Raw genomic sequence first — 138007 nt, 5'->3', positions numbered from 1 at the left:
TTGATCCAGGCTGATGATGATGATGATGATGATGATGATGATGATGATGATGATGTCACTCTTGCCTTATTAAAACACTGGTGTTTCCTGTCACCAGACTGCGAACCAGCAACCCCTGGATCTGTTAACTCAACAAGGGAACCACTACTCAGTCCGAATAAACTACTCACAGCTCACAGTGGCAGAATGTAACCGGTATCTGAACGATTCACGAGTCTGCAGACGCCGATGTTTGTCCTTTTTATTCTGCAAAAAACTCCTGAAATGAAGAAGTGAGCTTGATCGTAGTCTGAGCTGAGAGGAGGGTCTGGTCCTCGTTCAGCAGCAGACGTCCTGTAATCTGTGCACGAGGACGTGGACACCAATGATGAAGAGGAGGACACGAATGATGAAGTATTGCTGTCGTTAGTAGCGTCTGGTTTCAGGGAGTCTGTCGAGTCAGAGATAGATAGATAGCGTCCTATCTGTTCCACTTTGTTTCTGCCAAACGAATAAAGAGAAGGGAGAAAAAACACGGCTTCGGTTTTTATTCAGTGGAGGAGGTGGAGGAGGAGGAGGAGGACGAAGAGGAGGGAAGAGATGCAGCAAGTGGAGCAGCCAGCGTGGTGCTGAGACCTGGGTTTGGCCCTCGAGGTGGGGGGGTGGGGACGTTTTCCAGCCAGCGGGTGATCAGTTTTTCCACCGATGCAGAACTCAACTCTGCATGTGTGTCTCTGAGTCTGTGCTTCATATCCAGATAATGTACTCAAGTACTGTACTGAAGTACAATTTTGAGATACTTGTACTTTACTGTAGTATTTCCATTTCATGCTACGTCTTCTCCGACACATTTCAGAGCGAAATATTGTACTTTTTAACTCCACTACATTTATTTGACAGCTATAGTTACTGGTTTTCACAGTGTGGTATTAGCACTTTTAAGCAACCCTCACACTCTTAATGTCTTAAAACATACCAAAAAAGATGTATAAAGTCTCTGTTCCTGTTCCTGTTTACAAATATTCTATTTTTTCCTCATAATACACATTAAGGCTGCAGTTTATGATTATTTTTTGTTACAGATTAATCTCATTCAGTCTATAAAAGATGAGAAAACTGTGGGAAAAATTACACCTGTCACATTATATTAGAGCCCATCATCAAATGTCTTTGTTTTATCCAAACAACAATCTAAAACCCAATAATATTCAGTTTACTATAATGTCATACAGTTAAATGTTATATACAGTGATCATCAGAGACTGAGACACATTATATGCTGCTGTTGAGCTCCATCTGGTGGACAGTTGTTGATACAGGCAGACAGATGCTTCACTCTGTTATCACTTTGATAAGAATTAACTCTGAGAAACTATGGACATTTTTTCTAGTATTATTTTATAATAATAATATTATGTTAAGATATTTTATAAATCGATCAATTAATCAGGAAAATAGTCGGCGGATTAATTGATAATGAAAACAATCTCTACTAAGTCTGGGTCACAAACATTTTGAGAATTAAATCCTCTCAGAGTTCCGAACTGAGTCTGAACATTTATAGCAGGGACATGTTGCTTTAGGAGAGATTTAGGAAACTTCTCAGAGCGACTTTAAGGGACAGAAACTGGTTGGTTGATCCAAAAAAAATAAAAATAAAAATGCACTCTTAGGGATAATGTGCATAGAATGGACAGTGAGACTGATAGGACAAATAATAATAATAATAATAATAATAATAATAAATATTAGTTATATAGCATATATCAAAAACAAGTTTACAAAGTGCTTCACAGACATAAAAAACTGAATGTACACAGTACAATTACAAATTAAGAAGTTCAACACAGCCAAGAAATAGAAACAGATAAAAGATTAAAAAAATCTTTAGAATAAATCAATGTATCAAAGCATAAAATAAAAATAAAAACTCTAATTAAAATCCATTTTATAAAGAAAAAAGAGGACACTTAGGTACTAGAAATGTATACATAGAATTGAGTCTCTATTAAGACATGGTGTAATTATGAATATTATTTTATTTTATGTTGAATAAATTGCAAGTGATACTTTAAAAGTAGTCTACAAAATATTTAAAAACACAGGCCGACTTGTGCAGCAGCTTGTTCGCATACTGATAGTTGTTAGATTTATTTATTTAACATGCTGGTAATTTTAGTATTTAATTTATTTTAATTTATTTATTTAAAATTAATTTTATTTCATTAACTCACTGTTCAGTGTTTGGAGAATATTTCTCCTCCTCTTTGTCTTTCCAACATTTTCTCCTCTGCTTAAGAAACTCGTCTGTACTCCGAACAGTTTTTCACCTGAGCAGCTCTCTTAAGGGCTGAGCTGCTTTGTGAATAACTTGTATCTTCACCAGGATCTAGTCTGAACTGTAACTGTTACTCTTTTACTCTTTTTATACGAGGAAGCGTCATGAATACGACTCCTGGTGACTGAATCCTTCACACAGGAACTCACTTTAGTGTTTAACTCTAATGTAAATGAAAGATTGTTTACTGTTCACTAAATGTGATTTGTAGTAAATGAGCTAAAAACACTGGTAGAATAAAGTGCATGTTTAATATCAGAACATTTGTAGCCTACATTAGTCACATCTAGTGGGCAGGTTTATGATTTACAGAAGGTGTTCCAGACATGAGGACGACTCTTACCCAGAAACAAACCCTCCCCAACTCCTCCAGTCTGTTATGTAGTTTCTCCGTCACGCTGTCAGACGGACACAAACAGGTGCACGGCTGACATTTACAGAGAAGTGCAGCAAGAAAAGCAGATTTTAAAATACAAAATGCTGATTTTTTGAAGATAAGATATGTGTTATTAGTGGGAAAAGGGGTGCTATTTATCCATTTTGTTTTCCTCTCTAGTTCAAAGTCAAATCTTAATATGACATCTGTGTGACTCATGACATCAGATATCAGCAAAACATATTTAGACCTGGCAGGAGAAATAAAGCAGAAACATTTCTCACAGTTCAAATTCATCACCGGCTGCAACTAATCAACCCAGATTAACCTTTTTATTGTTTATGCCAAATGTTAGAGTTCATCCAGTGTGAACAGATGACACATTAAACCTGCTGCATGTTGTAAATGCTTCAGATGAAACTCTGGAGGAGCAGCTTTCTATTTCCAGATTACGCTGAGCGTGAAGAGACTCAGATGGAGGTCGCTCTGCTCAGATTGGGATCAACAGAGCAGCACTGAGGAGTCGTGTTGAGAGAGACCAGAAGCAGATTCATTCATCAGGATATTTACAACAATGGATGCTCTGACAGAGGAGGCAGGACGGGCGGATGTGGACGCGGAGATGACGGCGTTGACCCCTGAAGACGTTACAGGACAAAACCTGGAGGCCAGTGATGAAGTGGAGAACCTCAGAAACAGGTTACAGATCAGTTATTCTTAATATTCTTTGATTTATTACTTCTATCTGTGCTTTATAGTTTCATTTTCAACAAATCCCAACAGTTTATTTTATCAGAAATAAATTGGATTCATTCCCACCGTAGAAAAACTAACCGCTCAATGACGTACAAACTGAACCGTGGGCTTGTTGAACCGTTGCACCGACTAAATACAGACCTGTTAATTATTTGATGAGGTGCCGGAGACATAGAAGAGGCAGTTATCTGAATATAAGCCTACTTGACCATTAAAGAGGATCTATTCTGCTCCTTTAGTGTGTTATATAGTGTTTTTGTGCATGTAAAAGGTCTGCAAAGTTACAAAGTCCACGAGAAAGGGAGAAACACTGCTTCTGAACTGTCTGAAACGCCTCGCTTTAAGTCCCGCCTTTTCTTCCGTAACGTGGTGATGTCACCAAGTAACAGTGTTTCAGACAGAGGGTGAAAAGAGGTGCTGCAGCACAGCCGGTATGAGAAAAATAAGTCGTTTTTTGGAACATTAAAGCATGTAAACATGTTCTAGTAGTAACCTAAAATACAAGAATGAACATGAAAATGAGCATAATAAGTCCTCTTTAAATAACCTGCCTTATTTCATGTATAAAATCAGCATTATGGCTTCATATAGTATATGTATATATACATATATATATATATGTATATATATATATATATGTATATACTATATTTCATATACTCAAAAAATCCCAAACAAAAATTCATATGCAAACTTGTGTTCACACCTCAGTTTTATAATCATCTTATTTTTTAAATATTTTTTTAAATCTATTAAATGTATTACACCTTTTTATTTAATTTTCAAAACTATTCCACAAATTAATTCCAGATTTTGTTTTGCATTTGTTCTAATCTTTTTTTTAGTAAACTTAGTTCTTAAAATCCACCAAATCTCTAAAATTGAGAGAGTGTGAGATTATAAATAATATTTTGGTTCGTGATAATCGGCTCTTCTTTTGCATAAACACTGGATTTGTGATTGTTTTCTATGTATTTCCTCAAACCTCCACACAGTAGGTAACATAAGAAACTATAAAAGAACGGTACATAGATAAAGTCAGCTAAATACCAGTCAAATATTACATATATATTGTGATTTGCAAGGAAAACAAACTGCTACATTATAAATTTGCATGATAATCATCACAAGATTGTCGAAATATTTTTTTTTAATTTTTTTTTTTTTTAATTAATTAAATTATTATTTTTATTTAAATAATTAAATAATTATTTTTATATTTGTATTTATTTTAATATTTAATATTTATTTTAATATTTAATATTTATTTTTTATTATATAATTTATTTATTTCTCTAAGCTATTTTCTAATCCAGTTAACTGAAAAGCTCATTTGTAGCTGTTATCTGATGCTACTCATCTTTTACCAGAGTGACCTTAAATTTCAGATCACATGAAAAAAAACTAAAATTCCTTCTGTCAAACATTCGTTAGATTTTGTTTGTTTATCCCGCGGCATCTTGGTTCTCTGCCTTCAGCTTACGCGAGGCCGTCCACGACGACAACGTGCGACCCAAGATGCAGTGCCTGATGATGGACTCCTCCTTCTCCATGGTGACCGTGCAAGGCGAGGACAGCGGCATCGCGTGGGAGACGACGCCCAGCCGCTGCTCCACGCCGTGGGCATCTGACGCCGGCGTGGATCTCAGCTCTCCGGTTGCAGCGCGGCCTGCGACGCCGGGGTCGGTTCCAGCGGGGAAGATCATCTTCGTCATGGACGAGGAGCTGATTTCAAGGCGGAAGAAGACTAAGGAGAGGACGAACCAGAAGAGTAAAGCAGACAGGCAGCGAGAAGTCCTGGTAGAGAGTTCGGAGAACGTCTCGGGAAGGCCGGAGTTGGTGGAAGTCTCACAGCCGAATGTGAAAACCGAGGACGGGGAGGAAGAGGAAGAGCACGATCCTCTGGTGGATAAAGAGCAGCAGCAGTTCAGCTTAGTGTCCGAGGGCTCTGAGATCAGCAACATCGTCGTTCCTCCAAAATTTGCGACTGTGGACGAAGAGGAGAGCAGAGAGATGGTGGACAACCTCTCGTATCTGGAGGACAGCCTCGTCCCTAAAGCCAGCGAGGAGACAAATGATAGCGAGCTCACGGGATCGGATACAGCGAGAAGCGAGCAGGTCACGTTCTCGTCTTCAGTCGGTGTAAGCGTGATGGATCCACCGGGCGCTCCGGTGGCCAGACCTACAGGACGAGGAGCTGCTGGTAACATGGACTACTTCGAAACGTTCGCACTGATTGACGCCCAAGCTCCAGGAAGTCCCGCTGTGGTCGCGCAGGGACAGACGGAGGAAGAGTTTGAGATCGTCCCCGAGATCCAAGAGGAGCCTGTCCAGTCTAAAGACACCACGACAACACCTGTGGACAACTCAGACACAATCAGTTTATTGGAAATCACCAGCGAGCTTCTGGACGAAGTCTTCTACGGCAGTACGGACATCATGAAACCGTTAGACAAAGAGGAGGGACACGTAGCTCGCGCTAGACTCCCCTCAAAACCCAGCGGTTCCACTTTGTTTGGAAGCCAAGAGGACATCCTGACTCCCATCTTCCTGCCAGAAGGACCTCGCAAAATTATCGACCAAATCCTGCTGGAGGAGCCCAAAGCGATGGCGTTCCATTACACCGACCTCTACGAGGAAGCGACCGGTTGTCGGAAAATAGAAGAAGACGCAGAAAGTCTGACATCTGAGAAGTCCTTCCACAGCCGGCATTCGGATCGGGAGGCCAGGGGATATCTAGAGAAATTTGTCCTCATAGATGAGACGCCTGCGACGGACGTGGAGCCGTCTGATAAAGGAGAACGCCCACAGGAAGGTCCTCGGGTGTTGACGCAAGATTTGTATGAGTTTGGCGATTTGATTTCAAAGACAGAAAAAGACGAGATGCTGAATTCAGAAGAGGAAATCACAGACTTCTTCAGGACCGGCGACAACGCTTCTCCCTGTAATGTGGAGCCTTTCGTTCAATCGCTCAAAGAGGAAGACGAAACCCAATTAAAAGATAAGACAACGAAAAAAGTCTCCATTAAGATACAAAAAGTCCCAGTGGATCCGCTGAGCATCTCGAGCTTTGAGTTTGTCTCCGAGGAACCCGACTGGGGGAGTGAAGATGATCATCCTGAAGCTCTGGACGACAAAGATACAGAAATGAGGAGACAAGATTCAGAAATGCAAAAGCCGGTCGCCCCTCCCAGGAGAAAGGCGGCGTCCTCTCCTAAAGAACGTCTGGATCTGACACCTCTGACTCCAGTTGATGTCATGCAGGAAGAAGAAGAAGAAGAAGTGGCTGGTGGGAAGGAGCAGAGGGTGGAGGAGAAGGAGACGGCATCACCGGCGGAGACCGCTGACGAGGGAGATGGAGATGGCGAGGGAACGAATGTTGCTCTGTTGGAAGACGCCCTGGCTGCAGTGGAGTCCCCACAAACTGAAAGTGTCGCTGCAGCTGAAGAGAAAGACACTAAAACAGTAGAAGAAACAAGACAAACTGAACCAGAAGGATCGGCTAAATCAGAGGTTTCTCCAGAGAAACAAGCTGAACCAGCTAAAGACAAAGGACAGTGTGTCATACTTTAACTGAGCTACATGTTTATCGTCAAGTTGCCTTGCTGATGTGTCCTTATTCAAGGTCTTAAAGGGATAGTTCGGGTGTTTTGAAGTGAGGTTGTAAGAGGTACTTATCCATAGTCAGTGTATTACCTACAGTAGCCACCAGAATGTAATTTTACCTCGCAGAACACGGGGGTTGCTGATCTACCGCTGCCTTGATCAGTTAGCAACACATGCATGTGTTGTACCCCAAAGATATGACGCGTTCATGAAGCATGACCCAACCTCTTACAACAGGTCTTGCCTAAAACCATGAAATGAGTTAGCAGTTTTAGCACTTCAGGTTCCCTCGTGTGGAAGTCAATGGGTTTTTTGAATGTGTTTTTAGTTAGGTGCCTGAAATAAGGTCTAATGTTTTGTTCTACGACATAAAAAAACATCAATAAATACCCCACTTGTGAATTTTGAAGCCTTAATGTGTCTTAAATGAGACTACTAAATGTCATCACTCCGACTCGTACGCCTTTACAGCCTCGTTGTGTTTATACTCACCCTCATGTGACCGTCGTGTAGTTTGTTTATATCCTAACGTTAGCTTTTTACTTCTGATGATTGCATTTGTGGAGATTATTTTGCTGAACAAAACGTGTAAGTATCAAACGTTTGTTTGCCACAGAGTTTTTTTTCTGCAATAATCCAAAAGCCAATGGAAAGGCTGTCTGACGGCAAGGTAAACCGACAAAAATACTCCAAATATAGCGTACACTTAAAATGATATTGACAGTGACTATGGAGAAGTACCTCATAAAACCCTACTTCATAACACCCAAACTATCCCTTTAAAATCACAGTAGAATTAGAGACAACTGAGGTAAATAGAGAGTGCCAAATAGTTTTTATAATCTGTAGTCAGTTTTGTAAGTCATATCTAACAGTTTCTATCACATTGATCAGATATCCAGAGGAGGATATTTTCCCTGTCTCTGCAGTGTAAACGGGTTGCAGTAGTGCATGAATCATAGCGTGTTTGAATGGTTTATGTCACGAGTGTGAATAAAAAAACTGTGAGAATGCATGAGTAGGTGTCGGTGTGACTTCAGTACGGATCTTCAGCTATAAATACGCCTCTCTGGCTGTTAACCTGATACCTCGTCTCAGCCAGGAGTCTGTGTACCCTCTTGTAAACAGTTAAAAAAAACATGTGTGAAATGTGCAAACATGTATTTACCTTATGTAGTTCTTATATTTTCCAAACTGATATTAATGCTAAATTAATGTGCATCTGCTCCTACATTATCTGCACCAAATATCAGGAATAACACTGATGTTTATGTCTTTGTAAAGATGTTTTTTAGCCAGTCAAAAGGAGCTGTTTTTAGACTGTACAGTGCCGTATTTACCCAACACATGTGGTCATTAAAGCTGGTTTATGTCAAGCATTATTTGCAGATTTTGTTGCTTCTAGGCCAGGGCTCAGCAACCTTTACTATCAAAAGAGCCATTTTAGTCAAAATAAAAAAATAAAAAAAGTGTCTTATTTTGTATTATTATTATTATTATTATTATTATTATTATTACTATTTATTATTATTATTAATATTATTTTGTATTATTACTTTGTATTATTATTATTATTATTTTTTATTGTTATTATTATTATTATAATAATTTTTTATTATTATTATTTATTATTATTATTATTTTTATTACTTTTTTATTATTATTTATTATTTTATTTTGTATTATTGTTTTTTTTATTACTTTTTTGTTATTGTTATTATTATTTTTTTGTATTACTTTTTTATTATTATTTTTTATTATTATTATTATTATTTGTTATTTTTTTGTTATTGTTATTATTATTTTTATTACTTTTTTTATTATTTTTGTTTTTTATTATTAATTTGTATTATTAATTGTTTTATTATTATTATTATTATTTTTATTATTATTACTTTTTTATTATTCTTTTTTTATTATCATTATTATTCTTTTTTATTTTTTTTATTATTCTTTTTTTTAATTCTTTTTTGCTATTGTTATTATTCTTTTTTGCACCTCTAAGATGGTTTGCCAACCGCCAATAAACACCAAAGGAGAAGCAGAGTAGTAGTAGTTGAGGAGTTGATAATTTTTTGTATTATTATTTTTTTTATTATTATTATTATTTGTTATTATTATTATTATTATTATTTATTATTATTATTATTTTTAAATTAATTAATTATTATTATTTTTATTAATTATTATTAATATTATTATTTTTATTTTTTATTTTTTTTAAAAATTAATTTATTATTATTATTTTTATTATTATTATTAATATTATTATTATTTATTTTTTTTTGTTTCTGCACAATCTACAGCACCACTCCAGTCCAGCAGGTGGCGGTAATGCTCCTCTCAGCTGGTTAACCAGCCGCCCATAAACACAGAGAAGCAGAGTAGTATAGTAGTTGAGGTGAGTTAGCTGTTAGCTGTTAGCTTGTTGCTACACCGAGATGGACAATGTCCCCGGTCTTTGCTCGTCAGTCTCTTGTGAAGACACCGGACCAGAGAACGGGGACAGCTCGTCCACAGAGGACGGATATGGATATGACGGACTAGTGGACGCGTTCGGTGATCTGGCTGCTCTCCCGGTGGAGCCCGGAGACAGAAGACCGACCTGCTTACGGTGCCGGTGAGCTGATGAGGCTAAAGCTAAAGCTAGCTGGCTAAAGAGTTAGAGTGGTTAGACACCAGACAGACAGACAGAGAGGAACACCTCCTCCTCTCCATCCTCCCCTTCTTCTCCTCTTTCTCCTTCTCCTCTTTCTCTTTCTCCTCTTTCTCCTTCTCCTCCTCTTTCTCCTTCTCCTCCTTCTCGTCTTTCTCCTTCTCTTCTTTCTCCTCTTTCTCTTTCTCCTCCTCTTTCTCCTTCTCCTCCTTCTCTTTCTCCTTCTCCTCTTTCTCCTCCTCCTCCTCCTCTTCCTCTTCCTTCTCATCTTCCTCCTCCTCCTCTTTTCTTTCAACTCTTTCTCTTTCTCTTTCTCCTTCTCCTTCTCCCCTTTCTCATCTTTCTCTTTCTCCTTCTCCTCCTTCTCCTCTTTCTCCTTCTCCCCTTTCTCATCTTTCTCTTTCTCCTTCTCCTCCTTCTCCTCTTTCTCCTTCTCTTCTTTCTCCTCTTTCTCTTTCTCCTCTTTCTCCTTCTCTTTCTCCTTCTTCTCCTCTTTCTCCTCCTCCTCCTCTTCCTCTTCCTTCTCATCTTCCTCCTCCTTGTCGTTCTCCTCCTCCTCCTTCCCCCTCTTCTTCTCCTCCTCCTTCTCCTCCTCCTCCTTCTCCTCCTTCTCTTCCTTCTCCCCTTCTTCTCCTCCTCCTCCTCTTCCTCCTTCTTCTCCTCCTCCTCCTCCTCCTCCAGTATCTGTTATGTTTTTAATGAGGGATCAGATTAAAGTCTTTACAGAAGAAGCTCCAGACAGAAGCAGCTGAATCAGACAGTAATAGTCAATCACAGCTTCACGTCTTCATCTTTCGTCCCATGTAGTCGTCCTCAGAAGGTGTGTCTCTGTCCTTTTTTCTCCCATGTAGTCGTCCTCAGAAGGTGTGTCTCTGTCCTTTCCTCCCACCTCAACCTCTGGACGTCTCCACATGTCTCTACGTAGTGCAGCATCCTGCAGAGGTGAGTCATTACATGACCAATATCACATACATGTTCAAATCTAGAGACTGTATTGATGTACATCAGATTTTATGGAGTCATAGGAGTGCCATAAAAACGAATAAATCTGTAAAAGAATAAGAAAATAAATGTGGAAATATAAAGAGGAATAAATAAAAGAGTACATTTAAAAAAAGTTGAAGTACAAAGAGAAATAAACAAAAGAATAAATACATGTGGAAATATAAAGACAAATAATCTAAAATTTATATTTATATTATATTAAATAAAATATTTATAAATATTTCCATTTCACATTTATTTGTTAATTTAATTATGTTTTATTCATATATTGTTAAAAAATATTAATTAAAATTGCTCTATTTTTTCTGTATTTTTTATTATTTATTTTTATATTATTTATTTATTTATTTAATTTGCTTTTGCCATTTTTTGATATACAATATATATAGATATAGATATAAATTTAATTCAATTTAATATAATTTTTCCTTGTTTCCTCTCTCCTCGCATCCTCCGCTCACATGTCAGGTGGGAGGGACTAAAATGCGAGGAGAGGAGGCGAGGAAAGGAAACGAGGAGACACGTTATCACAATGAAAAGGACCCAGTGACTTAAACAATATTTCAGTCTTAAAAGTCTGTATTTTATTTATTTTATTTTTTGTGGTCAGTGATGTAAATACAGCCTTATTTCAATCTCAGTTAAATGTAAGACATTTAGTCTTAATTTTGTATTCTATTGTTAGATTTTTGAAAGGCATAAAAAACAATTTTAATACGATGTGTTATTTGTGAGGTTGATATGAATGTAGTTAAATAAACTGCCTTCACATCAAGGTTTTTTTTGTTTGTTTTTTGGTTGTCATCTTTATGAAAGGCTCATGGTTATGATCATCTATTCTAACCTCTCGTGTACTTTCAGGAGAGCAGAGTACTTCGAACGGTGCCACTACTTGCTGCTTGTTTGCCACAAGGAAAATGCAACGTCATAGTGGGACGGAGATTCAACGAGGAGAAGTAAGCTGTATTTTTCGTTAGCGCACTGATTTCACCACACCATTGTCACTGATATATCTTAATATATTGAGTTTCTGTCTCCTCTCAGGCACCCGGACCTGGCAGCGGTGTGTCAGGACAGCAGGACGCTGATCCTGTACCCGGGTCCCAAATCCCAGAACCTGGAGGAGCTGGTGCAATACCAGGAAGTCGGCACAGTGAAACATAATGTGATCATCATAGACGGCACCTGGAGCCAGGCCAAAAACATGTTCCTCAAAAACAGCCTGTTCCACCTGCCCAAACAGGTGAGTGTAACTGTGTTGTCACATTAAAAGAGGAGGAGGTTAGGTGGTTATGTTGTCAAAAAGAGTTAACAAAGCTTTTCCTTCCATTGTGTCACTAAGGGGCCGTGTCCCAGCATTTTTTCCTGCTTATTTTTTTAGTGCTTTGCAATGGGAGCGCCACGTATTTACGCTATGGTGAAAACAAGCAGGATGACGAGGCGCTGAGCGTCTACTCTGTTCTGAGCGCTGCACATTTGCCGTTTTTTCAGGTCGCAGAGAGTTGAAAACTGTTCAACTTTGGGACAAAGACAACCCTTTCTGACGGGGAACTGAAGCCGTTATCTATGCTCTCTTCAAAGCCACCACTCTCCTTTGACAAAAACAGTCATTTTTACCTCTTCCATGTTCTTTGAGGTAAAATTACAGATTTTTTCAATGGAGTCTGGTGGCTTTGGCAAGAGCATAGATAACAGCTTCAGTTCCCCGTCGGGGAGTGGTGAAAATATTCTAAATATAGCGTACACTTAAGCTCATGTAGATATTTTTAGGTGTCTAAAATCCGTTTTGTTGCTGCCTCGGTCCACAGCAGTATGTTGCTTTGCTCCCGTGCTGGTACTCCTTTCTGTTTCTCTAAACTCCATCTACTGGAGGTAATACACAGACTATGGAGAAGTACGTCATAGAAACCCCACTGAGAAACACCCAAACTGTCCCTTTAATACGGCTTGACACTGAGGCTGATGTCGATTAGATAGACTTTAAAACAGTAAAGCTGGATTAATGATTCCCTGAATCCTTTGTACGTGTCAAGGCAATTTGAATCCAGCCCAGTAATGGTCGACACTAACAATGAACACTACTATGTAGTGGGGTAATTACTGAATGTAAATACATGAAATGATTAATCAAATACAGGGTTTAATTTCAGGAGAGTTGTAAGGATTCTAACTTTAATCCATAAAAGCCATCGCCTGTTATATGTCAACAGAGAGAGAATGCCACACGTACAGTACTGATGACCTGTGCTTTTGGTTTACCAGGTGCAGCTCAACAGGACTCTCTCCAGTCAGTATGTGATCCGCACACAACCCTCCAACATCTGTCTGTCCACGCTGGAGTGTGCTGCTGTCGCCTTGTCCATCCTGGAGCAGAACGACGATATCCAAGAGGTGAAAATAATTAGGATTATTGTAGGAGAGTGTCCATCTTCTCTACTTTTTGATGAACAGAATTGAACATTAAACTGATATTTTTTTTATTTGATTAATTGTTAATTATAGGATCTTTAAAATTACAAACAGACGAGTATGGAGTCATAGGAGTGCCATAAAAAAGAATTAATCTGTAGGAACAAGAAAATAAATGTGGGAATATAAAGACAAATAATAAATTATAAAAGAATAATTATAAGCATTTTCATTTATTTGGTCATTTGTTTCTGTGTGTGTATGTATATATTTATTCTATTTTTATTTTTTTTAATCATAATTTCATTTTAAATAGATTATATGTGTGCAGGAATTGGCTATTCAGCTTGGACAGGAAGGCCCGCCCAAAGTCTTGCCCTTCAATGAATAGCAAAAGCAATAGGGAAAAGTAAAGGGATAAAAATAAATAAATGACATTATATAAAAATCTATAATAATACAAAATATACAGAATAAAATACAATAATTTAACTGCAAAAAAAAATAATTGATATTATATAATAATAATAATAAATACAGACAAAATAGGGTAATTTGACTGCAAAAATAAATAAATAAATATTTTTTAAAATAAATATATACAGAAAAAAATTAACAAATAAATGTGAAATGAAAATGCTCATAATTATTCTTTATATTTTATTTGTATTTATATTTCCACATGTATTTATTCTTTAACTTATTCCTTTTTATATTTCCACATTTATTTTCTTATTCTTTAACAGATTTATTCTTTTTTATGTTACTCCTATGACTCCATAGACGAGAAGTGTGAAGTCACGAAAGTTATATTACCAAAATACATACAGTATATACTGTAGATGTTTCTCTGAGAAGTCTGCTGGACCAAACAGAGGTAGAAAAAATAAATAAATGTCTTGTATTTTTTTCTATGTGTTTGTCCAGGTGCTGCTGAGGCCCCTGAAGGCGCTGTGCTCCTTCCAGCTGCAGCACGGCGCTCAGATTCATCACAGCAAGGAGCATCTACTGAAGAACGGCATGTACGACAAACCCATGCCGAAGAACAAACGCAAGATCAAGAGGATGGAGAAACTCGTCACTGACCACAACATCTGCCCCAGATGAGGACGCGACTCAGCAGAGAAGCTCGACTCATCTCTGTAAACACGGCGGTCTTATCCGCTGCTCAGGACTGCATCATCAGGGCAGCATGAAGCAGCATCAGGGCACACAAACCACTGGACTTCTTTGAGTTTGTTTTTTTGTTTTGTTTTTCTAGATTGTTTCTGGTAAATGTAATATATGTATTTGTCATTAATTTTAGATAAATTAATGACAAATTAAAATTGTAGTTTAAATGTCATGGTGTGACAATAAATCAGGTTTCATTGTTTCAAAAACAATTTACATTGTTCCTCATGCGTTTTATAAACACTGTGGTGCTTCTGTTGGGATTGACTTTACAACATCTGGAAGGGCTGATGTTTTTAGCAAAATCAGATGTGTTACAAAATAAAAAAATACCTCTCAAACGTGATGTTCCATGAAACTACCAGATACACACAGTACTGCAGGAAAAAAGTGAGAATTGTTTTGTACTGTATGTGAGCACTTTCCAATAAGGTACAATAAGGCTGTAATGTTTTTCAAATACTTTACAAGGATTGTTTTATTAGATATTACACAGAATGAATTAAAGTAAACCTGGCTGCACAAGGTCCTCTATAATAAGATTATACAATAAAATGTACATGGATAAATGTTATTTTCTTATCTTATTTTAGGTCTCAAAGTATCAAGTGTAGAGGTGTAGAGATCTGATAACGAGCGATGTGAGTGGACAGTTAGCACACAGAAACTCTTCAGTGTGCATCTCCTGTTTTAGTCCACCAGGTGTCGCTGTCAGACTTCCCAATATTTACATTTCTGTTGCTAGAAGCAGTGGTGGAATATACTGTAACTAAGTATATTTACTCAAGTACTGTACTTAAGAACAGTTATGAGGTACTTATTCTCTACTTGAGTATTTACATTTTATGTTACTTTCTACTTTTACTCCACTCCATTTGAAAGCAATTATTGTACTTTTTACTACATTAATTTGACAGCTTTAGTAACTAGTTACTTTGCATATTCGGATTATTAATAGATAGATATTAATAGAAAATCAAAGAAAAAAATCAATCAACTTATACATTATGATGTATTATGGAGCTCAAACAGAGATGTTAACATGTTCTTGTAGAAACCCAAAATACAAGTATGCACCTGAAAATGTTAGGGCCACATTGAGGGGAAAAAAATCAGAGATTTCCAGAATAAAGTCATAACTTTACGAGAAAAAAGTCGTAATATTACGAGAATAAAGGCATAACTTTAAAAGAAAAAAGTTGTAATACTACGAAAATAAAGTCATAATATTATGAGAAAAAAGTCGTAATATTTCTAGAATAATTCATAATATTCCAAGAAAAAAGTCAGAAGTTTACGAAAAAAGGTCATAATATTACGATAATAAAGTCATAACTTTACGGGAAAAAAAGTCGTAATATTACGAGAATAAAGTCATAACTTTACGAGAAAAAAAGAAAATAACACGTAAAATTACTACCTTATAATATTATGCCTTTATTCTCATAATACTATGACTTTTTTTCTCGTAATATTATGACTTTCTTCTCGTAATATTTTGACTATATTCTCGTAATGTTATGACTTTATTCTCGAAATCTCTGATTTATTTTTTTCCCTCAATGTGGCCCCTAATTTCGAAGTTAGTTGTAGTAGTCTGGTATATTTATAGTCTATCTATCTATCTATCTATATATTTATATATCTATCTATCTATCTATATATATATATATTAAGCCCCGCCCACATTCAACAGCTAAACCAATCAGATCACGGTGGGCGGGATAAAACGTCCGACGTTGAACTCCGCCCACCGTTCTACAGGCTGCTGCAGACAGGTAAAAACAACATGTCAGTGTCAGAATAAACACTGGAAAGTTGAGCTGCTGTCACTTTATACTAAACTTTACATCTAAACAGTAAAGCACAACTTCTGTTCTCTCTCAATAACTCAAAATGTAAAGCAGCAAAGTAATTTTACATGTACAGACTGGGAGATAAACAAAGGAGAAGTTTTGGACCAATCACAGAGCACGAAACAGAGACGTCATGATGTAACGGCGGATCTGATTGGCTGACACCGGAGCACACAGAGGGGAGTGTGTTACATGAGTTAGTGTCCGACAGGGTCGCTGCGCATAATGCTGCCAGATTCTTTATTAACTGGATTACTCTTCCTCTTCTATCGGATTTAGAGGAGTTTAAACTATATTATCTGTTTTATAAAGGGACCCTGGCATGAGAGGAACACCTAGGGAGTGTCTGGAGATTTAAAAAACAAACTTTTAATGTGTTTTCTGGAGTGAAAGTTGCGTTGGAAGCGGAGCTCAGCATGCCGGGTAACGGAGGAGTTTACGCGGTGAAGAGGAGGAAGAAGCCCGCGCAGAAAAGGTCCGTTTTAACCTTCTATTAAAGTTATTCTTTAATGTCACCGCAGGCTATGAAACAGGCCTGAACTCTGTGAACTGTCTGCGGGGTTAATGCAGGTCATTCATCATTATTAGTAGTAGTAATGTTACTAATATTTCTACATTAAAACCTCATGTTTTCTATCAAGACACGAGTCAGACAAGTTGTTGTTGTTGTTTTAGTTTTACTTTGGTGATTTCCGGACAGGTAAGCTCACCTGTCACGGGAAGGTGATGACGTCAGGGGCAGATAAGGTTGAGTCCTGCAGGTGATGCTGGAAGAAATACTCTGATATTTTATATTTTACTTAAATAAAATAAAAAATTCCAAATATTATTTAAATAAAAGAACAAAAGCATCAAAGTATATTTAAAAGTACCAAAAAGTACTCATTATGCAGAATAACGGCTCACTTCAGAATAATATTTATTATATTATTGTATTCATATTGTGTTCATTACTTTAATGTTGCAGTTGGTAAAGTTATAGCTTATTTTAATAACCTTATATATTGCTGGGTAGCTTAATTTATAATAAGATATAAGATATTCCTTTATTAGCAAAATAGTTGCAGGTTAACAGGCTACTTACTCCTATGATTCGTCATGGCTACACTGGCTGTATTTATTTATTTATTATTTATTTATTATTATTATTATTTATTTGATGCTGGAAGAAATACTCTGATATTTTATATTTAACTTAAATAAAAGTGCATTCACAATATTAAAAGAACAAAAGCATCAAAGTATACTCAAAGTACCAAAAAGTACTCATTATGAAAGTAGTTGCAAAATAGTTGCAGGTTAACAGGCTACTTATTCCTATGATTTGTCATGGCTACACTGGTTTATTTATTTATTTATTTATATATTTATTTATTTATTATTATTTATGCATGTTTTTATTAATTATCATTTATCTGATGCTGGAAGAAATACTCTGATATTTTATATTTTACTTAAGTAAAAGTAGCAATACCACAAAGTAATATATATTTATATATATAATATTACTAATATTTTTACAATATTTCACTTCATGTTTCAATCAAGACACGAGTCAGACATGTTGTATTTGTTGTTTTAGTTTTACTTTGGGTATTTGGGATTTCCGGACAGGTGATCTCACCTGCAGCAAGTGTCACGCGAAGGTGATGACGTCAGGGGCAGATAAGGTTGAGTCCCCGGCAGGTGATGCTGGAAGAAACACTCTGATATTTTATATTTAACTTAAGTGCTTCGTATTTCCTAAACTTGATCTCACCATGGCTGCCGGGTCCCAAACTTTCTCATTTTACAGCTAAACAGTAAACCACAGAGGAGCACCGGATTACCTGTCTCATGCACTACTGTCAGGATATAGTGACCGTTTTATAAAAATAGCTTTTTTTAATCATGTTTGCTCCATTTCTACCCACTGCTGCTTTAAGTAAAGTATCTGAATACTTCCTCTAACTCTGCAACAATCAGAGAAAGTTCAGAAGTCTCACCCACGACTCTGAAAACTAAGATCAACCAGATAATGATACTATAAAAAGCAGCTTCAAGTCTTCTTCTTCTTCACGTCTTACAGCCGACATCTTTTTGTGCCATCCATGACACGTTGAGCTGCCCGTGTAACCCGACTCAGCGGAGGCTGGCAGCTCTGGGTCCAGAGCCAAGTCAAACTTTTTGTTCACCACAATGAGGACGATGGATCAACAGGCCCAAAGCTCTGACTTGGCTCCAGAGCTGCGACAAAGACGTCCAAACAAGCCTTCCCACTAGATTAATGAGTAAAATCTATTTTATCTAGAAGTGAATATACAGTATAATCAACATAATATGACCAACAATCATCAACTCTGGTTTGCCTGAAATAAACCCTTTCTTCACCGAGTTACTTGTGAAAAGAAACCGCTGCTATATGCTCTCCTCAAAGCCACCAGACTCCAGTGACAGAAACAGTCATTTTACCTCGCTGATCATCGTAAAACACACTTCATTCAAACTCAACAGAAACAAAATAAAACTCATCAAAACCGTCTTTGTTATTCTTTCCACCGTTCCAACAACCAACTCTGGTTTGGTTGAAATAAACTTTTAATTCATCGAGTTAGATGTAAAAAGAAACAGCTGTTATATGCACTCCTCAAAGCCACCAGACTCCTTTGACAGAAAGGACTGCCGCACATCACAGCAAAGCCGTAGTGGCATGGCGCATACCTTGCTGATCAACAAAATAACACTTTAGTCAAACTCATCAAAACCGTCTTTGTTAGTCTTTCCACTGAGAGACTGAATAAGTAACAGATTTATAAAAAAAAGAAGTAACCACAGTGACATTTTCACTGTTCACCCCTGTTTTCCACAGAAAGCCTGTGTTTAAAAAAACCCCTAATTTTAGTGGAAAAAGGTTTTTCAAAATGATTAATCAATTATCAAAGTAGTTGCAGGTTAACAGGCTACTTATTCCTATGATTTGTCATGGCTACACTGGCTGTATTTATTTATTCATTCAATTATTTATTCATTTATTTATTATTATTTATTTATTATTTATTATTTATTATTTATATTTATATTTATTTATGTATTGATTATTTATTTACTCCCTGAGCCATTTTGCTGGTGTTGTTTCCCCAAATAGAGTCCTTAGCTGTATTTGTCGCAATCAGAAATTAAGGGATGTAATTCCTTAAGTTGTTCTTTGTATTATTGTCCTTTCCTGATGTTTTCCTCCTGATGTTTTCATCCTGATGTTTTCCTGCTGATGTTTTCCTCCTGATGTTTTCCTCTCTGTCTTGCCTTGTTTCATCTCCTCATTCCTGCCTGTGTTTGTTGTCTCTCCTCTTCCCTCCATCTCTGTCCTCAGATCTCTGTTGTGTTTAGTCAGGGAGGAGCGACGCTGCGTGTCTCGACACGTCGGAGAGGAATTACATTGTGGTAATTTGTAGTAATAATGGCACATGCCAGGTGGAAGATCAACAGACTCATGCTGTCTCAGAGTACTGCTGTAACTCTGGATTCGGCTGTTCCGCTCCAAATATCTCTATTGTTTAGCCACGCTGGCTTTACCACCGTATCATGACGATGTCTGTGTGTCCAGGTGCAGATATTCATGTTCTCCAGAGGATGAACCCTGCTGACTTTGGTGATCCTCTGACTTTTCCTCTAGTGCCACCATGAGGTCAAACTTTAATTTGTCCAATACTTTGATTTCTAATAGCAAGCAGGGGGCAATGTTATCAGCAGCACCTATATGTCAGATAAATGTGGAAAAGCCCTTTGTATGTTTTGAATGCAAAAAAATCTTAATATATAATATAAATTAAATTAAATAAGTTAAAATCCTTTTTAATAATTGTAACTTATTTGAATTTATTTTTAAGATTTATGACAAAAAAAATAAAAACAAAATAGTTTCCAATTAATTTTCTGTCAATCAACTTATTAATTAATCAACTAATCCTTTCAGCTGTTCTTGTACATTTTCATATGTTTTGCATGCAAAAATCTTTATTTGTAAAGTAACTAAAACTGTCAGATAAATGTAGTGGAAAAGCTCTTTGTATGTTTTATATGCAAAAATCGTAATATATTATTTTATGAAATATAGATAAATTAAAATAAGTTAAAATATTTTTTAATAATTTTAACTTATTTTTATTATTTATGACACTATAAATCTACGAGAGAAAATAACCTGCAGAAACATAAAACATTATTAAAAAAGTTTCCAATTAATTTTCTTTCAATCGACTAATTAATTAATCAACTAATCGTTTCAGCTTTTCTTGAATATTTTCATGTTTTGCATGCAAAAATCTTTATTTTATTTTTTTTATTATTTTATTATATAATTATTATATTATTATAGTCATTTATTTTTTATTTATTATAGCTGTCAGATAAATGTAGTGGAAAAGAAAACATATGAGTACCTCAAATGTGTACTAAGATACTTTCCACCGCTGCTTCCTACTGATTTCTTTGTAAATGTCATTTCAGTAATGAATTCTCGGTAAATGTAATATTTCTCCAAACACAGACTAACAGAGTGAATATTCTAACAGTGATTCTCTCTGTGTGTTTTCCCGTCTTGTAATAACAGAAGTATGAACCACAACGTTCAGCCTCTTAAAACCAGGAAGTTAAAGCTGCGTTTGATGTGGTTGATGGTTTATTTGGGCAGCAGCCCACATCGTCTCTCAGAAATGCAAACACTGGAATTTTTTTCAACGGGCGTATTGTTTCCATGAACGGTAACAGTCAGTGTTTGACACACGGGTCTCCTACATGCATACGCTCAGACGAGAGCCCGTTACAGGATGTGAAAGATCTACCTGGAATCAAAAACTCCCACTTCGAATCACGTTGGAAATTCCAACTGAGTGTCGTAGATTGTTTAGCAGAGCGAACATGTTTTAGCAAGCAAGCATCACTCAACCTCTTTGTCTTGTGTGTTGTGTGGTTTCAGTGCCAAGCCTCCGCCGGTGAAGACCAATCCGTCCAAACGCCACCGCGACCGTCTGAATGGAGAGCTGGACCGCCTCACCGCCATGCTGCCGTTCTCCGAGGAGGTCAGAGGTCGCCTGGACAAACTGTCTGTGCTGCGGCTCAGTGTGGGATACCTGAAGGTCAAGAGTTACTTCCACGGTCAGTGACCTTCACCTCATAGATTTGGCAGCTGTGGTGGAAAGTAACCAAGTACATTTACTCAAGTACATGTACTTTACTTTAACTACATTTGTGTGAGAGTTTTAGTTCTTTACAAATAAAGATGTTTACATGCAAAACATATAAAGATATTCAAGAAAAGCTGAAACGATTAGTTGATTGACAGGAAATTAATTGCCAATTAAAGGTACAGTTTGTAAGATTTAGCGACATTTAGTGGTGTGGTTGCAGATTGCAACCAACTGAGTACCCCTGCACTCACTTCCTCCCTTTCCAAGACTGCGTTCCACATAAACTAAACCGACTTGTGGCACGTCGCGGACTCACTGAGGTGCAGTTTTGCAGTAATGACGACTAAACGAGCAGTGGAGTAGTAACGCTACGAGACACATAGAAAATGTAAATGAGTCAAATTGAACAACTCAATGCTTCATCCACACACTCTTCAGTCGCAGCGGAGGAAAGCACAGTGCTGTCGCCACATGAGTGACTACTTTGTTCGGTTTGTTTTCTGTGAGCAGTGTGGCAGTGGTTAGTTCTTGGGCCGGTTCCGCCAGGCGTTGGCGATGCATTGATTATGGAAAATGAGCCGAACAGCAGGCTGGTGGTCAGTGGCAGCGCCGGGCTTAAATGATCCCTCTGCCAGGGGACTAGACATGCCAACTTAATAACCTCAAAAATGGGGAGGAGGTTTTTTTCAAAACCACAGCAAATCTGGGGTTCCTCTTGCAGAAAAAGGGATTTTCAGAGACTTTGTTTCCTGCATTCTGGTGACTTTTAAAGAATGAGAATAACAAAATAATAAATACACTGCAACATCGATTTTATGTTAAATGGGCCTAAAAAAGAAGAAAGAATTTGTCATAGTATATGCAGGTACATACATGAAATTTGACCTCTGCATTTAACCCATCCTAAGTATTTTTAGGACTAAGCGCCCGGGGAGCAACTTGGGGTTTAGTAACTCGTGTTGGAAACTTCGACATGCAGTCTGTAGGAGCCGGGGATTGAACCGCCAACCTTGTGGTTAAAGGACGACCCGCTCTACCCACTGAGCTACAGCTGCGCACCACTGCGCACCACATCGCTCTGATACCCGTTATTTTTGGCTTGCGCCATGCCACGACGGCTTTGCTATGATGTGCGACAGTCGCAGCTCCTCCTCCTCCGGAAAAGACATTTGGTCTAGCTCTATTGCCGTCCGGATGGAAACAGTAGGGGCTTATACACGCTGTACAGTGCCAGAAACATGTTGAGATAATGAACTGATAATGAAGGAAAAAAAGTGTAAATAAAGAAATACGGGAGAATTGTGACCTGGAGACTAGCCAGCAGCTGTCTCCGGGTGCTGCGTCCGTTCTCTTCACGGCGAGCTGCGACCGCACACTGAGGTTCTGTTGCCACCATAACAACTAACAACAATCGACATTTTCTTTTTGTACCAGTCAAATTACCACAGCAAACAGTTCAATGACCTTTCTACTCCTACTTTATTTCTATGGCAGGACTTTTACTCGTAGTGGAGTACTTTCACAGTGTGGTTTTAGTACTTTTACTGAAGTGAAGGATCTGAATACTTGGTGGTAACTGAGAGTAATAAGCTCATCTGAAACTTGTGTGTGTAATATTGAAAGTGAGAGGCAGTGTGTGTGTATGTGTGTGTGTGTGTGTGTGTGTGGGGGGGGGATCAATGTGCCAGGTGAGCAGATGTGCTGCTTCCAGACATTTTTGTGGCCGAGCGGTGAGTGTTCGGTGTGTCAGAGAGGGAACTCGACACGGTGAATAATGAATAAGTCGCCCTGCTGGGAGGGAAACAGGAGAGTGTGCTGCCGGGGCAGATGGGAGTCTATATGCAAAGGAACATGAGACGGGCAGCCAGGAACAGTAGGTCCTTATTCTGACGCTGATCAAACACACACACACACACACACACACACACACACACAGTCAGAGGTGGCAGTTGGTTGCCTGCACCGGGTTGGTTCATTGTCCTGGTGTCAGAAATGTGTCACTGTAGTGATGGAGTCGTCTGTCTGATAGATGATTTAAAGTGTAGAGCCACAGAAGTAGTACCAGGACCAAGTCATTGTTTTACAAGTTACAAGTAAGTCTCAAGTCTTTGCTCTCAAGTCCCGAGTCAAGACAGGAAAGTCCCGAGTCCTAAACTTGTGAGTTTTGCATCCTAAACAAGTCACAATGTGCTCTTCACCAAATGTAATGCCATTCGCGTGTCCGTCTGTAATTTTCGACCGGCATGTTTTGCATACTGCAATTAATTATTTTGCATAATTGTTTTCTCCTGCAACTTGATTGGATGCTGATATCAGGTTGGTTCAAACAAAGTTGATCAGGGAAATTAAGTAGGGATGCACCGATACCACTTTTTTTCAGACCGAGTACAAGCACTTACATTTGGGTACTCGCTGATACCGAGTACCAATACGAGTACTTCTCTGTGCCAAAAGGCCCTCGTTAACAGCCAGCTGGAGGGTGTGAGCGACACACGGCAGGCTGGGGAGTCCCGCATACGAGGCGGTGTGCCGCAACCGGCTCTAGGTCGGCTTGGAAAGGCTCGGGGCGAATGTGCTTCCCGGGGCCGTGGACAAAGTGTCACCGGGGCGGACTGTCCTTAGTGTGTGATGTCTGCAACCCACCCGACCCGTCTTGAAACACGGACCAAGGAGTCTAATACACGCGCGAGTCAGAGGGTACAAGCAAAACCCCGTGGCGCAATGAAAGTGAGGGCGCACCACCGGCCCGTCTCGCCCGCACCGTTGGGGAGGCGGAAAGTGAGCGCGTGCGATAGGCCTCAAAAGATGGTGACGAGAGGTTAACGTCACGCTGTCGTAAAGTGGTATCGGTGCCGTTGCATCAGAGCCGTTTTGCGAGTACGAGTACGTGAGCACAGTATCGGACCCAATACCGATACTGGTATCCTTACTTATTCTATATGTCACTAACTCTTACCGTAGCATTTATACGCGGATGTGTTCACATTGCAGTCAGTACAGGATACATAGCGGCGTAAACATCTTGCACATTATCGTGGCATTTATACACCTTTTTCGTGAAAACGGCGTAGTTACACTTAAAATATTCTTGTGCACAGTTTGGTATTTTAGTGAAAGCAAACCGAGATGCTTCCACCAGCTGTCGTCTAAAATCGACCTAAACATAGACTCGATTCTGACCAAATTGCACAGTAAGCGGTGCCATGGTGGCCACCAGAAGAGCAGCGGAGTCCAGCAGCAGGCCTTTCCTGTCTCTCTTTGTGCGTCTCTTCTCTCCGCTATCAGCCGGCTGATCGCTGCTGTTGATGGAGTGGCGGTGGAGGTGGTGGGGGGCGATGTAGAGGGGGGAGGAGGGTCAGAGGCTCTGAAGCACGGTGGCACGACATGAGGGCTCTTCACAAGGCGCTGCAGATGGAGAGTGTTTGTGAATGGAGACGTTTGAACAGCTAACACGCTGTTTATTTATTATATAAACCTCTCCACATACTAGATATATATATACTAGATTATTAGCACATATTCAGCCTCACACACGGTTTACAGAAAGGAAAACAGAAAGAGAGAGTTGATGAAGTATAAGGAGAAGGTTCGTAGTGAGGCCTATCAGATGAAGGCTGTATCTGCATCAGCACGTTCTGCTGCCGCGCCGTTATCTCCTCTTAACTTTGATGTTCATCCAGCAGCCCGACATCACACACAAACTCTTTAATTTCACGGAAGAAATAAGCAAAAAAGACATATATTTAAGTGTCAAACTCAAAGCTCATATAATTATTGGGAAATTGCTGTTTATATGATCCCAACTCTGCTGTACTAAACACCCCGTGATCAGCCAAAACAAACAAACAAAAAGACAAGCAAATGCCATTTCCTACATTTATGTATATATTTATATCTATCTAGCAATTTCCAAATTACAGTATTTATCTTGAGATTTACAGTCGTGGTTTAGTCGTTCAGTCGTTGATTACCTGCTGAAAGTACAGACATGTTTTCCTTTCGTTGAGTCTTGAAATAACCCTGATTGACCCAGATTGGGTCGTGCCAGGCGGAGACTGTTGTTGTTGTGTTTAGCTGTATCCAACAGCCCATGAAGAAGTGTATCTGGTCTTAATCTAATTGTACAGTGTGAGACAACATAGCTGAGTGTTCAGTTGTGATCAGTGACTGAAATGGAAAAAAAAAAGTGCTGGTACTCCCTTTATTCACATGTGTATCGGCACAGTGAATCAAAGATACTAGGAGATATTAGGTTTGGGCGTCCTTTAACATCGTTTTGGACCATCGTTTTTACTAGTAGCGGGCTCAGTTTTAAAGCTAGAATGAAGATATTGGCATCATATTAAACTAGAAAACCAAACAAATCCATTGGTACCAACCATGTCAGACTAGCTTGTCATGAAGGAGGTTAAATAACGCTCCAAACATGTGCTAAATTTTGGCGAGAAAAAACTGTCATGGCCATATTCAAAGGGGTCGCTTGACCTCTGACCTCCAGATCAGTGAATGTAAATGGGTTCTATGGGTACCCACGAGTCTCCCCTTTACAGACATGCCCACTTTATGATAATCACATGCAGTTTGGGGCAAGTCATAGTCAAGTCAGCACACTGACATACTGACAGCTGTTGTTGCCTGTTGGGCTGCAGTTTACCATGTTATGATTGGAGCATATTGTTTTATGCTAAATGCAGTACCTGTGAGGGTTTCTGGATCAATATCTGTCATTGTTTTGTGTTGTTAATTGATTTACAATAATAACTATATACATACATTTGCATAAAGCAACATATTTGTCCACTCCCATGTTGATAAGAGTATTAAATACTTGACAAATCTCCCTTTAAGGTACATCTTTTCCTTCCTTTGTGGCCTGAAATAACTCAGATTGAGCAAGATTTGGTGATGCAAGGCATGTGAAAATTTGAATGTTGACCCGCTCTTTAAGGGGTTATAAGTTTCTGATGGCGGTGCAGTTTGTTGGCAGTGAAGACATCATTGAGGAAGTTTAAGAAAGACTTTTATGATCTTTTACTTTTCTGTAACACTCATCGAGTGAAGTCATTTCTTCTGCAAACCTCCTCTATTCTTTAGATTCAGTCAAACGTCAGTTATCTAAATAATTTTAAAAACTGTGTGGACGATAAGTACAGCTGAGGCTGATGGGAATGTCATTAGTTTTGTGGGTGTTTGATCATAAACCAAAGTATTGGAGGTTCACCAAAGTCATTAAAATACATCGTCTGGGAGCCATTAACGTGGAGAGGTGTGAAGAGATATTTCACTGGATACATGGAAACTTTGACATCATGGCGATGCCAGAGGAAACGTCAAAGGATCATTAAATTCAGAAGGATTCATCCTCTGGGGATCATGAATATGTGTAGAAAAAATCATGACAATCCATCTGATAGTTGTTGAGATATTTCAGTCTGGACCGACGTTAAGCTACGCCGCTAAACGTGGCTAAAAACGCTGTGGATCACGAGTTCTGGAGGATGAAAGCAGTGTTCATTGTTTTTACAGAAAAGACCTCTCTGTGGCCTCCTGAAGTTCTTCTTTCTAAAGTCTCCGTCTGTAATCTCCCCCCGGCAGCTTCCTCCGATTGTGGAGGATGTTTGTTCAGGTCCATTATGGGTCGATGCTGAACACAACAAAGCCTTAAAAACAACACCAAACTCTCACGCAGTCCTCACGCAATCTCTGACGTCTTTTATTAATTGATAGTTGGATGTTTTGAATGTGTTGTTACATCAAGAAGAGGGAACAAAAAAGAAACAGGGAAGGGCTGTTGCATGATATGTTGTTATAATGTGTAATGCCTACCAGACACCAGGAGACTCTGAAAAGACTTTTAAAGGTCTGACACCCTCTGACATCTAAAGACAACGCGTCTGAAGTCTCAGAGGTTTTATCATATTTTGCAAAGACTGGGGTGCAGGGTCACTATTTACAAGACTACAGCTAGAGTCCTGTTGAGATGATGTCACATCCTGCTGCTGGTGGTGATTTATACGAAGAAACACTGTTGAGAAAGAAGTGGACAGAAATTGCTGCAGCCCTTGAAATCCCTATAGCATACTCTGCATACTGTGGCTACTTGCAAGCTAACAGTTGCTCCTGGAATATTTGCTTTATACTATACGGGGCCTTCAAATGAAACTCGTGAGCTTGTGTTTACAAACCCGGGAAGTCGTGTACACGATATGCTCGGCGTTCAAGTGGTTAAGTCGTGAAGAACACCGCTACTAAGCAACGGCAATATTAACATTACTGTCGGCATCTAGAAGCCACAGAGGCTAACGATTCAGCAAGCTAGCGAGACATAATCCCGTTGGGAATATCAACATTTTCCTCAGACATATAATAAAAATACGAATAAAACAATATACCACTAAAATTACAATATATTCACTGATTATGCACCGAAAAATGTACTTCCATTGCTGACAACTAGGGATGTCCATAATTAACCGTTTCACCGTTAACCGACATTAAGCATTTTAACCGATTAACGCTATCGGTTAAAACAGTTAAAAGAAATGTTAATGATTAACTCAAAAGCTGAGCGGCTCAGAGGAGCGGCTCGTCACTTTAAGGAGAAAAGCTGATCCACCTTAACAGCCCACCTTAAGAGTCGGAGCCGGAGTTGTTGCATTTATTCACCGACAGATAAAGTGTACGCACACTGCTACACCTACGTTCACAGCTAGAACGCCACCAACAACCTCACACTCACCACCAACACACGCACGGTCTGTTGGAAACTCTCTAAAGTTACGTAGATTACGTGCGGCGGCGAGCACGAAGCCTCCGGCAATGCTAGAGCTGCTAACGTAGCACAAACACACACACTGTTTGTTGGATACTCGCTAAAGTTCCACCAGGCAGACACACAGCGGACAACCTGCTAAACTAAACTAAATGTGCGGCGGAGACTTTTACTGGGAACGTGGCTGCATGGTAAGTTAACGCTCCCGGACGGTGAACTGGAGACTCCCGTCAATGAATATCTGTTGTGCTTCTGCAGCTGGTACGAGGCACAAATCTTGTCGGTTAACGGTTAATAATCGGTTAACGAGGGTCGGTTATCGGTTAAAAACATTTTTCAAAATGAGCATCTTTACTGACAACGTCAACAAACAGGAGTTATTGGTCATTGGTGAGGATACTTGCTCTCCTCTGCCTAAAAGAACAACAACATAAACGGTTAGAATTTGACCTTCTTCGTCACAAAACTGTGATTTAAGTTGATATAAATTCATGCAAACAAGAATGCTCTTGTTCTCGGTATAAATAGGGCTCCTGAAGTTGTCTAAATGAAGTTATAAAAAGTCAGATTGTAGTCTTGATTCTTCTGTTCATGTGCCGTGTGCATCCCTTAGTGTTTCAGATTGTTTTGGTCTGGTGGTTTCTCGTGAGTGTGTAACGTTGTATTGTTGGTGTGGAGGTTGACGTCAGGCCTGCAGACGCTGCTGCAGAGAGCTGAACGCGGAGCACAGTCAGGTCCTCTGTTGTCTGGCGTGAGCAGCACAGAGAAACACAGTGGACCGACTGTATGTGAGCGCACGCTGCTGAAGCTGAAGCACCGTCAACAAACTGTGAACTCTGAATCAGCTCCTCTGTGAGGTCGAGACTGCAGGAGAAAAGACGGTTTTATTATTTTTATTTTGGGCTCATAAAAGAGGTCAAATGAACAGAACTAAACAAATTGACAAACATTACCAACTAAACTACAGATGGAACACAACGGAATAATTAGTTTAAATATTTTAACAGAACAAAAACACTGAAAAACGGATAAAGAGTATATTTACTTTGTTTATTTTTTTTTGTTGTTAATAATTTCCAATGCATATCTTTAAAACCAATAGCATTTTATTAAATAATTTAAATTTATTTAGGGGGGATATTTTTTTATTAATATCATTATTAGTAATAATGTTATTATTTTTATTTTATATTATTATTTAATTTTGTTTTTATTTTATGACATTATTATTATTACTTTCGCTTAATGTTTCGTTTTGAATTGTCTATTTTTATAATATCAAATACATATCTTTAAAACCAATAAGATTTGATAACATAATTTAAATGTATTTAATTTAATCAGTATATTAAGCAATTAGCAACTAACACACCATCGTACATTCTGCATAATGAGTACTTTTACTTTTGATACTTTGAGTATATTTTGATGCTGAATACTTTTGTACTTTTACTTAAGAAACATTTTGAATGCACGACTTTTATTTGAGTATTTCTAAACTTTAGTATCTACTTAATTACTTCTTTCACCTCTGGTTTAGGGGGAGCATCTTTTGCTCCAGCAGCAACACTGGTAACTCAAAAGAAATATAAATATATAAATATAAACTGACTAAATGTGCACGTTACAAATAGAAACTAATGTTCTGCTAAAAGTGTGAAACTATAAAGAACACTCAGGTGTGTGTGTGAGTGCAGGAAGGTCTGTTGTTTCCTTCACTGAATGAGTCCCAGGTGATGCTGCTGCGATCACCAGGAGTTACCATGGTGAATCTTTGTCACCGTAGCAACAGAGTCCAGAGGAAGTCTGACACCTCGGGGAGTTTTTGGAGCGCTGGTTGTTCATGATGATGTCTGCTTCCTGTGTTTGTTGATAGCGAGGTTGCGGTGAGGTCAGCGCCGTCGTTAACTCTCTCGGCCTCCAGCTGCATTTTCCTGAGAGATAAATCTGCTCTGCTGAGTCATGAAATAGAGGACAGAGATGCTGCCGAGGCTTTTATACAGACACCAGCTGTAGCCGTAATGTAGCCTAATTTTGCCGGCGCCCTCAAGGAGTGGAAGAGGAGTTTCAGGTGCCGTATCACAGTCATATCTTAAATAACAGAACCGCACAAACAAGTACACCACACACACCCACCTAACCTATAAACCTCTTTTACCAGCTGCTAACCGACAGCTGAACCTTCACCGAACCCCAAAACCAGAGCAGAGTTCATCGTCGCCTCCGCAGACGGGGCGGTGAGTTCAGTCTGTCACCTCTGAACACAGGAAGTAGACGGCGGATGTGAAGCTGCAAGATCAGCAGAAATTTCTCTTATAAACTGAGAGCTGACATTGTTTCTGTGAGGAAAGTGATATGAAGATGTGATGAAGAATACTGGCAGATAGCTGCCAGACGCTTTGGTTATGTCTGGTTGCTATGATACGGAATATCAACATGTCGGCACATTGTAGAGTAGTTGGTCTGGATGACGGGAAGGCTGAAGCACGTAGGGAGAGAGGACGGACCTGCTGGTCTATGTGTTCATTTCTCCATTGTTGCTGTTGTTCAGCCAACATGTAGGATGTGACGGTTGGTCTTTGTGGTACTTATCCCGCCCCTCCTCCATTGTGATTGGATGGCTGGGTAAAAAAGTGACCTTGACTAGAGCAGCGTTTTATCCAAAGTTTAAAATTTTTCAATCCCAAAAAAAGCAGCCGTGCAATGCATTCTGGTAGCGTGGCGGCGCGATTTGAGAGATGGGGCGTCACGTTGGCCGTTCCTCATTTACATAAAGTTGAGGTCTAGGCTACTTTATGCAAATCAGGGAAGTCCAGCGCGACTCGCCGCCTCTAGAAACTTCCTAAAAACTGTTGTTGATCCAAAATGAAGACAGATTCAGTAACTTATTTCTCGCCTCAAATGTTTTCAGAAACACATTTCGGTGAACTACTTTCGGGAATTAAGAGAAGAAAGTTTCCAAATGAGCCGCCATGTTGGTTCTGGTTTGAAAGCTGGGAGCAGCAGCCAACGAGGGAAAGCGTTCGTCCAATCAGGTGCTGTGCGCCTTGTGTCTAGTGGCAGCCCCTGTGGACACGTACCATCAAACACGGGCACACTAGACCCAACGATGCGGGACACACCGCAAAAACTAGGCCAACAGACGCTCACCAACGACCCCAAACTGTCCAACAGTTGACCGTCGTCTTTTATTGCGAGGGATCACCTCGCTTCCCAGCATTGGACGCTTGATGGGCTGCCACTAGACACAAGGCTCTAGGTACCTGATTTAGCAATGACATGGTTTATGCATAAAGTTGAGGTCTAGGCTACTTTATGCAAATCAGGGGCGTCCGGCGGGACTCGCCACCTCTGGAAACTCCCAAGAAACTTTTAAACTAACCGCTGGCGATCTAAAATAAAGACAGAGTTTCGAGAAATAAGCCATGCAGTTACTGAATTTTGGATCGACAACGGTTATTTTAAAAGTTTCTAGGGAGTTTCTAGAGGCGGCGAATCGCGTAATGAGGAGCGGCCAACGTGACGCCCCTTCTCTCAATCACATCACCACGCTACCAGAATGCATTGCACGGCTGCTTACATAGACAATAAATGAGAAGCTTGGAAAAGACGGAGGCTGTGGATGACATGTACCTTCAGGGCGTTAAAAAAGAATTGCGGTTATTGCGACAGCCCGACTGGCAGCTTTAGTTTCCACAGAGTCTGAAGGGTTGCAGCTCTCCACCCTCCACCCACCCGCCTCGTCTCTCCAGGCCCACATCTTTGGCGAGGTGTTCTGCCTCTGCGTGTGAACCCTCTTCCTTTAAACCTCCACGGTGCTGATCAGAGGAAGAAGACAAGGGGGGGAGAGGAGGAGGAGGAGGATGAAGGGGGAGGCCAGATTACAGATTCAGGTTAAACTTTACATTAAAGCTGTCCAATTTCTTTAGTGTTTATCACTTTTCTATGTTGCACATTGTGTCGGCGTCACACTGAGCTTCACACTGAGCTTCACACTGAGCTTCACACTCGGCGACGTGTTGATGTGTTGCCCCAGTCTGAGCCGACCCCTCTGAGCTGGATCCAGTTCCTGCTGTAATAACAAACTGTGGATTCCTTCAGAGTTTGTAGAAAGCTGCTCTTGACCGAGATGACAGGGCGAATTCCTGGGTTTGTGGGGGGGAGACGAGAGGCAGATCCAGTGGGTTTGTTTTAAAAAGAGGAAGGGAGGGGGGGGCGGGAAGTGTGTTAGCGTGCCATCGAGTCATTACTGTAAGGAAAGGAAAGGAGCTATTGCTGAGCTGACTGGACGCCAGTGATCACAGATTAGATTACACAAGATTTGGTTTTAAAAAAACACTTATTTTTAACACAACAGAAAAAAAACTAAAAACGCTTGGACCAAAATAAAACAGACTTCTGGACAGCAGATATTTCATGGTTATATTGGTGCAGCTAATTCTGGATGAAATCTGCATTTCTTTCTTACACAAACACATGAATACTGCACATGCTGTCTCTTGCTGCTCATGAAGGTAAAAGCTGCCTGCATTTGGCATCGTAGGACGTCACCGACACTGTCTCTGTTACACAAATAAACCAGTGAAACATAAGCGGGGATGCAGCGAGTGTTGTATAAACACACTGTTTTACCCAGCAGTGTTGTTTCCTGCTTCTCAGAGCTATAGCATGTAGCGACGAGTCTTTGATTACAGACTAAAGTTTGTGGTTTAGGTTTGGCGATTAGTTTAGAAACACTTCTGCCCACCTGGTGCTTATATATAAGTCCAATATTCTCACTCTTTTAGCTCTGATTTTGGTCTCCACCAACTCCTGAGGGAGTCTCTTTAGCTGCTAAATGCTCTACTACGTTCACCAGCTGCTCTCTAACTGTGTCTGTCTGCTGTTTGCAGCTTTAACAAGTACACTTATGCCATCTTAATGCCAAATTCACACCAGAGTAGTGGCGAGCTGCCACGCAATGTCTATGAAAAACTGCGGTGGTGGCCACTCCCGAAATTCACTGGCTGTGGCCGTTTGATTCTGCAGGGAATTGCAGCCAAACTAAAAGTTTGGAAAAGTTAAACTTTTAGCGGAAAGTGTTGCCAGAGAGTATCAGCCAATCAGGAAACAGATCCTGTGACATGATGACCTATATACAAAGAGTTTCTTCCCGACTGAAACACATGAACACATGAGCACATGAGCTTCACTTCGTCACCGCCTGGTGTGAATTCAGCATAACTTTAAACTCCAAACTACCTGGAATAGAAGAAACTGTATGCAGCAAATAATCCACAAAGCCCCTGAAAATAAGCCCCTGATTTGAATAATGTCTGAACAAAACATTCACACAGCTGCAAATTAAAGGGTCTGTTCTCACAAGTGACTCAAAGCAAACAAACAAAATCAATTTCTTGAGCTATAGTTTAGGTTATAAACTAGAGCTGTCCTCGAACAAAGAAATTCTTAGTCAACTAACACTCCATTAAATCAACAGATCTGTAAAACTGTGTTTTTCCACGAAGACTAACACAAAAGCACCACTTTAAATCTGTTGTTTACCAGAGATGAGCTCACAAGTTTCTTGAAAATAAGTCATTCAGCATGAAAAAACATAAAAAACAACTACGGAAATTTTTCAGATCTTCTGTTTCGGACATTTTTTCAGATCTTTTTTTTCAGAATTTTTTGTCCGACATTTTTCAGACTTTTTTTCCGTTATTTTTCAGATCTTTTTTTTTCAGACTTTTTTTGTCTGACATTTTTCAGATCTTTTTTTTCAGACTTTTTCTTTCTGACATTTTTCAGATCTTTTGTTCCGGACATTTTTCAGACTTTTTTTTCAGACTTTTTTTTCAGACATTTTTCAGATCTTCTGTTTCAGACATTTTTCTGACTTTTTTTTCAGAACATTTTTCAGATCTTTTTTTTCAGACTTTTTTTTCTGAAATTTTTTCAGATCTTATTTTTCAGACTTTTTTTTTCTGACTTTTTTCAGACTTTTGTTTCGGACATTTTTTTCAGATCTTTTTTTTCAGACTTTTTTTGTCTGACATTTTTCAGACTTTTTTTTCAGACTTTTTTTTCGGACATTTTTCAGATCTTCTGTTTCGGACATTTTTTCAGATCTTTTTTTTCAGACTTTTTTTTCGGATCTTTTTTTTCAGACTTTTTTTTTTGGACATTTTTCAGACTTTTTTGTCCAACATTTTTCAGATCTAACTTTTATCTTCAACTAAAGAGGGAGCAGCCCTAGTTTTAACTTGCATAATGAGTTCTTCCCCTTCTGGCAGCTTCAGGACATTGGAAATCTTTTAACTAGTTTTTTTGACTGAGTTGTTTTTTCTTTTATGTGTTTTGCAGCAACGCTCCAGAAGCACGTGAGGTCGGCTCCTCTCGTGTCTACAAACGGCAGAAACGGACCGTCGGTGTCACTGGATGGAGTCAGTTTCTCAGAGGGGGAACTCCTTCTACAGGTACAGCTACAAAACATTTGCATACAGTAGCTGTGTATTTAGCAGTGTGGATGTAATTGTGTATTTCCGTTACCTCTGCAGGCTTTAAATGGTTTTGTGTTGGTCGTGACGACGGATGGCACGATCTTCTACACGTCCCCGACCATCCAGGACTTCCTGGGCTTCCATCAGGTAAAAACGTGACACCAAACACAGTATGAATATCTTTCTGAGATGCTTTACTTGTGTTGTGATGTTTCTCAGTGTGGTTGTATGAGGTATTCAGCACAAGAGCAAAGCAATGTACAGCTGTGGATGGGGGCAGCAGCAACACAGATTTTAGACACTTAAAATAATCTATATCAGTTTAAGTGTCAGTTTAAAGTCGCATAAAATGGAAGTAAAGTACCTCAGAGTAGTACTTGTAGTAAATGTAAACTCTCTCCTTCCTTCCTGTCTGCCGTCAGTCCGATGTCGTCCACCAGAGTGTTCTTGATCTCGTTCACACGGACGACAGAGAGACGTTCAAGTGTCAGCTCCACTTCGCCCTCAACCCCAACGACACCAGAGCAGAAGGTACGAATTCAACTCCTCATCAATATCTACCTGTCACTAATATAATACAGGTTTCATTCAGGTGTTTTCTCTACATTAGTGGCTCCCGACCTTTTTTATTATGGAGTACGGAACCTGGCAAAATAAAAAATAAATAAATTAATAAATAAATGACTTGATAAATAAATAAATGTGTCATTAAATGTAGCAAAAATAATATTAAAAATAAATGTAGTCATTAATTAATTGATAAAATGTGATATAAATTGATATTTCTGTTTTAATTTGCTTCTCTATTTTTTATCTTTACATTAATTCCCTTATTTATTTACTTTTGTTTAATTTTCCCTTTTATTTATTAATTTTTATTAACTTGTTTAATTTATTTATTTTGCATTTACATTTTATTTATTTATAATTAATTTAATAATGAATTAATACAAAGATAACTACTTTACTTACTTTTTTAAATTTGCTTCTTTATTTATTTATCTTCGTATTAATTTATAATGAAATTAGTTTAAAATAATTATAAAATAAATAATAAATAAATAAATAAAAAACATAAATGCAAGAATAAATAAATTTAAAAATTATGTTTGTATTAATTCCCTTATTTATTTACTCTTTTGTTTAATTTTCCCTTTTATTTTTGTATGTATTCATTTTTTATACATTTTTTAAATGTATTAATTTATTTGTCTGTGTACAAATCAAACGTCTTTTTTAAAAGCTACTCAGACACAGATGTGGTGGGAAGGGAGATATATATGGTGGGATTCGTTACACAGAAACACCCCAGTTAGAGATGACTGTTGTTTCTCTGCAGACGGCCAGTCGAGCAGTAATAAAGCGTTGAGCAGCTCACTGAGCTTGTTGCCTCAGTACGTCCCTCCAGAGAACTCGTCCTTCCTGGACAGAAGCTTCTGCTGTCGCCTCCGCTGCCTCCTGGACAACACATCTGGATTCCTGGTAAAGAAATCCAAGAATCTGTAGCTCTGTGAGGCCCTGAGCTAAATGCTAACATGCTAATGTTTACTAAAGGTTGGACAAGTTAGATTTCAGTGGTGGAAAGTAACTAAGTACATTCACCCAAGTACTGTACTTCAGTACAATTTTGAGGTAGGTGTGGTGGACTACTTATAAAAGCCGGGAGAAGGGGTATTATTCCAAGACTCCGAATTTACAAGATTAAAGTCGTAAATTTACAAGAAAAAAACTCGGATATCCTCTGAGATTTAAGAGGCAAAGTTACGAGAAAAAAACTCAGAATTTCCAAAATTATAGTTGTCAATTTATGAGAAAAAAACATGGATATTCTCTAAGATTAAAGTCGTAAATTTACGACTTTATAATCTTGAATTTGTGAGTTTTTTCACATAAATTTGCCACTTTAATCTCAGTAAATATCCAAGTTTTTTTCACATAAATTTGCGACTTTATAATCTTGGAAATTTATGAGATATTTCTCGTAAATTTTGCCACTTTAATCCCAGAGAATATCTTTTTTTTTCATGTAAATTTACGACTTAATACTCTCACACATTTTTTTAGTTATTTCTCGTAAATTTGCCACTTTAATCTCAGAGAATATAAAAAAAATGTTCACGTAAATTTACGACTTTATCTCTGAAATTCTAAGTTTTTTTTATTATTATTATAATTAATATATATTTTACATTTATATTTTTAAATTTGGCACTTTAATCTCAGGGAATATCCAAGTTTTTTTCTCTTAAATTATCACTTTAATCTTGGAAATTCTACGTTTTTTTTTATTATTATAATTAATATATATGAATCTGAAATGGGTCATTGATGCATAATGAGTACTTTTACTTTTGGTACTTAAAGTATATTTTGATGCTAATACTTTTGTTCTTTTACTCTGAATGCAGGACTTCTACTTGTAACAGAGTATTTTTAGACTGTAGTATTGCTACTTTTACTTCAGTAAAAGTTCTGAGTACTTCTTCCACGTCTGCACCGAAGTTATTCCAGTTAATCTTGAGGAGTCAGGAACCAAATGTCATGATAATCCATCAGCTGTTGCATGAATGTAAATATGTCTCCTCCACTTCCAGGCTCTAAACTTCAACGGGCGTCTGAAGTACCTTCATTTGAAGGGAAACACCGGGGCTGATGGGACGGCGGCTCCTCCTCAGCTGGCTCTGTTCGCCATCGCAACGCCGCTGCAGCCTCCTTCAGTCATGGAGATCCGGACCAAGACCCTCATCTTCCAGACCAAACACAGGATGGACTTTGCTCCTGTGGGCATCGACACCAGGTCGGTGGATCTGCTGAATCTCTTTAATATCGTAGAATAATGTTTCCAGGATCAGGATTCAGGATCTTCTCTTTGTTCGCAGAGGGAAGCTGGTTTTAGGATACTCAGAGATCGAGTTGGTCACGCCCAACTCCGGCTATCAGTTCCTCCACGCCGCTGACATGATGTACTGCGCTGACAACCACCTCCGCAGTGAGTGATCCTACTACACACACTGGTATCGTTCACCTTTTACCTCTCAGAGTTACTTTTTGTTAACCTGACCACCATCACCGTCCTCGTCCTCAGTGATGAAGACCGGAGACAGCGGCTTCACCTTCTTCAGGCTGCTGACCAAAACGGGACACTGGCTGTGGGTTCAGGCCACCGCCAGGGTCGTCTTCAAGGGAGGAAGACCGGACTTCATCATTGCTCGCCAGAAAGGCCTCACGTAAGCGCCAGCTTCTTATCTTAACGCTCATATTGCTCAAGGGTTTAACTTCCACAGAGGACTTTCTTACTAACATCTCTTTGGCATTGTCCTCTTAACCTTCTCCACTCCACTCCTCTTTTTCATAGACCTGTTTTTGTCTTTTTTTAGGGGGTACAGGAGGTCTTTAGGGGGAGATAGCAGGTCAACAGTAGATGTCACATAGAAGTGGTGTACATCATCTGAAAGCTGAGAACCTGAAGATTAATTTGAGATGTCATAAATCAGGAATAACTAAATAATTAATTAAAATAAATAAATAAATTTAACCATTTAAGACTTTAAAAGTTCAGTATTATAATTTCTGGTGTTAATATTAACTTTATCTATTTGTCTGTAGAAATGAAGAAGGAGAGGAACACCTGCGCCAGAGGAGACAGCAGCTCCCGTTCAACCTCGCCACCGGTGAAGGCGTCCTGTACGACGTCTCTCTGGAGACAATCCCCGGTCCTCCTGGCTCTGGTGCACCGGGCCCCGCAGAGCCCACGACAGAGAAACCTCTGGACCCGGCCTCCCTGCTGGGATCCCTCCGCCGGCAGGACCGCTCTCTTTACACCCAGCCGCAGAAACCCAGCCCACCGCTCCCCATCTTCACCGAGATAGAGGACCCCGATGTCGACCGACTCCAGCCGTCCGTGGAGCAGGCCTTCCTGGACAGCCACGCTCTGCTCAGCGTGCCGGGCCAGATCCACGCCTCGCAGAAGAGGTCGATCACTGGGGACGCCACGTCGGAGGCCATGATTGACTCGTTGGAGCAGATTTTGGGGGATCTTGGGGACGGAGGGATAGACGGTTTTGAGATTGAGGAGACGGAGCTGAGGGACTGGGAGAACACCCTCAACAGGATGAATGAAGAGCGGGAAGACTTGTCGACGGAACTAAATCACATCCTGGCCAATGACGTGTTCTCGTACGTGGAGGAGGCTCTGAGCAGGGAGACCGGTGCGTTTGTGCAGGTTACTGAGTCGAGTTTATCCGTCCAAGGTCAGCATCCTGGATCTGTGTGGCATCAAACGACAGACTTTGTAGAGCCGGCTCTGTTGGGAGACGTTCGTGGTTGTTCGACTGGACTAAAAGCTGCTTCACAGGCGCCGTGTCGTAACGCTCGCCACGCCTCGTCACCATGGCCTCCGAGCAGCAACAATCACCACCGTGGCAACCAGATGATTTCAACCCAGTCCTGCCACGCTGACGTGATGCAACACTCTTGGTTTCCAACTGTAGAAAACAACAGCAGCCATCAGTGTGGCGTGGATGTGGCGAACCAGAGCGTACAATACACGCTAACCGGCTCACAGCAGACTTATACGCCGCCGCCGCAGCTTCAGAGCCCTTCAGTGTGGCAACAACAGCTGCCGCTGAGTTTTCACAATCACACACTGACACATTCCTCACACACACCAGGCAGCGTGAACTCGACAGCTCAGTCGTTCCACCAACAAACGCAGCGTTTATCCGGCAGCTGCATGTATGAAAAAAGAGAAGATCACATACCGAACGCTCGGAACGGACCTCTCCTGGGACCTGCCTGCTCCGGGGGAACCACAAACACTCCCTTCGCCCAGCCCCATCCAGGCATGGCGGTCAACCGGGGGATGATGCAGCAGCAGTCGTCGACCGGCTGCACAGATGTGGTCGGCTTGGTTCATCTGAGTGGAGACAACGCTGGTCTGGGATCAGCTCGATCAGAGTATCCTCCCGGAAACGGATCGTTACAGTCGTCGTTCTTCTGCTGGAACGGTGACGCTCAGGTAAAGTAGGAACTAATTTGAGGTCATTTGGGAAGGAATGGCTCAGATTCCAGGATTACTGGAACAAACTGCCTCCCGACTGTTTGTCCAGATGGTTTTAATTTGTCTTGGAAAGCACACATAAGCCTCGGGCAGCTCTGGCCCTGTTTTGATGAGCCTCTCTCCTCCATCTCGGCTGTCCAGGAAACACACAGAGTTGTTTCAGACGTCTCACTCATTTTCTGAGAAGAGACTGATAGTTGCAGCTCTTTCAAGACTTGAATCTCCAGTTTTAATCATCACTGCGTTAGAAAATATCTGATTCTTTAATGTAAAAGTCATAAGTACAAATCTGTGTTCCTGAATACTTCAGGAGGGAGATCAACTCTCAAAGAGCTTTTTGGTCTGAAATCAGGCGGCAACCTCCGAGTCTGAACAGAGACTGGATATAAGAAGTGGACGTAGTCACCGTGATGCCACCCATTGGTTTGTGAACTGTCATTTTGAAGCCTCAAGTCTACTAAAAATCTACTTCTGAAAACATTTTCAGGGAGAAATAGGCAATGCCACTGCTGAATCTTGTTTAATTTTAGAACTAGATTGTCTAGACCAGGGGTCAGCAACCTTTACTATCAAAAGAGACATTTTAGGCAACAAAAAAAATAAAATCTGTCTGGAGCCGCAAAACATTTGAGCATTGTGATGAAGGTAACACAGTTTATAGTCTAAGTATATAGTAAATAAGTCTAATGCAGTGAGGGCCAAAGAGACAATGTACTGCGGAGTATTAGGGCCACATTGAGGGAAAAAAAATCTGAGATTTCCAAAAAAAAGTCGAGAATAAAGTCATAACTTTACGAGAAAAAAGAAAATAACACGTAAAATTACTACTTTATAATATTATGACTTTATTAACATAATATTACGACTTTTTTCTTGTAAACTTATGACTTTATTCTCGTAATATTATGACTTTCAATGTGGCCCTAATACTCCGTCGTACCGTCGTACCATAGACCTACAACAATGATAAATAAAAATGAAAATGTAAACCAGCCACTGGAGAGGAGCTGAAGAGACGCAGGTTGTAGACCCCTGGACTAGTTTGACAGCTTGGTCCAAGTTTCGTGAGCTGGAAGCGTCGCGCTGGACGGGCTCATTTGCATAAAGGACCGTTCCAAAGAAAACAGAAACAAAGAGACGAAACTCCGGTGTTTTTTTTGACAACAGCTGCTGTCGCCATTTTGGACTGCTTATTATATTTATTATATTTTATAGTTTAACACAGGCCATTTCGGTAGAATATGACAATAGAAAAGAAATAATTTAGTTTTACTTTTGTACGTCACTTTGTAGGCGAATGTTTAACTGGCGTCCGGTCGTCGCTTTCAGTCCAAATTGGCGGAAGCGTAGCTTTGCTGCTCAGCGCTGACGTTGCAATGGAACGAACAATTGACTTTCACAGTTTTGGTAATATACGATCTTTGACGCGATTGGTTAATGCCTTTTATTGACGGAAAAATCAACCTTGTTACGGGAAAGAAAAAGTATGTCGCGGTTTTGCCGTCTATGCAAAAGTATTCGTAACAAAAACAAGTTTGACAAAAAAATATAAAAAATGCCCCGTGTGTGTAAAGGCCTTTCCTCTCGATAAGTTGGAATAATAAAAAATGCCATAACAAAAACCTATAGTAGTGATTGGGAAAAACCTGGCAACACCTTTCTCTGTTTAGGAACATTGATGTTATCATTAAAAAACATCCAGAAGTAGAAATATAAGATGAAATGTTATATAAAACATGGTTGATAAAGATGTAAATCTCTTGGGACTCGTGTCCTGTCCGTAAGGCATCCACTTTGGGAACCACTGACAAGGGTCCAGGTGTCACACTTGTATCTGTAAATCCGTCTGATCAGATATCCAGATCAGGTTTCTCCTCCTCTGATTGTCCGGAGGGACGACTACACCGATAACGTTGGACCTCGCCTCCTCCAATCTGATCCAGCTGCAGCTTTTCATTTAGTGTCTCTTCTTCCACAGATCCCCAAAGTTCCCCTGAACGGCGTCGCTGACCCGTTTGCCTTTCCGGCCTGTCCTGCTGGGAGCATCAACTTCTCCCAGAACGCCGGCCCGTAGCCGCTCTGATCCAACATCCTGACAGATATGATGAACGAGCACGACGACGAGGACGAGGAGGAGTTTCTCTCCCAGGACACTCGTGGTATTTTACAGATGTTGTGTGTCTGCTGTGGATCACCAGGAAATCTGAACCTTCTCATTTCAAACTAAAAACATTTTGCCGCATTACATAATGTCGGTTTGACTCTTCAAATATTTATCAAACAATCTTATCCAATAATAATTATCTTTTTTACTCATATTCACATTTATAACCAACAATGTTGTGAAGCGTCTCTTCAGCTGAATGGAAGCTGGACCCGACAGGATTTATTATTAAGTGGACTTGAAGAAGGACGTTTACTCTTCACATGGAGGACCAGTTCACACCAGTTTAACTCTTCTTCCTGTACATCACAATGTGAACTCTCTGTTGGTAGTATCCAGTTTATATCAGTGAGGTTCTGAGTGGCGTTTAGAGCCGTGGTTCCCAACCTGGAGTCCGGGCCCCCCTTTAACCTGGGCTTACACTAGGGGTGGGAAAAAAAATCTATTCACCTATTTATCACAACTTTTTTTTACACTTAGAGTTAGAGTTATATTCATTAAAGAAAGTTGATTTAATAAAATACGACTAACACGTTTAATTCACTGAATCACTTTATTCAAACTGAGGATTTTGTTCGAGGATTTGTAATTTTTTTTAGGGTGATGATGAAGTTTGGGTTGGGGGGGGGGGGGGTTTAAAGGTCCCATATTATAAAAAAGTGAGATTTTTTTTTTTTTTATTATAAAGCAGGCTTAAGTCCTATGTGAATACTGTGAAAGTATCGAAACGCTCAATCCACAGAGAAATAACACACAGCTCGTATTCAGAAACTCTGCATTTGAAAATAAGCTGTCAGGATTTCTGTCCATTTGTGATGTCACAAATGTACAATATTTAGACCCTTTACACAGTTTTAAACGTAAACATTCTAAATGTGTCCCAGTTTATTTCCTGGTTGCATTGTATGTGAATGTCGTCAGCTGACAGGAATTACACATGGACCCAAGCTGTTGCCTAGCAACGCAATTCTGTTGCAATTTCGTCGCAATTCCGTCGAAATGCGCCAAAACGGAGCGTTTCAGACAGAGAGTAAATACAGGCATATTCAGACAGACAGTATAAGGTAAAATAATGTGTTTTTTGAACATTACAGCATGTAAACATGTTCTAGTAGAAACAGAAAATACAAGTATGAACCTGAAAATGAGCACGATATGGGACCTTTAAAGGAAAACAGGTTGGGAACCACTGCTTTAGAGGACTCATTATAGTCGAGGAGGACTTTAAATCAGGTCATGGACCTTTTTAATATCATTCATTTATTACACTTTGCTTTAAAAGTAAAGAAATGTTTGTTCTCAGTCACGTAACGTAAATGCAGCTCTTTCTTCTTCTCATTGAACTCAACCAAAGGGAGTTTGTTTTTCTATTAAAACAATATTCACATGTTCATGTGTACATTGAAACAGTTTCTTTCCTCCTGTTCATACTGGAAAGATGAAAGAAAAGATCACGTCCTACTGTTGCATGATGGGGGACAAAATACACAGTCCTCATTTTGTGCAAAAATGTATCTGAAGTTAATATGAGGCTTCATCAATCTGAGTTAGACAAATGAAGTTAGTGTCTTCCAAATTTCTTTATCTTAGTACAAAATTCCCTCTTTGTGCATCTGTTTTTATGCACATTTTCAATTTTCAATATACCAAAACACCGTAAAAATGCTGAAATATTGCAAAAAGAATTCTTGCAAAATGCAGTGAAGTTTAATGAAAACCGACGTAGCGAATAAATCATGACGTACATGAAGCATGTGACCTAATTATTATTTTTTTCTATATATATACTTTATTTTTTCCCCTTTTTTTTCGAGGTTGTTTTCGTATATATGCAATTTACAGTTCGTAATTACAATAGTTTATAAAACAATTTTGAAGTAGTTGAGCTTAGAAACAAACACAATAAAAAAATTAATTATATTAAATAAATTTAATAATAATAATATAAAGAGAAAAATGTTTGGATGGAAACCTGGTTACCGTCTTTGGGAACACAAAGGGGGAATTTTATACTAAATAGATATTAACTTTGGAAGATGAAGCCTCATATTAAAGGTCCCATATCGTAAAAAGTGATTTCATGTTTAATTTCATTGAAAGATTTTCATGTCTTTTATATTATAAAGCAGGTTTAAGTGCTATATAAATACCGTTAAACTATCAAAACGCTCAATATACGGAGAAATACACACTCAGCACGTATTCAGAAATTGCGCATTTGAAACAAGCCGTTTCTGTCCATTTGTGATGTCATAAATATACAATATTTAGACCATTACACGGTTTTAAACATTCTAAATGTGTCCCAGTTTATTTCCTGTTGCAGTGTATGTAAATAAAATCAGCTGACAGGAAGTAAACATGGACCCAAGCTGTTGCCTAGCAATGCAATTCCATTGCAATTCCGTTGGAATGTACTAAAACGGGGCGTTTCAGACAGGAGTGTGAATACAGGAATATTCAGGCAGACAGTATGAGGAAAATAATGTGTTTTTTGAACATTAAAGCATTTAAACATGTTCTAGTAGAAACATAAAATACAAGTATGAACTTGAAAATGAGCACGATATGGGACCTTTAACTTCAGATAAACTTGTGAATGTGATTTTACACTGAAGAAGGACGGTGTCTCTTATTAAGGATCTCTTATTGGCCACTATGAACCGGATGAATCATTACAGCAAGAAAGAAGTGTTTCAGTGTACATACTGTATGGACACCTGATAGTTGTTTTAAGACAGACTTGTAAACTCATCCTTTTATTAGATCGGTTCCGTTGTTTGGATTTTCTTCAGCTGTGAAACTAAAGATTGAAATGTAGAGACAAATCTTCTCCCGACACTAAACGCAGCTCGTGTCGGAAAGAATTGTGACTCGGACACATTTTAGAGTTGCAGTTACGTTTGCCAATTATCTGGCAATATTAAAGGAACTACTATATAATGTAGTTCTGCATTGAATAAGCATGTTAGACATGAAACGCACACAATACAGTATTATTAAAATACTGTACAATCTATTTAACTACCCGACTGTTGATGAGCCCTCGAGAAGATAAAAATACATTCATATTTAACTTTTCACCCCCACTTTTAGCATTTATTAGCAGTATAAAAACAATGAATAAACAGTAGATATGAGGACATTTTAAGTGTTTATTAATGCAATGTTTGACCAAAAAAAGTAACAAATAACTGTTTATACACCAGTTACAATGTTTTGTTGTTGACAAATATATTAATAAGCACTTTAAAAAAATGTCCTTATATCTGATCACAACTACGTTATAGTAGAACTGCAACGATTGATTGATTAGTTGCCAACTATTAAATTAATCACCAACTATTTTGATAATTGATTATTTGGTTTGAGTCATTTTTTTTAGAAAATAAAAGTCTAAATTCTCTGATTCCAGCTTCTTAAATGTGAATATTTTCTGGTTTCTTTACTCCTCTTTGACAGTAAATTGAATATGAAGACATTAGATGACGTCATCTTTGGCTTTGAGAAACACTGATCCACAATTTTTCACAATTTTCTGTCATTTTATAAACCAAACAACTAATCGATTAATCGAGAAAAGGATCAACAAATTAATCGACAATGAAAATATTCGTTAGTCCCAGCCTTGCATTATACTGAGTTACAGTTTTTACTGCTTATAAATGCTAAATTATATTTAAACTGAACACTGAATTAGTATTCATGGCATTTAAAAATAATAAATAAATTCATTATTATACATGACATGATATGGGAGAGTTGGCAGCTGTAGTGTTTATTGTGAACAGATCTAAATGAATTAAGGAATGTGACTCTGAACTATATAAATATGCTGTTTAAATCTATCTCAGCTGTATCAAAGAAGAACCTTGTTTGTCTTATCAAGTCATCATATTCATAATAAAGTACATTTATGCGTTTTTGCCTGTAGGAGATGGCCATATTATTGTGCTTCTGTAATTATAATATAATGTTACCCTCTGTAGCTGCTTTGTATTCCTCGTGTACCAGATATATAACCATTGGGGGACAACAAGTCTAATTTATTTTGCCATTAAAGAAGTGTAACCCCTCTGTTATATACCTGCATGTGTTATTCTCTTTGTTATCTATGGAGGAGTTCAGGTGAGGACACGGTGTGAGCAAACTGGGTCAGCGAGCTCAGATATGAACAGGTATCAGGTTTAAACCCATTATGATGGTGTGCTCTCCGTCTGCAGCTCCAGTGCCAGCTTGTAATGTTATCTGTGATGGCACATTTAGTGTTTTTGTTCCAGCCTTCCTGCTCCCACATCGACCCTCCTCTGAGATGAGCGTTCCCACAAGCCATTATGTAACCGCCAGCAGCTGTCTGCCCTCCTCTACACAGCAGATATTACCTCAGACGCTTCACTGTCTCCTGTGTTTCTGATTAACAGTCATTAAGAAAAATACTTCTGACTGAGGCCAAACAAGTTCAAGAATCTGCAGCCTTGCTCAGAGGCACAGTGGTGCTATGAGATAAATGCTGATGCTAGCACCACCTGCTGGCTGCAGGAAATAAATTAACAGTGGTGGAAGAAGTACTCTAAAGTTTTACTTTAAATTAAAGTAGCAATACTACAGTGTAGAAATACTAAAAGTCCTGCATTCAAAATTGTTAGTATAAGCATCAAAGTATACTTAAAGTACCATAAGTCAAAGTACTCATTATGCAGATTAATGGCCCATTTCAGAATTATATATATTATATTATTATATTATGATTATTGATGCATAAGTGTTCATCACTTTAATGTTGCAGCTGATACAAGTTGAGCTAACTTTAATTAATTTATATACTGCTGATTATTATTATTATTATTATTATTATTATTATTATATAACGAGCTTTATTTATATAGCACTTTTCTTCCAGAAATTTGCTTTTTTTCTACCAGAAAAAAATCAACAAAAATAATATATTATAATATACTATATTTTAGTCTATTGTTATTATTATTATTATTATTATTATGTAGTAGTAGTAGTATTATATAATAATAATAATCAGCAGAATATATATGTGTACAGTATTATTAATCTAAATCTGCAGAAATAAAAAATAATAATTTATAATAGTTTATTTTTGATTTGTATTATTATATAATATAATATATAATAATAATGATGATCAGCAGAATATATATATATATATATATATATATATATATTATAATAATAAACCATAATTCATTTATTTGTTGATTATATTAATGTTGATTATATTTACCTCAAAATTGTACTTAAGTACAGTAGCCTAGTCGAGTAATTATAGGCCTACTTAGTTACTTTCCATCACTGAAAATTAATATAATTCTGGATTGATGCATGATATAAAAAAAATTAGTTACTTACAATTTTAAAGTGGATATGATATAATATAATAGTTTTTAAATGATGTCTAATTAGCTTGGCTGCAGAAGCCACACCCTCACAACAAAGGCAAAACACCAATGCGCATGCTCAGAGCTGATTGACCTGCTGCAATCTGATTGGCTGTTTGCCAGATACGGCTGTCCTGATTGGCTGGTAGTTATCTGCCGTTAGTATAAATACGGTAGTAACGGCGGCGGTCGATTTAAACGATGTGGATTATCGTCTACAGCGAACATCTAAAAGTGAGTTATTTAACCGAAGAACTTGATATTAAACCCCTCGGTGCCCTCCGACCGCGGGATAATGTTATAAACCAAACTTCTAGTATGAATAATGAAATTTAACGATTGGTTCTCCAGGACATAACGACATAATAGTTAACGAACTGCTAGCTTGCTAGCTTGTTAGCTCGTCAGAGACAATGTTTAATGTGATAAATATGCCAAAGCTCTCTTTATATTTCTTTAAAGTTATCTAACCTTGTAACTCGCTTAATCTTTGTTTTGTTTATGTCATACTTTTTTATTCTTTATTCTGCTTACTTTTTATTTATTTACTTGTTTTATTGTCTGTGTAAATGTTTAATGTGATATCTGCTCTGTTTGGAGGATGATAACTTTGTAATTGTAATAATCGCCTTATTAATTGTAAATCCATCTTGTGAATAATGAATTTAAAAAGAAAAAAGTAACAGCTAGCACAAAACACACTCATAACACAGTAGTTTATATAATAACAGAGGTTTTTCTCCCAGAAAAAAACAACAAAAAACAGCAGATTAAAACAAGAAAGAGCAACAACAACAATAGAATAAAATACAAACAACAGAGGGATCATAAAAACAAAAATACCAAAAATAAAATAAAATTAAAAATATATATAAAATGGTCAGGGAGGGAGGATAAAACCTGCCAACAATTAAGACAATTAAGTCTCATCTAAACCTATAATAATACATCATAATTCAGTTATTTGATTATATCTATAAAAAAAAAAAAAAAATCTGTAAAGTAATTTCTAACTTAAGTTATGACAACACTGTACAAATACTGTACTTAATGAATATTGATCACTTTCCTAATTGAAGATAGTTGACAATAGATGCAATTTCCTTCCTCTAGTGAGCCACAATCATTGAATCTAACCTTTCTTTTGGAAGTGAAGAGGTTAAAGCATCCTGTTTCATCTCCTCAGGTTACCATTTGTTGTGCTTCGAGGGTTTCTCCTCCTGTCTAAGTGAGCAACCACCCAATGCAATGCCTAACCATTATTTTACTTCTGGAATAAACGCAAAAAGACGTGTATTTTATCTCTTTTTAAAAGCTTATCCAAGTCCAGCTCTGAAATCCAAGCTGTCCCCGAAGAAAAGGCTGACTGGTCTGTGTGAATGAGGGATTAAAGACGAAGGAAAAATAAAGTAACCTAATATTACAATCAACTGGACCCGATACGAGGTTCTCACGCGAGGAATCTGATGCTCTATTAAGAGGCGAGGAGAAAGAGAGGAAGACGGGCTTGTGAGAAAAGGGAGAGATGGAGGGAGGAAGTGGCTCTAAAAACAAATGACTGCTCTGGGAGTTGGTTCATAAAAGCTGAAGACACAGTTCAGCTTTAGTTCACAAAAGGTAAACTAGTAGGGAAAGAAATGCTTCAGACAGAAGATAGTCAGTAACTTCCTGTCAGTTTGAGTCAGTAATTATATGAATATTGTCTAGAAGTAGTCTGTATGTGAGAGGAATAGATTAAAATCACATTTAAAATGTTTTGCAGGCTTACCTTATAGTTAAGGATTACTTTATGAACTGTACTGATGCATTAACTGATCATATTTTAGGAAGTGACTTTTACTTTCTACTTGTTCTTTACTTGAGTATTTTCACTTTCTGTTATACTTCTAGGTTACTACATTTCAAAGGGAATTATTGTACTTTGTACTCCACTATAGCCTTTTTATTTTGACATATATTATTTACTTTTCAGATTAGGATTATTGACCTTTTACAAAGAAGCAGAGTCTATTTTGTTCTCCTTGTTGCCACGTCTCCGATGTCCATGTAAACGTTGGTGCATTTTATGGTAAATAGGAAATGTTATTGGTTATAGCTTAGCAGTTCCACCAAAAAGGACAATTTTTCTGACTTATCTTCTGCCTTTCTTCCACCTTTTTTTTGGACATTTGTCGGACATTTTCGGTCCTCAGAAAACAGTGTCATGTCATGTCATGTTTCATTTCACAAAAAACAAAGACTAGAGAAAAAGTCAGTCAAAATGAATACAGATTGGTGTATCAGAACTTATTTTCTTCTTCTTCTCTCTGCTATTAATCATCTCACGACCCCTCAGATTTATCTGGAGACCCTTTGGAGGGACCCGACCCCTAGGTTGGGAACCACTAGGGTACTAGTACTGGCTACTAATAACAATTATTTTCATTATTGATTACTCTGCTAAGTATTTTCTGCCAGTTTCGTCTATAAAATGTCAGAAAATAGTGAAAAAAGTCCATCCAAGTTCCTCAAAGTCCAAAGTGATGTCTTTAAACATCTTGTTTTGTTGGTCCAAAACCCCAAATATTCAGTTTAATATGATATAAAACAGAGAAAAGCAGGTAATCTACATATTTCAGAGGCTGAAAACAGCATTTTCCACCACTTTTCAATGAAACAAATTAACAATCCTCAATTAACAAAATAGTTGGATTATTTTTCTAGATTATTATTATTTTCTAGATTATTTTTCTGTAGATCAACTAATCGATTAGTCAACTACTCATTGCAGCTCTTTAACTTTATATAAAGTAGTTAAAGTAGCTCCACCTGGAGCAGCTACAACAGTAACATGCTGCTCTAATGATGCATAGTTTTAATCTAATGTCAGTCACATGAGCAATTTTTCTGCAAGTATTTATACGTCTGATACATTTAAATACACTTTGCTGATAATACTTGTGTACTTTTACTGAAGTAGGATTTTGAAAGCAGGATTTTTACTTGTAAAGGAGTATTTTTACATTGTTGTATTGGTACTTTTACTTAAATAAATACTTCCACCAATAGAGCATATCTTGGTCCAGCACTGCAACAGAAATCAGTCCAACCAGTCTGCTACTGTGGCTCCATCATGTGGCAGTGAAATGTCCTGGTAATACTAAAGATAGAGAGAAAAGTCAATGTAGAGTTTATTGTCATTCTAACATATTTAGTAGTCAGACGAGTACTGTGTTTGATTCCTTCAGTGTTATGGTGAACACAATAAAGACAGAAACGGGTACAAACAAATAAAAACAAGAAGCATGTTGCTGTTGAAGCTGCTCCAGGTGGAGCTACTGTTACTACTTTATATACTGTTAGGTAGTTTAGTTCAGTGGTTTCCAGCCTGGATGTTGGGCTCTTTCCAAATGGGGGTCCTGAGATGATTAATGGGAGAGAGAAGAAGAAGAAACTAATTTCTGATACACAAATCTGTATTCATTTTGACTGACTTTTTCTCTAGTCTTTGTTTTTTTGTGAAATACTGAATAATAGACATGTGAAATATGACAAGGTGCCCCAACTAGACACTGTTTTCTGAGGACCGAAAATGTCAGAAAAAAGTCAGAAAAATGTCCAAGCCAAAAAGGTTGTAAGGTTGTAAACCAGTGATTTAATCTTGAACGATGTGTCTTATAGTTTTTATGTAAAATCTTAATTTGAAAAGTAAACTATAGCTGTCAATTAAATGTAGTGGAGTAAAAAGTACAATCTGTGCCTCTGAATTGTAGTGGAGTAGAAGTATAAAGCAGTATTAATTGAAATAGTATAGTACAAGTACCTGAAGTACAGTATTGAGTAAATGTACTTAGTTACTTTCCACCTTCTGTTAAATTGTAAATCATTCCTCTTCCTTCGCCTGCAGGATGTTGTTTGATGACTCTTTGGATTCTTTTACTAATAGTTTATTTGTAATAAAGACACCTGTTGCCTTGTATCTAAGAAGTCCAGAGTGATAAACTTCATTGTTCTTAGTCAGTGAAGTTTTAATCTGAGGTAATCCATAGTAGTAGTCCTGAGTGTTCATTATATTGATGCTTGTTGTGCAGGTATGCTACCTAAAGGTGGAGCTGTTGCACTATGAGAGGGATGAACCACAGTTCTGGCCAGCAGCTACTGGACGTGGTGAGTAATGACTCCCAGAGGAAACTCTTTTTCACAGTCAGGGCAGAAACATGACATACACCTACTGACTGTTAGAGTTACATCAGCTGTTTCCTAGAAACTGATGAGTAATATCAGCATGTTGTCATAGTTCAATCCAGAGAGAGAGAGACGCTCTTCTTGAACTGAATATAGAATATTGACATTTTACCATGCGGCAAAAAAACTGCTTATTTCACATAATGCTTTTCAAAGTTAAATATACATTAAAGTCATGATTTCAGTTCAGTTTCAGTCAGGAAAAAAAATATTTCTGATCAATTTTTGGAGTCAAAGCATTACACTATGTGTGCCTTTGTGTGTGTGTATATAAATACAGTATGTGCATGTATCAGCTACTATAACATGAAAGCACTACTGCGTGTGCACAGAGCAGCGGTATTTAAACGATCGGCAGTCCGCTAACTTATTGCTCTCGCTACCAATATTAGCTGCTCTGTTTCAACAATGTTGGGCTCAAAAAACGTGCATGCAGACTGCTTGTATTAATTGATGAAAAAGTAGCCATGTGCAGCCCCATTTCCACCGCAGGAACTTTCTCCCAGAACTAAGAACCTTTTGAGGAACTCATTGTGTTTCGACTGCAGGGACCAGGGTCTAAATTAAGTTCCGGGGCCTTTTCAGCCCCCAAAAAGGCCCTGGTCGGGGGGGTAGTACTATCTGAAAATACAGGAACTTTTGGGGTGGATTTTGCAGGGATGTCGCTGATTGGTGAAACACACACAGCACCACCTCAACTCGTACCGCTTCATTCACAAACAATGAAGTACTCTAGTGTCGATTTAGGACGAGGGGAGAGCATTTCTCTTTGTTTGATTGTTTGCACCGCTAGCTGTGAGCCACCGGCTCAGCTGTCGCCATGTTGAGAGCCATGTGGAGGCAATAGAAATGCTCCCATTAAGCACCTTTAAGTTACTAGTTACTTTGCAGATTCAGATTAAAAACATACATTGTAGATAAGATGATTAACAAAATATAATCAACAAATACATATCATGTATTATTATAGGTAAAGATAACACACTGCTTTATTGATCCCAGTTCAACTATTTATTGATATTTTAGGTTTTGCTTGCTTTATATACAAACCTGCCTTCACTGACTCTACGTGGTCTTTTTGGTCTTTCTTTGAACATATCATATGAAAAAATTGAATGAGTGCAGCTGAAAGGGTTAAATTTGCATTGTCTTTAAACTATTTCACGATCTTCTACCTTATAAAATACATTCCTATATTGCAGGGTGTCTAGCTGATACATATGTAATGAAATATCGACACTGACAATGTGCTTTGTGACACCCGTCTTTTGTTCTCACATTTCCCCACTCAGGCCTTCTCACATGAAATTATTCATAATTTTCAATCAGCAATTCGTCAGTGTTTAACAGTAATTGAATTTTGATATGGGGCAATTATTCATCATTTAAGGTTATTTGCATTAATTTGAAATATTAATGGGTTCTTTTGGGTGAGAGAAAAGATGAGTATTTGGTCACAGAGGAGCTCTAACACTCGAGGCATATATCCACCGACATTACCCAGCATCCTCTGCACCGCGTCTGCACGGCGCGGGTCGAAGACGGAACAGTTCACAGAGGAAACAAAGAGATTCTTTGAACACGCAGAGAGGAGCTTAAGTAAAATCCTTCAATGTCGCTTGAAAGTGTTTCCTCAAAATTATAATTGCAAATGATGATTTTCATTAAATCTAATGCCCCCATTTAATCTCGTCTATATCCCTCCAACGACCCTGTCAAGAACATACATGTTGTCATGGTAACGATGACATTTGACTATCAAACTCAGTTTCCCCTTCCTTTTTTTTCCCAGTTTTAGATAATTAGTTTTATCGCCACCATCAGGTCAGACTTTGAATTTGTCCAGTACTTTGATATATGACCAAATACCTGCAGAAATAATAACATTCCCATCAGCTTCATGTGTTCTTGTGTTTCGTACCAATTAGCAAATGTTAGCATTAAGGCTGTCAATCAATTCAAATATTTAATCTCAATTAATCGCATGATTGTCAAATTAATCACACATTTTTTATCTGTTCAAAATGCACCTTAAAGGGAGATTTGTCAAGTATTTAATACTCTTTATCAGCATGGGATTGGGCAAATATTCTGTTTTATGCAAATGTATGTATATACACTCAGTGGTCAATTTATTAGGTACGCCTGTACAGTCTAATGCAGTCACAATACAGCAGACTTCAACACATAGTTAACGTCATGTTACATACGTGACATAAGTAAAGTACGTTACGTTACTTGGTTGGGTTTAGGAAAAGATCGTGGTTTGGGTTAAATTAAGTATGTTTGTTACGTAACTTAAGTTGAGTACGTAAGTTAAGTATGTTACGTTACGTATGTGATGTAAGTTAAGTACCTGACATAAGTTAAGTACGTTTACGTTAATACTTGGTTAGGTTTAGGACAAGATCGTAGTTTGGGTTAAAATAAGTATGTTTGTTTCATCATTTAAGTTGCGTACGTAAGTTAAGTACGTTACGTTACTACTTGGTTAGGTTTAGGAAAAGATCGTGGTTTGGGTTAAAATAAGTACGTTTGTTACGTAACTTAAGTTACATACATAAGTTAAATATGTTATGTTACGTACGTGACATAAGTTGTTGTATTGGACTGTATTAGTGTACCAAATAAAGTGGCCACTGAGTGTATTATATTATTGGAAATCAATCAACAACATAAAAACAGCTGTCAGTGTGTCAGTGTGCTGACTTGACTATGACTTGCCCCAAACTGCATGTGATTATCATAAAGTGGGCATGTCTGTAAAGGGGAGACTCGTGGGTACTAACAGAACCCATTTACATTCACTGATCTGGAGGTCAGAGGTCAAGGGACCCCTTTGAAAATGGCGTAACTTTGACAGCCCTAGTTTTTATTTACCAAGTATACATTTATGTAAAAACTGGAAATGTATGTTGTATGTAGGTCTAATTTTTGTAATGAAATGCCTCCAAAATTGATTTGAAGAGGGAAATATTACCCAGATATACGTATAAATATAAATGTATCCAAGACACATGCGATGATCATGTCTTGTAACAGCTGAATTTGGGTACTGCCTCCTTCTTTGGTCCAATTCAAGCAAGTTTTTTCTTTTCAATTTCCCTCCGAGTACCACATGATAATAGTCAATCCTGTGGTGTCACATTTTTTCCCCCAAATTTCAAGTATAATGAGATTTTTTTGGGGCTGGACACACAGAGAGAGGTTAAGAGTATGTGAAGGTGTGAGATAAGAACATATTCGTCCGTTAATAATAAAAACGGGTTTCAGTTCTGGAATAACTGGTTTTCTGATTCAGCGCTCGGAGTGTCAGATGTCATCGCCTAGATTGTGTTGACACCCCGTTAAGAAATTCAGGAGCTGGACGGCCAGCTCATGAAATTTGCAGATCCTGATTGAATTTAGGATATTTTCATAAAGGCCATGCACTGAGTGAGTGTGTTGGCTGAGATGATGGAGGGGGGTGGGCTTGGATGTCTTTCTCAGCTGTTTCCTCCTCTCTTGTGGGATTTGAGACGAGGAGGCAGACTCCTTCACCCATCTATGTAGGTGCTCTCTCACATCAAGCAGACAGATATTGGATCTTTTTTTTTAGTCTTACACACCTCTCTGTCTGGTCACGCTTGACTTTGTTCAGTCTTTGTACATTTTGACAGACCGCAAAGGCTTCAAAGATTCCAGGTTAGTTCCCCCCAACACCACCCACTACTAAACACCACCACCACCACCACAGGAAACTCTGACCAGACTCCAGAAGGAAAGTCTCAGATTCTGAGTTTTCATGTTTGTTTGATTATAATTTCTGTAAAATGTAAATCCCAACAGGATGGATTGAATTCCCGTTCAAAGCCAGGAAGAAAATTCTGATTGGGAAGTAGTGAATCCCTTATTTATTTATTTTTTTGCAGCTTAATACTGGTTAAATTTAAACATATTGAGTCTATACTATATAAGAAGTGGACGTAGTCAACATGACGTCACCCATTCGTTTATGGACTGACGTTTTGAAGCGTTGAGTTCGGCATTTTGGACGTCACCATCTTGGTATTTGTCCTGCGCCAACTTGTTTTTTGGCCGTCATCATCTCGGCTTTTGGCCGCTCACCATCTTGGTTTTTGGTTGTTGTCATCTTGGTTTTTGGCCGTCGCCATCTTGGTTTTTACCCCGTCGCCATCTTGGTTTTTGGTCGTAGCCATCTTGGTTTTTAGCAGTCGCCATCTTGTTATTTGGCCGTCGCCATCTTGTTATTTGGCCATCGCCATCTCGGTTTTTGGCCTGTCACCATTTTGTTTTTTGGTTGTTGTCATCTTGGTTTTTGGCCGTAGCCATCTTGGTTTTTGGCCGTCGCCATCTTAGTTTTTTTGCCATCGCCATCTTGGTTTTAGGCCTGTCACCATTTTGGTTTTTGGTTGTTGTCATCTTGGTTTTTGGCCGTAGCCATCTTGTTTTTTTTTGCCATCGCCATCTTGTTTTTTTTGCCATCGCCATCTTGGTTTTTGGCCTGTCACCATCTTGGTCTTTAGCCATCGTCATCTTGGTCTTTGGCCGTCGTCATCTTGGTCTTTGGCCTGTCGCCGTCTGGGTTTTAGCCTGTCGCCATCTTGGTTTTTGGCCATCGCCATCTTGGTTTTTGGCCAAGAAATAGTTGTAGACATATTTCACTATAATACACAAATGTCAACCTCATGGTGGCGCTAGAGGAAAAGTCAGAGCATCAACAAAGTCATTAGGATGAACATGAATGTCTGTTCAAAACTTCATGGCAATCCATCCGGTAGTTGTTGAGATATTTAAATTTGGATCTAAGGGGTGGACCATCCCTTGAGTTATAGCTCTATTGTTGCTAAAAATATGGATTATAGCAGCTTCTAATATCCTGAGTAAATACTAGAATCTGAATGGAAACCTCTCCCAGGTTGCTGAAGTTCCTCAATTCCCAGAAAACAACCTGACCTTCCTGAGATCCTAACATCAAGTATTTAGTAGGTGACTTTGTGAAGTCAGAACGATTCATTTTCATGTCCTAAATCTGCCATCCGCTCACGAAATCCACCCCAAGAAAATGAAGAAATCCCGCTGACTTCCCCAACTGAAAGACGCTGGCTAATATGCAGATCAGCGGCCGAAGCAGATACTTTCCCTCCTTTTAACTTCTCACTTTTAATGTATCACCTTGAAATCCACAGGGCATCCTCCCAGGAGTCCCTTTGTCTATGAATGCTAATGGGATCTCTCTGTGTTAATAATAAATAGCTGCTGATAAAATAATAAATTTCTAATGTCCCCCTCTCAGACCTTTTTCTCTCTCCTCCGTCTCCGATTAGTTTATCAGGGCTTTGCCGCCCCAAACACTTTGGGCTTAATTATTTAAAATGCCTGAAAAATTCATATCCTTCTTTTTTTGGGTGCAAAAGCCATCGTTCAGCCTGTGAAAATTTGGAAAAAGAGGCGGCGGGGGGATGAAATATTCAGCAGCGCGCAGGCCCTTCAATTATTTTTCAGATGCATGAATGTTAAAAAACACATGCACAGTGAAATGAGCATTTTAAGGCGGAATAATTCCTACAGCCGTATAATACAGCTTTGTCAATTATTCAGGGCTAAATCTCCCCGCCGACACTTTACACATTTATGTTTAATCACATTCAGGGAATTTGGATACAATCACATGGCTGTCATTTGTTTTTTTTCACCCCGAAGCAATGCAATTAAGTGTAAAAAAAAAGATATTTTATGCTGGCAAATATTAAAAACAAAATGAGTTGTGTCCATGTGGGAGCAGAGCCCAGTGCTTCAGTTTGCTGCTTCCAGTTCCTTTACTGGCTTTTTTTTTGGATGGTCGAACATCGTCCCCGCTGGTTTGGCTCCCATCAATGTTTAACACAACAAAACATGAAAAAAGAAGCTGTTTCCATTCTCATCTGTAATTTAAGCATTCCTCTGTGTTATATCCTATCCGCGGTATCGCTCTGCGCTACACAAATGCTTTTGTTTGTTGGCTGTCATTGTGCTGTATTATTTAGAGGCAGAACAAACAGAAAGCCCTCGCTGTCTTCTTCTCCTCTTCCAAATTCATTTGAACACTGGCTCCTCAGGCCTGTCAGTGCATCTACCACAGGGATCAATTTCACCACTGCAAACCCACTGGATCAGATCAGATGGGACGCCCACGCTATCTTTATCTCTGTACGAGTACAGGCCCTCCGAGGAGCAGGGTGACGACATCTGTGGGGGGCTTTTCTTCTTCACACAAGATGATTTTGTGAAAGTTATCAGGAAAAACTCTCTTTTTAAAACTTTCTGATTAACTTTTAGGAGAAGAGGTTGCAGTTTAATATCCGTTTAAAGCTCCTGCATGTAATTGAAAAGAACATAAATGATGATGAGGGTTAAATGATGGGCTTGGAGACGTATTTGAGTCTCAAATTAATTTAAATTGCTGCGTGACATGCCCAGAGGTTCTGGGTCAGTATTTCCTTCTCCCTCCGTCTCGTCCTCTGTCCCTGTTTAACCTACTATTGAAATAAAGAATTAGGAAATACAACAGAGAAGGTTGAAAGATACATTTCTGACATGAATCTATATGAAACATGTCACACAATTGCTCGAAGGAAGTTTTTGTAAATTCAATTTTAAAATAGAATATCGATTAATCAATTAGTTTATCAAGAGAAAGTTAATCTGCAAATATTTTGAAGTTTTTTTTCTACCAAAAATGCCAAAGATTTGATGTTCCCAGCGAGGATTAGCACTCAATATCTTTGGGTTTGGGGCTTTTGGTCGGACAAAACATTTGAAGATCTTGGCCTTTTGTAGGATGTAAAATTTTATTTTCACTATTTTATAACCGAACAATTAATCGATTAATCAATAGTGAAGATTCTCGCTAGTTGCAGCCCTAAAATGAAGATTGACACATCATTGTAGCCATAATATTTGAGGAACTGGTTGTCCCACAATATTTTAAATATAGAAATTAAGGCTGTTAAAGGGACTGTTTGTAACTTTCTAAGAGTGTAAATGTAGCGGGTCGGCACATATGCGCGCTCGCATATGCGCGTTCGCGTGTGGTCGCTGTCTCGTCTCCTCTGCCTGCTCGCCTTCACTCAGACAGCGCGCGCGTTCTCGCGTACTCGCTCCACCTCTAGACGTGAACGCGCGCTCACTCCACACTGCAGAAGAGTTAGTTTAGCTCTGAGAATATCTAGTGGACGTTTGTGCAGAAATAAATGCTGCAGCTCCTCCAGACCAACAGAGGTTTCCCGTGTCTTGTGAAGTGACGGAGCTCTGCAGAGAGTTACGTTGTCTTCTCGTTACCGACCGGGTGCCGGTGTCTCCTGCTCTCTCCGGATGCGGGCGGAGAGAGCAGAGGAGAGACGCTGCAGAGCCCCGCTGCCTCAGTCTGCACTTAGGCAGGAAAAGCCAACACTAGGATCAGCATTGATTCATGGAGAGACCTTCGTCTGGTCAGCTAACATTACTGCCAAGCAGCTGAAATATAGAGTGATATTGTGGTTTTAGCTGACTTGTGTCTCCTCACTGTTTTGAGCGATGCTCGTTCAGGTAAATTTAGAGCGAGCAAGCGCGAGCCCGACGCTGACTTTCGTGGATTTCACGGCCACAGGTGTCGCTGTTAACAGGCATTTCTGAAAGTTACAAATAGTCCCTTTAACGCACTAACACAATTGATGTTTTGGAGGTTGTTGCGGGCGCAGCTGCAAAGTCAGAGTGAAGATACTGGCATCATATGAAACTACAAAACCTAATGAATCTATTGGTACCAACCATGTCATACTAGCTTGACCTCTGACCTCAAGACCCACGGGTCTCACCCCCCACGAGACTGACAGCCCTAATAATATCATATAAAAATGAGCTATAAAGACTATAAACTTTGTGATAAATGGAGAGAAACATCTATATCAAATGTAGTTTACCCTTGAAATGTTAAAAACTAAACGATAAAACGTGATAAAGAGCTGGATATTACTTAAAAAAATGTGCGGCTACATAATCTGAGTAAAACTAAACCCAAGTAGTAAGTAAGTAGTGAGTCTGTCTGTGTTGTGAATGAAAGCTGTGTTCATTTGCGTCACACTAACAGAGTTTGAAAGCATTCAGATGATTAAAACATTTATTAACCAGCCTCATACAATAAATTATTCATTTGGACGGCTCGTTTTTAAAAATCATGTCTGGGTACATAGCTTACATTATTATTATAATATTAATAGTATTATATTAGCATTAAAGCATGAATTATTGAGGATTATGGTTATATTGAATGTCTAGGACTGGGTGTTATGGTTGTGGGCCAATCACATTAAATATTAGAAGAAGAGCTTGTGTTGATTGACGGTTAACTCAATGCTCAGATTTCGAAAGACTTTGGAATGAAAGCAATCGTTTATTAATGTTAACGACGTGATTCACTCAATAAATCTCAAATGCAGAAACCTGGACTTCATTTAAACTCACTAAAAGCAGTTTGGGTGTTAATGGTGCAGTGTGTGCACGGGAGTTATGTGTTTTATGTGTGTTTTAAATGTGAATTTTTTGTCCTATTTGTGCACTTTTCCTCTACCAACACCATCAGGTCAAAATAGTGATTTATCTAATAAGTTGGTTTATGATCAAATTCCTGCAGAACTAATGACATTCAAATGTTACAAAGCAAATGTTAGCATGCTAACATGCTAAAAGATGGTGAACATGTTAAACATTATACTTGCTAAACATCAGCATGTTAGCATTATCAGGAGTTTGCTGCACAGATTGTATGACAACAAAACCTTTGAGTATTAAATCTAAAGACATGTATGTAGTTGTCAAATATAAATCCTGCACCCAGTATATATACAGTACATACGGATATATACAATATATACATACTGTATATATAGACATTAGGGCTGTCAGTCAATTAAAATAGTTAATTGTGATTAATCGCACATTTTTTATCTGTTCAAAATGAACCTTAAAGGGAGATTTGTCACCAAAATTTAGCTCAAGTTTGGAGCGTTATTTAACCTCCTTTACGACAAGCTAGTATGACATGCTTGGTAACGATGGATTCATTAGGTTTTGTAGTTTCATATGATACCAGTATCTTCACTCTCACTTTAAGACTGAGCCCGCTACAACCTAAAAATCGCAAGTTGCGTTTATGCTTTAAAGAAATTAGTGGAGTTAACTGCCGTTTAACGCATGAAGTTTGACAGCCCTAATATATTTATATATCTACACCTATTTTGTTACCTACTTGTAGGTACATAATGTTTATTTGTACCTCCTTTTGTTCAGCTTTGTAGCTGTATGACTATTTCTATCTCCCTCATAATTGTTCTGTGTGTAAGTACATTGAGAGCGACTTAAACCTGAGTCAAATGTCTACACATACTTGGCCAATAAGTTATAAATCTTTGGTGTATATATATATATATTGTGGAGATATTAGGCCTGGAGGTGCATAAAGACGTGGTCAGCAGAGATGTGCATGACAGGAAAGGAGACACAGACAGAAGGCAAAATATGAGAAGATACTGTATGTTTTAAACATGAAGTTTCTGCAGCGCCGGCGATGAGTCGTGGGCACCGTTACAGAAACACACTCACAGAGAGAGTGTGTTCTAATCCCTACAGGCCCCGGGGCCTCGCTCTCAGGCCCCTCAGCTGGGTGACAACAAACCAGCCTCTCTGATTTATGGAAATGCAGATGGGCTTTTTATTATGCCTCCTGCTGACACACACACACACACACACACACACACACACACACACACACACACACACGCACAGACACACACACACATCCTTCTCTGTTCGGCTAACGGGAGGACAAAGGAGGTCAAACACTGTAAGAAATGTGTCAACTCTGCAACCAAAATGGTGATTAGGTTATGGTCTGTGTCTGTGTGTGTGTGTGTGTGTGTGTGTGTGTGTGTGTGTGTGTCGGGCCTGTGCATGAAGACATCTTGATATTTAATTGCTGTAATTAACTCGTTTAAAGACACAATAAATTATACAGTATTTTAAGCAGCAAATAATTCATACGCAGGTCAGTGTGTCGGCTGCATGTGAATATTTGTATCTGTCTGTAATTATGGGTTTTCCTGAAGAGTAGCCTGTTTAGAAGTATTTAGATAAGTAAAACAACTTCTTACAATATATTGATATTGTTTTTCAAATATGAGAAATATAAGATACAATTCAAGGAGGGAAATCCTCCCAATCATTTCATGTCACAGTCTCCTTAATCTCTATAAACGGATATTTGCATATGAACGTACAATCTGTAGGCAACGGAACAAGATTTTGGTATTGGAAGCGTTCTGGTTTCTGTTTGTAGTCGGAGTAGTATTGACCAATCACGTTCGAGGACGCTTTGGTTGGACGCAGGTAAACAGTCCGTGTGGAGAGCAAAAGAGGCAGAACGCATCGGCCGAAATGCGTTCTGGGAACCCACCGGCTATCGACTGTCGATGATTTAGTGTTTTATTTGTTTAAAGGTGCTAAATGCAAGATTGGGAGCATTTCTATTGACGCTAACAGCGCTGACAGCGCTGACAGAGCTAACAGTGTCGGAGGATGGGTGTTACACTTCCGCTTCAGTAAGGACAGCGTTATCAGCTGTAACCGCCGTATGAGAGCAGTGCAGAGTGGCAGCCGTGAGCGAGCCAGTGGGGCGCCTGGCGATGTCAACAAAGCACAGAGAAGCTCTGATTACAACACACACAGAGGGAGAGGGACTTCATTCTCTGCTCAGGAAGACATTACTCCTTTATATCTTTACATAGACAACAGTTGTTTGATGCTACGTATAGAGAACCTTTAAAATGACCTACCTGTGAAACAATCTGGTCATACACGTCGTCTCTCAACTCCAACTCCAGTTTTGAAGTTGCTAATCGGACTGTAAACAGCGAGCAGGCTTATCCGTCATCAGACCAATAGCTGATGGGTTTCAAGATTGTGGCCACAGCCACACATGGTAATATTATCCCAATTCTACCTATGCTCACTATTCAGGTTCATTTTCAGTCAACTACACCTAAACAATCAACCATCACACAGTTGGTCTGATTTGGAATCTGTTTATTTGCTTTTGACCTTACAGGGTTTAGGTGAAGTGTAAACATTTGAACAGTGAAGGGTTACACAGGCTATTGTTTGTTATATTAATCATTTGTTTCTTTGTCTTTGAGTTGCCGTGGTTGTTGAGGGAGGTTCCTTCCTGGTGGAGCAAAAGGCGTGGCCGAGGACTCTTAGGCCTAGTTGTCGTTCTCAAAAAAAAATCTTGGTTTTAAAAAAAACTGTTCAGATGAAAACGCAAAATCATTTTAATAACACACTGGCATCGGGGTCTGTGTTGTGGGAGTGTTGCATTGGATAAGTAACAGTGACCTCTGTAACTGTACATTTATGTATAAACATGTGAAAAGTCCTGTTAGCAGGTTATTTGGCCACGTCCGCTGTTCATGGATGTATTTATGCCGCCGTTGCACAACATGTCTCCTCATTAGTGACGCCTCACAAAGGAGATAACGGGGCAACAGACCGTTGCCACGTATAACAGACCGTTGCTAAGTATAGCAGACCCTTGCTACGTATAACAGACCGTTGCTACGTATAGCAGACCGTTGCTACGTATAGCAGACCGTTGCTACGTATAGCAGACCGTTGCTACGTATAGCAGACCGTTGCTACGTATAGCAGGCCGTTGCTAAGTATAGCAGGCCGTTGCTACGTATAGCAGACCGCTGCTACGTATAACAGACCGCTGCTACGTATAGCAGGCCATTGCTAAGTATAGCAGACCCTTGCTACGTATAACAGACCGTTGCTACGTATAGCAGGCCGTTGCTACGTATAACAGACCGTTGCTACGTATAGCAGACCACTGATACGTTTAACAGACCGCTGCTACGTATAACAGACCGTTGCTACGTATAGCAGACGTTGCCACCACAAAAACATTCTCACTATTGTGATTATAATGATGTACGTTGTAGGCTACTATACACCTTTAAGTGTGTATTATGTCAACTAGGGCTGCAATTAACGATTATTTTCATTGTCGATTAATTGTTACAAACCAAAAACTCTGTTTTCCTGTCTACACTGAAAGCAGCATTTGTTCAAAATCGTTCTTTGACATCTGCATGACTTTTTATATCAGCAGCAAAAATCTGGAATCACATGAAACATGATCAAGAATTAAATTTCCAACTGAGCTCAGTATTGTTTTCTGGGGGTGGGGGACGGACGATCAGAGGTGTGACACATCATCTAAATGAGATCATATGTGCATTTATTTCATTGTGCTGAATATTCATAACTCCACAAATGATGTGTGTCAAAGAAGGAGAGCGAGAGATCACGGTGGGGGGAAGGTAAAGGTGCAAAAACACACTGCTTGGTTTCCATTATCATCCATACCATAATCCCCTCTGTGAGAGAGACTCCCTGTCAGTGTTTAAACAGGAACAAAGGGAGAAATAAAAAAGCTTGTCCACACACTTGTGAGATAAAAACACATCATTCATCCTCCGTTCCCGTGGTGACGCCTCTTCCAGATCCTCAACACTTAAATACAAGAGCTCTCACCTCAATCCTCTCTCTCCTCCTTTTTTATGCTCTCTACTATCCATCCTTTCTTCACTTCAATTTCTTTTCTCTTCCCCCCCTCATCCTCTCCGGAGTGCTCTTCATCCCCCCCCTTTAGTCCTCGGTATCCTCCCCTTCTCTCTCATCTCATCCCCTCATCCCCTCATCCCCCGCCCCTCAGCGCTCAGTGATTAATGCGAGTTTTAATTGTCATGCTCACTTTTATGCTCATTAAAGTGTATTATGCAGCAGTTAGGGTATTAAAGTTCAGCGAGAAATTTCATGCATACTGATGAGAATGCAAATGAGCCCAGCGTGAACGGATACTATGGTTTGTGTTGTGCATGGTGCGTGTGTCTGTGTGTGTGTGTGTGTGTGTGTGTGTGTGTGATTATCCCCAGGAGTGAGCCAGAGTGTCATTATCACCCGCACTAGCCATCTTAGCCGAGCAGAGAGTCCATCCATGGAAATCATGTTAATGGGAGTCTTAAAGCATTCTTTATGCCTGAATACCTGAATAGTATTTAACATATTATGATGCTGGATGTTGTCAAGAAATGCTGCCTGGGTTTTATTCAGTGACTTACAATAAACTCACCCTTTAGTCCTGTACAGTACATACAAAATAAAACTGTAAAAGTTGAAATTGAAGGTTTAGCATTGATATGTGCTACAAGATTTGTACTGTAGACGTGCCGTGTACAATGATAATGAGGTTAAAAAAGCAGCTATGTAGCAATAGCTTGAATATTATATGCATTTTTCTTAACAGTATATGCTAACATGATAATTAGGGCTGCACAATATATCGTTTTTTTATCATCAACTAAGGATTGATATTTCGTTTGATTTATAAAATGTCAGAAAATGGTGAAAAATGTTGATCAGTGTTTCCCGAAAGCCCAAGATGATGCCCTCAAATGTCTGATGAGTGGACGCTAGGCATAAACATAGCAAAAGTTATGCGTTTTAAAACAGAAACGTATGAGTGTGGATGTAGTTTGAACCAAATTTCATGACAATCCATCCAATAGTTGTGAGATATTTCACTCAAAATCACAAATATAAACCTCCTAGTGGAGGAGAAGTCAGAGGATCACCAACATCCGTCCGTAGGATTCATAATAATAATGCAATCCATCCAGTAGTTGTTGATATTTCAAAGTGGTGGACGGACAGACTGAGACGCCGCTAGCATAGCTAAAACGATGAGAGATAGCAGCAGCAGCAGCAGCGTGGTGTAATAAATGAGGTGTCTTGATGAAAACTCTCAGCGAAGCAACGATAAGAAACGTATTAACATAATGAGCGTCTGAAATTTAAATGTAATACAATGAGAGAGAAATGCCTGAAAGATGAATATAAAGTCAGTTGTTAGAAGGTGACGGTGTGTGTCTGTATTGCTGTCTTCCTCTCTCTCTCAGCCCTCCTGCTGTTCCCACCACGCTGAGTGAATAGGCTCAGTCATTACTGCGCCTCTGCTACGCTGTCTGCAGGGTGAAATGAGACAATAGTAAAGATTTTCAACCAGGGGGCCTAAATCATTTACACAGCATGGAGCAAGTGTGCTGAAATGAGGCTGCTGATAAGCCGGTCCTGCAGCAGCAGCAGGTGGTACTGTAACTGGAAGAGCAGGGGAGGAAAGCAGACACATAAACTCATTACAGTGACAAACAGTCAGAGTGTTTCTGCATCAATGAAACTGTTTAAAATCACGACTGAAATGTTCCCCTGGTGCTGATCAAACAGAGATATCCAACATCTTTCAAACTTTACTGTGGGAGATAAACTCAGTGTTATTGTGTGGATAACCATTATTTTTATTGTCGATTAATATGTCGAATATTTTCTCTATTAATTGATTAGTTGCTTGGTCTATTAAATCGTGAAAAATGTCGATCAGTGTTCCCTACGATGACGTCCTCTAATGTTTCATTTTGTCCACAACTCAAAGATATTCAGTTTACTGTCATAGAGGAGTAAAGAAACCAGAACATATTCACATTTAAGAAGCTGCAATCAGAGAATTTAGACTGTTTTTTTCCTTAAGAAATTACTCAAACCGATTAAATATAATAGGAAAACTTGACAGGGAACATTTTACTGACACATCAATACTTTTACTTTAAGTACTTAAAGGGACTGTTTGTAACTTTTTAAGCGTATAAATGTAGCGGGTCGGGACACATGCGCGCTCGCATATGCGCGTTCGCGTGTAGCCGCTGCCTCTCCTCCTCTGCCTGCTCGCCTTCACTCAGACAGCGCGCGCGTTCTCGCTCAGCTCGCTCCACCTCTAGACGTGAACGGGCGCTCACTCCACACTGTAGAAGAGTTAGTTTAGCTCTGAGAATATCTAGTGAATGTACAGTGGACGTTTGTGCAGAAATAACTGCTGCAGCTCCTCCAGACCAACAGAGATTTCCCGTGTCTTGTGAAGTGACGGAGCTCTGCAACGAGTTACGTTGTTGTCTCGTTACCGACCGGGTGCCGGTGTCTCCCTGCTCTCTCCGGCTGCGGGCGGAGGGAGCAGGGAGACACGCTGCCCGTGCGCTGAGGCAGGAAAAGCCAACACTAGGATCAGATCTAAATCATGTTCATGGAGAGACCTTCGTCTGGTCAGCTAACATTACTGCCACGCAGCTGAAATATAGAGTGATATTGTGATTTTAGCTGACGTGTGTCGCCTCACTGTTTTGAGCGATGCTCATTCAGGTATATTTAGAGCGAGCAAGCGCGAGCCCGACGCTGACTTTCGTTGATTTCACGGCCACAGGTGTCGCTGTTAACAAGCATTTCTGAAAGTTGCAAATAGTCCCTTTAAAGTAAATTCAACTGATAATACTGACATACTTCCACCACTGCTTGAATGCAGGACCTTTACCTGTAGTGGAGTATTTTCACAGTGTGGTATTAGTACTTTTATTGAAGTAATGGATCTGAATACTTCTTCCACTACTGAAGGTTTATATATCAGCTCTCTAACCTCAGACGTACTGCTTGATAACTATGTACTGTATGATTCATAGCATTGTTTTTTGGGCCCCTGAATCCTTCACCCTCACTTCCATGCATCCATTGAACCACATCCAGCGTCCAAAGTGCATTTCACTTTTAACCGTCTACGTCACATTTTTCAATTTAACTTTCCCTCAGGCTACGAAACACCAGAGACCAGATTAGCTCCTCTTTTCTTAAAGCTTTATTAATCAATATTTCTCATATTAACACTAAATCAAACATGTAATGTGAAAGAACCCGCAGAGAATCGTCACCCAGCTTTTTAGCCACTTTAGCCTAATTTACTGTGTGATTCAGTCTCACTATACGCTCAGCAACCTGGTTTCCAGCTGCAGACAGATGTTTTCGGCTGATAAATTTACTACCTGACACAGTTAGAGACTCACTGGTGAAAAGAGTGAAACATCTAGCTGCAGATATTTTTCTTATAAGTTGGTGGAAATCAAACCAGAGCTAAAAGGAGAATGAATACTGACCTTGGTGTTTGTCAGGTGGCCATAAACACGACACTGAATGAACGTTAAAGGAGATGTGGAAGAAATGTTCAGATACTTTACTTTAGTGAAAGAAGCAATACCAGTCTTGCATTGAAAACATTACTTAAGTACAAGTAGTATTATCAGCAAATGTACTCTAAAGTATCAAAAGTCAAAGTACTCTTGGTGCTTCTCTAACTCTTCACCAGAAAGCAAATAATCAAACCTTTTGCTCAAAGTAAAAGTAATAATACAACAATGTAGGAATACTCTGTAAAAGTCCTGTATTCAAAATTTTACTTTAGTAAAAGTACAAAGTATTATCAGCCAGATGTATTCAAAGTATCAGGAGTGAAATTACACAGCAGAGTGGCCCATAATATTATTCTATACTATATAATAGTCCTATTATTACTCATGATATAACATGTAAGCAACATTTTAATATTGCACAAGTTAAAGCAAAATTGTATTGTTATAATGCATCATTGACATTTTTTGTATGTTAGATTTTTAATCTGTAATCTAATTACTCACTATAGCTGTTAAATAAATGTAGTGGAGTGAAAAGTACAAGTAATCCCTCAGACTATATGTATAAAGTAGCAGAAAATGAAAATACTCAAATGAAGTACCTCGCAATTGTACTGAAGTACAGTTATTAACCTCTTTGTCGATTAGTTGACTTATCGGTTATTTTGGTCTTATTAGACTACTATTTCTTTAATCCATTAGTAATTTTTCATGCTTTTTTTCAAGCTGAATGACTTATTTCTAAGAAACTTATGAGCACATCTCTGATAAACACAAGATTTAAAGTGGAGAAACTCAGTTTAACAGATCTATCGATTAAATCAACTAATCAATTAGTCGACTAAGGATCTCTTTGGTCGAGGACGACTCTAATATATAATGTGTAGGAAGGGCTTGTGATTGTTTCTCTGATTACTTCTACATGAGCGTCCTCACCTCAGGTCAACTGGACAGAGTTCACTGTAGATAATGGTCATGTTGTTGTTGTTGTTGCCCGGTTGCCCTCGAGGCCCAAACTGCTGGATTTGTGTTTTATCAGCTGGTTGATGTCCCAGGTGTAAACTAGTCCCTGAACACACCACTACTGAAACAATGGGTTCACTATGAATTTACGATTTGCACCGTTTTTGTGGTTGAACTGTTGTCTGTGACACAAAGCAGTAATTCTTTGCTCTCTGATGGGTAAATAACACGATTTACTATGTTAATAAGCATTATGAAAATAAAAACTCATGCCACTAGTTATGACTTTAAAGTAGTAATAGTTCTACATTTACATTACATTACATTAGAACAGCAGATTGATACCTCACATGTCTGTATGGGAAATGTTACAAAGACTAGAAACAGATTCAGGCTAGCAGTTTCCCTCCGTTTCCAGTCTTTGTGCTAAGCTAAGCTAATCAGCTGCTAAGGTAGCTTCATATTAAATATGAATATAAGAACATAAAGTACATTTTTAGCTTTGTCATTGTATTGTTTCTATAAATTCACTCATACAGTAGTTCTCTTTCCATACACTATTATATTTCCAGTGGTGGAGAGTAACTAAGTACACTTACTCAAGGACTGTACTTAAGTACAATTTTGAGGTACTTTTATTTTCAATTTTATGCAACTATACACTTATCCACTACATGCTCTTTTTTTACTGAAGTAAATGATCTGACTTCCACCACTGCTTTAATGCAGTACATTAACATGCTAGTAGCAGTATTACTACTTCTAGTAATAGATATGAGTGCTTCTTCCTCCACTGCTTGAATGTAGTGGAGTATTTTGAGTGGTATTAGTAGTTTTACTGAAGTAAATGATCTGAATACTTCTTCCACCACTGCTTGAATGCAGTACATTTACTTGCTAGTACCAGTATTACTACTTCTAGTAATAGATATGAGTGCTTCTTCCATCACTTCTTGAATGTAGTGGAGTATTTTTGAGTGGTATTAGTACTTTTACTGAAGTAAATTATCTGAATACTTCTTTTTCCACTGCTTGAATGCAGTACATTTACTTACTAGTACCAGTTATACTACTTCTAGTAATAGATATGAGTGCTTCTTCCACCACTGCTTGAATGTAGTGGAGTATTTTGAGTGGTATTAGTAGTTTTACTGAAGTAAATGATCTGAATACTTCTTTTTCCACTGCTTGAATGCAGTACATTTACTTACTAGTACCAGTTATACTACTTCTAGTAATAGATATGAGTGCTTCTTCCATCCACTACTAAATTTATCATAATAAGTTGTGTTTTCTTCTGGTATTAGTACTTTTACTACAGTAGAGGATCTGAATACGTCTTCCACCACTGCTTGAATGCAGTACATTTACTTGCTAGTTCCAGTATTACTACTTCTAGTACTAGATATGAGTGCTTCTTCCATCCACTACTATTATTATTTCTCATAATCGGTTGTGTTTCTCTTTAAAAGGCTCCACATTCCAGTGGACCTTTAAACGTCACACGGTGTTGGAGGCGGTGCTGCGTTCACTGCCCCCTCCCCCAAAACCACGAGGTCTCCAGTGTTGACAGGCCCAGAACACCGATCACATCACCGCAGGGCAGCGCTCTCAGTCCGGCTTCTCTTTGCTCAGCTCTCGGTCGGTACTATCTGCTCCCCGGTGCACCTGGAAGCACAACACGGTCGGTTTTATAAAGCTTTTCTCGGTGTTAAAACCTCACAAAGGATTAATTCCTCCATCCGGTCCTTTAGCTATCTAACCAGACCGACTCCTCCTCTCTTTAATTTGTCAACAAAGGGGTTTGACAAGCCCCGGAGAAGCCCTGCCCACATGGCTCCATAAAAGGATGATTTGGCCAATACGCGGCCAACAATCAACAAAAAAAGCTTCCCTTCCACGGTCCGCGTTCATACGGTGCGTTGACTTCCTCCAGCGGAGCTATGATGGCGGAGCGCGGACAGCAGCACCCGGCCAAGCGGCTCTGCTGTCGGCCGGGATACAGCGCGGTTTGTCGGGGAGGCCAGCGGGCCGCGGGGGCTCAGTCCTCCGGCGGTGGAGGCTCCGGAGCCTCCGGGGGCGCCGCGACCAGGAACCCGGAGACCCTGCTGGACATCGCGGCTAGAAAAGTCGCGGAGAAGTGGCCGTTTCAACGCGTAGAGGAGCGATTCGAGAGGATCCCGGAGCCTGTTCAGAGACGGATCGTTTACTGGTCGTTCCCGAGGAGTGAACGGGAGATTTGCATGTATTCATCTTTCAATACAAGTGGCGGAGAGGAGGTGGGAAGTAGCGGGGAGAGCGGCGACGAAACGCGGCTACCGTTCCGACGAGGTGTCGCTCTGCTGGAGCTCGGCTGCGTGGACAACGTGCTGCAAGTCGGTGAGTGATGGTGATGGTGATGGGATCAGGGCTATATCTAGTGCAAATATATGCACTGTTAAGAATTTCCCAGTAAAATAACAGTAAAGAACTGGCAGCAGGGTTGCCTTTATGTTACTGCAAAATTAACATTATTATACAGTTTGAACTTTATTAATTTCACAGTATTTTACAGTTAATTTACTGTTTAAACATACATTATATAGCTGTTTTTCCACATTTCTTTTACATTATCTTACTGATTTGTGTGACTGCGGCATTTAAATCCTGTTTTTGCTTGGGGGCAGTTTGCATGTGAAATGTGAGGTGCACAAAGCCTTAAAAAATCCTCTAATTGCATTGAAAAACCAAGCTTTAACTTCCACAGAATAAGGATGCATAACCAAATCTATAATAATAAGTGTCTAGAGCTGAAATAAGTTGACTATTTTGACATGCAGTTAATAGTTTAAACAAAAATTCCATTCATTTGATAGTTTAAGCTTCTCAAATGTGAGAGATTCCTGCTTTTCCTTGTCTTACATTAGAGTAAACTCACTATTTTTGCATTTTGTTGTGTTGTTGTGACCAAGAAAGCTATTTTAAGAGCATATCTATTGTCTGCTGCTGTTTTTTAGAGGCGTTAATAAATTAGGCTCATGTGAGATGTCAATTTGTGACACAAAAGTAAGATTTTGGAAGCTAGTTTGAGGGTTCAAGCAGCCTGTGAAATCAACTAAAAGTGCTTTAAATGGAATTGATTAAGCTGATTTGACTTTATAAAGCATTTAGAGACATTAAAGCTAATTGTTTTATATATTTAATCACATTTTCTTGTTGTATGTCTCCCATTAGGCTGCGTTTTGCTTTGCAGTGTCCCTTTCTGCCACTGTATTATTCCAGTGGGTTTGTTTTTATATGGATACCAATGCATTTTTCAAACAATGTCAGAATCATGTAAAACAACTTCATCAAATCTTTCATCATATAAAACCAATCTTTTTGACAACAAAGGGTGAAGCGGTCAGGCTGCAGGAGGAGAGAGCCCACAATGGGGCTTTAAATCTGCTGTGTGCATGAATGGGAATGTGTGACTGGGGCATTTAAATCCTGTTTTTGCTTGGGGGCAGTTTGAATGTGAAATGTGAGGGTGCACAAAGCCTAAAAAATCCTCTAATTGCGTTGGAAACAGAAGCTTTAACAAAAGAGGAATCCCCACATTTTCAATCTCAAACACCATCAGAGTTCACTGAGAAACTTCAACAGAATAAGGATGCATAACCAAATCTATAATAAGAAGTGTCTAGAGCTGAAATAAGTCGACTATTTTGACAAGCAGTTAATAGTTTAAGCAATAATTTGATGGTTCCAGCTTCTCAAATGTGAGAGATTCCTGCTTTTCCTTGTCTTACATTAGAGTAAACTGAATATTTTGGGGTTTTGTTGTGTTGGTCGGACCAAAAAAAGCTATTTTAAGACCATATCTACTGTTTTTTTAGAGGCGTTAATAAATTAGGCTCATGTGAGATGTCAATTTGTGACACAAAAGTAAGATTGTTGAAGCTAGTTTGAGGGTTCAAGCAGCCTCCGAAATCACCTCAAAGTGCCTTAAATGGAATTAATTGAGCTGATTTGACTTTTAAAAAGCATTTCGAGAGATTAAAGCTCATTTTTTAATGTATTTAATCACATTTTCTTGCTGTATGTCTCCCATTAGGTTGAGTTTTGCTGTTCACAAACACAGTCTGACCTTTTAAAGACCATTTTTAAATGCTTACATAAAAGTATTGAGTAATAAGGGAAGTGCTGGGTTGGGTGTCAACTGACACACATTACATTTGAATGAGTTGTTCTGTGTGTGGCACAGATGCTTGTTAATGCACGTACTTGTCTTTGTCCGCTTACATAGTTGTTTGATCAGCATTGTGCTGCTAATAAATGTGAGTTGGAAAGCAGTCAAATATGCAGTCTCACAATGTCGTTTGTTATATATTTAGATGGGGTGTATATATGGCACGCTATTACTGGAATGTCTGAGCAGAATAACCATTACAGAAGTAGATGTGCTCTCTTTCCAAGTGGCACAACTGACCGCATGTTTAAAACCCACTGAAAGGAGATTTTACAGAGTGAAACAGGAACAGACACCTGTGTGCTAAAGTGACAGCTGCATGTGCAACTTTACTCCACCAACAACACAAATCAGTGACTCACTAACATTTGATTTTATGTCATTTAGTTGTTCTATTTCTGTATGCGCTTGGACCCTCTTTGAGATTTTAATTACCCAGCACAGCATTCCCATTGTGACTTTGGCACTTTGTTCCTATTTTCATGTTCATTTGTGTCTTTCAAGCTTCCTGTCGCCTCCGAAAGGAAGGCAAACAAAAGCATCTTTTCACTCCCTTGTTAAGTAGAAGAGATTTGGAAGGGAGGAAGCATATTGAGCACAACGGTTCTCTTTAAATGGGCCGTGATTCACACCAGTTTGCAGCCAATTGGTTCGGGTTTGTGTCTTTTTTTTGTGTGTGGACGAAGAGCTCTTTGGCTGTGTTGAGTTGAAGGGATAGTTTTTAAGTTTGCAGCCTTTATCAGGAGTCTTTGATTGTGTCTGTCACCCTGTGAGTTCAACAGACTGTAATCCCATTACTCTGCATGGTTAATTGTAATGCAATCTGAATACTTGCATGACACGTCCGTCTTCCCCCCACACTTTTAAATGCATGTGAGCTTTGTGAAGGACCACAGGGAATACACACTCACATTACACCAGCCTCTGTCCTGCCAAAATAAAAGGTCTATATATTCTAGGGCAGGGACGATTCACCTATCTCCTGATTCAATACTATCATGATACTTGGGTGTTGCGATTTGCATTTCTTTGTAAACTCTTTTTAACACACGACCACGGGAAAAAAGTTTAATCATACACTGCTAGGGACTTTTAATTTGAAAATATCTTAATTAATACAGTAAAAATGTTTGATTTTCAGCATGTATGTAGTCAGAGATGTCCTGAAGTCAAATATATCAGTCATTGTTGGACATTATTTACCTTTATTTGTTATTTACATTTTTCCAGCTACCCAAAAATCAAAGAATAAAGACCCTCACAAACTAGTGGTATTTTATTTTTAATTTATAAGGGACATGTAATGTTTTATACTTCTGGTGAATATAATCCAATCAATCTTATTTCCATATGTGTATTTTGTATATACAGTTCCTTTTGTTAACACCTTATTTTGAAAACTAGTCCCACGTGTCTACTTCCTCTAACTTCTCCAAGGTGGTCTCTAGCTCTCCCGTCAGCTCCGTTCTCTTTATCCATCCATGGTCAGCTCCATCGGGGCCGTTTGAATGCATTTAACATCAATGTCAGTATATGGTGCTCTACAGTTGTAGCGTCGGCCCGTTTGACCACGGAGATGAGAACGACGGCCGGCTCAACCGCACGTTACCGCGATACGATAACGTTTCCTGTCCGTGACAGAGTTAGCATGCAGCTTTAGCCGTGATGTCTAGCTCTGCTTTTCCTGCAATGTGTGAAACCCAAAGTGTTTCCATCCTTTACTGGATGTGTAGTGTTTACCACGCTGGATGCGGTTTGTTTTGGTTGACGGATACGGGACGGATATGACGTCACAAACTACAACAATAAAAGCGGTAACTTCCTTCTACTAGACTCAAATGAAGCAAATATCCATTCTGGCATTAAAACAATCTATTTCAAAATCACAATACATAGGTGAATCTATTTTTTTCCCACCCCTAGAATACACACAACACACCAGCCTCTGTCCTGCCAAAATAAGAGGCCTATATATTCCCAGATATTGGGAAATGTATCTGCAGGGAAGAAACAGAATCTGGGTTGTTATTCCAGAGCGTGAGGGGGGCTCGATCGGCATGCTCACAAAGAGTAATAACAGTAGTGCGCGCGCGCACACACACACACACACACACACACACACACACACACACACACACACACACACAGGGAGGGTTTCTTTCTTGGCTGATTGCACCACGGTCTGGAATTTGCTGGAAAAATAGAGCCAAGAAGTGATAAATAAAAGATGTAATCTCCCCACGTGTGGGCCGTACCGGAGAAGGGAGGTTTTCTCGCAGCAGACCTTGAGGAAATGAATTGGCACACATTTGCTGTGGAGCCCCTCGTACTCCACAACAAACCCTCGCTGCTAATCAGCGCAAAGATAAAGGAAGCCATTCTTTCTTACAGGAGCAAATACTCCAGTTCAGACTTGAGGGCTACTTTATTCCCCAAGTTGTAGCCAATATCATAGTTGGTGGTGATGTTATTGAGCTGCGAGGTGGACCACCACCAATAACTCTTGAGTGTGCTGCTACTCAATATACACTATAGGCTGACGGCAATTTAATACCAAACAGTAATAAAAGTGTCTACAGCTGAAATAAGTTGACTATTTTGACAATAAATAAATTGTTTAAGCAAAAATGACAATAATTTGATGGTTCCAGTTTCTCAAATGTGAGAATTTCCTGCTTCCGTTGTCTTACATTAGAGTAAACTGAATGTTTGGGGGTTTTGTTGTGTTGGTCAGACCATATTTTAAGATCATATCTACGGTCAAAAGTAAGATTTTTGAAGCAGGTTTGAGTTCTAGCAGCCTACTGTAGCATCAGAAATCACCTAAAAGTGCATTAATTGGAATTAATTGAGCTGATTTGACTTTTAAAAAGCATTCAGAGGCGTTAAAGCTCATTCTTTTTATATGTTTAATCACAATTTCTTGCTAGACATCTTCCATTAGGTAAGATATTTGCTGTTCAGAAGCACAGTCTGACCTTTTAAAGATCATGTTTAAATGGCTACATAAAAGTATTGAGTAATAAGGGAAGCGTGGGTTGGGTGTCTGAATAGTTTTGGATTGTGGCTTGTTAGTCAGACCAAAATAAAGCAGTTTTAAGACCTCACCTTGGGGTCAGGGACACACGTTTCTGATGTTTTATAAACCAAAACAATTAACGGAGAAGATAATCCTCAAGATTAATCGATAATGAAATAGTAATTCTGTGTTTGTTTCAGCTTGTTAACATGCTCAAAAATCAAACATTAAAAACAAGAGCAGAAAATGCAAATGCAGGTTTTGCAGTTTCAACTATTGCTGCAGCGATTATTTTATTCAAAACTGGTCATTAATTGTTGCTATGGTTGCCATCAGTGATTTAATCGCCTTAAACATTTCATTGAGTTTCTGACTGAAAGTCACAGTCACGGTTTTTGCCCATAAAATTAAAGACCTTTACTGATTAATGCATAAAATGAGATTAAAATCTGCTGTTTTTAAAAATATATATGCAATCAAGCTGCTGCATAATATATTGCTCTCCTTGGAGTCATAATTGCAGCATATCTCCGATGTCCACTGCGAATAAAATCTACTTAGAAATCCTAGAAAAAAGACGCTCCTTATAACTACAGAACTTGCCTTAAAAACGTCACGTTTTTAAGTTTTCTTCCGTATCAAAGTATTCCAGTCATAGTTGTCTGTACATCTATGAGTACACTGCAAAGAGGAACTGCTAATCGCTAATTCGGCATCATTTTAATTCGCCAAAATGTATATTAAAAGTGCAGCAATATTAAAAGTGCATGCACTAAAGTATTTTCAACCAACGAGGCTTAGGTCCAAAATAAACTAAATCTTGACCAAACAAAGCCCAGACAGACAGCTTCTTATTGAGACCAATTCAACATCCTCCGTTATCTCTTTTTAAACTCATGGAGGAAGACGAGCTGCTCCGGTGTGAAGTCGTTTTGCAGTTGAGTTTCATGCAGAGAAGCAGCTGAGGACACAAAGGCTTTTGTCTAATTCAGTTTGCACTCGGGGTCAGAAGGCAGAAATGCACCGTGTGCAGAAACAGCAGCTTTACTACACATATTTCTGGATTTATTACAAGGATAACATGACTTTCCCCCAAATAAACCCACTAATTTCACAATTTTCTTTCTTAATAAAACAGTTAAATGTAGGCCTAAAGCTTAAGGTTTAATTTATCACTTTTAATGTCATTTGTTTGTAATTCATGGCTTCATGGTTTGTAAATAATGGCAAATAGTTGTTGAGATATTTCAATCTGGACCAAACCATATCGGCAGACATAACATCCCAAGAGCCAAAATAACAATATTTAAAAATAAGACTTCCTGGATGACCTGATTTAGACTAAATGTTGTGGTCAGTATAAGAAGCCTAACTTCGGATTCATCAACACTTTTGAAATCTCAAAAATGTACGTAGATTGTGACACTAAAAAGGTCAAACACAATGTCAGAAGTAGCTTCATCCCAGGCGTAAACATGACGTGGTCTCTGCTCATACACACCGATGTGCATGTTGAGGTATATGTTATGTTTGAGCTGAAGTATAGGCTTCGGTCACATGATAAAGTATAGGCTGCAGTGTTGATGCGTGCACTGAGCATGGTTATCTGCAACCGCTTCGTCAAAAACAACTTAAAAATCAAAGATGTAAACAAATGTACACCATCACATTAATAACCAGAGTAAGGATGGCTCTTCTATATATGGTGGGAAAACATGTGCTGTAATGTGTTGTAACCTGCGTTAGCCGGTTATTAGGTCACAGTTAAGCTGCTTGCACTCTACAGGAGGTCAAGTTCATACCTTCACACACACTTCTCTCCGTCTGATCTCATGTTAATGTGCTTCCATCTGCAGTATCGGGTCAAAGGTCATTAAAACATCAATGCTGTTAGTATGCAGTGTTTGTTATTGATGGGATACTGTGAATACCTCCCTCTTTCCTCTCCTTTCTCACCCGCTCAGCCAGGAAATACAGAAACTGGGCTTAAAAATAATGATTATTCTCATTATTGATTGATGGATTGATTAATGTTTGGTCAGAAAAGCCCAAGTTGACATATTCAGTTTGCTTGTTTTGTCCAAATAACACTCCAAAACCCAAAGATATTAAATGTGCTTCTATGGAAGACAAAGAAAACCATCAATTATTCACATTTGAGAAACTACAACCTGTAATTTTTGGGCATTTTGGCTTAAAAAAACAACTTATAGCTTATTGCTCCAAAGTGTAACTATTGATTACTTGCTTTCTTAGTGATCAGAGCATGATGTTTGGTTGATTTACCGTTATTTATTCATCTAAAACAGAGTTTTTCAAACTGTAAGGGAGAGACAAATGTTACTGCGTTGCCACAATTTCTGTCAAAAATTGTTTTCCTTCTTGGTGTCATAACTGCGACATATTTCGGATGTCCATTGCGGATAAAATCTACTTAGAAATAGAAAAAAGGCGCTCCTAATAACGGCAGAACTTGCCAGAAAATGATCACGTTTTTAAGTATTCTTCAGTATCAAAGTAATCCAGTGTTAGTTGTCTGTATATCCATGGGTACACTCCAAACAGGAGCTTCTAATCGGCATACTTTTCATTTCCAAAAATGTAAATATAAGTCAAAATTGCATCCTTTCACTCTCTTGAAAGTGCTTGTAGCCCACAGCTAACTCACTGCCCTCATGGTCACATTATAGTTCCTATTTACAGCCCCCAAAACCCTCAAATTATGGGAACTGTAGTTCCAAAACTAAGAGAGATGTTTGTGTGATTTGTTTGCACAACCCTACCAATTAAAACTCAGCTGCCCCTGAAATGGTTATAATTACGTTTCCATCAACATTACTGTCATTTTGTTCACTGAAGTGCAGAATTTGAGACTCCGTCCTCAAGTCTGTCACCGGCCTGTTGCTTCACAGAGAGAGGGGCTGATGGGGGGACTGGTAGTCTGTTGTCGCTGCAGTCTGTGGATTCTTGTGTATCTGTAGTTTTTCAGTGGTGTGTTTCTGTGCTCAGATGTTGGGTTTGGTTCTGCTGGCAGCGCCGCAAACTGTCACCACACAGTGAAATCTCTCTGTCTGGTCTCTCTGGTGCATTTCAATCATCACTGGAATGAGACCAAAACTTTTACCGGCTCGGCCCTGAAAAGGACGTTCTGGCTCGGCGAACATCCAGTGAGGTGCAGTGTCCTGAGACAAGTGTTTGAAGTACTCAGATCCTTCAGTTAAAGTACAAATAGGGCTCCATTACAAGTAAAAGGCCTGCATTCAAAACCCTACTTAAAGTCCACATGAAATGAAAAATGCATTTTCCTAGTTTTAACCCTGTGTCCGTGTGTTAATTGTTCTTTAACCTCTTGTTACATGCCAAATATACACTCACCGGCCACTTTATTAGGTACACCTTGCTAGTACCGGGTGGTCTTCTGCTGCTGTAGCCCATCTGCTTCAAGGTTGGACATGTTGTGCGTTCAGAGATGCTATTCTGCATACCTTGGTTGTAACGAGTGGTTATTTGAGTTACTGTTGCCTTTCTATCATCTCCAACCACTCTGCCCATTCTCCTCTGACCTCTGACATCAACAAGGCATTTCCTTCCACACAACTGCCGCTCACTGGATATGTTATCTTGTTCGGACCATTCTCTGTAAACCCTAGAGATGGTTGTGCGTGAAAATCCCAGTAGATCAGCAGTTTAATACTCAGACCAGCCCGTCTGGCACCAACAACCATGCCACGTTCAAAGTCACTTAAATCCCCTTTCTTCCCCATTCTGATGCTCGGTTTGAACTTCAGCAAGTCGTCTTCACCACGTCTAGATGATGTAATGCATTGAGTTGCTGCCATGTGATTGGCTGATTAGCTATTTGTGTTAACAAGCAATTGAACAGGTGTGCCTAATAAAGTGGCCGGTGAGTGTATGTCAGTATCAGGATTTTTCTCTTTTCTCTTCCTGTAAAAGGTTTAAAATGTTTGATGACTCATCCTGCACTCGGGGGCGTTTACAATAATTCATCCAACCAAATGAGACTTTGGGCGACTGGCTAGTCAATCGTTTGTGGAATCGAATCAATAAACGTTCTTTGATCTAAGTAGCCAACGGAGCAATATGGAGAGAGACAGGAAGAGATGTGTTTTTGGCTATCAGTGGGTAAAAAAATGCTGTTTTCATTTCCAAAACAACATGGCTGAGGTCTGATTCATTCAAGGGAAACTTTAACCGACTCTGTGTCACTGCAGCGCGGCAGTACATGCAGTGAAGGTTCGGGCGCCGTTCATCTGCATGTACCGCCCTGACATGATTAATGGGAAAGAGAAGAAGACACACATCTGTATTCATTTTTTGACTTTGTTCCCATCTTTGCTTTTTCTGTCAAGTATTGGAGAATTGAACCTCTTTGTGCCTCGACCTGTTTATTTAAATGAAACTATCTGAGTGAAGTTTAGAGGGGAAATGTCTTTTAGGTGGAACTGAAAACAACTCATCTGAAACATGACAGATTATTTAGCTGCTCAATGCTCCACTATGTTTGCTAACTGTGTCAGTGTGTCTAACTAAAAGAGATCCCTCTCACATTATTATACAAATATTGATTATCGCCGCCTCAGCTAAATCTCTGATATTGTGATACAGTACATATTTATACACTTGACTGCTTAACTCAGCATACACTATTGAATTAAACTTGAGCTAAGCATATCGAAGCATAATTTGTGTTATCTCTCTCACACACGCGCGCACACACACACACACACACACACACTGATGCATACATGAAGCCTCGGGCCTTTCTGTGTACACACTGATTACTGCTGGCTCGCTCTCTCATCTGCAATTTTATGAAGAATCAATGAATCGGCCTGCCACCTATTGAATGATGCAAAGCTTTGTAAGTATGCTGAGGGAGAGAGAGTGCACATGCACAAACACACACACATATACACACCACGCGCAGCCTTGTAGGTTGTTGATCAGCATTAATGGCGTATACATATCACCTCAAATATGCTTCTGCTCTGCTAGATCAATTTTTATTGGAGCTCCATCGTGCGCACGCTTTGAAACGAACGCTCGGCTGCATTTCACAGACCAGTCATTGGTAAAGCTGACATTTTTGAAAAATGGTTTTACACTACAGTGACCGTACTCGTATAAAATTAAAGACAGAGGCGGTGGATGCTAATGTCCTACAACTGGGTCAGTCGTAGTGTTTCAAGTATTTTCCAGGTCGGTGTAAAACACCACGAGGAATGTCACTGGCTGTGTTTGAAACCTCATACTATACTAGTAGAACAACCTCATACTATACTAGTAGAACAACCTCGTACTAAACTAGTAGTACAACCTCATATTATACTAGTAGTGCAACCTCATACTATACTAGTAGTACTCGTACTATTCCCGGTACCCGGAGAAAACCCACGCTAACACAGGGAGATGCAAACTCCACACAGAAGGGCCCCAAGCCGGATTCGATCCTGCGACCCTCTAGCTGTGAGGCGCCAGTGCTAACCACTGCACGGCCCTGTCTTATAAAGTAAAATATTGTACATAAACAAAAAAAGATCAAAGTTGTATTGTTCGATGTTATTGTAATAGTGGTACGAGTTTGGGTTATTCTTTTTGTCCAGTGCTTTAGAAGCTGGTTTAAAGGCTAAAGCCTGGTCTAGCATACTGCAAAATACATCGCTTTAACTGTTCCATACTGCATACTACTGAGGAACGCAGTATGTACTGTACACAGTCGTTGACTCATCCTGTTTAAAACACGTTTAATCCTTCAGTGGAGTTTAAGACTTTTAACGAATAAGGATAGATATAGAGCATTAGTTGGGGACTACTTTCAGCGGCGGATTAATCCTCATGTGGTGCTCTAGTGAGTATTAGTGGCAGCAGGACGGTGTATGTGGGATTGAGTCTAAATAAACTCCAGTGTGTATGTTGATGGTGATGAAGGAACGTGTCACCCAGTGACACAGTGAGGCTCATTGATGTGTTTTTAATAGTAAAAATAGAGCGCTATGGCACAGAGGAAGAAGATGTATCAGGCTAATGTGTTGGGTTTTATCACCAACCTCATCCCTTAAGGTTGGTTAGTAGTTGCTCATAATCTCTCGCCACCGTGGCTCCAGACTGGTTTAGCACTCTTTCCACATCCGTCCACGTCTCCCTGATCTGTATTCCTCCGCCGTATCCCTTCATCATTAACCTTCAACTCGAGGGAGAGGAGAGGCGGGTGGAGGAGGGGAGGAACTAGTTTACCTCTTCGTCTGCACGCAATCGGATCGATAGATGCCGTCTTCTTGGACCGAGTGTAGACCCCAAATATTCAGGTTTAGAGCTACGATTGGTTGATCGATCGAACAGAAACTTAATTGCCAATTATTTTATATATTCGATCGAGCAAAAATACCAAACATTCAGTAGTTCAAGTGTCTCAAATGTAAAGATTTGGTCATTGTCTTTGTCCTATATGACGATAAACTGAATATCTTTTTGGTTTTTTGACTGTTGGTCGAATAAAACAAGCAATTTGAATACATCATCTTGAGCTGAGGGCCTTTATGACGGACGTTTTTCACTACTTTCCTAAGTGTTATTGACGACAATTAATCGATTAATGGAGAAAACTAACAGAAAACATACTTAAATGAAGCAGATCATTTGTATGTAGATTGATTGATTGATTGATTGATTGCCTAACAGTTTGAGCTCTAGATGCTGGTTTTCCTCTCAGAGAAAGCAGTGGAGCGGGTTTCTTTTTCTTTGGGGAGTTTCATTCAACCCATCACCGTCTCAGCAAGTCAAAGCCTGCCGCCGTCCTCGCCTCACGAGGACGCCGGGCCTCATGGGGTGGTCTCCGGAGAGGAGCGCCCTTCGGACCTCCGCAGCTCTGCAAACAGAGCGCTTTAGTTATTAACGGGTGAAGAGCTTTGAGCATTTTAACCATATTAGCACTGCTCACCGACAAACCGCCTGTTCTTGATCTTTTAGACTCTGGTGAAACAGGCTGAAGTCAGACAGAGAGAGAGGAAATGAAAATAACAGCGTGGAGCGCTGCAGAGAAGCTTTTGTCTTTGTGGAGCAGAGCTGAGTGTGAATCAGAAGCTGCTTATGAGCAATGCTTACCTTTTAATGGGAACTTTAAAGGTGCCATCCATCAGAGGCTGTTAGCTCACAGCCAGAGCTTTATGAAGACTGATGGTCCTCCTCTCTCCCCTCTCTTCTCCTCTCTTCTCCTCTCTTCTCCTCTCTTCTCCTCCTCAGACAAAAGAAATATCCTCAAACTGAAATTAACATTCATTTCCTCTGTTTCTTTTGAATTGTGTAGTTATTTGGTCACAATTGTAATTCCCAGAAAGAAGAAATTTAAACCTGCAGTAACGTTTGTTTGTTTTTTGGGCCAAAAGCGTGCTGCAAGGACGAGTCCTAAAACCCGTAAATGAGTAAAGACGGGCCCACACTAAAAGATTTTTCAAATCTTAATAGATGTGTAAAATGTGAGAGACTCCACACATAACGACATGTTGTGTTAAATATAACAGTTTTGTTCCTATAACGAGTGAAGAGCAACGATTTGGCCCGACTAAAAAAAACGGAAATATCGCAAAATCTCTGGCAATCAGACGTGACTTTAGTGTAAACAAACATGGCGGACGACGGGCAGGAAGAATTAGTGATGTTAGTTTTTAATTTGTACTGAAAATTCACCAAGAAAAAAGAAAAATAACAGATGAAGTCATGGAGACACGTTAAATAAACAGTCCTGTTGTTGCCACAAATCAACAAGTTGGTCCTCCATCTCTGAGCTCCATCTTACTACTACGTCATGTTTCGTGTTTTGCGTTAACTCATGCATTAGCCGCGGCCAGTCAGCTTGGTTCTCAATCGTTCTTTCCACGTGACTGCGTCATCGGCTGTCATCGGGGTCCCTCACAAACAACAGGATATCCCATCGTAAATATTGAACATTTTTTGGGGGGCGTTGGGTAAGTAATGTAATCGGTGTGTGCCCGATCACCGTGTAAGCCTAATATACACTCACCGGCCACTTTATTAGGTACACCTTGCTAGTACCGGGTGGTCTTCTGCTGCTATAGCCCATCTGCTTCAAGGTTGGACGTGTTGTGCGTTCAGAGATGCTATTCTGCATACCTTGGTTGTAACGAGTGGTTATTTGAGTTACTGTTGCCTTTCTATCATCTCTAACCACTCTGCCCATTCTCCTCTGACCTCTGACATCAACAAGGCATTTTCTTCCACACAACTGCCGCTCACTGGATATTTTCTCTTGTTGGGACCATTCTCTGTAAACCCTAGAGATGGTTGTGCGTGAAAATCCCAGTAGATCAGCAGTTTTTGAAATACTCAGACCAGCCCGTCTGGCACCAACAACCATGCCACGTTCAAAGTCACTTAAATCCCCTTTCTTCCCCATTCTGATGCTCGGTTTGAACTTCAGCAAGTCGTCTTCACCACGTCTAGATGCCTAAATGCATTGAGTTGCTGTCATGTGATTGGCTGATTAGCTATTTGTGTCAACAAGCAATTGAACAGGTGTGCCTAATAAAGTGGCCGGTGAGTGTATACTTACATATTTTATATCGTGGAACAAAACGTTAAAATCTTGTAATCTTGTGTTAACCACAGACCTTACTTCAGGCATCTAACTAAAAAGCCGTTGACTTCCAGACGAGGGAACCAGAAGTGCTGAAATGCTAAAAAAAACTAATGTCTGTGTTTTCGGACTCCTTCCTGCAGCTCTCTATTTAAATTGGACTTGAAACACTCGTGCCTCCCTGCTGAATGTGAACCTGCTCTGCCAGATAACGCTCCTGCCATCTGCTCTCAGTATCTATACGCCTGTGCTTGTTAAACCCAGGGAGTGAAATCATCATAGTGTTTGCTTAGCCAAATTTCACCAAGTGCCCAGACTGTGTGTCGCATAATGTAAACCCATTGACTGTGAACCGACGCTGTTGTCACGGGACCTATAACCATCCACTTCCTGCCTCCGCTCCTCACGTGGGGATCTCCTGTCTGCTCTCACTTTATTATCATTCTGCCTCTTTGCATGCTCCACCTTCTGCACCCACGTCTGTATCTGTAATAACAAGCAAATGATCTCGTTCTCCTGGTCCAACTGTAGCTGCAGGCCTCCCCCCCCCAACCTTAAGCACAGCGCCTAGACGTGTCGCCGTTTTCGGGCGAGTGCCTGAAAGCTTCAACAGGTACAACATGTTGAAATTTAGACGAGTAAAACCAGGTTTTAAGGTGCACCCTGAAACTATTTGATCGTGAATCCATTGTCTAAACACTTCGAGGCAAACTGTTGCACAACTTTGTCACCACACGTGAAAAAAATCCTCAATTTCCTCATGACTTTATGACTTTAATACGTCATTACAGCTTGATTAGGGCTTAATCTGGTGATGCGTATCATGATACAGAAGTAATGATTCAATATATTGCGATATATAGATATATATGTATATCTATATATTATGGGGGAAAATTAATGGAACTTTTACTTTAATCGCCCCAACTTTACAACTCTGTTAGGCCTTAAAACCCTCATCTTTACCCCAGTTAAACACAGGTTTTCTTGCAAATATTTAAAGTGTCAAACCTGAATACAGGTGACATCTTCAGGGGTTATTTTTCCCGTCGTCTCTCCTTCCAGAGCCACACAAGACTTTATGCAAATATTTCCTCCATGACGAGTTTCTAAACTAACCTGTACGTATGAAATCAGTGGAGGATGTAATCTTTAATGGAGAAAGTAATCTGCAGATGATTCGATAATGAAGATAATTGTTAGTTAGCAGCTCTAATAATCATCTGTGATTACTATCTATTGCTTTAAAAAAGAGCAGTCGCTCTACAAACTTCACACGAGCACATTCACACACCTCAGAGTTGACACAAGCTCCCACAAGCCCTGCAGACTCATCCGGTGTGTTTCCGGGGTATGCCTGGCATGCGCCTACAAGTTGAGTCATTGTTTTCATCTGTTGAACATGAGTAATGTCGGTACGAGTGTGCGTGTGTGATGGAAACGGGATGCACTTGAAAATCGTATCGACTGGGCTTTAATGCGGTCTACAGCGGGGAGTGGTTAATGAGCAGAGGAGCGTGTGCCGCTGCTGCACGGCGACTTAAAACCAGGGGAGGAGAAAACGTCCTGCATTCAAACTATTCTACTAATGTAAAAGTTTTATCAGCTAAATGTACTTAAAGTATCAAAAGTAAAAGTACTTGTTCTGCAAGAACTAATATAGTATTTGTTTTATAACATTAGATACTGATGCAGCATGTTACTGTTGAAGCTGCTCTAGGTGAAGCTAGTTTAACTATGTTGGCTAGTTTAGTCTAGTGGTTCCCAAACTAGGGGTTGGAGCCCTCCAAAGGGTCACCAGAAAAATCTGAGGGGTCCTGAGATGATTAATGGGAGAGAGAAGAAGTGGAAACTAAGTTCTGATGCTTAAATTTATGGTGAAATGTTGAATAATTGTACCTCTTTGGGCGTCGAACAGTAGGGTTTTTAGCGAATGGTTATTTTCATTATTGAGTAATCTGCAGAATATTTTCTTGACTAATCATTTAGTCTTGTGTTTACCGGAGATGTGCTCATAAGTGTCTTGGTAATAAGTCATTCAGCATGAAAAAAGCATAAAGAAATGACTAATGTACTAAAGAAATCTTCGGGTGTTTTCATACGATTGATTCGTACCGTGCCCGATACGATACTCCCCCTCTTCAAAAGTTCTACTTAATCTCGTTACTTCCTCTCCACCACTGACGGGTGTCATTTCTATTCACCAGCAGTGAGAGCAGTCTGAGCAGCCAGCTGGTATAATCATGATCATAACTGTGTTTAGTGTGTGAAGCTCTCCGTCGTGGCGATGATGGAGGATGGATAGAAACTGCGAGGTGACATGACGAATCACATCATGGCAGCTGAACAGGAAGCCAGCTGGTCAATGAGATGCAGCGAGGAAACGAGCTGGCTGGCTGGCTGGCTGGTTGGTTGGTTGGATGTAGGTGCTCAGACAGGAAGAGACGAGATAATGTGAAACCAAAATAAGCGAGTACACAAAGAAAGAAAGAAAGAAAGAAAGAGGCGATTGATTAGCAGCAGTGATGATTGTTTATCTTGCCAGCCAGTCTCTCCTCTGTTCCCCAGAGACGTTGAGCACGTCTGTTTAGCCCAAATAGAAAAGGAGGTTGAGGGTGTGTGATTCTGGTTTGATGCTCTGCCATGATATGGCATGGCCTGCATCCTGTTTTGGCAGCGAGGGGCCCCTCCTCCTCTGTGACGCTGTGTAGGAAAGTATTCTTTCCTCTTCCAGACGTTATGACGTTACGCTGACAGTTAAACGGTTTCTCTCCGTCGGCTACAGACAAAGACAAGCCCACATAATGTTGTTGGGCTAGTTGTTCAACACACACATACATGCATTCAGCAGATACATGCACACCTGATTTGACAAAAGCCTGGATTCAACAGGTCTTTAAAGCTGGTTTTAAACTTGTCTAGAGCTGCAACCACAGTAAGCTGGATCACAATAAGAGCTGCAATGATTAGCTGTTTAAAGTGATTAGTCGTTCATCAGCGGTCGTGTTGAACGATATACGGATGCTAGAAAGGTATCGCAATACCCCAGCGTTAAAAACGCTACGATACCCCGATTTATTAGTACCGATACTTTAATGACAATGTTTTAATACGAGCTGCGAGTTGCCTTGATGTGCGTGTGTGTTATTATAAAAAATAAGTTATAAGAAAAATAGAAGAAATAAGAATAAGAGATGAAATGATTATCCATCTCGATTAATCGCACTATTTTATTTGTTCAAAATGTACCTTAAAGGGAGATTTGTCAAATATTTAATACTCTTATCAACATGGGAGTGGGCAAATATGCTGCTTTATGCAAATATATGTTTATATTTATTATTAGAAATCAATTAACAACACAAAACAATGACAATATCAAATGTAAATACAAACAAATAAATGCAAATATAAAGTGAACTATCAAAGAAATCACATAAACTCAAGTATAGGTGACATCAGATTACTGCATACCATTTCATTTTTTGAATTAATACATTTTTACATTTTTAATCAATAAAAACACAATTTAAAGTTCCATGTTCTGTCATCTATTATTCCATTGCTTTTCCTGATGTTTTACGTTTTTGCTGTGGTTCCAGTATCGGCATGGAGATAGTTAAAGGGACTATTTGTAACTTTCAGAAATGCTTCTTAACAGCGACACCTGTGGCCGTGAAATCAACGAAAGTCAGAATAGACAGTCCCTTTAACTCGTTCTGCACAACATGATTGGTTGATGCCTTTATTAGCGCTGCGAAAGCTCAGAAAAATCAACCTCGTTCTGAAAAAATTACGCTTTTTCGCCGCGTAATATTCATGTTCTGTGTAAAAGTACTCAAAAAAACTGTTGCTAATGTGTAAAGGCCTTAATTCACGATAACTTCATAGAAGATTAACAAATGAATCCTCTAGTTATTGTTTGAAGAAATAAATAAATTAGGTCACAGGATTATTTTTAGCCTCATAACATCTGGTTGAGTCATATTCTACTTTGATGCATGAAGGAAGTCTCACTTTATGACCTCTCAGTCTCACTTTTATATATGTACATATGTAAATGTAGTGTGTGAACGTTATTACTGGAAAAGGTTGGCCCAGTCACAGTTTTTTAATTCCACAACTGCTTTGAAGTCATTTCTACCGTACGATGACGGTCCGTGGGTAAATGGTGACATTAAAGGGGAATCACAATGCAGAAACAGCTGGACGTTCAGGTTATTCTGAGTTAACTTCACTCAGCGAACCCGACGTTTGCCAACACGTTCGTTCCCACGGAGTTCACCGAGTGTTCGTCTCCCCATCGGCCTCTCGTTGGCCCGCTTCACTGATGTGCTGCCTGTTCCCACATCCTTTTCTTCCTGGTTATTTTAGTCCGTATCTGTGCTGATGTGATCAAAGACCTGATGTAAATAATTTAGAGGATTGAGAATACTTTCATCTTTTTTTACTCGGCTCCTGTGAATGCTACCAGAGATGTCAAAGGCACTTCAGCACAATATATATAATCTTCAATTAATCACCATCGTGTAGCTGTTTTAAAGGAATAGTTCAACGTTATGGGAAATATTTACCTTCTTTTGCCAAGAGATAAATAAAAAGATTGATACCACTCTCATGTCTGTACGGTAAATATTAAGCTGCAGGTAGTTAGCTTAGCTTAGCATAAAGACTGGAAGCAGGGGGAAACTGCTAACCTGGCAGGACGTCACTGCACCCGGCCAAGAAATAGTCTGGCATAGGGCTGCAACTAATGATTATTTTTTATGATTAATCTGTACATTATATTCTCAATTAATAAGTTATGGAAAATTAAACTTGGTTGTACGGAGAGCTGAGAGGATTAGATGATTAGTAGATGCATTTACAAAATTATAAAATACAAAACAATAGCTAATTCCAGTGTCCTAAATTGTGATGATTTGTTGCTTTTCTTTGTCTTATTTGATAGTAAACTGTCTTTTCCGGACAAAACAAGGCCTTTGGAGAACATTATCTTGAGCTTTAGAGACATTATAACGGACCTTTCTCACCATTTGCAAACTAAATAAGAGTTTAATATATGCATTTAGGGCTGCAACTAACCATTATTTTCATTGTTGATTAATGTTTTGATTATTTTCTCGATTAATAAATTAGTTGTTTGGTCTATAAAATGTTAGAAAATGGTGAAAAATGTGGATCAGTGTTATTTTTTGTAAACAAAGAAGATAAAACGTGTTAATTATTGAGCTTTAGAGGTGCTGGTTATACGGAGCCAGGCCGTCTGTTTCTAGTCTTTATGCTAAGCTAAGCTAACTGACTCCTGGTTTCATATTTACGAACACGAGAGTGGCATCAATCTTCTCATCAGGACGGCAAGAATTATTGAACTATTCCTTTCACGTACATGATTCAGAGGATATTCATATCGGTTGTAGCAAACACGTGCTCGCGATTTAATAATCGACAATCAGATCAACATGTAAGCAAACACTAAAAGCTTTTGATTTGATTGTATTTGTGTCTTGGTGGGATTCCTGTGCTCATTAGCAGCAGCAGCTCTGTGAGGATCTCTGTGGAGACCGAGCGCTATATATCTCCTGAGTGGGAACAAATGCATTTGGAGAGGAGCGGCGCTGGCTGGCCTGCTGATGGTCCTCAGAGGCTAAACAAATGACTTTCACCGAGCACATCGGGAACAGACAGCACTCAAACAAATGCTATTAAAAGGGGGTGGAAAGACAGGGAGGGAAAAAAATCCTCTTCTGTCCCTTTTTAGACGCTTGTTGTGAATCCTCTGATGGCCGTTATTTATCTTAGCAAAGACACGTTGACGTAAATACGCTGGTGAGATTGCATGTTTGTGCGTCCGTGATCCTCTACGGAGGAGCCGCCTCCACCGGGGAGCCAGAAGGGAAGTTATTATTACTTTTACTAAAGTTTACTTTGGAGCTACTTGTACTTTACTTGAGTATTTCCATTTTATCCTACTTTATATTACTACAATTTGGAGGCAAATATTGTGCTTTTCACTCCGCTCCATTTATCTGACTGCTAGTTACTTTACATATAAAAACATAACATTCCCTACTCCGGGTAGGGAATGAGTCCTTACCCCAAGTGAAGGAGTTCAAGTACCTCGGGGTCTTGTTCGCGAATGAGGGGACTATGAAGCGTGAGATTGGTCGGAGAATCGGAGCAGTGGGGGGGGGGGGGCAGTATTGCATTCGCTTTACCGCACCGTTGTGACGAAAAGAAAGCTGAGCCGGAAGGCAAAGCTCTCGATCTACCGGTCAATCTTCGTTCCTACTCTCACATATGGTCATGAGGGTTGGGTCATGACCCAAAGAACTAGATCGCGGGTACAAGCGGCCGAAATGGGTTTCCTCAGGAGGGTGGCTGGGGTCTCCCTTAGAGATAGGGTGAGAAGCTCAGTCATCCGTGAGGGACTCGGAGCAGAGCCGCTGCTCCTTTGAGTCGAAAGGAGCCAGTTGAGGTGGTTCGGGCATCTAGTAAGGATGCCCCCTGGGCGCCTCCCTTGGGAGATGTTCCAGGCACAACCAGCTGGGAGGAGACCACGGGGAAGACCCAGGACTAGGTGGAGAGATTATATCTCTACTCTGGCTTGGGAACGCCTCGGGATCCCCCAGTCAGAGCTGGTTAATGTGGGCCGGGAAAGGGAAGTTTGGGGTCCGCTGCTGGAGCTGTTGCCCCCGCGACCCGATCCCGGATAAGCGGTTGAAGATGTATGGATGGATGGATAAAAACATAACAATGCATCATGTTTTACAAGTTCATCATATGAGTTGTGGGAAATTATAACAATATTTTTCACTATTTTGGACATTCAATAGACCAAACAGTTAATGGAATAATCAGGAAAATAATCAGCAGATGAATCAATAACAGAATGATGATAAAGTTGTGAGTGCTTTGATAGTTGTTTGAGTAACTGACGGATGTTCTGCCACCACTATCTGCTCTGATGAAAGCCACTGAGAGGTGGTTGCTCTGTTAAAAGGCCTCTCTCCTCTCTCTCTCCTCTCACCGGCAGATTATTGAGTCATTCTTTGAGTGCCGTTTCAAAGAGTTTCCTCCCGGCGCTCGCTGCAGGGCCAGACGGGTTCGCTGAAAATGGACGCTATAAAACAGCGGCTCCTAGAGGAGTCGTTTTGTCGTCTGAGTGACGAGAGCGTCTCGCGTGTTGTAACGGCGGCCTCTTTGTTTTTCTGACAGAGCTGAGGAATTTCAGTCCACTCGGTCGAGGCCAACTCCTTCCTCTGTGTTGTATTTCAGCTCAGTTTGTTATTTCTACACTTCTGTTTCAAAAAGCAGTAAGAGAACTGGCTCCATTATTTTTAACATTGATTAGTGCCAGGTGTATTTATGGTCTCACACACACATACACACACACACACATATAAAGAGAGCATTGATTAGTGTGTTCATGCTGTAAGGAGCTGTTGGCGATCACTTAAGAGGGACACAGATTGACCCGGTTAACTGAAATCCTCATTGACCTCATTTTGAGCTCACATGGAGGTGCATCCTCCTCCAGCTCCTTACAAACCACACACACACTTCAACCCCCCCCCCCCCCCCCCCCACATTAGCACATAACCCTGTTAACTGGCTTTCAAACCCAGTTGACCGAAGCTTTGGCGGCTAAAAGTAGCCTTCAATTCCATATGTCTGGATTGTAAAAGTCTGTATGCATTCATCTCTCGTTATACAAACGTTTATGTCTAATAATTGTTTTGCGATCTTGCCTGAACCTGAGTGTTGGCGTTGGCGATACCTTAATAAATGAAGGTTGATCTCCGTCGTGTCCCTTCAGTCTTTCCCCCGTCCAACACAGTGGACCGATGTCTCTTATCCAGATATTTGAATCCCGTTAGTCTAAGTGTTGTCTGTAAATAACCAACGTGTTATTAGCCAGCTGTTTGAGCTATTGGCTGAGATGTAGCTGGAGACGACGTTAATGTATGACTGCTTTACTACAGCAGCCTCACACTCATCGCTAGTCACTGTCACCAGCATCATTTAGTCATTTAGCACACTTATGGTACGTGTCCACAGGGGCGTTTTTTATCGCAAGGGGACGCGACGCTTCCCAGCATTGGACGCTTGGTGTGCTGTCCCTAGAAACAAGGCACTCGGCTCCTGATTGGACAAACGCTTTCCCGCCGTTGGCTGCTGCTCCCAGCTTTCAAACCGGAACCAGTATGGAGGCTTGTTTGGAAACTTTCTTCTCTTATTTCACGTAAATAGTTCACTGAAATGTGTTTCTGAAAACATTTGAGGCGAGAAATAATCCATGCAGTTGATGAATCTGTCTTTATTTTAGATCGACAACGTTTAGTTTAAAAGATCCTCGGGAGTTTGGAGAGGCGGCGAGTCGCGTCGGACGCCCCTGATTTGAATAAAGTAAACGAGCCCTCAACTTTATGCAAATGAGGAGCGGGCGTCGTGACGCCTAGTCTCTCAAATCGCGACGCCACGCTACAAAGAATGCATTGCACGGCTGCTTACATAGACAATGAATGGGGGGCGTGGAAAGCACGGAGGCTGTGGACACGTACCATTACAGTGAATATTCACGTGTCGGGATGAGCCTCAGATCTCCGTGTGAAAGCCTCGGTTAACCCGCTACACAAACGCTTTTCATCATTTTCTCTCCTGTGACGGAGAGTTTCTTTCCCCCAAAAGGGAATGCAGCCTCGGAGATGACGCCATGCTGGTCTGGTCTGTAGCTTAAAGCCATGAAGCTCCGCTATTAGATCTCTTTTAGGACATGGAGAGGAGAACAAATCAGAGATCAGTGTTTTTGGATTTATTGTTGGTGCAACCAGCTACACAGCTTCTCTTCAGCATAGCGTTATTACTATTACCGGTTTGTTTAAAGTAGAAGTTTGGAGCGCTGTTTCAACATCTTCTGTTTACTCGGTTACCATCTATGAGGGGGCGTGGTCATGGAGAGCCTACTCTGGATGACCTATTGCCGGTCTGATGTATCCTCCTTACTGCTTTTTGGTATCAGTTTAATCAATGGGCAGAAACATGTTTTCAGTCTGATTAGGTTCCCCATTGTCACCAGAAGCACACACCTTGGCTGAGAGGCTCTCGCTTCCGCCTGACTGGCCAGCTTCTTTGGAGGCTGAGCTGACTGAATGACTGAGCTGGTGTGTGAAGGAGGAGGAGTGAGGAGGAGTGAGTGAGGGGGGGGGGGGGTCTATCTGGCTTTTGTGTGCTGAGAGTTAACTGAAGGCTTTGGCCTCATAGCGGAGAATGACCACCTGCAGCCACCGGTTCACTGGGCCATGTTGCTCTCAGCCTGAAGGTCTCCTCAGGATGAACTCTGCAGGGAGCTCAGATACTGCTCTTTCACAGGCTAACGTCCTCACAGCCCTCCCCCCCTCCTCACTTAATCCCATAGGGACGGCTTAAATTGACTACCTCGGGCTTAATTGGGAGTGAAGTGTTAAACCTCGGTTTACAGGCCAGTTTATCTCTGCAGGTCTCGAAAAGTCTTTAATGTAGGCCTCTTAAATATCCTTTTTTCTGTATCTGTATTTTCTCTTGCCTGCTGTAGACAGTAATGTTATCTATACAATGTTTTCATAGCCGGTTGCAGCCTGTCGGGAGAAGTTAGACACGTAGAAATTAAAAGCGAGATTGTTTTGACGTTGTGTTTTCCTCTAGCGCCGTCAGACCTGCAGCAAACACCGTGACTACTGCGAGCTACATCCGCAAGGAAGGGTTGATTTTTTAGCAAAAACTAAATTGTTTAATCCATCTATTATTTGATTAGCTCCATTACGAGAAGATTGATGCCACTCTCGTGTCTGTACTTTAGTATTTTGTAGCTGAAGCCAGCAGCCGTTTAGTTTAGCTTAGCACAAAGACTGGAAACAGGGGGAAACAGCTAGCCTGGCTCTGTCCAAAGGTAACAAAACATTTCTACCTGCACCTCTAAAGCTCATCTTGTTTGTTTAATCTGTACAACAAAAAACAAAAAAAGTGCAAAAACAACAACTCATGGTTATGTGTTGGACTATTAGTTTAGCCGGATGCAGTGACTTCCTCCCAGGCTGGCTGTTTTCCCCTGCTTCTTGTCTTAACGCTAAGCTAAGCTAACTGGTTCCAGCTTCAGATTCAATGTATAAACACGAGTGGTATCTAATCTAAGTAAATATTTCCCAAAAGTAATTATATCATTATGAATTATTGTTATATACTGCTGGGACTAACTAAAGAAATGTGATATGATGATAAATAAATAATTCTAGGCCGTACCGTCGCTGCTGGTTTTCCTTCATATTTTTGCTTTCGTTTTGAACTTAAAAAGGTCTAATAAAAAGTTTTAAAGGTCCCATATTATAAAAAAGTGAGATTTTCATGTTTTTTATATTATAAAGCAGGCTTAAGTCCTATATAAATACTGTGAAAGTATCGAAAAGCTCAATCCACAGGGAAATACACACAGCCCGTATTCAGAAACTGTGCGTTTGAAACAAGTCGTTAGGATTTCTGTCCATTTGTGATGTCACAAATATACAATATTTAGAAAATTACAAACGTAAACATTCCAAATGTGTCCCAGTTTATTTCCTGTTGCAGTGTCTGTCAATGACATCAGCTGACAGGAAGTAAACATGGACCCAAACTGTTGCCTAGCAACGCAATTCCGTTGCAATTCCGTTGAAATGCACTAAAACGGAGCGTTTCAGACAGAGGGTAAATACAGGCATATTCAGACAGACAGTATGAGGAAAATAAAGTTGTTTTTGAACATTAAAGCATGTAAACATGTTCTAGTAGAAACCCAAAATACCAACATGAACCTGAAAATGAGCACGATATGGGACCTTTAAATATAACCTGGTGAACTCTGCAGAAACGCCGTTGGTAGTGAAGGAGTTAAGTTTGGTTGCTATGCAGTGCACAGAGCTGTATTATGCAAGCTGTGGAGCGCAGACACAGAGAGGAAGTGCATTACAGAATGCTGAGCTCAGGGCTTTGGCTCGCCGCCAAGCATACACTCCTGCATGTGCACACACACACACACACACACACACACACACACACACACACACACACACACACTCACACTCTCAGCTGAGGGCATACCGATTTTTCCAGCAGCACAGCGGTCCTCCTCCTCCTCCTCCTCCTCCTCCTCCTCCTCCTCGAGTCACTCTCTCTCTTTCTGTTACGTCAGTAGTTCAGCTGTGGGCCAGGCAGGACTGGGGCAGGGCTGCGTAACGGAGAGCACCACGCTTCTTTCTCTCTGTGTGTGTGTGTTTTAAAAGACAGGATGTGGATTCTGTGTGATCCAGTGTGTGTGTTTTTTGTGCGTCTGCTCAGCAGTAAAAAACTGACACATCTACATTTCTATTTCTATACCAGTTTCACTCTCTCGTACGCCTCTTTCTGTTTTTTGCTCCACCACATATGCAGACAAACACCTCCTCTGTTTACAACCATCTTCCACCCGGCAGGGCTGAACTGTGTCACATGTAAAGTGGAAATCAAATCTCACAGCTAATGTTCCAGGGTGAATAACACGGCTGCTATTCGGTGCCCCACTTTATATGTGATCCTTTTTGCACTTTTACTGATAATCTTGATTGTTTACATTTTGTTTTTATTTGCACTCTTTTCCTACTTTGTACAGCAACTGCTGCACACATCTGGATGAATAAAGTTTTATCTCATCTAGGGTTGTCAAAGTTAACACGATAATAACACGTTTAACGCCCCTAATTTCTTTAACGCATTAACGCAACTTGTGATTTATAGGTTGTAGCGGGACTTTTAAAGCTAGAGTGAAGATACTGGTATCATATGAAACTACAAAACCTAAAGAATCCATCGGTACCAACCATGTCATACTAGCCTGTAGCGAAGGAGGTTAAATAACGCTCCAAACTTGTGCTAAACTTTGACGAGGAAAAACTGCCTAAGCCATTTTCAAAGGAGTCCCTTGACCTCTGACCTCCAGATGTGTGAATGTAAATGGGTTCTATGGGTACCCACGAGTCTCCCCTTTACAGACATGCCCACTTTATGATAATCACATGCAGTTTGGGGCAAGTCATAGTCAAGTCAGCACACTGACACACTGACAGCTGTTGTTGCCTGTTGGGCTGCAGTTTGCCATGTTATGATTGGAGCATATTGTTTTATGCTAAATGCAGTACCTGTGAGGGTTTCTGGATCAATATCTCTCATTGTTTTGTGTTGTTAATTGATTTACAATAATAAATATATACATACATTTGCATAAAGCAGCATATTTGTCCACTCCCATGTTGATAAGAGTATTAAATACTTGACAAATCTCCCTTTAAGGTTCATTTTGAACAGATTAAAAATGTGATTAATTTGCGATTAAATATTGAAATAGATCATGTACTTCTTGCATCACAACATGATGCAAGAAGTACATCTTGTTGCTCTGGCTGTGTATCTCGCCTTGCTCTTCTCAAACCTTTGGAGCTCATTCAGGTGTTTTTAATCAGAGTAACTGTATATTATCTTGTATGTTAGTGTTATAAAGAACAATGTGCGTGCCTACAGTGAAACTGAAACAGTACAGACATTCTCACGCTGCTAAATGTACGTACACAGATGATAAACTCATCAGTTTTCCTCTGACCAAGCTGTTATCACTGGTAACCCACTAACCCAGTCAGATACGTCTACTTCCTGTCATTACAGAACATTCATGGTCATAAAGTGTTGAACAGTTTACTCATCTGGTTTGACACATTTAAACCTCCTCTGTGTTGTTCGTCATGGGTCTTTGTTAAAATGGAAAATGATCCTCGTTTTCAAATCAGAAAACAACAGAGTTTATTTTCCTGTCAGAGACTCAGATATCTTCAAGAGTTCAAATCCACACTGACATCTGCGTCTCCGTCTATGTTTACATTCCCTCCAAACACACACATAGAGCTATAGGTTTCAGCTGGTGTAGAGGTTCACTGTACAATAGCAGGTCTCTCCGCCTCGTGGTGAAATGATCCCGTCGCTCCTGAGAGAGGGCGGGGGAGTTCAGGCTGGAGGTGTTGTGGAAGGGAAATGAAAAGGAAATGAGAATATTCTGGAGAACTTTACGCCTTCACTCATCTGTCTTTCTCTTCCATCTCTTTTGTGTCTTTTAATTTTTTCACCAGATCAAAGTTAGGTTGAACCACGGTGATATCTGGTTTCTTTTTTATTTTGCACAGAATTTGCAGAAAATATTCAAAGCTAGAAAGAAAAGTAGTTTATGTGCAAACTGTCCTTTGGTTTTAGTTTACTTTCACCGCTCTCATTGCGCCGTTTTCAGCGGAAAAAGCTAAACAAAAATCCACTATACGCTACCTGTCCAGCGCCGAAAGTTAGACCGAAAAGGTTGGAGACTAGCTGGTGAACATAGTGGAGTATTTAGCCGTTAAAGGGACTGTTTGTAACTTTCTAAGCGTATAAATGTAGCGGGTCGGCACACATGCGCGCTCGCATATGCGCGCTCGCGTGTGGCCGCCATCTCGTCTCCTCTGCCTGCTCGCCTTCACTCAGACAGAGCGCGCGTTCTCGCTCAGCTCTTGACGTGAACGCGCGCTCACTCCACACTGCAGAAGAGTTAGTTTAGCTCTGAGAATATCTAGTGAATGTTCAGTGGACGTTTGTGCAGAAATAAATGCTGCAGCTCCTCCAGACCAACAGAGGTTTTCCGTGTCTTGTGAAGTGACGGAGCTCTGCAACGAGTTACGTTGTCTTCTCGTTACCGACCGGGTGCCGGTGTCTTCCTGCTCTCTCCGGCTGCGGGCAGAGAGAGCAGGGAGACACGCTGCAGAGCCCCGCTGCCTCAGCCTGCGCTGAGGCAGGAAAAGCCAACACTAGGATCAGATCTAAATCATGTTCATGGAGAGACCTTCGTCTGGTCAGCTAACATTACTGCCAAGCAGCTGAAATATAGAGTGATATTGTGGTTTTAGCTGACGTGTGTCGCCTCACTGTTTTGAGCGATGCTCGTTCATGTCTATGTAGAGCGAGCAAGCGCGAGCTCGACGCTGACTTTCGTTGACTTCACGGCCACAGGTGTCGCTGTTAACAAGCATTTCTGAAAGTTACAAATAGTCCCTTTAAAGAGGCAGATATTTCCCTCAGGAGGAGGTGGTGACCAAAAACAGAGCTAAAAGAGAGAGCTTGGCGTTGTATGTGTCAGCTTCTGGTTTTGCCTGTCTTCTCTAATGTCATGTGATTTTATGTTGTCATGTTTTAACTGCTTCGGAGGAACTTTTTCATAGTTCTAAGAACCCCCCCTTTATTATTGTGTCCGCAAACCCAAGAACTAGGTCTGACAGTCTGAAAACACCTGTAGTTTTGTATTAATTTCCAGCTTTTTACATGTCCCACTTTGCATGATGCTGCCTTACTCCTCTGAACTTTTTATCCTGTTCAACTGTTCATGTTTTGCTTTATTCTGATGTTATATGTTGTGTGTTTTATTTGTTGTTTTAATGACCAAGTCATATCCTTGAGAATAAATACATACATTATATTAGATATTGGCCAGGTGGCAAAAACATGACTCCAAATTGAGCCATTTCAACATAAAAAGGGAGTCAGTGTGTGTTCGCAACTTGTTTCCACAAGCCCCTAGTGGCTGAAACATCTGGTTTAAATTAAGCGTTATTGTGTATAAAAGCTACATAATGTACTTACTCATTAACTTCAGATATAATAATAATAGTAATGATAATAAACTTTATTTATATAGCTCCTTTCATGACATAAAATGCAGCTCAAAGTGTTTCACAGGAGAAACAAATCAATAACACAGGTATTAATAACAGGACACAAGGAGCGGAAACAATAAAATAATGGAATCCTAAAAATATACTAAATACTATTAATAAAAAGTTGATAATGGTAAAAACTATTTTAATCTTTAAAACCAGATGATTAACCGTAAATATTCCTTCTGTTTGTCTGCAGGGTTTCACCTCAGCGGCACAGTCAGGGAACCGGCCACGTCCTCGGAGCCCGAGCTGGTCTGCAACGTGAGCGTCAGCTTCGACCGCTGCAAAATCACCGCGGTAACGTGCAGCTGCGGCAACAAAGACATCTTCTACTGCGCCCACGTGGTGGCGCTCTCGCTGTACCGGGTACGGAAGCCCGAGCAGGTCAAACTGCGCCTGCCCATCTCAGAGACTCTCTTCCAGATGAACAGAGATCAGCTGCAGAAGTTTGTTCAGTACCTGATCACGGTGCATCACACCGAGGTGCTGCCGACGGCGCAGAAGCTGGCCGATGAGATACTGTCGCAGAACTCCGAGATCAACCAGGTCCACGGTGAGCGGAGCGGAGGGGCGGGAATAATGGTGGTTATCTAACGTGCTTCCAGTGCAGACACCAACAAACACACACAAGCAGCTACTTGTGTTAGATTTCCTTCATCTCGCTCCAGTGGAGGTCCAGCTGGAGGCCGACGTCCTCGGAGACGACTCAGGAAAAACAAGCTGTTTAGGGAGAACACGCACACACACACACACGCACGCACACACACACACACACACACACACACACACACAAACACACACAAACACACACACACACAAGTGGGGAAAAGTTTGAGGAGATTTGTCGTGTTATGTGTTGCTGTTTTGGGCATCACAGAAACATTAAGTACCACAGTGTCTGTGAAAATCACTCAATAAATACGTAAACAACTCTGTTTACTAGACTAACACTGAGGTATTTCTACTTTTACATGAGTAAAAGATCAGAGTACTTCTTCATCACTGACTGTAATAAACTAATAAATACAAATCAGTATTAGTGTGATGACCTCCAGCTCTTGTAATGAGTCTCTGACTGATTTCCCTCGTTCGGTGCAGGAGCTCCAGACCCGACGGCGGGCGCCAGCGTGGACGATGAGAACTGCTGGCATCTGGACGAGGAGCAGGTTCAGGAGCAGGTCAAGCTCTTTCTCTCCCAGGGCGGCTACCACGGCTCGGGGAAGCAGCTCAACTTACTGTTCAGCAAGGTAACACAATCATTTCCCACAAAAACATCATCATCATCATCACACTGCACCCGAACGACTTACCCACAATGCATCTCCCGACGTCTCTGCAGGTGAGAGAGATGCTGAAGATGAGGGACTCCAACGGAGCGCGCATGTTAACGCTGATCACAGAGCAGTTCATGGGCGACCCCAGACTGGCGCTGTGGAGGCAACAGGGAACCACCATGACTGACAAGTACAGGCAGCTGTGGGACGAGCTAGGTAAGACACACACACACACACACACACACACACACACACACACAGCATGCCAGTTTAATATGAACCTTTTCCTCATTAAAATATCTAAAAACGACGAGACCTGAGTTATATATTTTTTTGAGTTGTGTACTTTCAATTCAATTCAATTTATTTTATATAGCGTTGAATCATAACAGATGTTATCTCGAGACACTTTTCTTACAGAGCGGGTTTAGACCGTACTCTATAAATAAAAAAATATATATATATATATTTATATATATAAATATATAATATATATATAATAAATAAATAAATATATATATATTATATATATATATATATATATATATATAATACATAAATATATATATATATATATATTATATATATATAATAAATAAATAAATATATTTATATATATATATTATATATATTAAATATATAATATATATATTACATATATAATATATATATATATATATATATAATATATATATATTATTTATATTTATATTTATATATATATATATTTTATTATTTAGGATAGAAGCTAAAATAGAGTATAACACACAAGAGTAAAGGTTATAGTGCAGTAAAAGATCATTATTTAATTAAAGATTTAAAAGAACTCAGAGTTGGAGCGGTCCTGCAGTTTTCTGGGAGCTTGTTCCAAATATTTGGTGCATAAAATATAGGATCAGGGAGGATGAAAATTAATTTTAGGATGAATTTGGGACAGGAGTTGAAATAAAAATACCTGTTATAATAGCATGAACGGCGATGAAAAATATTTTAATTTAACTCAGCTGCATTGTTAACGCTGTTAAGAAATAATTTGATAATATTAATAATTGTTTCAGTAACCTTTTAAGCAAAAATACCAACAAATATTTTAGTTTTTCTTGTAAACGGAGTTTTGGACAAAATAAAATATTTGAAGACGTCACCTTGGACTGTGGTAAACTGTTAATGCGACTGGAATTGAAATCTAAGATCTTTGTGACGTAAATCTTCGGTTAACTCTTATATTTAAAAAGACCAGAAAAGTAGAATATAGATGTAAAAATGCACCTGTTCTGTTTCCTGATCTGATCATATCTGTGCAGAAGCACCGTCGCTCTCTGCTGCAGGTACAAGATAAAACAAATGAGTGATCAGAATCAGTTGATGATAATATCAGTCCGGCTTCGCTCATGACCCAAACTGTGATACAACATGTAAATATAGGTTACAGCCCTCCTCTCTCTCTCTCACACCTTCTCACACCTTCTCCCCCTCGTTGTTGTTGATTCTTGCTCTGCATTTCGTCACTCATGTCTGACATCATTTTCTCGGCGCTCTGTTTTCCCTCCTCGTTGTTGTCCTTGAAGCAGCCGTAACAAAGAGACGGAGGATAAAGCCTCTCGTCCTCCTCCTCCTCCTCCTGTCCCCTCCCCCCATCCTCAGCACTTCCCCCTCACCTCTCCTCCCTGTCCTCCCTTTCCTCCTCCCTTTTCTCACTTCACTTCCTTTCTTTTCTTCTCCTGTTTCATTCTGTCATCTGTCATCTGTTATTTATCCTTTAACGTGTTCATTGTTCCCTCCTTCGTTCTCTTTGTGTGCTTCTTTTCCAACATGTGTCTTCATGTTTTTATCCAACAATAGAGGTGATCTCAGCTCATGTTTGCACACGTCTTTATATATTCATTGTTTTAGTCATTTTTATAAAGCAAAAATACCAAATAGTCTCTGGTTCCAGCTTCTCCAATATGAGGACTGGCGGCTTTTCTTTATTTTATGTCTGAATATAAACTGAATATATTTGGGTTTTGGACTGTTGGCCGGACAAAACGAGACATTTGAAGACGATAACTTGGACATGATGGTCATTTTTCATTATTTTCTGAATTTATCGATAATGAAAATAATCGTTAGTTGCAGCCGTACGTCTTTATGTGTGTTCAGAACCAATATAACATAAAGAAACCTGTCATACCTCATTAAAAACACCTTTTATTTGGGTTTATTTAAAACGTGTTTAACCATGTTTCCAAAGATGTTTTGCTTTACCGAGACGATTGTTGGGATTACCACTTCAAAATATCTCTTCTAGTAACCTTTCCTCTTCAAAATGCATATTTTTATTCAAATTCAGCACCTGCAATGAATCATTAAAGTCATTTTAGTCAGCTTTAAAAAAAAACTGGTGGTCGTTTCCTCCCTCTTTTCCTTCCTGTGAACGAGCAGAAAAAGTATTAAATGTAGTTTTTAATCTCATCTCGCTGTGGGCTTACCCGTGTCACCTGAAAGCAGAGCTGCAATTAGTCAATTAATCAATTAGTGAACAATTTTTGTCCATTTTCAAGCAAAAAAGCCAAACATTTAATGGTTCCAGCTTCTCAAACGTGAGAATTTGGTGCTTTTCGTTACCTCATATTATAGTAAACTGAATATATTTTGGCACAAAACAAGGAAATTGTTTTCACTTTTTCACATTTTTATAGTTTATAGACCGAACGATTAATTGATAATGGAAAATAACGCACAAATTAGCTCTAGATAATTTAACTCTGCATTATTCAGCTCTACTTGACGTCTATTTCAAAGAGGTGATAATGACGCTAAGTAACACATTTTATGGTTTGTTTAATATTTTAAGTGTTTTGCTGCAGGATAAGAGCAAGATGAGTTTTATATCTCCTGATGTTAACGTGTGTGTGTGTGTGTGCAGGAGCCCTGTGGATGTGCATCGTGCTGAACCCCCACTATAAACCCGAGCAGAAGGGTTTCTGGCTTCGACAGCTTCGCAGGTGGAACAGCGTGGACGTCTGCCCCTTGGAGGACGGTAACCATGGCAGCGAGCTGACCAATCTGACCAACGCTCTGCCCCAGGGCCCTGCTGGCCACCCAGGTGAGATGACACCCGGAGAAGAGACGTCGCCTGCTCTCTTTTTATATTCCCAAATCCTCCCCTACATCTCATCTGAAGGTTTCTCTATCTCCTCTCCTGCAGCATCTCCTCCTCCTCCTCCTCCTCCTCCCGTATTACCACTGTTAAGTCTTCTTTCTTTCTCTCCCCTCCTCCCCCCTCTCTTTTAATCAAGTCTCCCTCCTTCAATCTCGGTTGCCTGAGAGCCTTATTACCTTTTTAGTGTGGCTAATAGAATGAGCCCAATAACACAGTTAGAGGTCCTGCAGCGTTTTCCACCAAATCAGAGAAAATCCAGAGACGCACCAACGTTTCCATCAGGTGGTAATAAAAATGTTTGGAATGAGAAGACGGCCGCTGTTATTACGGCTGCTGGTTTGTCCGTAATGGCGCTGCATTTGATGTGTTGTCGACATTTTTAAAACCTCCTACAATCGTCTGACTCTCTGGACTCTCTATTAATGGATTTTATCACTACTATTATTCTTTGTCTTGTTTTTATTTCAAATTTTCAGAACTACAGTTCCCATAATATGGGATATAACAGGTTTTAGCTGACGTGTGTCGCCTCACTGTTTTGAGCGATGCTCGTTCATGTCCATTTAGAGCGAGCACAAGCACGAGCCCAACGCTGACTTTCGTTGATTTCATGGCCACAGGTGTCGCTGTTAAGAAGCATTTCTGAAAGTTACAAACAGTATGCCGAATCATCTATTAGTAATTCCTGTTTGCAGCGCACCCATGGATGTACAGACAACCATCACTGGATTACTCTGATACTGAAGAAAACTTAAAAACGTGATGATTCTCAAGGTCTGGTTCTGAGAAGTGTCTTTTTGTTCGATGATTTCTAAGTGGATTTATGGACATTTATCTGTGATGGACAGCGGGGATGATGATAGCGTTAGAAAGTGTAATGACGCGGTGCGGTTACATAGAAAGTCAATGCAAATAGGCAAATAGACGTGAATTCGCGCTGTGCGACGCAGACTTAAGCTGCTTATTCGCAGGAGTTTAAATATTTCAACTCGAGCGAGAAATTCACACGACGCTGTGTCGTGAAAGACGATCAGCGTTGAGATCCTCCTCCTGTCGTCACTGACGTTTGTTAAATCAGAAATGGAGGAAATAAATCTTGTGTGTGTCTGTGGTCACCCAGAGCTACGATAGAACATCACATCTGTACAGAGACCGGACCAGACTCTGTGTAGAAACCACAGACTGTCTACGGTAGAAACAACAACGTCGCTGCTGTGCTGCCAAACTCCATTCAGAAAACAAGCATTTTAAAAGTTGTTTGCTTGTCGTCTTGTTTACAGACTTGACAAAGCATTAATTCAGACTTTTTACAAATCTGCATTATTATGTAGTTATTTCGGCATCATTTTGATCTGTTTATTACAATTAAATCACAACACAATCTGTTTATTTTGGGTTTATACCGCAGTAGCGACGTGGGGCTTGCTAGATACAGTGAGTGCAACGGTACCGTGCGTGAATACAGCTCGCCGCCGGGTGATGTTATGAACCCAGACACGACGGCGTTTTGTTTTCTGACATATCTGTGACTTCCACAACATGTACAAAGCAGCAAAAGTGGTTATTTCTTCCGTGGTTGATGGAGGAAATGGAGGAAACAAAAGTTGTTGGTATCTATGAAGACAAATGATGCCGGCGGTCCAACTCGCGCGAGTAAAGCGAGGCGAAATTTGCTTCGCTGTTGGTGTGAATGTGACATGAGATTCTAAAAATATGTGTATCATGTCTGTGTGTTCATGTTTGACTGAGTTACGACTCTGATAAGGAATTTTGATGCTAATGCAGCAGTCTTCTCAGGGTTTTAAAGTGCTTTAATAGCCTCCGTGTGTGTGTCACAATCAGTGGACCAAACTACAATAACTAACATCCCAGCATGCACCTGTCCCTTTCACCTCATGCAGCTCCTTCGCCTCACAGTTTGAAAACGTCTTGACGTCTTGTGTTCGTCTCTCTCAGATTCACTCACTCGTCCTCACCGGACGGTGTTCACGCGAGCCATCGAGGCCTGCGACCTGCACTGGCAAGACCCCCACCTGCAACACATCATCACCGAGGACCACTACACCAACTACTGTTACCATGACAACCTCGACAGCTCCCTCTTCGACACCCGAGGGTGGCCCCTGTGGCACGGTGAGAGAGAGAGCGAGAGAGAGAGCGAGAGCGGTGGACACGCTGATTTAGAGTGAATTTAATTAATAAGAGAGACGAAGACATCAACATATCTTTTCTTCTTCTCCTGCAGAGCACGTCCCAACGGCGTGCGCCCGAGTGGACGCGCTGAGATCACACGGTTACCCAAAGGAAGCACTCAGGCTCGCCATCGCTATAGTCAACACGCTGCGGAGGCAACAGCAGAAACAGCTGGAGTTCTTCCGCACTCACAAAAAAGGTCAGTTTCTACTTCAGGCTTTTGTTCAGTGTCGATTTTAACGTTTAAATGAGGCGTCTTATTTCACCGTCCAGCTGCTATTAAAGCTCATTAAAGCAGGAATCCTTTAAGCCCATAGAAAACTCAAAGTTTAAGGGACAGTTGCAGCATGATAGATTAGCATGAGATAGATGGAAATACAGAGGAGTAAATCATTAACTGTTGATGTGTTTTTGTTACTGCAGAGCTGCTCCATAAAGGCATCACATCAGTCACCAACCTGGAGGGCTGGGTGGGCCACCCTCTGGACCCCATCGGCACGCTGTTCAGCACCCTCATGGAGACGGGGCGGGGCAACGAGGACGGAGCCGCCGTCCTGCTCGACTTCTCCGGTACGTACACAGATACACAGTTCAGTTACAACAATGTAGAAATACTTTAGTCCCGCATTCAGACACATCATAACAAACAGTAAAAAGATGATTTGTGACTTTATTAGATTATTAATAATACGTCAATGTTAGCAGCATGTTACTGTTTAGTTCCCAACCTAGGGGTCGTGCCCCTCCAAAGGGTCACCAGATAAATCTGAGGGGTCGTGAGATGATTAATGAGAGGAGAAGATTTTTTCAGACTCTTCTGTAATCTGTTACAGCGTTTCTCTCGTTTCTCTCTGCGGACCCCCGTCACTTCACAAGACACAGGAAACCTCTGTTGGTCTGGAGGAGCTGCAGCAGTTATTTCTGCACAAGCGTCCACTGTACATTCACTAGATATTCTCAGAGCTAAACTAACTCTTCTGCAGTGTGGAGTGAGCGCGCGTTCACGTCTAGAGGTGGAGCGAGTACGCGAGAACGCGCGCGCTGTCTGAGTGAAGGCGAGCAGGCAGAGGAGCGGGGACGCCGGCAACACGCGAGCGTGCATATGCGAGCGCGCATGTGTCCCGACCCGGTACATTTATACGCTTAGAAAGTATAAAATCTGAATGGAATTGCTCTAACAGAGCAGTAAAAAGTACAATATTTCCCTCTGAGATGTGGTCCGGTAGAAGTATAAAGTAGCAGAAACACTCCAAATGGCTCTTAAGTACAGTACTTGAGTACATGTACTTAGATACACAAACATGTTCCCGAGCGTATGCGTGGAACATTTACACTGCAGTGATTGCGTCTTCCCGTCAGAGCTGCAGGCCCTCAGGTCGCAATCAGCAGCGATGACACAGACGTGCTGATTGGCCCGCAGTCTTCCTCCAATAACAGCTCATGAATAAGAAATGCGGCAGGAAAAACACTCCAATTAAAATGCATTAATTATGCAGGGGGGAGCTCAGAGAGGCGGATTTCAATGTAGTACATCCACAGATTGTTCTGGACTCGGTTTCTCCTCTGAATGTGGGGAAGTGATGAAGCCACTGCAGGGAGGAAGTTATGAAAGTTTTCAATTAAGACCTCCAGCGCTCTGCTGTTTATTTATATATATATATATCTATATATATGTGTGTGTGTATTCATGAGGGACTGTTAACCCTCCTGGGATGAACGGTGAGGTCTGCCAAGACATCATTAAGCCATTAAAACACATGATTACCGTCCTCAGGAGGATTCACACTCTGGAAAAGAACAAATAGATCAATAGATTTATCAATACTCGGCTCAATCTGCATCCCAAAGGGAGCGTCTCTCCTCCCTAAAGTCATCTCTCACCTCTCTCTCTCTGATTCACCCTCAGGCTCGCTGGTTTCAGGTCGGAGGACGGAGCATCCGGTGTTCCCGGCGCAGCGTTTCCTGGAGGAGGGCGAGTCATTCGCGTCGCTGGCCGTGGAGACGGCTCTGATTGGTTTAGGGCAGCAGCGGGTGATGCCGGACGGCCTGTACGCTCAGGAGAAGGTGTGTCGCAACGAAGAGCAGCTATTGGCCAAGCTTCAAGAGGTCGATCTAGACGACATGTCGGTGAAGATCTTCCGGAAACAAGCCGCTTTCCTGCTAGATGGTGAGTCACACGTAAAGTATTTTCTGGTTGGGAGGATTCGCTGCTTCTCTTTGTCTCATGAATTCAACATATTTGGGTTTCGCACTGTTAGTCAGACAAAGTTACACATCCCAACATTATGAGGGAGCATATTTCACTGTTTTTAGACATTTTTAGACCAAACAATTAATCAATATTGAAAATAATCATTACTTGAAATCCTTATTAACTGAAGCAAAAAGCTCAATTGAACTTTTTCTAACTTTCCCTTTATAATTAGTTTGTAGTTAGAGTTAGAGTTAGTAAACTTTAGAGCCTCTGGTAGGCGTATTCTGTTACCTTTGGACAGAGCCATGCTAGCTGTTTCCCCCTGTTTCCAGTCTTTATGCTAAGCTAAGCTAACCGTCTTCTGACTCTAACTTCAGGAACAGACGTGAGTTTTATGGATTTTCTCATCAAACTCTCTACATCTCCCAAAATATAATCAAACTATTCCTTTAAATGTTTCCGACCCAGCAGCGACACATTCTCCTCTCACAGGAAGATTTCACACCCAGAACCACAACCCGCTCTTTGTCCTTTAACTGTCCTTTAACTGTCCTTTAACTGTCTGTTCCGTTCAGTGTGTGTTGTGTGTTAACTCCTCTGTGTACGTTTCTGTCCCGTACGGTTACATTTACACTTTGTACGTCTGTATTCACATTGTGTGAGTGTATTGTTTGCATTGTCCGTGTGTTTGCTGACGTTGTGTGAATAGAGGGGTATAATAAGCCTGTCTGTGTGTCTCATCATGGTTCAGGGCTCTTTTCACTCCAAACCCACTAATGATAGAGCCCGTCTACCTCTCACAGACGACTTCTTCTGCTCGTGATTATAAAGTGGAGGCCCACAGGAAGTCCATAGTATTCTTATTGTCAACAAAACCCAGGAAAAAGACCAAAACCAGCAGTGAACATATCTCCTAACAACTATCACAGCCTGACATCTCCTCTTCCTCTGAGCCTTTTGGGAAGTACCCGTATGTGCCGGTCTGATGTATATTTAACACGGAAGCTCCGTAGTCCCAACCAAGACGGCAAACTTTATTATTCCTGTCAACCTTGACAACCTTTCGTTCTTTCCTTTCACAATAAAAGCCCTAGACATTATTTGTAGGCGAGTATTTTGCATTTTCGTGCCGTTTATTCATCACGTCCTCTGTGTGTAAAGGCCTTAACAGAGCGCTCTCTAAGGCTGCAACTAGAGCTCTCAAAGTTAACATGTTATTATCTATATTATAGATAATAATTAAGTGAAGATACAAGTATCATATGAAACTATAAAACCTAATGAATCCATTGGTACCAACCATGTCATACTCGCTTGTCATGAAGGAGGTTAAATAACGCTCCAAATTTGTGCTAAACTTTGACAAGGAAAAACTGCCTAAGCCATTTTCAAAGGAGTCTCTTGACCTCTGACCTCCAGATGTGTGAATGTAAATGGGTTCTATGGGTACCCACGAGTCTCCCCTTTACAGACATGCCCACTTTATGATCATCACATGCAGTTTGGGGCAAGTCATAGTCAAGTCAGCACACTGACACACTGACAGCTGTTGTTGCCTGTTGGGCTGCAGTTTGCCATGTTATGATTGGAGCATATTGTTTTATGCTAAATGCAGTACCTGTGAGGGTTTCTGGACAATATCTGTCATTGTTTTGTGTTGTTAATTGATTTACCATAATTAATATATACATACATTTGCATAAAGCAGCATATTTGTCCACTCACATGTTGATAAGAGTATTAAATACTTGACAAATCTCCCTTTAAGGTACATTTTGAACAGATTAAAAATGCGATTAATCACAATTGACTATTTTAATTGATTAACAGCCCTAGTTGCAACTGAAGACTGTTTTTGCAATTAATTGATCCATCATTTAGTTGCTATAAAACATCAGAAAACAGTGACATCAAATTATCCCAGTGCACAAGGTGACGTCGTTAAATGTCTTGTTTTATCCGGCTAACGTGCCAAAACCCCCAAATATCAACTTTCTATAATATAAGACAAATAAATGCAGAAAATTCTGCAATTTCAGAGCCTGGAACTATCACATTTTTGCTTGAAAAATAACTTAAATGATTATTAATTAAAATCAAAATAGTTTTTAAATACATTTTCTTTTGGTTAATTAATTAATTGACTAGTGCTACTCTAAAGTAAAGTATAAAGTAGCCTAAAAACGAAGATATACTCAAGCAAATTACCCCAAAGTTATACTTAGTCTACTTATTTCTTACCTTTCACAATAAAAGCCCTACACATATAATATTCGCAGGCGTGTATTTAAAATTTTTATGTTGTTTGTTCGTCCCGCTCCCGGTGTGTAAAGTTCTTCACACATTGTTGGTTTTAGTCTTTTCAAGAAGAAAAAGGTAGAATAACACCAGTCTTATCTTTTAAAACATATTGGCATCTTTTGAGATTTTAATGTATAAGTTATTATCTTAAAGAAAAGCAGTCATTTAATTGCTTCCTTTTACTAAAATTGCTTCCACCTACAAAGAAAAACAAAGGTTGGATCCGTGTTAATATCTTAAAACTCATCAGTGATTCTTGTAATTCTTTTTGGTGCTACGATCAGTTTGTCCTCACATGATGTTACAGGAAGTCTCTGCTGCTCTGAGACAGACGTCTCTGTATGTTTGTGGTGGATGACGACTAACAGAGTGATCATCAGAGCTGAGTCATAACCGCTCACATCAGTCTGTGTTTTAAATCAGCCGTAATCTCATCCACAAGGTCGCCGTCCAATCAGAATGTGAACCACCGTGCAGCTCTCTCTCTCTCTCTCTCTCTCTGTGTGTTTGAACATCGATCTCTTTAGACTGAACTGTGTGTGTTTGTGTTTCTTCCAGCGGGTCCTTACAGCGGTCTGGGGGAGTTACTCTACAGAGAAAGCGTCCCCATGCACACTTTTGCCAAGTATCTCTTCACCTCCCTGCTACCTCATGACGCCGAACTGGCGTACAAAATTGCACTGAGGGCCATGCGGTGAGTAGAAACCTCTTCCTGTTTTAACGCTGTTGTCTACCAACCTTTCACACCTCGATACGCTAATTTGATGAACATGCTAGTCTCATGTCTGTTTAAATAAAGTTATTATACGTTTTACAGTACAGTCGAGACCTGCTCTATATGAAAAGCGTCAACTCGTTATGATTTGACGCTTTATAAAAATGAATTAAATTAAAAACAAATACTAAAAATAGACAAAATCCAAAACATAAGTACTACGACGTATTAGGGCCATTGTAAGAAAAAAATATTAATAATAATAAATAATATTAATTATAGAGCTGGGGAAGGAGGCAACAAGACAGAGATAATATAAAATAATCCTTTATTAGTCCCACAGCGGGGAAATCTGCAGGATTACAACAGCAAAGGAGACAGACAACGTGCAAACAACAAGAAGAAACATCAGTAAAATACAAAACAAGATCTAATAAATAAGCATGTAAACAATAAAGATATAGTCAGTAAGTAAACAGTAAAAAACAAGATATAAAAATAGACTGAATGAGTGGCTTCACATTATTGCACATATGAAATGTTGATAATTGTGAATGATAAAAAATTAAATTCAGAGAAAATATTCAGAATTTACGGGAAAAAAAACTTGAATATTCTATAATATATAAATTATATTATTATTTATTTATGTTCATAAAAGAACACTGAAAGAAAACGCGTATATACTGTATATCTATCAAGACCTTCGCCTCGCTGAGAGGCCATCCTTACGATAATACCATACCAAACCATATTCAGGTGGCGGCTAGCGTTACCATGGTTTTACACAACTTCTTGCAGATTTATGACTATAGTCTAAGAGAATATTCAAGTTTTTTGTCATATATTTATGAGTTTTTTCTCTCGTAAATTTGCCACTTTAATCTCAGAGAATATCCAAGTTTTTTTCTCATATTTTTACGACTTTATTCTCTGAAATTTTTCATTTTTTTCTTGGAATATTTCCTCCCTCCTCGGCTCCGTAATAATTATTTTATTTACTGACAATGATTACCCGAATACGACGGTGTAAAGTTCTTATTAACTTTACTGCAACACAATCCCGTCATCATTTAGGAAAAGCTCAGTTTTCCTCATACAAACTGAAAAACCAAGCCGTCGTTTTAAGGTTCACACAGTCTGGGAAGCGTTTTTGGGAGAGAAGAAGTCTGTATGACGGGTTGAAACAGAAAAAAGATGCGTTTAGTGTGGACGTATTCTAACTGCTGAGAGGAGGAACAGAAATAAAGAGAGTGAGACAGGAAGTTCCCGCCCTGCATCGGACTAAACCTTTAAGTGTAACTCTGCTCCTCCTCGTCTCCTCTGGTTTGTGTGATGGAGACGGAAAGGAAGAAGAGAGGCAGATTTGTGAGCTATCTGGGGCACTGTTTAATGACAAAACCTCCTTTTGCTGGAATATTCACTGAATAATTCAACGCTGCTGAAAACCAGTTTTATAAAAATGTGTGAATAATAAATACACGCTGTTGGTTTCCTCCCTGACCGCCACGGGTGTTACGAAACTTTCCATCCTCTCGCCCAAATTAAACCCCTTTGATTTTTATGAAATGTAAATCTCTCTTTTAAATACAAAAGAGGAATATTAGAGTACAGGAACGTGGCCTCACAGCAGCGATAAGAGGAGGGTTTTATCCTCAGTGTTCACGGCCCGAGGCATCGGTTAACGCCATCGATCGGTTCTATAAAAGGAACATCTTCTTCATGAAATGTTCTCCACATCAGTTCCTGTGTGTTTACGTCTAATAAAGAACTAATAAAGTTTTATTTTCTATGTGTGCTCAGGTTGCCGGTCCTGGAGTCCACGGCCCCCTCCGGCGGCGACTTGTCTCGGCCTCACCACATCGTGTCCGTGGTGCCCAACCGCCTCCCCCGCTGGTTCACGCTCAGCCACATAGAGACCCAACAGTGTGAACTGGCCTCCACCATGCTCACTGCTGCTAAAGGTACGCACACAACTGGTAATTACTTAGACAGTTTGTATTTTCATATTTGTGTGTTCGAAACGGACTACGTTCAATACAACATGTTTGACCACATCTGAAGGAGAAAGTCTTATAGATGTTCCAAACAACCACACTTGAAGGGGGGAAAGCCAGCTATCATGTATACCTAGTTAGGTTTAGGCAACAAAAGGTAGTGGTACTGGTGGGCCGTTTTCATTTTGGCAGCTATTTTAGATTTAGTCTTAAAACGAAAATGTTTATTAGTTTTAATCACATTTTAGACACTTTTATCCTTCATAGTTTTAGTCGCCAAAAAGTTTGATTTTAAAATTTGATTTTAGTCAAAATATTTTCTCTCTGAATTTTGTCAGCTATTTTTAATTTAATCTTAGTCCTGTTTAGTCATCATATTAATTTGAATATTTATATCATTTTAGTCAAACTTATTTCACATAAAACTTTATCTTATTATCTGATGGAGAAATCTAGTTTAAAGAGAACCGACAACCACATCCCAAACAAACTTATAACTAACACTGCTGCCTACAGCAGGCAAGAAAAAAATATTCAAGACCTTTCTAATGCCTGTTTTTTGATGGACCTGAATTAGCTGATACCCTTCGTCATGCAATAATTGTTTACCTTTTTATTGAAGAATCGCATCGCTAACAAATGACAGAGTATTACATTTCCCATCGCTGCGTTACAATAAAGGCTTTGCATCAGCAGTAACTTATCACAGCTCTGATACAGAAGTCAGTGAACAGAGAAATAAGTCTGATATCTGAAAGAACAAACATGAGCGGAGCAGTGAAACTAAACTACAACAAGTTCTGTTCAAGTTCTTTATTGTCATGTGTATAAGAAAAGAAAAGAAAATCACGTAAATAAAATGAGAATCTAGGACATAAAGATATGACATACTGTGGTAGACAGATGTGCAGTAATGGTAAAATGTGATATAAACAGGTTGTGCAGTAGTGCGGTAAATGTATACTTAATGAGAACAGGTTGTAAACATGTATGCACATAAATATATAAGTGTGAAGCATACTGACGTCTCCACACTGTCACTCCAGTTCTTTTCTTACTTAATGATACAAGCAAGTATAACTTCAGATTGTTGTGTGGACATAGAACAATCATGTTGTGTAAAAACATATCAGATAAAATGGTTCATATGAGAGTAAAAGATGAATTACAAGCCTGGAAGGTGAGGATGACTGTTGTTCTGTTCGTTGTGTTTTACCAGGTGATGCTCGTAAGCTAGAAACAGTGTTAGAGTCCATCCAGAAGAACATCCACTCCTCGTCCCACATCTTCAAACTGGCCCAGGATGCCTTCAAAATCGCCACTCTGATGGACAGCCTGCCGGACATCACGCTGCTCAAAGTGTCCCTGGAGCTGGGTCTTCAGGTAAACAACAAACAAACAGATACACAAAGAAACACAGTTAATATCCTACAGATTCAGAGCTAATCTGGTGTTTCTTACAGGTGATGAGGATGACGCTGTCTACCTTGAACTGGCGGAGGAGAGAGATGGTGCGATGGCTGGTCACTTGTGCTACTGAAGCTGGTGAGTTTGTCTTCCCCCATGAAATGTTAGTTAACATTCGCAGCTGGGATGAGCTAGTTAACCGGACATGCAGAGTTTTTAATCCACGCTTTACAACGTTGCTGCTTTGGTTTGTGGCAATCGTGGAAGAAGTGCTCAGATCCTTAGCTAAAGCAAAGGTAGCAATACTAATGTGTAAAAGTACTTCATTAATATCCTAGTGTAGTATATAAAAAAATGTTGCAGTATGTCGTGAAAAATATTGTAAAAAAATTAATAATATAGTATTTCATGAAAAATGCAGTGTCAATATAAAGTCCCAGAATAATTTGTCATAAAAAATTCATAAAAAGTCTTAAAAGGTCATATTAGTATGCCATAAAAATGTAAAAAAAAAAAAAAAAGAACATAGTATATCATGAAAATGTATAAAAATATGAAAGTCATAGTAGTATGTTTAAAAATGTGATGGGAAGTCATTAAAAAACTCATAATAAAGTATATAAGAAAATGTCATAGTGCTTAATGAAAAATGCAATGTCATGAAAAAAAATCAGTATAGTGTATTGAAAATTAATGAAAAAAGTCATATAGTATCTCATATAAAGTCATAGTATATGTCAAAAATGTCATGATAAAAAAGTCAAAGAGTATATCATGACATTTTTCAAAAAATTCATAGTATAGTATGTTTAAAAATGTGATGGGAAGTCATTAAAAAAATCATAGTAAAGTATGTAATAAAAATGTCACAGTATAATATTAAATGAAAAATGCAATGTCATGAAGAAAAAATCAGTATAGCGTGTCGTAAATGAATAAAAAAAAAGTCATATAGTATCTGAAATTAAGTCATAGTATATGTGGAAATTTTCATGATAAAGAAAGTCATAGTATAGTATGTCGAAAATTATATGAAAAAAAAGTCAGTGTAGTATGTCGAAAATTTTATGAAAAGTCATAGTATAGTATGACAAATTTTAAGAAAAAAAAAAGTCATTGTATAGTATGTGGAAAATGTTCGTGATAAAAAAGTCATAGTATAGCATGTTATACATTTTATGAAAAAAAAGTCAGTTTGTGGAAAAATTTATGGAAAAAGAAATCTTAGTATATAGTATGTCGAAAATTTCATGAAAAAAATCTTAATATAGTATGTCGAAAAATGTATGAAAAAAAAGTGTAGTTATTCATAAGAAATGTTCTAAAGAGTCAAAGAGTAAAAAGTCAAGGGATTATAAAATCAGATTTCTTACCTTGTTGTCGAGGCCCGGGTTGCCAAATAGATGGAAACAGATGATTCGCTGTGGCGACTCTCATCAGGAGCAGCTGAAGGAAGAACAACAACATAGTTTGTCATAAACGTCACGTCATGCTAAAATATGCCATAAAATAGGATTTTGGTTTAAGGCAGAATAAACGGCCACAGAATGTCTGTCTGAGATATGATTGGATGTTTGCTCTTCAGTGAGAGGTTTAGTGAACCAGAGCAAACTTTAAAGTGGATTGTGGAGAGCTCTCAGCGGGAGAGAAGGAATGACTGGCAGGGTAGTAATTATGGAAGATTGTGGGCTTTTGGCTGATTAAGTGGACCTCGTGTTTGGACTTGAATACTGAAGCCCAGGGGGCTGGATTTCCCTGAAGTGGACAGGAAGCTGTGTCCAGAGGGACGGAGAAAAAACCTCCTCCCAGATGATTTCTGGTGAATGTGAATGTGGGGGAGCGACAAGGAGTCCCTGTTTCTGAGAGCAGAGTTTGAATGGACTCATTGAGAACAGGCCAGTTGGTGATGTAGAGTCGGGCCAAGTCATATAATGTCACAGAATTACAAATAGAATATCCAATTACAAGGTAAAAGGGCATTGTGAGACTGATGACGGATTTATATTGTTGGAATTTTTTAAACATGTAATGATTTTGGGTGCAAAGTTGGGGCAGATAAACTATATTGTGGTAGATTTATTTTAATGTCTTCAGGGTCGAAAAAAAGAGCATTATCATTTTGCAGGATTTAAATGATATGCTTGGTGACATTTTAGATTTTTGTTATTGTCAATAAAGCCCATAAAAATACAAAAACAAGTACATATTTTCGCATTTCCTGTCTGTCTGTTGGGAAGTCTTAAAGCTTTCAAAAAGGCTCAAAATATATAATTTAATATGTTTAAAAAGGCTAAGTAATTTCTTAAAACAGCTGGTCACTGTAGTTTTTAACATGCATTTATTTTCACTCAATCCCGAGTATCAATGTGTATTGATACTCCACTGAAAATAGTCCCCAACAAATGGACTGTTTCTACCTGTTTGAGTAACATTTGTTAAAAACTACAGTGACCAGCTGTAACTACTCAGCCTTTTTTTAAACATATGAAACTCTATATTTGTGAGCCGTTTTTAAAGATTTATCTCTTCAGTTGGACGCAAACGACTTCCCAATAGACAACTTGGGGAAATATGTTTTTGGGATTTACGTAGAGTGAAAGAGGACATCTTATTTAGGGAAAACGGAACAACATGGAAGCATGTAAAATGGAAAAAGCAGAGGACCTATGATTGAACCCTGAGGAACACCACAATGAATTCAGTAAGATCTAAATGTTAAACTAACTTCTTTTTGTCTCCGTCTAGGTGTGTTTGCGCTGGACAGCATCATGCAGAGCTGGTACACCCTCTTCACCCCCACCGAAGCCACCAGCGTCGTGGCGAGCACCGTCATGTCCAACAGCACCATCGTCCGCCTGCATCTGGACTGCCATCAGCAGGAGAACCTGGCCAACTCCGCCCGCACCCTGGCCCTGCAGTGTGCCATGAAGGACCCCCAAAACTGTGCCCTCTCGGCGCTGACGCTCTGCGAGAAGGACCACATTGCCTTCGAGACAGCCTATCAGATTGTACTGGACGCCGCCGCCACGGGAATGAACTACACGCAGCTGTTTACGATAGCACGCTACATGGAGCACCGTGGTTACCCCATGAGGGCGTACAAACTAGCAACGTTAGCCATGACTCACCTGAACCTCAGCTACAACCAGGACACGCACCCGGCGATCAACGACGTGCTGTGGGCGTGTGCGCTCAGCCACTCGTTGGGGAAAAACGAACTGGCGTCCGTCATCCCCCTGGTGGTGAAGAGCGTGAAGTGCGCCACCGTCTTGTCGGACATTTTGCGGCGGTGCACGTTGACGACGCCGGGCATGGTGGCGCTGCACAGTCGCAGGAACTCTGGGAAGCTGATGCCTCTGGACAAGGCGCCGCTCAGGCAGCTGCTGGACGCCACGATCGGGGCGTACATCAACACGACGCACTCTCGGCTGACGCACATCAGCCCACGCCACTACAGCGAGTTCATCGAGTTCCTCAGTAAAGCCAGAGAGACGTTCCTGATGGCGCACGACGGACACATCCAGTTCACGCAGTTCATAGACAACCTGAAACAGATATACAAGGGCAAGAAGAAACTCATGATGCTCGTTCGAGAAAGATTTGGTTGATCAAACGACCAAATTTCTTTTTTTTACATCCTTTCTAACTTGAAGTGAAAATCCTCTTAAAATCATGCAAATCTTATTCCCGTGATTTTGCGCGGTCGAATGTGATAATTTCCTGAAGGCAAACACTGCGGAAAAAGTCACAGTCGTACCGAACAAGATCAGACTAACTGGACGTCCCAGGAATAAGATTAAATGTTTAAGGGTCAATTTTCTCCTAAAAATGACAAGTTTGAAATTGAAGAAAATTCCACTGTAAAACATAAAGCAAACAGCTGGTATTGGCGTGTATAAAACCATTAAGTTTGCGTGTTTCCCTTTATATATGTATGAAAGCGAGAGAGAGTTTTACACTGAGTATATTATACTGTATTGTCCAGTGGCAAAATGTCCACCTTGCACTCCTCCTACTTCCCTCAGCTAATGTTCAACAGCCTCAAAGAAAAGACAAACGGCTTTAAACCAAATGGAAAAAAAACTCCATCTGAAGTGACAAGTACCTCTTTTATTAAAGGATCCAGCTTTACTCTTCCCGCCCTCCTCCTCCGAGTCCTCGCCCATCTGATCTGTGAAGAGATAAATTCACATTTTACTGGGTTCGATATTTGTTTGGCTTTTGCAGTGTTCAAACATTCTTTTTTTTTTTTACTGTCGCAGAAACACAAACTTGTGGAAACTGTCAAACATTCTCAGGGATTTCTCTTTAAAAAAAAAAAAACTAAACAAAAAACAAAAAGAGAACAAAAGCATTTTATTGTCCTGTATATATGAAAGTATATGTCTGAAAAAAAAAATGTATATGTTAACTAATTTATGACAGAATATTCTATGTAAGGCACAATACTTGAAGCTGCAGTACTTTTTGGTTTTTGAAAAACAAAAAAAACATATCAGAAGGACTTCAAAAAAGCATTGCATCGGGGCCAATTCACAACAGAAGTGGCTCTGCAGACATGTAATGAACTGCAGAAAAACCAAGACAGGAAGTGGACATGCACCAGTGTGTATTCTCCCTGAACACAGACGCGTATTGAGGATTGTAGGAGTGAAGAGAAAGAGACGACTGTGGAGGGACGAAATACAGCTGCGATATTCAAAGTGAAATCTGCAGCGATTCAGTGACAAAATGTTCTGTTTTATGTCCAACGCCTCTTCTTCTGACATCCCGACTTTGTGCAGGACAGAAAGTTGCTCTTTACTGTCGATCTCGACTGTTCCATTTTTATTTCTCTCTAGAATTCCTCACACAAGAACAGCCTTCTTTCTTGCCTTGTCTTAATGCTTTAAAATAACCAAATGGGAGTTCTAACTACCAAACTTTTCTCATACACCAATACGACTTTTGGTTTTCTTTTTCTTTTAGCCGAACTGTATTCTGTGCTTTAAAAGCTCCATTTCATCTGTTTTTTTTATCAGTGTCGTCTCCTCTTAGTAGCTCTTTTTTTTTGTTGAGAAATATGCTCCCTTTTTATTTATTACGTTAGGTAAAATGATTGTACAACCATGTCAACATGCTCATGAAGTTGAAAATAAGATTTGATACACTGATCGATTTATTTATGTAACTAAAATCACTGTTTTATAAACTTGTTAATGAATCAACATTTTGTTTTAATTAAATTTGTTTTTTGAGAGGATTAAGTCTTCATGTTTTTTATTTTATGATTTTATAAACTCTTGAGGATAACAGTTGATGTAAAAAAAAGTCATAGTATAGTCCATACAATCATTTTGTTTGTTTCCATGTTTCAACATACTATACTATGATTTTTAATAACAAAATATACTATGATTTTATAATATATGATTTTTTATAACATACTATACTGTGAAATTTTTCGAAATACTAGTGTGACTTTTTTCATTAAATTTTAAACATATAATATGACTTATTTTTCGTGAAATTTTCAACATACAAGATTATGACTTTTTTTTCATTAAATTTTCAACATACAATATTATGACTTTTTTTCGTGAAATTTGACATACTATACAATGACATTTTTTCATGAAATTTTTTGACATACTATACTATGACTTTTTTTCATTAAATTTTCAACATATATTATGACTTATTTTTCGTGAAATTTTCGACATACTATACTATGACTTTTTCGTGAAATTTTCAACATACAAGATTATGACTTTTTTCATTACATTTTCAACATACAATATTGTGACTTTTTCGTGAAATTTTTGACATACTATACAATGACATTTTTTCATGACATTTTTTGACAGACTCATCTATGACTTTTTCGTGAAATTTTTGACATACTATACCATGACTTTTTTTTCATGAAATTTTCGACATACAATATTATGACTTATTTTTGATTAAATTTTCAACATACAATATTATGACTTATTTTTCATTAAATTTTCGACATACTATACCATGACTTATTTTTCATTAAATTTTCGACATACTATACTATGACTTTTTTTTCATAAAATTTTCAACATACAATATTATGACTTTTTCATGAAATCTTCGACATACTATACTACGACTTTTTTCGTGAAATTTTTTGACATACTATACTATGACTTTTTCGTGAAATTTTCAACATACAATATTGTGACTTTTTTTCATGAAATTTTCAACATACAATATTATGACTTATTTTTCGTGAAATTTTCGACTTACTATACTATGACATTTTTTGTGAAATTTTTGACACATTATTCCATGACATTTTTCCGTGAAATTTTCGACATGCTATACTATGAAATTTTTTCATGAAATCTTTGACATGCTATACTATGACTTTTTTCATGAAATTTGACTATTCTATGACTTTTTTTCGGGAAATTTTCGTCATACTATACTATGACTTTTCGTGAGAAATTTTGACATACTATAGTATGAGATTTTATAAAAAACTATACTATGACTTTTTTCGTGAAATTTTTGACACATTCCATGACTTTTTTCCATGAAATTTTCGACATGCTATACTATGACATTTTTTCATGAAATGTTTGACATGCTATACTATGACTTTTTATCATGACATTTTTTACATACTATGGTATGACTTTTTTAATGACATTTTCGACATACTATACTATGACTTTTTTTCGGGAAATTTTCGTCATACTATACTACGAGATATTATAAAAAACTATACTATGACTTTTTTTTATGAAATTAAAAAAAGTCATAATATAGTATGTCGAAAATTTCACAAAAAAAGTCATTGTATAGTATGTCGAAAATTTCACGAAAAAAAAGTCATAGTATAGTATGTCAAATGTCGTGATAAAAAAGTCATAGTATAGTATGTAAAAAATTTCATGATAAAAATTCATAGTATAGTATGTTATAAAATATAATAGTATAGTAGGTCAAACATTTCACGAAAAAAAAAATCGCAGTACAGTATGGCAAAAATGAAATGGAAAAAAAATAGTGCAGTACATTATAAAAAGTCAATTTAATACTTTTTACTTAAGCAAGGTTTTGAATCTAGGACTTTTACTTGTTGGAGTATTTTCACAGAGTGGTATTAGTACTTTTACTGAAGTAAAGGATCTGAATATTTCTTAAAACCGGATCTATGACAAGGATACTCATTAATTATTCATCATATACAGTACATTGTAATACATTTCAAACTTTAAGCACATTTTCCTGATGATACTTACATACTTTTACTTAAGTAACATTTTGAATGCATTACTTTTACTTGAAGTGGATTATTTTTATAGAGTGGTATTAGTACTTTTACTTAGATAAAGGATCTGAATTCTTCCTCCACCACTGGTTAAAGGTTTATTCACCAGATTATAATCATCCCATTAAAGTGTTTCATCAACACCAGTTGTATTCATGAATAAACTGTATGTCAAGCAGCAGGATGTTGACAGACAGATGTTTATCTTAATGTTTCTAAAGTTCAGTTTGGTTCTGAGGGTGAACAGTCCCTCTGACTCACAGATTATTGCCCTAAAAGAGGAAGTAATAATTTCTGTTACTGCTCGTTTTACTTCCTGCAAAGATAATTTGGGAAGTTTAAGCTTTCCTTATCCCACTTCCTGTCTGTTGTAAGGGGCCTGTTACAGACAGGAAGCTCTTACAAAAAAATAAGTTTTGTTGAGGAAACAAAAGGACCATTAAATGATAGAAATAAATATAATAAATAAATAAATATGCTTGAATATATCATTATCTTTAACATTACTACAACACAAATTCCCAACACAATGTCCACTTCATGGAGATTTTTCTTTCTTTCAGTCTGTTATTTCTTGTAGCTTTAACAGCAGGTGATCCTTAAGATAGTCAACATCTCACAAGCATCAGCCTGTCAGTCACACATATATCCTGTTGTATCTCTGTGCACTTAACTCTACAATACTTCAAGCTATGTTTTGGACCACATTCATGCACAACAAAATGGTTTCTACGTCAATGAGAACATCCTGTAAACAGACAGAAGCTTATTTCTGTAACTCCATCTGTGTAACTGGCATCGCAGATAAATGTTATCACCTTTAATCACACACATATCCTGCTCGGACTGGCCTGTTATTCCACTCCTGCTGCCATATTAGTGAAGCCATCGACTCTCTATTATCTACTATGAGAACTGCAGAGACGGTTTGTCTCATGATATCAGATGTCAGAATTTCAAAAGATGAAGTATCAGTGAGATTGAAATGATTTACACGCTATGTTAGTATTGTATTTTAGGCTTGTTGTAGGTGATGCTTTATGGTTTAACAGCTTTAAGGTGACCCTCCACATGAAATGATTACTGGCGATATTATATATTTGTCTTATTGTCAATGAACTCCATGAAAAACAACAAGTTTCTGTATGTGGCGATTCTTCTTTTTCTTTTTTTTGTGTGTATGTTTCCCCCTTTTTATCTTTCCTACCATTTTTGTTTATCCATTTTTTCACCTTGTTTTTCTATATACAAATATTTTAAGAATGCTAGAACTGTACTCTTGCATTAAAGTATTAAAAAGCTTATATATCCTACAATTTGTGCATCTTACATTTGGAAAAACTTTGGTATTTGTGCTTAAAAATCTATGATTTTTGTTTTTTCTTTTAAGTATCAGTTATTCAGGAAAAGTTTAATTTACATATTTTTTTTATTCAATTTTCAATGCAATTTTATTTATATAGCCCAAAATCACAAATTTGCCCTTTGTACTGCATATGACCTCCTCTGTCCTTGGACCCTCACATCAGATAAGGAAAAACTTAACTAAAAAAATGGAAGAAACCTCAGAGAAAGCAACTGAGGAGAGATAACTCTCCCAGGATGGACACAATGGGTTGAATGAATAAATAAATAAATAAATAAATAAAATGAACATGACTACAAACATGTACAGCAATCTATTAGGGGTGTCACAATTCTCCAAATTTCCGATTCAATTTGACTTTCGATTTTAAGGTCATGATTCGATTCGCATTGGTGGGAAGTGAGTGGTGAAGCGAGAGAGAGAGAGCAGCGGCGGTGATTGCAGCGAGTTACGTTATCGACTCCGGCCCAAGCCGTTCTGGGCTACTGTAGAAACATGGCGGACTCTATGAAAAGGACCCGTTCCCTATGTAGATATAAACAGCTCATTCTAAGGTAACGAAAACACAATGATTCATATTTTCAGGTGATTATACACTAAAGAAAACATCCTTATTAATATTATATTCCAATTCTGCCAATAGATCCCCCGAACTGTTACACACTGGCCCTCTAAATTAAAAATAATGCCTGGTATATTAGATATTAACTGAATCTGTGGACTGAGAGTCTGACCCTGGAGCAGCAGAGCTGTACATCACTGTTTTTTTTTTCCGAGGCAGAAATACGAGGTTGGACAAAGCACCTTGGTGAAGATTACTCGACTGCACCAATCATCCATCACGCTCAGGCTTGTCCTTGGAATACATAATGTAATGATAATCTGATCCGCTATGCAAATGAAGGCTCAGGGGGGGTGACTGCAGGGAGAACAGTCCACCTGCCCCACAACACAACACAAGTAGCCCCAAACTACAGATCTGCAGTCAGATTACAGCCCCTCAGTGGCTTTCAAGCAGAGAGGAATGCAAACGGAGTTCAAAAGGTGTTTACTGACTCCGTTTGTGTAGTCAAATTAGATGATAACAACATTATTTGCAGGTGATTTATCTTCTTTATGAGATTAACAGTAGTTTAAGCAGCATGGGTTAGCAGCAGAGGTGTTATTGTTTCAGCAGCTTTATGTCTAACCCAATGTCAGAGCTGGTGTTTCCTCAATCCCTCAGTTGATTTAATGCACCATGACTGTCACGCCACCTTAAGTAATTAGACTTGGTGTCTGGCTCTGGTAAAACCACAACATACAACACGAAGAAATGTTGATGTTGTGGCGGGAAATCGGCATTTTACACAAATATTACATAAAGTGTGACGTCAGACATTAGCTTTCTGTGCATATTAAAAGGATAATATTTGGGGAAATACGCCTTTGTCGCTGAGTTAGATGATAACATCGATACTACTCTCATGTTTGTCTGTTAAACATTAAGCCACAGCCTGCAGCCAGTTAGCTTAGCATAAAGACTGGAAGCAGGGGGAAGTATCTAGCCTAATCTAAGCTAACTGGCTGCTAAAAAAAACCCAAAAGTGATATCCTACTATGCACTACATACTCAATATGTGTACTATCGTTCAACGTACTTTTGTGTCTTTTTGGACGCACTGAGCAGTAATTTACGTCATCACTTTCTGAGAGCCTCCTTGCTGGTTGGAGACGTGTAACCATGGTAACCCGTGCCAACCTCATGTGACCAAAACGACGGAATCAAAGTCTGGATTAATTTAAAATATATATTATGCATATAGCAAAGTGAAATCTTACATTTGCACTTCAATTGAAGCGTTATTTATGTTACAGAGCTGTCTGTCAAAGACTTATGAACGTTGTCGTCACTACCGCATTGCATTGTGGGATATTTATGCCGCAATACTGTAATATTTCACCAGAAATAGTATGCAATTCACGTACTATTATATGTACTAAATCCAACAGTATATAAAGTAGTTAAAATGTGATCCGCCTCCACCAAATCTTGCAGGACTTTTACTTGTAACAGAGTATTTTTACAGAACAGTATTGCAACTTTTACTTTACTTTACTAAGTAAAAGATATGAGTACTTCTTCTACAACTGTTAAAACTGTTGATCATCTTGTTGGGAGTGTTTGTAACGCCAGTAACTTCTGTTCAACTGATGTCTTTTCACACATCCAAATCAAACTTCTTCTAGAGTCTGAACATCCGTTTATTATTTCATCATTTCAATTACCTCCAGAGTTCAACAACCTGTAAAAAAGACCTTTGTTTCTATCAAGATGCATCATATTTATGACCTTTTCTTACAGGATGAAAACACTATCACTGTCTTTTCTTTCATCTGTGCCAACCAGACTCTGTTTCATTTTAAAGTCCTGTGGCCCATAAAGTAGAAAACCTTCCTATTCACAGCTTTAAAAGGGGAATCCAAAATGTCACAAGCTGGAGTGATTGCTGTCCATAAAGTTTTCATAAATGTCACGGCGAAACGAAACAGCCAATAGCAATTAGGTGTTTCCTGAAAGGCCACCCTTTTCACAATAAAACGCTTCAGGAAGAGAGAATCTGGTGATACAGCAGCTTAATTAATCTAATTATTTAGGTGGATTTACATTTCAATTAGTGGTGTACTTATGTTAAGCTCTTTTCTCTTGATGTACAGCAGGTTCTTCAGGTGTTTGTTTGATGTTTTTCGGCGCACAGAGGAGCCGTCTTCCTGTGTTTGTGTGAAAATGCTTGATCACCATGCAGAAGTCCAAAAGCTATTTTGGTCAATTTACACAAATTTGCTTGACTCAAAAATGGTTATGACTCTCAAGACGAAACATGAGTAATTGCACTCACGGGCAGTTACACCAACGGCCAGTGATGACAGACCAATCAGAGTCTCGCTGGGACCGATTGAAAATATCCTCTCCAGTCTCCTAGCAACAGAGCGGACCCTCGTCGCCTGTTGATTGGCATTAACAAGTGCTGCTGATGGTGAGGCTCTTTAGTATTAAGTATCATCTCCTCACTGGGAGCTCACTTTATCAAATGTGAATGATGATTTCAAAAATATCTGAACAAGGATTTTGGTAGATGAAATGAGTGTGGTTAAGTTACAGTCATTTGTTCCACTCCTGCTAAAATAAATTGTAAACTAAAGGATAAACATCTGACATTGCCAAAAGTAATACGTAAGAGTTGAAATAGTCAGCCTGGATGGTTAAAATAGAAGTACAGTAATAATAGTAGCCTTATTTTCGTGCTGAAAGTTCACCTCCATGTGAATGCAAAGATGCAAATTTGCTTCACCACCGGAGGCAAATCTTTTTTCACCCCTTTGCTCACATAGAATGGAAGTGAACAGGAAAAACATTTTAAATAGTTAACGTTAGCTAAAAGTAACAGATAAATGGTTGAAATAGTTAACATTAGTTAGAAGTAACAGATAAATGGTTGAAATAGTTAACGTTAACTAAAAGTAATAGATAAATGGTTGAAATAGTTAACGTTAACTAAAAGTAACAGATAAATGGTTGAAATAGTTAACGTTAACTAAAAGTAATAGATAAATGGTTGAAATAGTTAACGTTAACTAAAAGTAATAGATAAATGGTTGAAATAGTTAGCTAGACTTAACTGAGAAATGGTTGACAATAGTTGGCTAGAAGTAACAGATAAATGGATTAAATATTTAGTGAAAAAGTAATCGATAAATGCTTGAAATGTTTTTTTACTGAAATACCATGAAGGCGACCCTAGATACTAGTATATATCTGTTCCTAAGTGGAACTATATGTAAGCTTTTATTGCTATTTATGACAGGGTTTATAATGAAATAGTAATTAATACCTCCAGAGTTTGAGCCTGAGCGATGTCTTCCACATCATCCCTGTCAGATAATTAATACTCGCCATTTATTCACTTATCCAACAAGCCCACAAACCTCAGCTTTCAGCTAAAATTAAGAGCTAATTTTCACTCCAGCCCATAACCACCTGAAAAGAAGCAGCCTGAATTTAATATCAAAAATCGCCCCCCCTCGATAACATTCGACCTGGAATAATTCCTCGCCGCCCGATGTAACCGTGTAATGTAATCTCTCCCCTGTGAGATTTACGATAAAAGAAAAAATGAATACATTAAAGTTAATTTACATGCCTTTGTTAAATTCCACCTGAGGGTATCTATTACCTTTATATTGTATTAAAGTGTGAGGAGCCGTTAATTAATGCTTTACCAGGATATATCTGCTATCTCAAACTTAGTGGGCTGTTTAAAGAGTGGTGCTAATGTTTGACCGTGTAATTACCCGTTTAGGTGATTTTCCTCTTCAGTGCACAGCAGGATCTGGTTCAACCAGTGGGACTTTCTACTTCGTCTGCATGGCAGAATTCACCTTTATGCATGTTTTTATTATCAGTCCAGTCCATCTACAGCCGGTGGTACAGTCTGAACTTTGCTTCTGCTCTTTGAACAAATCACTAACTAGTCTGATTGTGCGGCCATGAAGTAAACCAGAGAAGAGGCTAAACTGGCAACTACAGTTAGATACTGAACCTCACATGTTTATCTGTAGAAGACCTTTCAAAGTTCCCTACAACAGTCAAAGTAATTTATTAGAACCACCTTTAAAAGCACAACGAGGAGGACAACGATGAAATAGCACCTGCACTTTATGATCTATTTATTTGTCTAATTTATTTTGATCTGAATGTTTTTACGTGCTTTTACTGCCGAGAGCTGCTAAACTGTTTTTCGTTGTTTTTCCATGACAATGACAATAAAGTCTCTAAGTCTAAAAAAATGCATTTAATTTAGGGATGCTCATTTTGAAAAATGTTCTTAACCGATCACCGACCCCTCATTAACCGATTATTAACCGTTAGCCGACAAGATTTGTGCCTCGTACCATCTGCAGGAGCACAACAGATATTCGTTGACGGGAGTCAGACATTTTTTCAAACATTTTTTGGATATGTTTTGGACTTTTCTTCTGCCTTTCTTCCACCTTTTTTGGAATTTTTTTGGTAATTTTTCAGACATTTTTTAGACTTTTGTTCTGCCTTTGTTCGGAAATTTTTCAGATATTTTTTGGATATTTTTCAGAGTTTTCTTCTGCCAATTTTTAGACATTTTCCTGTAATTTTTTGGACATTTTTCAGATTTTTCCTATGCTTTTCTTCCGCATTTTTTCTGTATTTTTTCGGCCCTGTCAGTTTTTCCTCAACAAAATTTAGCACAAGTTTGGAGCGTTATTTAACCGCCTTCTCGAGCTTGTATGACATGGTTGGTACCAATGGATTCATTAGGTTTTTCTAGTTTCATATGACACCAGTATCATCACTCTAGCTTTAAAACTGAGCCCGCTACTTGTATTTAAGTACAGTACTTGAGTAAATGTACTTTCGACCCCTGCTGCTGGAGACTTCACAATATATATATCTTGCTCTCATGACGACCCGTCCTGATCTTTCATCTCTGCCTCAGGATGAGATATCATGTCTAAACCGACTCCCTCTGTTCATCAGCAGTAATGTGTCACTCACTGCATGTTTCTCTACCTGAATGAAGTGTCATCCTCAGCTCGAGGAGCCGGGATAAAACAAGGCTTTGGTGTCATCTTGTCAGACGTGGAGGACCGAGGCAGAGACAAAGGTGACAGGAGGAAGATAAAAACATGAGACGCTGCCTCATGAGTGATTCAATCCCCCTCAGAGAGTCTCAACATCGGACACTCGACGTGAACCTGAGGGCTGGAGCAGCGACATCAGAGAGAAATGTGGTGGATGGATGTGCTATGTGGAAAGTACATTTACTCAAGTAGGGTACAAATTTGAGTACTTGAACTGTACTTTACTTGAGTATTTCCATTTTATGCTACTTTATACTTCTACTACATCTCAGAGGTAAATATTGTACTTTTTACTACATTTGTCTGACAGCTTATCATTTTATCAATTTAAAAAAGTAAGAAAAATAATAAGAAAAATGCTCATTGAAAAAATCATAAATATTTAGATATAATCTTTAAAAATATTATTAGAAAACAGTTCAATGTTTTTTGTACTCTTCGTTTACAAAAATTACAATATAGATTGGCTATAGACAACTGTGACTAAGCATGTGTATTTATGTTTTATTTTATGATCTTTTTTTGTATGATTTGTATGTTTAAAAATATATATGTATACGTCTATTATTATTATTATTATTTTAATAATACTGTGGTTTATGTGATAATTCTACTTACTTTTTGTTTATTATTTTTATTTATTTATGTTTTATAATTATTTTTTTTCTTTATAAAAATGGATGACATGCACACTTCTGTATTTGGTATTTCACACTGAATGGATTGCAAAGTTATGTTGTTGATGAAAAAGGAAAATTAAATTAAATGAAAAAAAAATATTATATATATATATATATATATATATATACAAACACACATACAAAAACAACAACAACTGTAATAGTCTATTTAAATGTAGTGATATAATCCCATTTATTTTTTGCCTTTTTCCTTCTTTCATTACAGAAAATATCTCAAAGTTTTTCTTTACATTTTTATTAATGATTAACTATGCACATTTATTTATTTATTCTCTTTATGTAAAATATTTTATTGTTATTTTCAATAATCAATTCAACATTTGGCCAAGAGGACAGTTGCAGATTTTAATAAATGGTTGACTGCGCTACTAACAATAAAAAAAATTATATCTAAACAGAATGTAAAAATATTGAATAGTTATACACAAATACGGTCAAAAATGATGTTTTCTGCATCCTCTATGGACGCCATAAAGTTAGGAACTGAATACATTTTATATGATTGTGATTTGTGTCTTAATTGTGGCTTTATAGTCATAATAAATATTATATATGCACACGTATCTGCCATTCTGCCACTCACTCACTGTATTTCAAAGGTAGCCTCTGTGTTGTTACTCTAAATTAGTCCTGACCCTAAAACCTTATCTCCGCTCCACAGACAAACCTCCAAAGAGACTCGCTGAGGGTCCGACCCACCTGAATGTCTCACAGAGAGCAAACAAACAGAGCAATGAGGCACCATGGGAAAAAAAAAGATGAAGGAGAGAGCGGATGAAAGGTTGAGGGGAGGCTGTGACAGACAGCGAGGATGAGGGGCTGAAAAAGGCTCTGTTGAATAAGAGCAATCAGAAACTGTAGCTACAGACGGGAGGCTGTGAGAGATCTGCTGGGAGGAAGGTTACCATTTTATAAACTAAAATAAAAAGAAAGAGCTGCAGACGAGGTGAAATAACTTCTGTTTAAATTAGGGCTGTCAATATTCAATATTTCCATCATGTTTTCTACATTGTCTGAAACGTTCCTTTCATTAAATCATCTCGTTGCGCATTCTTCTTCTACAATAGTATAATGGCTCCCGACAGGAGAATTAGCGCCACCAGGTGTTTATCTTGATACGCTCAACTTCTAATATTTGCATAATGGTAGTGGATGGAAACGAGCATTAATTTGCATTTTCTTTTGCCGATTGTTTTTTACAAATTTTACTTTTACGATATTCTTTTGCAGATTTTCTTTTAGGGATTTTCTTTTAACGATTTTCTTTTGAATATTTTATTTTGCCAATTTTCTTTTAGCGTTTTTTTTTTTTTTTGCGATTTTCTTTTGGTGATTTTCTTTTGACGATTTTCTTTTAGCAATTTTCTTTTATTTATTTTCTATAACCGATTTTTTTTTGGCGATTTTCTTTTGACAATTTTCTTTTAGCAATTTTCTTTTATTTATTTTCTATAACCGATTTTCTTTTGGCGATTTTCTTTTAGCAATTTTCTTTTATTGATTTTCTTTTAGCAATTTTCTTTTGGCGATTTTCTTTTAGCAATTTTCTTTTATTGATTTTCTTTAACTGATTTGTTTTGGCGATTTGTTTTGGCGATTTTCTTTTAGCGATTTTCTTTTTTTAGTGATTTTCTTTTGGTGATTTTCTTTGACGATTTTCTTTTAGCAATTTTCTTTTATTTATTTTCTTTAATCGATTTTTTTTTGCCGATTTTCTTTTGACAATTTTCTTTTACCAATTTTCTTTTGGCGATTTTCTTTTAGCAATTTTCTTTCATTGATTTTCTTTTACTGATTTGTTTGGGCGATTTTCTTTTAGCGATTTTCTTTCAGCGATTTGCTTTTGCCGATTTTCTGTAGATTCAGTTAAAATTTGCACTACATTTGGATTGAAACCTGGCTGGTGTTTAGCTAATCTCTATAAATGTAGATAACGGGACAAGATTTTGGTGTCGGAAGTGTTCTGGTTTCCATTGGTAGTCAAAGTAGTATTGACCAATCAGGTTCAAGGCTTTGGTTGAATGCAGATGAACAGTCAAGGTGGAAGCATTGGTCGAAATGCAATCTAGGAACTCACCTGCTATGATTTAGCTTTTTATTACATTAAAATTAGCTTGTAAACTGGCTACTTGTGAAACAATCCGGTCGTACACGTCGTCTCTCAACTCCAGTCTCGCATCTCTGGTTACTAATAAGACTGTAAACAAGCAGCGTACGGAAAAGGAAGTCTTGGCTCGGATAAACCCCGGAAATATAGTTCCTTGCCCCCAGAGGCTTATCCGTCGTTAGACCGATAAGTTTACCGTTTTGGTTCACCGTCACTGCTCTCATAGCGCTGTTTTATGCTGAAGCAGACCATTGTTTCAGAGAAAAAGCTCTATAAACCCACCGTACACTACCTGCTCAGCACTAAACAGCTGACAGACACAGTAGCAGTTAATTGTGGGTTTTTTCCGCTCATCAGTATGCAGTGTTCATGTTTGCGTTGGTGTGTCTATTATTCATGTGAACTATATATATCACCACGTGTGTGTTTATGTGTGGGTGTATACATGCAGTCTATACGTAGCCGGCTAAATTACTGTAATTACTTCTCAAGCTGCGAGCAACTCGGGCATGTTTTATTCTCCATCTGGACCCAGACTGCACACAACAGTGATGATTTTCTCTTGTCTGCTTCCCTTTGTTTGTCTCTCTCCTGCTATCCATCTAGCCCCGAGGTTTTTAAACTGTGAGGCGCCCCTCCCCGGGGGGGTGTGGGAGAGTTGAAGGGGGCGGGGGGGGCACGGAGAGAGAGAGGTGAGGCAAAGATACCGCATGAGGTGAAAGGCACAGGTGCATGCAGGTGCTCTAAAAACAACAGGACGTTAGTTATTGTAGTTTGGTCTGCTGATTCGGCTGCTCACCAACACTGTCAGCAGTTACAGCAGCGGCGGCAGAGGCTGGGACTCAAAGCACACTGAGGCTATAACGGTACTTTTAAACTGTTGGCGACCCATTGCTGCAATTTGTACTGCTTCTCTGAGTTATAATATATGATAAAGGAATATATGAATTATATGAGTCAGAAATAAATGTCCAAAGATCTGCTTAGAAGTCATAGAAATACAAGACTCCGTTAGAACCGAGTATATATCCGGACTGTGTTTGGTCAGTCTGAATTTGTGGCTAAATTGTTCCACTAATAGTCAGTGGTCATGTCTATAATGTGAAACCCAGCGGTACATGTCCACCAGGTCCGATGAGGACACTAGGGGACGCGCTGCTCCACTCAACTGGCCTTTCAAGTGATGACGTACTAGGGATGCAGCCGATACCGATACCAGTATCGGTTATCGGGTCCGATTCTATGCTCATGCACTCGTACTCGCAAAACGGCTCCAATAAACTTCCTGTTATTCCGTCTAAACAATCCACCAAAATCTACGTCCGAAAACATTTTAAGCGAGAAACAGGCGAGGCCACTGCTGAATCTCGTTTCATTGTACAACTAGATCGCCTGGTTTAACTGCTTGGTCCAAGTTTCCTGAGCCGGACGCGTCACTCTGGACGGACTCATACAGACCCTCTCCAACTCGCCTCAACACTGCTTCTCCTGCTTTCCATAGGAAACGAATGGAAAGTGTTGAGATGCCCTCAGTCACCGGATCTGGTGGAAATGCGCCGATAGAGGAGCACTCGCGCCGGTGACACTCCCCCCCTAAAAACATAAACAAAGGACAGTTCTCCCCTCTTCATTTTGAAAGAGCAACAGCCGATGAGGAAACTCCAACAGTCGACCGACCAATCATGTACCTTCATGACGGTACAGCCAAAAAGACACTTCTTATAACTCCAGAACTCGCCTGATATTCATCACGTTTTTTAAAGTTTTCTTCAGTATCAAAGAAATCCAGTGACAGTTATCTGTACATCTATAGGTACACCGCAAACAGGACCTGCTAACAACTGCTAATTTGGCACTTTTAATGGTGGCAATTTGCCAAAAAACAAATAACAGGTCTCAGGTTGTAGCCTAAAACGTAACTGTAGCAACATAATACCTCCCGTTCACATCCCCCAAAGCATTATAGTTCATAAACGTAGGACATCATTATACCCCCAAATAGAATTAAAACAAAGAATGATAATAAGAGTGACAAAATCTATTATGATTAACTTTTTGATGGGTGGGGGGTGTTGGGGGGACACAGTTGATTCACCCACAGTGTCAAACCTGATCTAGCCTGGCTGCCTGCTTCACACATGCAACACCCGCACAGGATTTCTGGGAAATATCTCCTCCTCCTCCTCCTTGGCCTCTTCCAGTACACACCAGTTCCCCCATCCCCCCCATCCCATCATCATCCAGATTTGAGGTTGTGGACCTCGGTGTCTTTTAGAGGAGCTAGTGATCTGTAAACTTACAAATGAAGCCCTGAAGCCGCCGGCCTCGTCGTACCTACAGTGCTGCTCTAGCTGGAGCGTTTCATTGTTTAGGTGTCTGATGATAATATAATGAGCATGTGCCATCACATGTATCCTCATTGTCACAAATGAAACACATACAACTAAAAGACATTAGCCAGCTACCTCGACATGCCATACCCGCACATTAGAGAAGAATAATTAAGGAAACTGTGTTTTTGTTTGACCTTTATACAGCTGTAAAGTAGCTGCAGTTATATATAGCATGTATAGTGTATTGTGCACAACCCTGTCTCCTAAAACTTGAACTGTTTTGTTTTGCCAGATATGTTTCTAGGAAAAATGTATTTGCTGCCTGTATTATGCTCTGTGGCAAAGTTTTTGTTGGTTTCTTGTTCTACAGTACGTGCAATCACACAACTTTGACACCAGACACCGATGTTTGCATCCTGAATCCTGCGTTTGAGTGCTTTGGTTAAGGTTTGGGAAAAATATTATTTCGATTTTTGGTGGAATATTAATGAAATAAACACTTATTGTCAAGGTGTTTCAACTCACTTTTTCAATATTTAACCAAAGACAACCATCTTTCACTAACCTTAAAGTTGCTGTTTGTAACTTCTTACACTTACACTCTTATAAATCATTGCGGGTCAGTGTCCCATGCATGCTCGCGTGTGGCTACGCTGTTCCAACACAAACTACACGGAAGCACCAAAACCGCAAAGTTATATCTAGTGAAGAGTGTCTTGCAAAACAGGGTTAACGCTTCCTGCTTCGGAGGACGCGGGGGAGACCGTAGCTTTGGTCTACAGGGCCGGAGTCTCTGCTGTACTGTGCTCCTCTGCTTGTCTTCACTCACACACCACGCTCGTTCTCACTCGCTCTCTCGCTCTACTCTCACGTGCATGCTGCTCACTCCACACTGCAGAAGAGTTAGTTTAGCTCTGAGAATATCTAGTGAATGTACAGTGGACGTTTGTGCAGAAATAACTCCTGCAGCTCCTCCAGACCAACAGAGGTTTCCCGTGTCTTGTGAAGTGACGGGGCTCCGGAGCTAGAAACGTTATCGTCTCCGAACAAAACTCTGGTGTCTCCCCTGTTCCTTCTGCCCACGGTCGGGAAGCTGAAGCAGGAAAAGCCAACACTAGGATCAGCATTGATTCATGGAGAGACCTTCGTCTGGTCAGCTAACATTACTGCCAAGCAGCTGAAATATAGAGTGATATTGTGCTTTTAGCTGACGTGTGTCGCCTCACTGTTTTGAGCGATGCTCGTTCATGTCTATGTAGAGTGAGCACAAGCGCGAGCAACAGGACGCTGACTTTCGTTGACTTAACGGCCACAGGTGTCGCTGTTAACAATGCAATTTCTGATTCTTACAAACAGTCCCTTTAAGTGCTGAGCGTCTAAACAGAACCACAAATAACTTTATTTATGTTTTTGCAATTGGGAACTGGATGGCAAATCATTTTCTGCAGTTAAATGCAGATAAAACGGAAGTCCTGATTCTTGCTCCACTCAGCGATTGGTGCCTTATCGTCATCCACTCGGTCTAGTCTGCATTATCTTGGTGTGATTTTTGACCAAAAAGCCAAATTCAAAGCTTCAAAACGGCAGTCCACAAACCAATGGGCGACGTCACGGTCACTACGTCCACTTCTTATATACAGTTTATGGGTAAAACATGTTTATATTCACGAAACTAAGGTGTCGAAAACATGTCAAACCGCATCCAGTCATAGTGACCACAAACAGAAAAATGCTGCACCTTCTCCAGATCTCCAGTTCTGTCTTTGTGTGAGGACACTCAGCAGCTACATCCACAAAACTATTAAATGTGTGTGCATGCATCTGTGCATGTACATGATAATGGACTTTATATGTTTGGGGGTGTTTGTGCACACTCTGCATAATGTGTGTGCACCCAGTGTGTGTGTGTGTGAGAGTCTAAATGAACAATGGCGACCATGTGGTGCTGCAGCGGTGGTAATTGATGAATGGGATGTTTAAAGAGCAGAATATGAATGAAGAAGAGAGGAGCCCGGGGGAATACTCCACACCATTGTAATCAAAGCCTTGATAGTGTCCCCGCCTTTGACTAATGGTCCCAAAAAGAAGCCTCTTTACAGCCTGCCGCTTCAATTCCCTTTACTCCGCGTGACGCAGACCTCCAGAGAGAGGCCGCCAGGGTGGGAGGGCGACTCATGTTCCGATCTTTTACACCAGCACAACCTTTCCTGTCACTCAAATACAGGTGAGATACCTGAGTGCCGGGGTGGAGGGAGTATTCAGATCCTTTGCTTCAGTAAAAGTACCAATGCAACTGTGTAAAAATACTCCTTCTTTGTTACCTCTTTGAGCCTCGAACAATTATTTAAATTAAAATAACTGAGCTGTTTAGAGGGGAAATGTCTCTTTGGTGGAACAACTCATCGACATCTGAAGAGCCTAGTATCGTTAAGATTTTATCTATACTCCTACTCTTATCAATACTCCTTATTGGTTCGGTTCTTTATTGATACTCTTATTGGGTCTTTTTCATAAGTAAATAACTACTTTTTAATATACTATTTAAGAAAAAGAATTCAGAACATATAATAATGTTATATATTAAATAATAATGTCAAATAATAATTTAGCACCGGTGCCTGTTTAATACCGAGTTTTGGTACCCATCCCTAGCTGGAATGTAACTAAGTACATTTATTCAAGTATTGTACTTCAGTACAAATTCAAGGTACTTGTACTTTACTTGAGTATTTCCATTTTATGCTATTTTATACTTTTACTCCACAACATCTCAGAGGGAAATATTGTACTTTTTACTCCACTACATTTGTCTGACAGCTTTAGTTACATTTCAGATTAGTAGTAGTAGATAAGTAGAGTTTTGAATGCTGGACTTTTACTTGTAGTATTTTCACAGTGTGGTATTAGTACTTTCACTTCAGTGATGGATCTGAATATTTCATATTTCCTATATAGAAATAATACTTAATTTCTGGTTTCTAAAAGAAATCTTAAACAACTTCTCTTGACAGAGTACAGTATTATGAAAGTAGTGCAAATATTTGTTATTGTCATCCTGTTTTTTTATTTATTATTATTATTATTATATATATATATATATATATATATATATATTTATTTTTTTCTTCCTGTCTTTTTATCTCTAGCATTTATTGTTTGGAAATAGTAATTTTTTCTTTCTTTTAGATATTTAAAAAAATATTTACGTCTGTTTGTAAATTGTAATTGTACTTACTGTAATACTTTAATTTCAATGTTCGGTGGGTTCCTTTTACAAGCCCTCTGGCTTTTTTTTTTTCAACCCACTTGTGCATTTATTTATGTTATTGTACATCTCTTCTCTTTCGTTTTATTTTATTATATGCACAAATAAAGAGCTAGTACTTCTTCTTCCACAGACGTTCACAATCCGAAAAGGTTGAGAATCACTGGTTTAATCAAAAACAATATATTGAATTTTATAAGTTTATCAAATGTCTTTTAATGTAAAACCTTTAACTGAAGAGTAACTACAGCTGTCAAATAAATGTAGTTCAGTAAAAAGTACAATACTTCCCTCTTAAATGTAGCGGAGTATTAAGTATAAAGCAGCAAAAACTGGAGTACAAGTACGTCAAAACTGTACTTAGTTACTTTCCACCACAGCCTTTTTCCCCCCTTTAGTTATTGTATGTTTCATTTGTGTGTGTGGTGTGTACCTGTTTGGTGGCTGTTGATTTATGTAGTTCATGTGAAGCCATTCTTCACGGGTAGTAGGAGGAGGAGGAGGAGGAGGAGGAGGAGAAAACGGTCCTGATGAGGGATGGAGGTTCAGGAAATTGCTAATACAAAGAAAGCACAAACACACAGAGACACACACGTTAATTAATGACACTGTACAAAATCAAATTAGTCTCATTCGTACGTTATTACAGCGACTACAACAGCGACATTCACACCGACCTCCAGAGAAGTCGCTGTTATGTTACAGAAATATAATAATAATATATGAAAACTGTGGCGGTGACATTTAGCTGCATGTATTCTTACTTATACAGACCATCAGTAATGTGTGTGTATGTGTGTGTGTGTGTGTGTGTGTGTGTGTCATAGCTGCTTATTCAGCATGAGCTCAGCAAATCAATAAGTCAAGTCAATTCAAGTCAAGTCAATTTTATATAATACTGAACATTTTTAAAAATCTGATAATATAT

General features: G+C 39.3%; 5 protein-coding genes across 7 annotated transcripts in view; all 5 read left to right on the top strand.

The window, feature by feature from the left end:
• The window catches only part of lhfpl2a (LHFPL tetraspan subfamily member 2a), a 44793-nt gene extending 44681 nt beyond the window's left edge, over positions 1-112 (top strand). For both annotated transcript variants that reach the window (XM_037753356.1, XM_037753358.1), the window contains one exon: positions 1-112. This exon is cut by the window's left edge and continues 561 nt beyond it. The gene's annotated coding sequence lies outside the window, so the exon portion shown is untranslated.
• A 2786-nt stretch (positions 113-2898) lies between these two features.
• si:ch1073-398f15.1 (cardiomyopathy-associated protein 5) lies at positions 2899-7135 on the top strand. Its single transcript, XM_037752269.1, has 2 exons — positions 2899-3392; positions 4928-7135. The coding sequence occupies exons 1-2, from the start codon at positions 3268-3270 to the stop codon at positions 7020-7022; spliced, it is 2220 nt and encodes a 739-aa protein (XP_037608197.1). The 5' UTR covers positions 2899-3267; the 3' UTR covers positions 7023-7135.
• Positions 7136-9398: 2263 nt separating this feature from the next.
• Positions 9399-14872, top strand: dtwd2 (DTW domain containing 2). Its single transcript, XM_037752270.1, has 6 exons — positions 9399-9675; positions 10563-10653; positions 11578-11672; positions 11761-11959; positions 12979-13107; positions 14053-14872. Exons 1-6 carry the CDS (start codon positions 9497-9499, stop codon positions 14230-14232), a joined length of 873 nt encoding a protein of 290 aa, XP_037608198.1. The 5' UTR covers positions 9399-9496; the 3' UTR covers positions 14233-14872.
• A 1490-nt stretch (positions 14873-16362) lies between these two features.
• LOC119477961 (aryl hydrocarbon receptor-like) lies at positions 16363-42335 on the top strand. The gene is made up of 11 exons (XM_037752268.1): positions 16363-16629; positions 21109-21287; positions 34437-34549; positions 34631-34720; positions 34996-35104; positions 35913-36055; positions 37168-37370; positions 37453-37562; positions 37659-37800; positions 38180-39590; positions 41611-42335. The coding sequence occupies exons 1-11, from the start codon at positions 16571-16573 to the stop codon at positions 41704-41706; spliced, it is 2655 nt and encodes an 884-aa protein (XP_037608196.1). The 5' UTR covers positions 16363-16570; the 3' UTR covers positions 41707-42335.
• A 4756-nt stretch (positions 42336-47091) lies between these two features.
• zswim6 (zinc finger, SWIM-type containing 6) lies at positions 47092-119609 on the top strand. 2 transcript variants are annotated; one of them, XM_037752442.1, is made up of 15 exons: positions 47092-47438; positions 51275-51350; positions 99338-99694; positions 100240-100388; positions 100481-100631; positions 103324-103503; positions 105517-105693; positions 105806-105952; positions 106177-106323; positions 107660-107920; positions 110807-110942; positions 112767-112927; positions 114180-114343; positions 114424-114505; positions 117113-119609. In XM_037752442.1, the coding sequence occupies exons 1-15, from the start codon at positions 47406-47408 to the stop codon at positions 117973-117975; spliced, it is 3084 nt and encodes a 1027-aa protein (XP_037608370.1). In that variant the 5' UTR covers positions 47092-47405; the 3' UTR covers positions 117976-119609. The 2 variants fall into 2 exon arrangements, with proteins under 2 accessions (XP_037608370.1, XP_037608369.1); XM_037752441.1 differs by lacking the exons at positions 47092-47438; positions 51275-51350 and adding an exon at positions 70073-70906.
• The last annotated feature ends 18398 nt before the right edge of the window (positions 119610-138007 follow it).

Source organism: Sebastes umbrosus, chromosome 19 (assembly GCF_015220745.1).
Source record: "Sebastes umbrosus isolate fSebUmb1 chromosome 19, fSebUmb1.pri, whole genome shotgun sequence".
NCBI classification, from domain to species: Eukaryota; Metazoa; Chordata; class Actinopteri; order Perciformes; family Sebastidae; genus Sebastes; species Sebastes umbrosus.
Note: the sequence above shows the minus strand (reverse complement) of the source record. Positions and strands in the feature narration are given on the sequence as shown.

Bases quoted from the DNA above. Each gene is read 5' to 3' on its own strand.
- zswim6 (XM_037752441.1), top strand. From the start codon at position 70,471: ATGATGGCGGAGCGCGGACAGCAGCACCCGGCCAAGCGGCTCTGCTGT. The intron at 106,324-107,659 runs GTACGTACACAG...ATTCACCCTCAG, and splicing joins CGTCCTGCTCGACTTCTCCG to GCTCGCTGGTTTCAGGTCGG. The intron at 114,344-114,423 runs GTAAACAACAAA...TGTTTCTTACAG, and splicing joins CCCTGGAGCTGGGTCTTCAG to GTGATGAGGATGACGCTGTC.
- si:ch1073-398f15.1 (XM_037752269.1), top strand. From the start codon at position 3,268: ATGGATGCTCTGACAGAGGAGGCAGGACGGGCGGATGTGGACGCGGAG. The intron at 3,393-4,927 runs GTTACAGATCAG...CTCTGCCTTCAG, and splicing joins GTGGAGAACCTCAGAAACAG to CTTACGCGAGGCCGTCCACG.
- LOC119477961 (XM_037752268.1), top strand. From the start codon at position 16,571: ATGCCGGGTAACGGAGGAGTTTACGCGGTGAAGAGGAGGAAGAAGCCC. The intron at 16,630-21,108 runs GTCCGTTTTAAC...GTGTGGTTTCAG, and splicing joins AAGAAGCCCGCGCAGAAAAG to TGCCAAGCCTCCGCCGGTGA. The intron at 21,288-34,436 runs GTCAGTGACCTT...TGTGTTTTGCAG, and splicing joins GGTCAAGAGTTACTTCCACG to CAACGCTCCAGAAGCACGTG.
- dtwd2 (XM_037752270.1), top strand. From the start codon at position 9,497: ATGGACAATGTCCCCGGTCTTTGCTCGTCAGTCTCTTGTGAAGACACC. The intron at 9,676-10,562 runs GTGAGCTGATGA...TCTCCCATGTAG, and splicing joins CCGACCTGCTTACGGTGCCG to TCGTCCTCAGAAGGTGTGTC. The intron at 11,673-11,760 runs GTAAGCTGTATT...GTCTCCTCTCAG, and splicing joins CGGAGATTCAACGAGGAGAA to GCACCCGGACCTGGCAGCGG.